Genomic DNA, 144,179 nt, shown 5'->3' on the forward strand with positions numbered 1-144,179 from the left:
CATCCCGGACTCACTGGGCGGCCCGTTCGCCAGCGTACTGTCGTCTTTGCAAAGACAGAACGGAGCCAAAGCGACATTAGTAAAGACCAGCATGTTCTAATGAAGCTCTGTGGCGGCGGAGGGAGGAGGAGAAAACACAGAGCAGAGGGAGAGAGAAGTTTCCTCCTTCTCCGGAGACTGAAAAAGCAAATTGCTCGAGACTCAAACGGACAATAAAACGCAGTTAATTAAACAGAAGACGATGACAACTCCTGTTCTTTTATTTTGTTGCCTTGCACCGTTTCTTGTGGTCAGTCTAAACACTTTCGCTGTAAAAATATCCATCTTGGCAAGTCGTTTGTTTTTCTTGAAACAAGTCGGGTGGATTGTTTCCGGTCATATTTTAGGGCTGAATATCTAAAGACAATAAGAAAACAAGTGTTGTGTTGAGATGATTCATGCGAGACTCCATCGAACGTATTCCTCGTGTTTTTAAAGGAAGAAAAACAACAACAACAACACACACAGACACACACACATTTCAGAGTGAAGAGTGGATGACGAAGACTTGTTAAGGTGAATATTTGTGGCAGTGGCCCATGAGCAAACACCCGACGTCTGAATCGCGTCGTTCAAGTCACATCACAAGTCAAGAGTTCAACAGCTGCTTTGTTCGGCAGAGACGTTTAACAGGCTCCACGAGGACAGACCCACGAACCCTGACACGACAAATATCACACTGTGGAAGAACGACAGCTGAGTTTTCTTTTTCCTTTAAATTATCGATATAAACACAATTATTTCCTCGAGAGAACAAAAAAAAAAAAGGCACAAACTACTGCAATGTTCGCCCCCGTGACAGGAAACCTGTATGTTTTGTGTGTCTTTCTACGGCAGTGTTTTTGTGGCTCAAATTGTATAGTGTGAATACGTATTACTGTCTCCTATAGTTGAACCATAGGCCATACTCCCTCGTAGATCGATCATACAGAGTCTTTTTCGATGTTTTACAAAGATTTCCCTTGGAAGAATTTATTTTGGGTATAAAAAAAAGGGGGGAATGGATGCAAACATTGTATTTATTTCTATATAATTTGCATGTTGTCTCTTTGTCTGATTTTACAATGAGTTCCCTCCCATTTTGTGAGCATTGTGTAACATGTTTTGTCCCGGATCTGAAAGTTATTTATATGTAGGTAATGAATGCTTATATTTAAGAAGGAAATATTTCTACATGTGCACATAGTTTTCCAGGTGTACCATTGAAATGGTTGTTGATGATAAAAAAAATAATAGTCCAAGTTCATTTGGTCATGTTTTTCTTTTTGACAAACAAACTATTATCATTTATCATTATTAGTGTTATAGAAATCAACTTGACACGATCTTTAAGTATAAAATCCTGAAATATTTGTTAGAATTTTCTGTCTCATAAAAATTTGTTTATTTTGAAAAGGCCCAAGATTTCAGCACCACGGACAGCAACGCACTGTTTCTCAATTCATTCAGTTTTCTGGATTTATTTTTACAAACAGTTTGGATACAGTTTGTATTTAGATGAACAGAATATCACATATTTCAATTCATTTACAGTCAGTCCTCTAATGTAGAATTAAATTTAGAAAATGATAAAACAAGAAAATGTCCCAATAATGGGGAATAATAAATAAAAACCAGCAGAAATTGTGACACCGGTGATCAGACATTAAAAAAAATATTTTAAAAAAGAAAGTGTGTTTTAAAAAGCCTGATGTTGGGTTGATAATATATTTTAGAATATATTGAATTCGTCAGGTTGTGTGCGACTGGAGATTCAACTCAAAGGAAACATATCTATGGATTTAACAAACATTCCCCACTGAGGCCTTACAACCAAAATATATTTAACCACCAGTTTGTGGATTGGAATCAACACATTACATGATTTTATGCAACGGAGGTTTGGCAATTTTTGCAAACATGGAGCAGCTGAAATTACAAATTCAGTCACACATTTTCCAGATAGTTAGAATGTTGCCCCCCCTTTACTTTAATCTGAGTTTCACATTTACCTAAATCAGTCCTATTAATCGATTAATTTCCAACAAATATTTGATCAATCACACATAAATCATATCTGGCAGAATCTAAAATAACTACAGTTACTTCTTCATTAAACAAAACACCAAACCCAAAAAATAGAATAGTAAAGTAATTTTTTTTTATTTTTGGTGTATTGTTTATTCATTGTTGGATTTGTTTAGTCTGTTATTAGAGCAGAGATTCGTGCGGCTGTTTTTCCTTCATCTCAGGTTTCCAACCTCAACAGGCACCTGGTTAATAACAAGTTTAAATTAGAGAAAAAGAAACTCAGGTTTGCAAAAGTTAGTTTGTGTTTTTCATGTTTCACAGCCAGCGGCAGGAGTTCATCTGCAGGATTAATCTGTACAAGTATATAAGCAGTTATTATGTTCGACAAAAATAACCGGTATTTATTCAAGGATCGCTTCAAAATTAAAAGACGAAGGCACGTGGTTTAAAATTTATAACATTTTATTTATAAACATACAGTATGCTATAAATGCCGTTGCATTTAAACATCAAATGAATCTATATTTCAGATAGTGTTCAGGTGAATATTACAATAAATACAGAACAGACGTTAAAGGTTTCCATTTCCCAGCTATCCCGTCCAAAGAAGACCGTCTGAATGTAGAGCCTCCGTCTCAAAGATCCTGCTATAAGAGACTCAGCCGAGATTTACTCATCAACTAAATGATAAAAAAAGAAAATACACAATCGGAACAGAAGCTTAAAAATACTGTAGATCAGAGAGATGAACCCGGAGAAGCGTGGCTATAGATGGAGGAGGAGGAGGAGGAGGAGGAAGAGGAGGAGGAGGAAGAGGAGGCTGCTAGTTTGCCTTCATACAGCAAATCATTTGGTTTTAGGCTTAAACGTGCATTTTATTTTAAAAAAACATCCACAATACACGACCGAGCTCTTCTCATACAAGTTCATAAAAAGAAAAGAAGCAACTGACTTGAAGTTTTTTCCAGCTGGCGGCACAGATCTTTAGTTTTCATCCAACCAAATATTGCACAGGTGCAACTGCTGCTGCTGGTGTGTGTGTGTGTGTGTGTGTGTGTGTGTGTGTGTGTGTGTGTGTGTGTGTGTGTGTGTGTGTGTGTGTTCATCTTACGTCGGCGGTTTTTTACGAGATGTAACATGTACTGGTGACTTTTTTTTTTCTTTTTCTTATTTTATAAATGAATCCTACCACTGAGCAATTATCAAAATTACCTCAATTAATAGCATACAGGAGTCTAAATGGTTCTAGAGTCAAACATTCAAAATAAAATCAATGGTTTCCCCTGCAGTAGATAGATATATATATATTTATATATATACACTCTACAGGTATATTCTTCCAGATAGACAACAGACGTCCTTTCTTTGCATTGGGTTCGTCACTGCAAATCACAATAACAGGAATAACAGGGGAGCGATGTGAGAATAAAAAAAGTTCTGCAGTAAAGCGCGACGTGAGGGAGGGCTGCGGGTTTTAAGAGTTTAAATTTGGCCAAATCCCCCCCCCCTCCCTCCCCCCCTCCCTACACCCCAGGTGTTTGTTTGTCTTCGTCCTGCGTCACCTTTGCTTTCTTAAGGCACATTAAAGTCCTGACTTCTCCTGACCCCGAGCAACAACCTCCTGCGGCCCAGCAGCTGCTGTTGCCCCGATGATGACCTACATCCATAATATGTGTTTATATCAGAGGGTGTTTTCTTTTCCCCGAGCACAGACGAAGGGACGTGGGATCACTGTTTGGGCCAAAGGATCAAAAAAACAACCAGAAACTCACTACGGTGGATACAGAGGATTTATAGTGACCTTCATTTCACTTTCTAAGTGAAGCTTGTAAAACCTTGTTGTTGTGGTCGTGTAGTTTTGCTGCAGGGACGTGAAATTATTAAAACTAATTCAGATCCAGCCTGTTGTGAGAAATTAAGATGTCAGATCTGAGCTGCCTCATTTTTCAAATCCTGGGTTTTTCTGATTCTTATCAAATCTAATTATGAAAATAATCTTTCTTAAATGATGACATTAAACTAAACGATATACTGCATTTCCATCATATGGAACTGAAAGCGGAATATTAACATTATTTTTCCATCCAGAAAAGAATAGAATCTGATTCTACTTCTTGATTCAAACACCCATTTTTCTCTTTGCGTGCTCACTCTTGACAGTGAAGGACGTCGACTGTGTTCAGAGCGAATCTGTAATCTGCATCTTGTGTTTTTCTTTTCAACATGGCCGCCGCCACCCCCGAGCCGTCTCCCTCTCTCTCGCCGCATGATGGAACGGAGTCCGTGGTGGTTGCGTGGACCAATCAAATCCAGATTTCACTCACGTATCAGATGACATAAACACGATGAATATATTTATATATATATTTTTTTGTCATTGTCTGACTGTCCCCAGATCCCCAGTCGGCCCCACATGATGAATCTTCATTGGTTATTGAGCTGCAGAGGATGCAGAGACCCGGCCACACGCTGAAGGACATGATTTGCAGATAATCGGGTTAAAGCAGGGAAGGGGCTTCTTCTCTGAACCTTGTGCTTCTTCTGCCGGGCGTCACAACGTGGTCGGCTGTCCGGCCGCTTGAAAGGAGAAAAGACACAGAGAGGGAAGAAGAAGAACATTTTTACAAATCACGGTTTCTTTTCCTGGGATTTTAAGGTCGAGGCAGGAAAAAACCCCTCATAATGAGTCAAGAGTCTTTTGATTGAATCTCTTGATTTGATTCTGTGGTTTCTCTGATCCCTCGGATGATATCCGCTGCTCAGAGGTTATTTAAACATGAGCGACTTTTTCTTTTTTTTTTTGCACAGTCAAGGTGAAAGGGATGGAAAGTTACAATCATCCTCTCTCCGCCGCAGCATCACCAGTTTCTCCCCACATCCATCCCTCCGTTCAGCGCAGCGCCACCGTGTCTGACACTTCTTCATTAAAGCTGCACTCGCAGGTGAAGATTTTTATATTAAAAATCCCCCCTCGTATTATCAGCCTCACAGCAGGACGGCAATAAAGGATTAAAACCTTTGAAATGCACCTCGAATGTATTAATCATGAAATAGTGTCGCGTTTACTTTGAAAACAATAAATCAAACACAGTCACTTTCTCTTCCTGGTTCACGATCGCTGTGTTTACTGCTTTGTTGAAAAATGCATGTATTCATCTTTTTGTCCCCGATTCTTGAGAATGTTTATGAACCTTATGTAACCGGGGATTGTTCGTTTATTTCTGGTCGTGTTTCGTTGTTGACTGTGGTTGATTTTTTTTGTAATCTGCTGACAGAACACGACCACATTCATAATTCATTTTTAGCTTCTGATGGATGGATACAAGCATCAGATGATGGAAGAAGAGAGAGGAAGAGGAGGGTGTATGGAGACAGGCAGGGCAGAGAGTGGTGAGGGGGTGAGGGCGACCTGGGATGGGATGGGGGGGGGGGGGGGGGTGGTACTCACAGCGGGAGCGGATGTAGCACTGGTGGCAGTTGAGGAGGCCGTTCCGGATTCGAACGTCCGTGCCCGTGGTTGTGTCGCCTAACTGTCCCTTACACACCCCACACTGAGGAGACACAGGCAGAGAGCAGCTTGAGGAATATGAAATAATAATCTATTGGTTATTACAGCTGAATCTAATCGGACGAAGCTTGTGTTATTGTGTAAAAAACAACACAAAAGAAACAACAATCAATGTGTCACTGCACGTCTCAGAATTTTCTGCTCAATTCTGTCTGTGGCCCATTGGATTCCCATTTAATAATTTCTAAACAATCCTAAAACAGTGGTTAAACAAGAAGCTGCATGTGTATCTGCAATAAATCCTGATTCTCATTCTCACACAAACATAGAATGAGACTAAATCTTTGACTAAAGAAAACACGAGAGGAAGCCGATCCCCCTCTTCATCACCGACCTTAAAGCAGTGGATGTGGAAGTAGAGGCTGAGGGTCTCGATGATCATCGCCGCTCCTTTCCCCAGCGGCTGCCCACAGCTGGAGCACAGCTTCTTCCCGCTGACGGACCTGCAGGGGGACGGAGAGCCGCACAAAACCTTTGACACTCGAAGGGAAACAAACGTCATTTCCCTAAATGTGACAGATTAACTGTGATGACAGTGGATGTGAGAGGGAGAACTGAGAAAGACAAGAAGAGGGAAGTGTTGATCAAACTGACACATGATTTAATATCTAACTGAAATACAAGGAGGCACAAAAACACAGCGACCAGCCTGAATATAAACAGGAAGACACGAGAATCGATGTGAAAAAGATATTATGGAGAACATGAACCACGTGAAACTGTATTTCGTTGGACTGCGCTAAATTGGAAATGAGGCAGGCAGGTTGTGGTTTTACATGTGATGTTATGGGTGGAGAGATGCAGCGAAGCAGGAAATGACAAAGCAGAAATGAACCTCCCTCCCTCCCCTCCCTCCCCTGTGTGGGCTGTTTGTGATGCAGTACCTGTTGGGGGCTGGAGGCAGAGTGTCTGGAGGAGGTGGACATGCTGCAGGGGGCTTTGATGAGCTGCGGCTTGTGTTATTATCAATGGGACCCCCCCTGGAAATGGACAGTGACATGAGACATGATGGTGACTCATAGATACGGGCCACACAATTGGCTGCAGGAGTCGGGACGTGAGCCAATCCGAGCCGGGGGCAACCGGCAAATCTACTCACAACTGTTTGGGCATTCTTTTAAAATTCAGTTTTCCTTCTGTACACGACTCTGATGATTATGTTTAAAAGATGTTATTCTTGTCATGGTGTTCTCTGACGTTGTACTGGGTGGTGGAGGGGAAACTACATGTGCTACAAGATGCCACCTGATGGACAAACAAGGGAACTGCAGCTGATGCAAAAAGATTCAGTATTGTACTTGTTACTACTCTAGTCGTCTGAAATTCACATTTACACCCGACATAAGAATGAAAGATGTAAGAAAACAAAACAGACATGAAGACATTTGTGTATAATAACAAAAAAACTGTATCCCTGTCATTTCAATGTGGAAGTAAATGAAACCTTCATGTTTGTAAATAGTATGTACAGTGTCCGTTCATTAATATGTATGTTGTCTATATATTGTGCGTCTGTACCAGTCAATTGTTTGTGGCCAAGTGTGTCTTGAATCACTCTGACATGTAAGAGGAACACAAATCCATGACAAGTTTTAAAATGACTGAGCTCATCATCTTTCTCAAACTGTGACATCTCTCTCTCTCTCTCTACCGTACACACACACACACTCACACACCTCCTCTCTCTCTCTCTCTCTACCGTTCACACACACACACCTCCTCTCTCTCTCTACCGTACACACACACACACACACACACTCACACACCTCCTCTCTCTCTCTACCGTTCACACACACACTCACACACCTCCTCTCTCTCTCTCTCTCTCTCTCTACCGTTCACACACACACACCTCCTCTCTCTCTCTACCGTACACACACACACACACACACACCTCCTCTCTCTCTCTACCGTACACACACACACACACTCACACACCTCCTCTCTCTCTCTCTCTCTCTCTCTCTCTCTCTCTCTCTCTCTCTCTCTCTCTTCCCCCCCCCCCCGTTCACACACCTCCTGTCTCCTGCAGACTGGCCGGCCTTGTTGCCGTCTGTCGTCAGGTCTTCTTGTTTCTTCACTGGAGTCGAGGGTTTGAGCGTCGCTGGAGGTTTCTGGCCGTTCTGCAGACTGTGGCCGAGTGTTTCCGGCTGACTGCTGCTGTGACTCACCAGGCTGAGGATCACAGGAGGGAAAGATGGTGTACTGTAAAGTTTAAAGTCTAACTTTTAATATTGCCATCATAATAGTTATTGTGTTATTACCCAGCTCTACTTCAGAGCCTCATCCTAAATCACTGTTATTTTCTGAAACTGCTCAGATGCACCATTTCCTGCTTTGAGGCCGAGTTAACCAACCTTCTGCCTGTTTTCATGCTGTCGTCAGCAGTGCTGATGTCACTGGTCCTGTCGTTTTCTCGCCGTTTCCCCTCCGCGCTCTCCGTGCTCCCCCTCTGCACCAGCCAATCAGACAAACAGATAAAAGTCAGTCGATTTGTTTCCACTCTGGAGTTTTTACCTTCCTGCTGAACTAATCAATCAGTTACTCACCGACTGCCTCTCCAGAAGTTCTTGCTTGCGTTCCCAGTCGGCCAGTGAGCGGACGATGGTGTCGTGGGGCTCAGCGGTGGAGGAGAGCTCCCCACGGCTCGGGGACGGCAGCGCCGAGGAGCGAGGCGTGAGAGGCGCCGCCGTCTCCTCCAGTATCCTGCGCTCCTGTTGTGATCGGAGGTGAGTTTAGCAACATGGCAGCACTGTCATCAGTTAGAAAATAAACTTTTATTTCAGTTTTAAAAACACACGACTCACACAAACACTACACATTTCATTTAATAAACATGTGCCCCCGAAGCATAAACACACACACACACACACACACACACACACACCTCCTCATGGTACTTCCTCTCCTCCTCCGCCACCTCCCTTTGTGCCTTCTCCCACTCCTCCTTCAGCTTCTCCTGCTCACGGCGGTACTTCTCCTGTTACCATGGCAACAGACACATGAAATACAGCACAGAACCTCAATAAGGAGGAAGACTGAACTGTCTACAGGGGGTGGGGGGGGGGGGGGGGGGGAGCATCAAACGAGCTTTGAGAGTTTTTAAAAAAAAAACAAAGCTTTCTGAATCTGAAATTTCTCTCCTGGTGCATCCTGCTTAATTTAATCCAGGAGGGGGGGGTTGGTAGTGAGTGTATCTGATTTCCGTGAGAGAAGCTCTGTGCATGTTCTCTGGATGTGAGCCTCGACTCAGAGACATAGATGGATGCAAAGGTAGCTTGATGTTCCTCTGTTATGGCCGAACACTTGCTCAGATCTGATTTTACTTGTTAGTGATTATAAAGCGAACAAAAGAGACCAGACGCAGGCGATGCAGACAAAAGGCAAGAAGCAGAGCATGCAGAGCACAGGGTTCCTACACAACTGTCATTTGAAAAGTTCCCCTAAATCCTTCAATTTCATTCAGGTTGTTACCTGATGTACGGTAACGTTAGAGCAAATGTGCACTTAGGATTATTCCACACAAGAACCGCTTTTGACTCCTTTTCTAAAGTCGTGTGTGAACCCTGAAATAAGACCAAATGAAAGAAGGAAGATTCAAAGTGAAAGCAACATGAATAAGACGGATGACGGACCAAGGTCGAAGCACAGAGACACGGCACAATACAAACCAGGGCACAAGCACATTGATGCACCAGACATTCATCCATTTTAGAGCATCTCATCTCAAACAATCAACTGCAACGACAGGGGAAGAGGAGGAACCTTTTCACGTCACCGTTACTTATCTAGAGACTGCAGATCAACGTTTAAAAAACACGTGGCCCTGAGATGCAGCTGGTATTGGCTGAGGAGGGAGAGGGTGATTTGGGCAGCAGCAACAGCAGCAACCTCGGGAAACAATGTCTGTGTTTTGTGCATGAGATGGAAACAAAAACCCAACTAGACGTTCTTCAATTGCACAAAGTCCCCATCTAGTGGCCAGAGGGTGCATCGTCAGGAGGAGATATGCTTTTAGAGGAGGGCACGCTCGGTGTAGAACAAACATGGAGGCAAGCTTTGCAGGTAGCAACGACATGTGGTTAATTCTTCTGATTGTAAACTGAGCAAATCAGTGACCGACGCACTGAAACTTACTGGGTTACTGGTTTAGATTCACTTACAGGGTCAGTTAATGGTCCCAGACATGTAAACACACCAGAATAACTTTGGTTTGAGTCACTTTGGTGAAGTTTAACCTTTTCAATAACATTTCATTCACCATATGTCAACATCTAATGAGTATAAATGCCGTTTAAACAGCAGTTATAATGTTGACTTTCAAGGAGATGAAGCCCAGTTTACAGCCAGAAATCTTTTTTCAATTGTTTAACTGCAAAACAAAAATTAAGGGTAAAAAATGTAGTTTATAAAAACTTGCATGTATTGACTGTTAGTTTTCTTCACAAGTCACGTGGACGACATAAGCAAATTACTAGAGCCCGACCAATTTACTGGTCGATGAGCCTTTCACAGTCATAACGGCATCTGCTTGTTTGTCTGCAGATATCAAAACTTATATTTTGCAGAATAAACGATGCAAAAAAGATGTAATTGTTTAGATTATTTAGTTGTATTACTGTTTGATTTGTATCTTCTTATATCTTATTAATGTCTATTTATTCATAATAACCTGTAAAATATTCTAATAATAACTTTGATATTAAATGTAATGACGTGTGTTTGTGATTTGCTGAATCCACTGAGATGTTGTTGTGCAAGAGACCAGTTTGAATTAGTCAATAACAGAAAAACCTATGTTTCAAATATTGTGCATTCTAGTGCATTATTTACACTAAATCATTATCTACAACTGCATTTAGTAAAAATCTTTTTCCAGTGACAAAGCCTTTGATGAACTTTGATGAAGCTGCTGAATGTTTAAAAGAACCTAAACCTAATATGTGCTGCCTGCTGAACGTCATAGTTTGACCTTAAATAATATAAAGAAAACTAGCTTCTCATTTTCATTTAAGAATATATTTTTCCACTCAGGGGCGGAGTTTCACCTCAATCAATTCTTTCTGCCTCTAGGACAAGTTAGTAATCTACAAAAATGCAATAGTTTCGAATTTAAAGTCAGTTCTGGATCTAATCCTCAGTGTTGGTGCCTTGCTCTACCCACTGAGCTCCACAAGGAGTTGAACTCCTAACCTTGCAGACTCATGCGCCCATGCTTCACCCTATGAGGTTCACTGTGTACCTGCAGCATGCGCTCCTGCTCTTGCTGCCACCTTTCCTGACGCTTTCGCTCCTCATCCGGGTCCCAAGACCAGCGGTCTGCCCGCCTGGCCTGGGGCAACACCGGCACTGACACCTGATGGACCCCAACACACAGACACACACACACACACAGAGAGAAACATACACACAAATCCAACCACACGCACACATCAACATGCACAAAATACCCCACACACGGCACACAGATAATCATGCACATATTCACACCCTCCCACAAACACACACACACACACGCTCACACATACACATACACACACACACACACCAATGTGCACACACGTCCACCACAGGAAAAGAAGAAGGGAAGGGAGGAGACAGAAATAGTTGGTCTACCACAACAGCACTACTCCAATGCTAGCCAAAGGACTCCTACTAAGAAGAGAGGAGACAGAGAGAGAGAGAGAGATGAGCTCCAATGCAAACGGAAGCGGTCTCGGCCATCGTCGTACAGCATCGTCGTCTGTCATGCTACATCAACAGCTCGGTGTGACTCATGACATCGTGGCTGAGCGCTGACGTGGTGAGTTCAACGTCTGAACCAAAACATCACTAAGAACTAAAACCTGTTACCCAACAACTGTCCTTTTATTGGCTTGTGAGACACGATAATTAGAATTTATAGAATAATAGAATAATTCAAACTATACAGGATGTAAAGTGCTGACATTAAAACTAATGTTTTGCTTGTGTAAGTGAGAGAGTCTTTAAAAGCTCCCTGGAGGTTTTATTTTATCTTACCTGCAGGATGTGGTCATTTGTTTTTCTGTCTTTATCAGTTCAACTAAGCTACAGGAACCATCTGTGATACAGGAGGTGATGAACCAGATGAGGTGCAGTGAAAAGGGCTTTTAGCTCAAATGATTATAACTCACATTTCCACGGAGATCCTTTTCTGGAGCCTCTGCAGAGTAAATATGAGAGAACATTATTTAAAATACAGTTTACACAGATATTATAGAGACAGGTGATCAGAATAAATGTGTTTTTCTTTTTTTGATGGGACAGATGTTTGGAAGAACCTGAGAAAGGAAGATACAGATGAAAGTAGGCGACAGACGGACGAGGGGAGAAAACCAGTTCACCAGCAGCAACGAGTTTCATCTGAAGTTGTTCTTCTTGCTCTTTTGATTTTACATTTGAACATTTTCTTCTATAAACATAAACATTATATGAGCAGGTATAAAAAAGAATTTAGTCAGGATATGGATAGAAAACCTTTTAAAGCCAAATGTTGTTGCTTTTGGTTGAAAGGCAAAAAAATGCGAGACGTGAAACTGAGGCTTTCAAACTGTTGCAGATAATTAAACTTATGATATGTTAGAAAATATTCTTTCAGTATATGAAGTTAACGTGGTCAGTATTCCCTCAGATATCTGGTAGAAATATTTTCTTTAATCTTACATATGTAGATTATCTTTACCAATACATCCTGATCAACACGATCGAACAAATATGACTTCCAATAAATGATAAATAAATTATGAGCTGGACTAGAAAAAAAACTCATGTTTGTACATAATTGTAGTGCAAAACAATAAAAAACATTTAAGATGGAGAGAAAAATCTGTGATCATCCAGAACCGGACACAAACACGAGTGAAGTGTCGTCCGACTGTTGCAGACGCAGCAGAGACTCTCTACACGTTCAGAACCTGGGGAGGGAAACACGAGCTCCGCTGATGAATGAAAGGATTTTACCTGGCGGAGCGAAGAACTCCCAACGTAACTTAGGGTTGCTGGTTGCCGGTGGAGAGATGACACTGTTTGCAAACTCTAAAGCGAAATAAAAAAAAATGTGCAGGTGGAGGGATAAGAGAGGGAATGAGGGAAGAAAGGAAGGGAAGAGGGATGGAAATGATGAGGGATAAAACAAATGTCAAAACCAGGAGCTGGAATGGACATTAGCAGAATTACAGAGGTCCTGTGACACTGAAGGATAAACAGACTCAAACTGGTCAACCAGTTTAAAAGTCCGTATAGAAGCTAAAATTTAGCTTTAAAGAAAATCTACATAACTTGGTTTTACGAGGAATAAGAAGTTTAGTTCTTTCAATACATGTTTTTGTTAGATCTCATTCCTAATTAGAAAACAAACAGGAGGAGGAGAAAAACATGGAGGTGTATGGAAAAGAAGCTGCTGGCTTGGTGCTTGAACGTGAGCAGTTCACTGACCTGCTGTCAGTTCCTGTGCCGGGTGATATCCAGACGATCCTGGTGCCGTTAAGTTTGGGACGTTCTCTCCTCCCTGTGAAAACTCCTGGGAACTGGGAAAACTTGCCTGCGAGGAGATTCAAGGGTTAAACGAAGCACAGACGAGTGATTGCTGCTTCTGCATTAAAGGTGAATAAAGTGTGTATTTGTTTAGTTGGCAGCTTCACCTGTAAAGTTACTGTGTGACACTGCTGTGTGCTGAGCCCCGATTGGACCAGAGTGGCGACGTTTGGACCAGATGCTTCAGGTTTAACTTCTTGTTTGGCTTCTAAAAATACAGAACACAACATTACCACTAATGTTAAAATCAAAGACACTAAAGTAAAAACATTTTCCTCCTCACATTTGCTTCTTTTTCATATTTTCAATGGTTCTAGTTAACATAACAATCTTCTTGAAATGGGCTGTAGAGTCTCTGAGTGACCACAGGGTGTCAGTGTGTTCAGACCTGTACGTGTTGTTGGTTGAGCTGCAGCATTTGAGGTTTTCTCCTCTGGACCAGCTGCCGTCTGGTCTCCAGTCTTCCAAAAGCTTTCTTCTGACTTCTGCAGTTCCTGAATGGGCCACAAGATGGTTTTAAATATTAATGTCCAGTGCATGATCTGACTATAAAGTGATTTAAGGCTTTATGGGATTTTACGGTTCATAATAACATTTGTTCCTTAAACTTAAACTGTTCCAACTAATTTCTACAAAAGTAGAGTGCAGCCATGTTAGACGTGTTCAATGCATGCACCCAAAGGCAGATTGTTTCAGTTTTTAAATGATAAATATATTAGAAAACAGGGCTTTTTATCGACATGCAGCTCTATTGTGCCTCCACAGAACTAATTCCTTTGACAGAAAACTTTAATTTTAGTCCAGTGAGGCAAAATATTAGATGTAGATATTAGATATTGTGTTTTGCAGATATCCACACTGGACCCAATGAATGGGTTTACTGGTCTGTGTGTTCATCCACAAATGCTGAGTGAAGCAAGCTGCCCTCTACTGGGCATCTACCAAAAAAATACTGACTACAATATTTGTCTATAGAGGAATATGAGTTGATGCAATGTCCTATTTCTAGAATGTAATCAACAATAACAACAATAACATATCCTGACCGCTGGCAGTGAGGTGGGTCGACTCAGTGGCGATGAGTGCTCAGCCCCTCTCTGTTCTCGGACGTCCTCAGAAGCTGCTCTAGTGCCACCCCGTGCCTCCTTGGCCTTTATCGACGCCGGGCTTCCTCCTGCGGGGGAGGCGTGTGGACTGTGTGCGGGCGATGCTGCCGAGCAGGGAGCAGCTACAGTGCTGTGGCTGGTTCTGGAAGGAGACGCCTGGAAGTGAGGAGGAGATTCTGTTCCTCGACTCTCGGGTGCGGTGGGAGCGTCACTTCCTGCATTGCCGTTGACTCGGAGCAAACCGTCCGCCTGCATCAGAGGACGACAGGTATCATGTTAGTTTCTGAATATTGCATTTAACACTAAACTGTTCGGTAATTACAATACTCGTAATGTGTAACATCGCTTGATAAATCCAGGTCAAAATTAACTTTAAGGAAAACCTTCAAACAAACCCTACAACTAAAAAAAAACTCAGTTTGCTCATTTGTGCTCATTACCAGCCTCTCGTCTCATCGGCCATTCACCGGGCTCACTACACCGCGCTGGCCTCCATGACAAAGACGCAGTGATGTATGTGTGAGGAGCTCCTATAGTGAGCGGTAACTTAAGACACAGCGGTGGAGTTGGGTGAATACGGGCTCTCAGTCTGCGCCCCTCCGCCTCCACCTTCTCATCCTAACCCTCGCAGCCTGTGTGGGCCCTCTTTGTCTGCTGGGAGCCCACTTCACATCGAGAGGACCCTACTTGTCAACTTCTTAAGTCAATAGGGAACAGAGGGCTCCATTCAGTGGCCGGGCTCCGCTCAGACTCCCTGACAAGACATTCCAGAAAAGCGCTCTGCTCCATTTGGTCTGATAATAACCCGCCCCTCCCTCTCCGCCACAACAAAACATGAGATCGCATTTTGAATATTTCCATTTGGACGTTTTTTTTCTTTTTCCGGGAGGAAAGGAAACGGATCCTGTTGAGAGAGCTAAATTGAAACATTACATGCTTCTTCTGTGAGGGGGAAGTCTTGTGTCCTCCAGAGAAATCAGTCGGCTCGTCACCATGGCGGTTCTTTGGCATTCTAATGTAAATGCCAAGAGAGATGGAGGGGAATTTACCCATCAGCGCAGCGAGGAGCGCAGCCAACACTGGAAACTCACCACAGGCAAAGTGGTTGAGACCTCGCAACTGAACCGTAGCTCGATCATTTAATTAATCTAAGAGGGAAACTAGAAATAATGTTAGAAAATTAGGCAATTTAAATTAAGTATCATTACACCACGACAACCAAAGTACTTCCTTTTAGATACAAAACCCACTGTTGCTATGTTTACACCTGTGTTCACACTACGGAGAGTTTTTCAGCCGTTTGGAATCGCAGCTGGCCCCATTTTATTTTGAAAACTCCAGGGTTGCGTTGTAGCATGAATGAAAACCCACATGTTCATTTAGAAGGTGCTATAATCCAAAATGTGTTCCAGCAGCACAGGTGCTTCCACTGTTATTTATGGGAATCAAAACCCAGGTGGTGTTAGGAGGTTAACTCGACCTCTGTCTGTTGATATGATGATGAGCACCGAACTCACCTTGTTGGCCCACGGTTCAGCCGCTCTGCCACGGGACTCGAAGTAAGGCTTGGGTGTCAGCAAAGGCACCGGTTTGGGAGACAGGGCTCTGGTGGACGGCGGCTCAGACGAGCGCGAGCGAATTTGAGGCCGCTGGTGAGGTGAGGACAAGTCTTTGGGAAACTCCTCGATTCGCGCCTCGAGCGTAGACGTGAACTTTGGAGCCGGGGCCGACTGCTGGCGCAGGAACCTCAGGGGCCCGTTGGGGTCCACGTCGAAGGGATCTGGCGTCGTCGGGGAGGAGGAGAGGGAGAGAGGGAAGGGTGAGCAGGCGAAGGAGGGGTCAGCGGAGATGCTGCGATCCAGGAGCTGCGGCAGCTGCAGGCGTTCCAGGATCGTTTCACTGATGGAGAAACGCTGGGCGTAACGCTGGAGGATGACTGACGCCTCCTCTGGGGTTCTGGCTCGTCTGTAGGTGTCACGCAGGTCCTCCTCACGACGCTCCCTGTTCACGTGAGGAAAAGAAGTACGAAGGGATAAAGAGTGAAGCAAAGATAAAACAGTCTTGGCAATTACAACTAGAGATCTATTTTTTCTACTTCACTATTTTGCAAAAGACACGTTCTTCCATTTTCTTCCCCTGTGGGAGAGATACTAAATTAAACCCGAGGAGGAGTCACTGTCACCTTTATGCCTGCTATCGGGAATTAGGTTGTGTGAGACCTACTTTTCCACCGCTCTCATATAGTGCGTGCACCTTGGCTTCTTAGTGGAATAATAAGACATATACTTGTCCTACTGTGTTTCACATACTTTTCCTCCACTATCTCTCTGTACGTCTTGATGCTTCTCCTCCTCTGGGCGGGACAGACGTCTCCTGTCAGCAAATTTTCCATCATCTTCCTCTCCTCCTCCTTCTTGATCAGGTCCTGAGAAACACTCCTCCTCCGATTCTTCCATCGTGCCAGGTCCTGACGGGTCCAAATGAAACACAGAGAGAGAGCTTGGCTTAGTAGTGATGGGAGACTTGCAGCACTTCTGTGGCTCCATTGAAAACTGGTTTAAGTTGTGTAACTGGGGCAAGGCAAGAGGTTGCAGGCATTAAAATAAAAAAATAATCACTGCTTATATCTGATGAACCCCAGACACCACAGAGACAAGAAATACAAACTGTGCAGATTAGACACACTTCTCATGGGACTTAAATGTTGTCTCACACCAGCGAGAGAAACAAAATCCCAAACAAATAATTACACAGAGATTAGAAGTGATGTAAAGAAGACAGATCTGAGACACTCACGTCCTGCCAGTGATCCTCCTCCTCCTTCATCATGTTGTACTGATTGTGCATCAGTTCATGACGCACCTGACTGTGGGGCTGCAGGATGCCCTCGTCCTCACCACGCATGTCGATCATACTCACACTCCTGGGGAGGAGGCAGAGAGAGAGAGAGAGAGAGAGAGAGAGAGAGAGAGAGAGAGAGAGAGAGAGAGAATTATGATGAAAAACTTCCAGAAAAGGACAGAAGTTTTGTTTTAAAAAAGAATAAGTCGAGATTGGGTTTTCTAATGCTGCTAGTCCTTCTATCCATTTCACTCAACTGCAAGCACAGTAGTGTACGTTTGTCTGTCGGCCATTGAATCTGTGTCATACAGTCTTGTGGACACTTGGAAAACAACACTTTGACCCTAAAACTTCACAGACTCAGCTGCGACTAAAACGTGTGAAGCTAAACTTCCAGTAAAAAAAAACCCACATTATTCACAAGATTTCTTTTGTAGAAATCAATCATGACAACGCTGAACCAGTGGCTCAGAATCTGACAAATGTAAAACTGTGCATCTTCAAAGATAAACTCAACAAAAATGTCAGAAGTAAAAGAAAATCCCATCCTAGTACAACTCCACTCTGGTAGTACTTTTTGATCCATCACATATAGTTTCATGTCACATTCAAACATTATTTTTAATAGGAAATGCATAAACATTTAATATGTGAAGACAAAATTAAACAAGACCTTCAGCTTCAGATGCAGGTAACTGTTGTTATAAAGCTTTTAGTAACATCCTGATGTGAGTATATGAGATGCAGCATCAAGTATATTTCAAACAGGCAAAAAAGTGGTTACAGAAAGTTTCACACTGATCTTTGCATTTGTAAAGTCAGTAAATGTTAAAGCATCGATTTACAGACAGGACAGTAAAACGCAGCCTCACTGTTAGGAGCATGCAGCTGGACTGGGTGTTCATCACACAATTAGAATGGCTTTAGTCATTTTATTCTTGCCTTTACAATTTCCCCACAAGCCACAATTGTGAGGATTGGGCTTGGGGACTCAGAAATTGATGCAAATAGATGAGAGTTGGTTGAAAATGAAAAAAAAGAAGCAGAGTCAAACATGACAGTTATTTTTACCCTCACACTTGAGGACAAATATTTATGGAGCCCGCTGGTCTATCTCAAAACTTGGAGATAACTGACATGTTGTTTCTATTAAAAACTTTGGACAGTGGGATTAGTGAAGGTACAGAAGTAATGCTAAACTATACATTTATTTATTTACTTGTATTTCAGTCGTCTCTGAGTAATTAATCATCTACTCATTTTTGAGCAGCTGCACTTTTATCCTTGCAGCATAGGACATGACCATGATAATATGTATTTTATTAGAGATGGGATGTCAGGAGGGAAGTTGAAACGGATGCGTCCCATGAAACAAGCAGCTGGCAGAAGCACTGTTGTGATTTAAGAGCGGTGTAGTTTAGTAAGTTCCCTCCACGGCCACTGCTGCAGGCACCGAATTCAATCAGGGAGGAAAGGACTGATTCCAGCTTCCTGACTGTCAACAAAACAAAAACTGATTCCTCGAAAACGTCTTTACAGATCAAGAGTAATGGCTGGGAACAAGTCATTTCACTGATGATTCTATAATGTTTTTAGTTAAGTGGTGCAGGTTTTATTTTCCATGAGTAGAAACCTTTTTAAAAGAGACGTACTACGACCTAAGCCTCCATGGAAACAGATATCTGCATAAATTACTTTCGTTACATAAAACTTTTTGGTCTGTTTCACTCTTCAGTAAAGTTATATAAATGTATTCAGCTTATACAATACAAATTGCAGCTACATATTATTTTAATTGAGCTACAAGACAAATTCAAGCTCTAATAATTGATAATTATTGATAATTCCAGTGTTAACAGCCATTTTAGAGACTTTATTTTACTCATGCTGCCTATAGTCATTATTGCAATCGTTGTAATTTACAAAATAATAAACGTGAGGATTTAAAAAACTTTGCCAAGTAGGGTTTGTTTGTTTTGTCGTGCAGAGCAGCGTCGTGCCAGGCAGCCGGGTGGTTACAAACACAACTTACTGTGAGTCATCTGACACAATATCTGTGTGGCTGAATCTACAGAAGGATGGAGAGAGAGAGAGCATGGAAAAAGAGAGAGAGAGAGAGAGAGAGAGAGAGAGAGAGAGAGCACAATCACAAATGAACACAGATACACTGGAATCGTCCTGAATATTAAACACAGTGGTGACAACGAGGTAATCAAGACAAATACAAAATACGCAGCAGATAGTGTTGATAAATAATGTTTTAAACAAGTGTGTCCCATGGTTTGCACAGTGAGACTCAAACCAAACACAAGGGGGCAGTCTTATCCAAAACACAAGTAGAGCAGAATAGAAATTTACTGCAGCACAAACACTGCTGACGTTCAACAGATGTGTTTAGCAAAAAACTAACTGCAGTAAAAAAAAAAATAAGCGCATGCATCTTTTATCAGAGCGACATGAAGGATGTGGCTTCTCTTTGTCTGTGACCCACAAAGGAGCTTCTACTGTGAAGCGGGACGGGCGTGAGACAGAGTGCAGCTTGTGGTTGTTATCACATGAGAAGCAGGAGACTTAATAAAGAGAAGACTCAGATGGCTATTTGCCATATGGTATATGCTGTAATAATTTGATATGAATTTTGGTAGAAGATGTCCGCCTGTGACACCGAGGGGGTTTCCATTAAAGCCGATTTCAATATTTTGCTTTGTTGTCATACGGGGGAACGACCAACACAGACAAACAACTTAACAAGCACAGATTCATTTAGATAAATTTAAAGCAACACTATGCAACTTTCTTTTTACTTCAAAACAGCAACTGTAAAGTAGTTTGACTTTACTCTGTGTAACTTATTGGTACGATTTCCTGCGAGAAGTGTCGCAGCTTCAACTGTCAGAATCAGGTCCAGCAAGTTAAAGAGTAAAGTAGATCAGTAAAAAGTAAATATGTCTCCAATATTCAACTGGAAACTTTTAAAATATGAAGAGTTTTATACAGTGGAGGCTCCACTGATTCAGTGAGCAGGGGCTTATGGGTAATATCCTTTGTTTTTGTTTTTCTCTACATGAAAACAATTTAATTGTCTGATATGGAGCCCGACAGAATCAATCACTACCCACAGAGGGCGCTGTTACTGAATAAAGTCACGTACTGTTGCTTTAAATACGATGAATGAGTGAATTCAAACATATTTTTTGTGATAATCTGGATGAAACCGTATTTGGGTTTCATGAAGAGATCAAAGATTTAAAAAAAAACATCATGTGTAGTTAATCAAAGATCACATTGTTTTTTTTTTCTTATTCAAATATTTTAAAAGCAGAAAAATAGCAATGCAACGAGGAAATAACACGTTTCCATGCGTTCTGTGTACAATAACAACAGCTTTATAACAATGAGACTTCATCTTAAGGTTGGTAAGTCATCCGTGCTCATAGGAGCACTGCTGAGGTCAAGGTCACATGCTGAGATGGAGTTTTCAACACAATCATGGGGAAAGTGGATCCCTTTGGTTAAACAGTGATTTTCTTAGCTCTAGTTCATAAAGTGTAGTGTAGCTGCTGGACGGGGGCTCACGTTGCAGGAAGATTGCCGTCAAACCAAGATCCTTGTGGGTCGTCACTCTCGCTCAGGGCCCTGCCCTTTCGTCGGCCCGTATTGGCTATTTCTTTTGAAGTGGTTGCCGTGGCAGCAGGTACAGGAAGTAAGTGGGAGGGACTTGGGGTGCGTTTGAGAGAGGTCAGCGTTTGACAGGCCAGCTTCGCGTCCAGCTCTGCACCTGCGACTAGCGGGGCACCAGCGGGTCCCTTGCTCACTCCGGCTTCCTCCCGGTCTGTTGCAGGTGAATGTTTTCCGGGGCCCGTTGCGACCACTGACGCCACAACGGTGTTTCCTGCCAGAGTCGTGGAAAGGTGGAAGAGTTCCTCGGAGCACGAGCGAGCCGGAGTGCTGCGGAGAGCAAAGCAAACTAAAAACGTACTGCTGTCTGGTTATCATCCTATGTCATCAGACAGCATTCCTCTGGAGGAGTCAAGTGCACATGAAGGTTTTTCGAAACATAAATTTAAGAAAATAGCACAGTGTGGTCACTGGTGCTGTCCGTCGCAGACTGGATGGGAAAACAAATTGGAGCCACGAAGCCAAAGAAAAGAAGAAAACACGCTCCGTTGTTTGTCACCCTGTGATGAACAGCTACTTTCTGGGAGACTTATTATTGGACTGTAAATTCCCAGAATGCACAGCAGAGTGAAACACTGGCCAGCTGCCGGCAGTGAAAGGACTCGGCTTCATTTCCAGCCCACTCAGGGTCAGGGAAGGAAGACGGGCTCATTTCCTTACATCCTGAGGGTGGGTCACATGTTCATGTTCCCTGTGCGTGGGTTTATTTGTGTGTGGACACATACAGTGTGTTTTTGTGTGTATGAAGGTTTGTGCAGGTTTTGGCAGACGTCAGCTCAAGTGTAAATAGAAAGGAAAGGCCAATAATTAGGGCTTTTGTTGGTTCATTTCTTGTTTTTGATTTTATCAGTTTAAAAAAACAACATAATCACATCATCATTTTCATATTTTACTCAGCCACATCCTTTGTTTTTTACTAATGAGTATATTAACCCCTGAATATCAGACGTCTGCTCATGATAAGAAACCCAGTTAACGGTTAACAAGCAGCGCCACAGGGCCGGATACAGGCTCCACTCTTCCATCCAAACAAACCGAAACAAACATCTCAGCCTTGTTTTGCTTGTAGAAAAAAGGATGTAACGAAACACAGAAATGTCGGTGTGACACAACCCTGAAGAATCACAACAGCCCCGGCCTTATTTTCCCTCTTGAACAAACACCAGCTGGAACCAACTGAAGAAGCTCATATCAAATCCTTTTTTTTTTTTTTTACAAACACCCAAGAAATCCCACTTTCTCCTCGGCAAACAGCAAAACACATGTTAGATTTCTCCTGAGGGGAATTCTTCTCACTCCCTCGACATGCCGACGATCCAATCAACACCATAACATCGGTGTCAAACAAACAAGCTGCAAACTGGAGGCATGGCTGTAGCACCTCCCCCGACAGGACTGGGAATGAACAAGAAAGTGAAACTGACATTTCTCACATCGCACTGGACGTCTGAGCTGTGAAATATAGAACAACAGTTTTTCCTAACAACTCGTAATCCTCACCTTGTTAGCTGACACCAACTGTGAAGTTGCGTGGCCCTTGGACCAGCCTGCTGGGTAAAGACTTTGTACAATAACAACGAGTTCCTCTTGCAAACTTATTGTTAGGCTGCTCGTGGATAAGAATAGCAGTGGAAGCGATGACCTGGTAATAACAGGGTCACACAGGGAAGTAGCCAAATGGAAACACCAGCTGGGAAAATTCCAAACTGAAGAGACGGTCCTGGCAAAAAAAACTGAAGTGTGTGGATTATCCTCACTGACGGGAACAGATGTGCTGCTGCGGACAGTCTGAAGTGCAATTTTTGCAGTGGTTGAAAAATGTAATTCACTTTGCACAGAGGTAGTAGTGAGGCAGCAGAACCAGAGATATCATCCTTTTTAACACATCACATCTATTTGTACTTGTCTAAACCTGGTGCCTGCATGACCCACAATGCAACCTGACCACAGACAGTTTGCTTGCAGACTCCAGTGTGTTATGCTCAGGCAGAAATCATGCGCAGCTTCAGAGGTCTGGTAAATCTCACTTCCGTCTAATTCCTCAACCTAATATTATTTTCATTTTCTAAACATCCGCAGCCAAATCTGCCTCAAGTGACATTTGGGACATATTTCAAATCAGACACCGCACAGCTTCCTCTGGAGCCACAAACAGCTTTCGATGACATATTAAGTGTCTGAAGGAAACTCAGTTTCTCCTTTAGAAGAATCTTCATACAAACAATATGAACATATAAACTAATAATTTAAAAGTTCTATACAACTAAAACACTATCAATAATCACTTTGTTGATGATTTCAGGGTAAGAGAAAGAAAAAGATGAATTAAGGTGAAGACCTTTGTGCAGAGGCGCCCATCAGGTGCGTAACGGTGTCCGCGTGGGGCTCTGCGTGGGGCTGGGGGACGCTACAGGGCGGAGGGTCACTGCTCCTCCTCCTGTTCGCCGCATGGATCTCAATGCTAGGTATGGAGACAGTGCGCGGCCCTTCATCCTCCCGATGAATCTGTGTCTGGGGTTCAAGGGGCGGGGGGGAGGATGGACTCGGGGTGTCTAAGCTACGGATTTCATCTGGACTGTTACATCAGCCATTCACACACATTTGAGTTGATCACATTGAAGCGTAATTAGCAACAAGGACATGAAGGTAATTGCATAGTGACAACGACACGGTGTGGAAAACACACAAATGTGTTGATGGACAATTAGGTGCAGGTAAGTGGTAAAATTAGGGTTAAAGGGGGGGGGGAACACAAATATACACAACAAGAGGGAAGGAGGTGGAGAAGGAGGAAAAGGAAAACAATAAATGCAAATTAATAAAAAGCACTTGATGATGCAAAATAAAACGGTGGATGAATTTAACCAAGGGAAATGAGAGATCAGCAGCAAACAATGGGTGATACACACAGACACACTCTCCCTGTTGTATATCCTCCTACTCACAACCACAGACCACAGGAGGTAAAACCAAGACCAAGTTCCTGCTGTTGTCCGTCGATGCAGCCAAAGAATTATTCATCCAAAGCCTCAAAACATTAGCCCTTACAACCCTAACACTCCCTTTCTCCTCTCACGCCCCCGACAATAACATCGCACACTGATCAAAAGCACATTACGGAATCTACCGAGCCAGCAGAAATCTGAGAGTTCAACACATGAGATCCACTGAGGAGCAGATGCTTAAAATACATACGATCCCAGAGCTCTCGCACATTTAGCCTTTTTGTCCATGTACCATTTTTCACACTTTTGCTTCAATCGGAGTCAGAAACCAAAGGGAAGCTCACATCTGGCCTCGATCAGCCACTCCCATCTGAACTGCACTGGACAGAGAGAAATAACCAAAAGCCGAAAGGTGCAATTTGACTAAGTGACAACTAAAATTATGCCCTTCCTCCAACAATACATCACTCTGTCTAGATTTTATTCTACTATTTTAAACATCAAACTTGCAGAATGGAGACGACATCATCATAAAAGATGCAGATTTACAGGTGAGAAAAAGTATAATCAGCTAAAATCCTTATTTGAAAGAAAGAAATCAATATCAGGCAAACATAAGTTCATTAAGCTCCTACACTCTTCATCACCAGTGTCAAGACAGTTTGCTCACTCTGCACTGTTACTATGAAAAAAATGCTAAATATGTGAGATCTAGCCACAATTTACCAAAAAACATAGGAGTTTGTTTGTTTAATTCCCAACTGAATAATCGAATAACTTCCCATTGTCATTTTAAAGTCTCTCCGATTAGTCGCACTCACCTGAAAGGTCTGTCTCCCCCTATAGGCGAAGTGGCAGTACTCCAGCTCTTGCGTGCTCCCTCCTCTTTGTCGTTTTTCTTCTTGCGCAGCGGCGTGGGAACGTATCCACTCTGGTTGCTCTTGTTGGGAAGGTACTGGTTAAAGGGCATGGCGGTTCGCAGCTCGCTGACGGACGTCCGCCGCGCAGACATGTCGTCCTTGCGGATGTCCGGCACCTTCCTGTGGGGGGTGCCGTCGGACTCTGAGTCGCTTCCACGGCCTGTTTCAGAGCAGGAGATGAAGGGATGAAGGAGATTATTAATGGTGTCATGGAGCCTTGAACATGAACATTGCCGATAAATTATTTGCAGATGATTTGGTGGTAAAATTGGGTTTTCCTTTAAACGCAGGCTGAACCTCATAATAACGACACAGACATGAACCTTAGCCAATTTTAAAATCAGATTTTGAACAGCTTTTGCATTATTCTGCTGATTAAACAAATACAACCAACAGACAGTGGCAACAACACAACCTCCTCGGTGGATGGAATTGTGTCAATAAACTGTAGTTAAACAGGAATCTTTGCTGCATAAATATTGAAGCATATGAAGACAACACTGTCTCATGTGTGTTGTAATACTTGAATGATAACAGCTTTTGAAAATGACTGAATCCCCTTTAAGCCTCCGAGAGGGAAACGAAGCACAGAGGCTGCTGAGTCATGGTCAGAGACAGACGGGGAGCGAGGGAAAGAGGGAGGGAGAGACTAAATAGTAAAAAAAAATACGAGGAGCAGAATAACTATTGATTGAGGACTCAGACTTCCCCTCAAAACCATCAGGTTATATAGGCCTACAAAACATTATAGTGCCGTTACTGTGTTATTATATGTGGTGCATTCCTGTGGCAGAACATAAATCAACTCCGAGCAGGTTGACGACCCTTTTTTTTCTGACACAAAACAAGCAACGTGAATCATTACTAAACTTGTAACGGTGCAACTCGTGCCGACTAAATTCTAGCCTGCAGCTCGGAAGAATTCACTTAAGATGCCAGTGTGTCTGTGTGAATCAGATTCTCAAATGTTTTAATGTCAGTGGAAACACCTGGATTTGCAGAAGTGCATTGCTCAAGGACCTTTCCCGCTCGGAGTCTTCAAATTCCTCCGCAAGATGTTCTGATGTGATCCTGAGAGCGCGCCTCACTGAGGACATCACATGTTTATAATTCCAGGGATCTACCCTAAGCATACCAGTCATCTCCACTGTCATTAAGGCCTCTTTCTGCTCATTCGGCTCCACACTCAATACATTCAAACTGCAGAAAACGGATACCTGCAGCCCCTGCTTCACCCAAGGTCTCCCAGAAATTCCTCTGCCCAAGATGTGCAGCACATGTGCTACTGGAATTCCCCTCCCAGTGGATGCATGTGAGCTCCATCCATGACCCACGAATATATGACTTAATTTATATATTCTCCCAGTATAAACCCACAATTTCAACCCATAAAAAGTCTTGAGTTGGTTTTGAGCAGATACACGTGGAGGAGGCAACCGCAGCTATCGGTGGAAATAAACGTCACATTTTGAACTTGTGAAAAACCTCTCGTTCTATGAATAGGCTTTTTGTTTTCATGTGGTCCACAGAGATTGACAGAACAAGGTCCAACAGAGGCCTTGAGTTATCCGCACTCCCAACAATGAATGGTTCAATTATGACTCTTAACCCATCAGTTGGAAACATGAGTGACTCTGCCATCCGAGTCCATCTTTAAGGAGCAACACATGTCTTCACGGGGTCGATCTCGTCTCTCGGCACATGTGGTAACACTGAAGCCGGAGCGTCTGTCCGGGGTCGGTGCTCGTACTGTAGCGGGGCTTCAAAGAATCTTATTTACATCAATAACCATCAACATGCAGTCATGCTACATGGGAAAGGAAAAGCAAGGGTCCAGTTCAATGTGGTTTAAAGTGACTGAAAGGCGGGAACAGAAAAACAAATGAAGATCGACAGAGATTCGCTTAAAATCTCCGAGAGCAATAAAGTGAAATAAATGATGACACTTTCAAGGACACAAAATACGATTCCAGTTTTTCCGATGATGTAACACAGATGTACTGAGCTTTTAGTGTGGCTAAAACAAGCCTGGTTCTAAGTAGGTGTTGAAAAACCCACTCATTCCCAACTATTATCTATACTGCTCATCCTTTGAGGTGAACCCTAAAAGGATGAGGAGGGGTTGGAGCTAAATACAGCTGACATTGAGAGAGAGTCGGGCTGCACGCAGGTCACCAGTGAATCGTAAGGATGAGATTTGGTCCTGAAAGTTGGGTCCATAAAATGTTCATGGCAACTGACTGGGAAAATTGCGTTCTCACGTACAGCCACCAGGAGAATATCTGGACTAAAGTGCAGGTCTGAAAGCAACTAGAGACAAATCATACATATTGGAAATTTGAAATCTGATAACTGTACAATATTTCCTGCAAAACCCTTGAAACCATCTTGGTGCCGTCATTCAGGTTTTTATTCAGGTTTCACTGACTGTGGGTTTCTTCCGACACAACTATAGTAAAAGAGGAGAATAGATTAAACTACATTAGAACCAGGAGTACAAAGTGCTTCATTTATCAAAACTGTCTCCATCCACAAACTTGGCCCAAACAAAAGAACCTCTCCAATATTGAATTTCTTTCAGAGAGCGAGTAAAACTCATTTTTCCTGTTCCCTAATTACCGTTAGGGTGAAGTCGGTTTGCAGGTCTGAATAGTGAAAGGTTTTTTTTGTCTAAAAGGCCGGGGCGGCGGAAACCTGCCCGGGTTCAGCCTCTGTGCCTGTTAATAAATGGATACTCTTGTTCTGGGTGTTCTCAGAGTTGCCTGTGATTGGTTGATAACATCATTGTTGTCCTGTTCTCACTTTTCTCACCTGTGCCTCCTGGGTCTGATCCCAACACTGACAATATGAGAATAATGGCCAGGGCTTAGAAATATGATCAGACGGGTAAATCTCCATGAAACGGTTTGAACTAAATGAATGTTTTTGACCAAATAACTTCAACTGAACCTGACCGAGTCACAAAGAGCTTTAGACCGAGTCGGTTTTCTTTGCACTTCCCTCAAAACAGAAATGCAGTCGGACAGGATGCTCGGCCTCTCTCTGTATTTTGTGAAATGTTCATTACATTTCGTCACGAGTGCTGTAACCTTTAATAGGCCGTCATTAAAATGTAAAACGGTCACATTCGAATGCAGAGCAGCAATCAACAGCTTTCAGTGACGTGCAAACTGTAGTTTAACTCCGTTTATGACTCCAACACAACATAAAAACGTTTCTGTTGACCTAAACTTTAAATATTGTGTAAAAACTGTTGCTTTGTAAAACTTCATATGCCAATATGAGGTTGTCTAAACTTATTATAGACTCGCATTGTGATCTGCTTTTTTCTTTATCACAGTGAAGACTGGCAGAATGTAGAGATTTTATGCACCCGCCTAAAAAACACAGAAAACCGAGGAAATATGAGATTTTGTCAAGGAGATATAGAGAATAAAATATAGAAATCAAAGAAATACTAAATTTACAGCAGGCTGGGAGATGCAATAAGGGAATTTCTTTGTTTATTACTTGATATCTAAATACATATTCCTAAACAAAGAGCCTCTGTTATATCTTCTGTCACGACAATGAGGATATAATAACATATGGTACTGTGTCCTTTGTTCTTACGTTTCGTCATCGCTGACAGATGAGTCAAGTGTCAGATCAAAAAACCACTAAAAGCCTCCATTCATTCAACCGCACCTCTTTCTCTCCCGTGTTTCACTGGATCAGGACGCTTCGTCTCTCTCTCTCTCTCTCTCTCTCTATCAATCATCTCTTTCCGCACTTCAAGGGAGCCATCAAACAGCCGTAACCCAGGACAACCGGCACAAACACTCAGCACAGAGGCACTGTTGTGCGGATGTCAATGGCAGGACAGGAAATCCTCCGTGACAGGTGTCACAACTTGCAATGAGAGCATGCACGCTTGGAGATGCCTGGTGGCTGTGGCGTCCATTCACTCACATACATGTCACATATAAACTGATAAACCCACAAAGACGCAGAGATGACTGTAGTTTAAAACAGATTTGGTGTCTCAGTGTTCAAACTGCAGCTGAAAGTCTTGACGAGTTGTTATCTCGGTCACAGGACACAGATTTGCGATAAAGCAATGTTTCATCTGAAGGAAAAACAAACGGACACATGGTTGTAATTCAAATCCTGTCACATCCAACAAATTGCATCATTTGAGTCAGAATTGGTAATTATCAGAAGGTAAAAAACACAAATCTAATAACTTGTGTTTTTTACGTCTCTTGACAGTCATAGGTCATCTTGGTGGAGCCTTGTGTGAATATTACATAACTGAAATGTGTTGAAACAGAAACAGATGTGACAGACGTTGTTATTGTAACTCAGCTTTTTGACACTACAGATTGACAACAGATAGAAGGAGCTGATGACATAATCTAGGTCAAAGGTCAGAAAGTGACAACACACAGGATCCCTGATATGTAGAATTTCAAACTGCAGATACAGACAAGCTTCACTTCAGCAGCACCACAGGTACAAACTACCTCATTCAGTGCATGTGCACGTATCTATAGCCTTCACTGAATTTGAGCCAAATGAAATCAGCACAGCCTGCTCTGAATTTCTTCCCTATAGCTGTTGCATTAAATAAAATGAAACAATGGCCATATATTGACTTCAAAATAGCACTGAGATCTTTCACGTTTCTCTTTTGAAAAAGCCTTTGACTAACACTGGGAGTTGTCCTGTGAAAACACCCGGGGGGAGAACTACAGGCTTTACTACAGTAGCTCTACGAGGACAATGCACCCCATTTATCTATACACTGTATCGGTGCACCACAATCCAGCCAAACAAAACAGCCTGTACCGAATTACTTCCCTTCCTCAAGATAAATGCCTGTGACTAACACGACAAAGGCTATTCAACAGATTTAACCTGCAACCTCTAGCAGTCTTTTCCACTACATCACACATTCCCAGTGCAGTGTCTCCTACCATCGCTGCTGCCGCGGGCAACCAGGACGTCTGGCGACGGGGTTTGACGTGAGCGTGAGCCGAAGGAGTCCAGGCTGTCGAACGAGTCCTCGCGGCCGTGGCGTGGGGGGGAGAGAGAGTCGCTGCGCTCGGAGTCCCAGCAGTCGATGTAGCCACTGTCACGGATGCTGCGTTTCGGGCTCTCTGCCTCCTCCGCCTCCTGGACATGTACACACACACACACACATCCACGTTATATAGAATACACAGGTGTGTAAACTGCATGCACACAAAAGGAATGAAAATGACCAAATATTTCCTTTGAATAATCCTTTAATTAACTAAAAGTCTGTAAACTTGTGTTGTACGTCCACTACAAACATCTCACACTAACTCTGCAGGGTTCCCACGTCCATTTAGCAATCATCCTCTGCATCTTCCCCATCTTCTCTTCTGCCTTCATCGCCCCTTCATCACTCTCTCTTCACCTCGCTGACCCCTCCCTTTGTCTGTCTACAGTTGGAACATGTCTGTGCAGCTAATGGGAGGGGGGGGAAGAGGCCTTTCCTGTCTACAAAATAACTTCCTGTTCCTGACCCCGGGACCATCTGTGATGCAACTCCCAGACCCCCCCGACAGAGTCTTTATTATGCTTTCAAGAAGGCTTTACTACTACATCATTTCTGTTTGATTTATGTCTTTAGTGAAGTCATGACATCACAGAGTTAGGGTGCACCGGTAAGGTGAATGTAAGATGTTACGTTTCAGGTTTTGTAAAACTCCAGCTGAGCGTTCACCTGCTTCTTCCTTTTCCACAACCTTAAGGTCCAGTTTCCAGTTAATAAGCATTAGAAGTGAACTGAAAAGCACCGATTCAATCTTGAATGTGTGCACCTGATGTGCTTTTGCTAAGATTTTCCAAATCCAATTTCATTGTTATTTTTTCCTTTTGTTTCATGGAGACGTGGCTTTGTTTTGGTTCGGCTGCAACGTGTTCACATCTGGGGAAGTGGTTGTGCTGAGTTGGCAGTAATTCCTCAATTTTACAGAACAGCACAGGGACGTCACTTCGTGGAATAAATTGCACGAGGGCGACATCATGGCGAGAGACTTGCGGTCAGTGTGTGTGCGTGTGTGGGGGGGCTCACTTATCTGTCCTTTTGGGTCTGTTAAAATGATGAAGACAGGTCAAGATGAATTAAATATAATCATGGGGTGTTTATACGCTGCTCAACATGATCACACTAAACATACTAATTCAGTTCAGTAACTCGGACCATCACCAGATGTGGCTCGACAAACCTTTCGCATCTGTGACAGCAGGCCCTCAAACTCTTTCAGGTCCAGCGTGGGCCCGTTGTAGGAGGTACAGCCGTTGGCAGCACGACCCAACCAGTAGATGGTGATTAAAACCTAAGGGACAGAAAAAAGAGTCTGGCAGTCAGGCATCATGATGAAATTAGAGAATTCTTAGTTTGCAAAGAAAACCCACACTTTTACCCCCATATTTGAATTAATGTTTTAAAATAAAGTGACAGCCCGGATGCACAAACACATCACAACACACAAATTGAGCCTGTTTAGGTGTAAAAGTTCATATTCGAACTATAACGACCTGTTGGAATTTAGTTTGAAATGTCAGAAACACTCCAGACTTTCTGAAGTAGTCTTCCTTGAGATCCAGCAGAGGGCGCTCACTATCAGCTTGACCTATTGAATGCCCTCTTGACCCCATCAACATGGTAAGACAGTAATGTTATGTTTAGCAAGGAAAATGGAGGAAGCTAGCAAGGCCCTCCACACAAAAAGCCTCCGAGAAGCGGCTGTGTGGTCGCGTTTTGGGTTCTACGCCGAAGACAACAAAGTAACCGACAAGGTCAACACTGTTTGTGCAGTTTGAAACATGCAACTGTCTTTCTCTTTACATTAAAGGAAGATAAAAGTGCTTCAGGCAAAACACTACAACAATCCTCGACTCTGTTCCGTTAATTTTCTCCTTCTACAAACCGACACAAGCTGGTTTCCTGGCCATTACAATCCAGCCTCTTTCAAAGAAGTTGCATGTTAGTTCGAGGCGTCCTGCACAAACATGACAAGACTGAGTCATTGTTCTGACCCTGAGAACAGGCGCAGGCCCTTTTACCAACGTTGATCAAACCTTCAGGCACCAAAGTGATTTATATTCGCCTGTAGACCCACTTAGCCCAGAGTGCATGAATGACCAGGTCAGTTTCATCTCCTTCCAACACAATAATCCAGTGGAACCAGGAGCTGTGTCTTACTTGTACCTTGAAATGGTGCCGACTGTGATGGAGGAACCAAAGTTTTTATGCATTCAATGTAACCCCCCCTGTGGAGTTAGCCAAATGGCCGAAATGCAGAATGCACAGATTGGCTGTGTCAACTGGGAGAGCTGCACCTGTAGCACTGTTGGCAAAGTGATGTCAGCCATATTGACTGTGTCCATGTCAACCAGCACTCCACAGGGGATTGCTTTGATAAGAAAGCTCAGCGTGGTTTAATGTGTTCATGTCAGTCGTCAGTGTAAACACCCTCTGTCGTTCAAACACACCGGTCAGCTGATCAGAAGACACACATCTAACAGAGGGTCAGCCTCACTGGGATGCAACTCTACATCTGGGAGAGATTTCAGTGTCTTGCTCAAGGACACGTCCACATCACACCTGGAATCAAACCAGAACTCTATTAAAACAGATCAAAACTGCTGGTTTTTCCTTCATCTTCATATAAAATAGCTGCACATCTTGCTTCCGCACGAAATGCCACTAATACAAAGGAGCTGTGCTAAAGCAGTGCTGCACTTGCTGTGGTCGTGGGTCGTCATCTGCACACTATGGTACGCAGAGCAGCAGATTGTTTCCCTGTCACCAGCACAATGAACACATCCGTGCCAGCTCCCATTGGAAGTGGGTCAGCACCAACTGTGTTTCAGTCGCTTACTACTGTGCTTTAAACGCATCCATATCGATCTGTGCTGCACAAACACAGCGGGGGGGGGGGGGGGAGAAACATGCACGATTGCACTCACATGATTCAGACATGCAACATTAAACCTACTGCAAACAACAGTAGACAAACAGCAACTTGGACTGAGCTACAGTGGATGAAAGACTGACTGACTGTAATATAAGTGACAGGCCTGACGGTGACGTGATGCACAGTGTCACACTTGCTTTGCCACTTGAGTATCAGCAGCTGTCCTTCTCTGGCAGATGTGGAAAGACCTGTCAAAGAGGTTCCACTGAAAACAACAGTCATCTCTTTGTTTCATGTGCAAACACACTTGATCACAAGTGATGCAAAGGCATGAATCAACAAAAAAAACCATCTACAGTGTAAACACACACACACACACACACACACACACACACACACACACACACACACACACACACACACACACACACACACACACACACACACACACACACACACACACACACACACACACACACACACACACAAAAGCACCTGTCACAATCCACAGACCAGTTCTTGTCCATATTAGGTACAAAGTCCATATATCCATTATTAAAATGCACAAATGCACAACCCTTCCTGCTCCCACCTGCAACAGCTAAACTGTCATCTCATGACTCCAGCAAAATTCCACCCATTCATGCGATACCCTCTTTGTCCCATCTGTTTGCTAAACAACACCTTTTTTTTTTTACCACATCAGCAAATTCCACTTGGTGCAGTTCCTTCACCTCTCAATATGTGACGTGCAGCAGAGACAGCTGCTATCAAATCCTAGTCGCCAGCCTTAGTCTGCAGGGTAGATCCACAGTGGAGCGGCGTACCGTAGCAGCAGTGGCTGCTGGAGGTTTACAGGCCGTCTGTTTTGCTACTGCTTGTAAATTCTGGCTGAGCTGTGGCTGAGAGCGCCTGTGTGTTGTCAGCTGGATGAGCTAGCAGCCGCTGCCAGCTCTGCAGCTCAACACATTAACTTGAACCGTGCACAGCAGCATCACAGAGAGAGAGAGAGAGAGAGCGAGAGAGAGAGAGAGAGAGAGAGAGAGAGAGAGAGAGAGAGAGAGGGCACGCTTTGACTGCAGAGTGGGCAGGGCTAACGTTATGTGTTGGACTTCTTAAAGCAGCATTATTATGAACAGAGGAGAGGGATGGTGAAGAATAGTTGAAGAGAGCAGGTATGAAATGAGTAGGTATTGGGGATTAAATATTTCAAATAAAACAAAAAAAGCAGCTGAGGCACAAATAAAGTGACTAAGGGCAGATTAGGTAGAGTTACAATTAGCTACTATCTATTTAATTGATATAATTAGTAAAGTTATGTGTGTAATATAAAGACAAAGAAAGAAGACCTGAAGGAACACATTAAAACTGGGAGGGCAGAATAAGTAAAACTGGAAAGACCAGCACTGATAGACCATAGAGTGTGGTCAAAAACCTCTTCTCCTCCATGTTTGCAGATGGGACATGGACCAAACAAACAAAAAATTTAAGTATGTGTGAAATCAAATGTTCTTAATCTCTGGATAGTGGGAGAAAAATGTGTAATCCATCTTAATAAAGTCTATTTCAAAAGCTGGTGAAGTGAAATGTTTGAGATACAGTAGATAAAGGAGAATAGCCTGCATAGATGAAGCTAGAATAGACGAGACAGAATGAATGGAATTCCACGTGAAGTATTTAACAACACAGAGCTGCTGTGGGATGAACAGAAGTGGTGGAGCTGGAACAGGCAGCTGAAATAAAGGACGACAACCGCAGCACAGACAGAAACACAGGGCTGTAAAAACTGTTTCCTTCCAAACATACAATTAGAACACAAGCACATTATCCCACTGTAATCCAGAAGTGTCACTTACATTCTTCAGCTTTCGGCTGCAGTCACTTCCCCTGGAGAACGAGACAGAGACACTGAGTTACATAAAGATACCAGCAGACACCCAAGATGCCTGAACTCCCACATATCCATGCAAAACAGCAGCAAAAAGAAAACTGATTAAAACTATGTGGGAATCTGCGGTGAGTTCAGCCCACACAGGGAGAACTCACAGCCTCAGTAGCTCAGTGATTCAATGACAACATACAGTAGAAGAATATCTGAATATCTGCTGTAGTTTCTCTGCTTCAAAAAGCGTTAGGACGCGTTACAGCTGCTCTCTTACACCAATATTCTTCATTTTTTTTTTTCGACAGTGCGTCTCAGTGGCGGTCAGTCGCTTTGACTGCCAAGTGAAGTCAGGGAGGTGCAGTGCACAAACACCACAGCCGAGGCCACTTAGCGCCACACGTGCTGCCAAAGTGAGAAGATGTGGATCGTGTGGCTTGAAGCTATAAATGGGAAGTGAAGCAGTTAAACTGACCCCAACACACATGGTGTTGTGGAAATGCAAACTTGCATTTTAAGAGAATAGATGAAAATACATAAACATGCATTACGAGATATGACGACATTAGTTGGAAGAATGCCACACAAGAGATGCACACGTTTCAAAGTAACATATATTCCACAGTGTGTTTGAAAAACACCACACCCTAAGGCACAAAGTTTTAAAATGTTTTTAAAGTGAGAGGCAACAAGGAGCTGCCAAAGCTTTCTGGCCAAGTCTATGCACCAGAGTGAAGAAATGTGGTCATCCTTATTCTGGATTATGACCAAAAAACCAATCATACCAAAACCAGAAAGAGTAAAACATTTTTTACAGACATAAAGTTCACTATACTTCGTGCAGGTATTAACAAACAACATACTTTATAGAAGTAGATTTAAGCTTCTCTATTCATTTGAGTTAAATCATAGAATAGCTGTCAAACATAAACGACAGCATCATCACTGAAATATAAGAATATGTCTTCTTGTATATTACATCCCTTCTGAGAAAGGGCAAAAATACTGTTCATTTTCTCTTTAACTGACTTTAAATTGTTGAATTACTTGTTAACGTATATAAATGTAAACATCGGGGGAGTTTCCAGAGCCCAAGGGCCACAAATCCCAACTCACTCAACGTGCAGGTAAAACCTAAGTTGCAGTTGCATGGGTTTTCCATAACAGCAGCGAGCGGAGAAAGAAAGGAATGTAAGAAGAGGAGGTGAGGAGCGAGGTGACAGCAGCTGGAGGGAATGTAGTGTCAGTCCTCTCCTTCCTCCTCCTCCTCATCATTCTCTTTGTCAGCCGACTGAATAAACAGTGCGACAGGTAGACAGCTTGTCTCTTGCAGAGGTAAACCTGAGGGACAAACGCAACAGATTCCACCAGATATGAGATCACACTCAGGGGCCAGGCCAGAGTAACATCTGTCAGGCTCGAGTGTTTTCTTTCCTAAGACTTTAAATAACGTCATGGTTACTGACGCTGACCGAAACAAACAGTATCGATGACAAACCAAAACCTTTATTTGTTTTTGTCATATTTGGATATAACCTACAATAGTTATAGGTATTGCTTTGACTCGATTCTTGTTTAAAAACCATATCTCTATACGTAACATTTACTTTAAAGATGTGCAAAAAGTGTAATGACACATCAAAGCTTTCAGATTTCATGAGACAATTAACACTGAACTTCAGACTTTGGTTTTTATCCTCATTTATCATTTATATTCTACCTAATGTCCCTTTTGACCTTTTCCATGTTCTCTTTTAATTAAATGCTTGCAGCAAAGTTGTATCATTAAATGATAATTTGAATCAAAATGATAATAATAAAGGTCTGTATTTATGTATTTTTTAAATCTATTCAAGAGAAAGATATCTCAACTGGGCTCCATGCTGTGTCAGGGCTGGTTAAATAATTACTATGGATATCACAATGTGTATAACTATGATGGAGAAGACAAATAGCAACTTACTACTTATCAATATTAAATAAATCCTGAAGACTTGTTTGTACTCGTGGACTGTTTTCCATCACACGTATTTCAACCCAACTGTGAGGGGAAATCCATTTTTACAAATTCAACGGAAAAATCTCCTCCACCTTCCACTTCTGTCTGTTTCCATCAACAAGCGGAGGAACAGGATATATTTCAGGGCCTGAGCTCATAGTGTTCCACGACCTGTCTTGTCTTTACGCCTCCCTGTCCCAGAGGAGTAAACACCTGTCCAGTGCGACGCGGGGGGAAGCAGCAACGAAACTTTTTTCCTGTCGTGAGTACACGAGCTACAGGAAAAGAGGATCCTGTACGACAGATGTTACATGACAACTGGAAATAGAACCGGGCCACTTAAACAATGACAGCGATATTTCCTCTCGGGTCTGTGATTGCTTATTCCTGACATTTTGAAGAGTGAAACCTTTTTCTCCGAGTGTGGAAATCACCGAACGACATGAACCACTGCAGCTCATTGATCTTTACATGCTTTTGTAATGAGTATATTAAAAATAACACAGATTAAGTCCGTCACTTTTTATTGGAAATCTGTTCTATATATTTATTGGTTGAAGGGGAAAAACTACATATATTTAATTAGTGATGAATTGTCATTACGTCTACCTCAAAAGAGTGGGAAGGTAAATCCTAGATGAAAGCTTACGTTAAGTTCCTCTATTTCTTAATTTAAACGAAAAACACACAATCTGGATTTGTTTAACTTTTCTAGACCAGTCAGGGAAAAAATTATTGCTTTAAAAAGTTAAACGTCATGATTTCCTTATTTACAGTGTCAAGATGAACAAGGCATGGACTATTACCTTTACTGTAAACTTGCACACATGCTCAGAATAAAAAGATATATAAATACTGTATTAAAGTACACGATCACACACACACACACACACACACACACACACACACACACACACACACACACACACACACACACACACACACACACACACACACACACACACACACACACACACACACACACACACACACACACACACACACGTCTTTGTCCAAACGGAGCCAGTGGAGCAGCTCCTCTTGAGAGCAGCTAACATTAGCACCGTCCTCTCTACCCTCCATCTCAAGCAGCACCCGTCTAAACCCTCCAGTGAATGACGCCTCAGCCAGAACATAGGCAGCACATTCACATAAAAACATACAGTATATATAAAAAAAAACACATACACATGGCTTTGTTACCAAGCAACTGTGGTTCTGTGGGTGATTTAAAGCTTCTTGTTGTATTTGGACAGAGACTGGTTGTGTAGAACAGATATGCCGTTGTTGCTCTGCTGACACACACTCATACAAACTTCCATTTACTCCCATTTAGTTGTTTGTGTTGGCCCTGAACTGGTTTATTGTCTGATGCAGAGAATGACGGACAGTGTGACACACAAAGAGACACACAACCAGTGTTACGGACAAGCCATCTATTAACACACAACTGAAGTGATCATCATCATCATGAGCGCTCAGTCACAACCACTTAATAACAACACAACTCTCCCTTTATCCTAAACATTCATGAAATACACTCAAAAGCTCAGGACGGTTTTGGAGCTTCCTTGGTCAAGAGTGAACTTTGAACACAAAGTTAAAGCAGAGGTCATTAAAGAGCACAATTGTTTTTATATTTAATCATCTACTGTACATCTCCATGACAACCGGGCAGAATCCATCTGATAAAGATCATATGATAAAGTCGAAATGTTCTGAACAAGAGAGCCTGAGGAAAGAAGTTATTATGATAAAATGTTTTATTTTTACCAAATAAAAATCTAGCCTGCATTGGTATATTGATAATTTTTGTCAAATATAATTTTGTCTTTTCTTTGCAATCTGGATAAAGAGACTGATCGACACATTTCTTTTCACATTGTTTAATTTCATCATTCTTAAACTACTTTGAAAATGTGCAGGGGAATCAAACTGAAAGGCTGAAGCACACAGATTCACACACAGTCATTGAGCAGGGAGGTAACAGTGAAGTCTTACTTGGCGATGGGGCGTGTTGACGTGTCCTGCAGGTCTCCAGGGTCGAACAGCTGGGAGCCTTTCAGTCCCAGCTCCTCACAGCCTCGGAGAAACACACTGAGGTTGTCCTGCACCACACACACACACACACACACACACACACACACACACACACACACACACACACACACACACACACACACACACACACACACACACACACACACACACACACACACACACACACACACACACACACACACACACACACACACACACACATTTCATATGGGTTAATACACTGTTTGCAGACACACAAGGCAAAGCAAGGTCAGGCTCATTCACTGCACAGGGTCATGACTGTGATGACACTCTCACAGTGCCTTTCTATACGATTCACATTCAATCAGAAAAATATTGAAAAAAACATATAAGTGTAATTTGTTCTGGTTTTTATTTACACTAGAAAAGTTGAGTCTGGCTTCACATGGTTGCGTCAAACATAAACACACATGTAAACACAGGTGAAGAATTACCTCTCTTACTCTAAACCTAACATACACCCGACTCTGACCTTTAACTTACACCAAGTCTCAAACCTCATAGAACCCATCAGAGCACTATGAACTGTCCAAACAGTTGTAATGGTGAAAAAACGTCCTCACTGTTAAAGTCAACAGTTTAAAGAGAGAAGTACAACAACGGTTCCACAGATATTTAGATAAAAGTTCAAGTTTCTCTTCATTAACTGCACAGTAAGTCTCTTCCCATCGCAAACACAACTTCTAAATTAGGTGCTTTCAACGTTTCTCTCTCAGATAAACACACAGAAGAACGTTTGCCAGAAATGTAGAAACAACAACAACAAGTCATGAAACGAGTGCGTGTAATTCATGTCCCTGGTCAGAGGAGGTTTAGCTCAAACAAACATGCAAACACACAGTCTTTGCACAACATGAAAATCAGGATACCTGCTCGACAGAAACGTGACACTGCCAGGTTTCGTGTCCGGTTTACGTGCACCCCCCCTCTCAGATTACTACAACTTTCACTCTTCACTCTTCACTTCCTTCCAGTGTTGTCCCGCTCCTCGTTTATCTCCCCTCGTTCACCTGCTCTTCCTCGATCTGTCCCCTTCTTCGTCTCCGTCCCTGCTCCTCAGTCTCTCTCCATCTCCTCAGTCCTCACTCTCACATCCCTGCTCTCTGACAAAACTCTTTGTTGGGTGCAACCTGAGCTGAGCTCTCCTCTCTCGTTCCCAGGTTCTCTCTCTCTCTCTCTCTTTCTTTGTGTAGGTCTCTCTATCCTTCTGAGGGCCACAGCCAATTGCCCTTCCCTCCAACACCCCCCCCACACTTCTCCTCCTCTCTGGGTGTCACCGTTTCCTCTCCACCCTGATTGTCCCAGGCACACCGTATCTCTCTCACACACCAAAACACAAATACAATGTGCAATATACACAGCATGCAAATTTACATAAAATACTATTATACATCAATCCAAGTGCATAGAAACACAAAACTAAGATACTTATTTTACATGTACATGTACACACTAGGTGGTGAGAGAATACATGCATTGCTTCAAACACACTCTCTGAATCACTTTTTTTCTCACGATCCTTTGCCATTTGGTGCAAAACACCACATCTGAACCCACCCTGCAGCTTCCTGTGTTTTTGGGAAAGCTACGTCTCTGCTCTCCTGATCTCACACACACACACACACACACACACACACACACACACACACACACACACACACACACACACACACACACACACACACACACACACACACACACACACACACACACACACACACACACACACACACACACACACACACCTTTGTCAGAGGACACAGTAATCTATTCTACTGAGTTTGACTCCAAGGGCACACACCTACAGTGGGATTAAATGGGTCTCTCTCACACTCACACGGCGGTGACTGTTTAATCTTATTGAACTGTTTTACTATTAATGACATTTACTGTCCCTGCAATCTGACTTCAGTCTGTTTCACTGTGATAAACTGATACACAATAGACACAAAAAAGTGTACAATGATCAGGTTTTGGATTGTATAGCAAATTTAATTAATGAGTTAGTATAATTTAATTCTATTCTAAATATTAAAGCACTGTCAAACAAGAGCTCTGAAAGCAAGGAACATTGGTGATTAATAATCATTTAATAATCAATCAATAATCGGCTGTATAATGAGCCACCAATGAAACCATGCTTGTAAGAGTGTGAGTCGAATTGGGAGCACATGAAAAGTTACCGTCGACTTCAGAGAGCAACTCCAACTTTAACCTCAGCAGCTAAACAATCCTGTCCCACATATTTCCTCATCCTCCATCAACTGGTATTTATAACTGGCTGGAACAATTACCACCAAAACCAATAAGACCAACAACAAATGATTAAATGGACTCATTTAGCAGCAACTTGCAAACAGGATAATTCAATGGGAGCATTGGGACAGAGTGTGTGTGTGTCTTAGGAAATGAACTCTGTGGTGAAATCGCAGGTCACTGCCACAGGAAACTGGGCGTCTACTGCAGAGACTTGACTGACAGCTGAATGTGTTCGTAGACATGGGAGGTAGAGAAGTGGAGTCTGACACAAAGCCTGTGCATTCACATAGAATGAAAAAAAAAGGAAAGACGTAGTAATAAATTAGGGCAAAAGGCATAATGTGGAATGTGGAAATAAAAACACTGTGGTGAGATTAACTACAAGCAAATGTGTGCGAAGGGTCATAGAAATAATATTTACAATCAAATCTGAACAAAATTAAAGCCAGTGCATTTACTTTGAGTGTGTGAAAAATTTAAAAAAGATAGCATGTGCCCCTCCAACAATCAATATCTGTCTACACCCAGGATTAGACAGGTTTCTCAGGGAAGAGGTGTCGTGTCCACGCCCTGGGTCGGGACAGACTCCAGATGAAAGCTGGTCAGGGCGAGAAAACAAGACACTTGGACGATAAGATATTTTCCTTATTCTTTTTGTCCCGTGCCAAGGATAACACCAAAAACTAAGACCAAGGAAACATGAAGGCAAGGACCCAACCTGATAAAAATAAAATAAAAGGTTGTGCGGCAATTCCTTTTAAGCTTTTTAAACCTTTACTGTAACTCAATGTGACATTATCTAAACTACAGTGGCCAATTTCAGAGATGTAAGCAGATGTGTACATTAATCAGGAGATGATTTTGAATGTATATTAAATACTCAATAAGAGACAATAATAAGGGAAAAACATTACAGAAAAACAACAGCTAAAATAATCATTAATGACCTTATGACAAACTTGTTTATTTTGTTTTACTCAATTTATCATAAAGCCTCTGACAGGAAACCTGCTTTTTCCAAGAAGAGCTCTAAACTGGACTGACATGAATGTCTATGCTTTGATTAAAACTCAAGGGACCCAATTTTCTAAAGATACTAATGAAGCAGATGGTGACACAACTGGTGAAAACTGAACAGGAATAAAGCTTGAAATATATTACGAAAACAGTCTCCAGTGTTTTCTTTCCACGTGTGTGCGTCACTGAAAAACAACACGAGCGCCTGTTGCCGTATAAACTTGATGTCTGGAAAACAACACCTTTTTCAAGCATGTGAATTACAACCATTCAGCTCAGGGGCCGATCACCAATGTGTCTGTTTGCACACTGTAAAACATGAACATGCCAGTCCACCCAGAGACAGCTGGGAAACAGAGCACGCCACAAGCAACCTGTTCAGACGAACATGGAGCCACACAGGCCGAGCAGCACTGAGGTGGCTGCTCTAATTACAAAACAGCCCCAACTCCTCAGAGACTCATTTTCCCATTAGCCCCCCAAACAGGAAGAGGAAGGGGGAGTAGCCTGTGTTTTATTACGATGGGCCAGATAACAGCAGGACCCTTGTTTATGCGTTTCTCACCTCTCTAATCGCAGCCGGGGGGGGAGGGACAAAATCCAAAAGCCACAAGAGAGTACAAGACAGAATTATGAAGTATAAAGACTTGTACTGTTCAAACATGAATAAGTAACTACTAATGTAAACATGTTTTCAGTGGATGATTCATTTTCCCCTTTGGGCCAATTAGCAGTGGTCACATTTTGTTTTCTTGTCGTATAATTGCCTACGCTTGATTGGGATTTTTGTATAATTATGTTGTCATTGCACGGATCGCCCACCGGTGTTTGAGAAACCATTCAGACATTGTGACATAAACTAACAATCACACAATCTTTTTCAATATATTCACCAGAACAAAAACACCTGAATGGTCCATAAAATGAAGTTTGAATCAACTTCTCTCAAGAAAGGATATGATCCATAATCTGATTTGTAACTTGGCTTGTGTAAGAGACACATTTTAAATTTGTTGGAGGTGAAAGTGTTCCCCTTCTGCAATAATAAATATATGAAATTAGGATGAAGAATATAGGGTAGACACAAAAACAAGAATTCGCAGAAATGTTACGGAGATGGAGGGACTACATTGACTCGTGGGTTTAAAAGCTCTCACAGGATCATCACTTGTTATTCTACTCGTGATTGTGGAAGGCTCGTAAAGAATGTGGCTGTGTAATTATCCGCCACTTGTAAAAAGCCAGAGACGGCCCATTGGCAGCCATTAGTGACGCCGTTAGATAAGAAAAGCCATTTCAGCCGGGGACAGACTTCCTTGTTTGTTTTGTCATGCTGTGATCCAGAAATACCCAGCATCCCTTGCACCGTTTTCCCTTTAAGTACAAGAAGTTCTGTCCTAATCACCATCGACATCTCTCCCTCATGTGATCACAACATTTTAAACTCCATCGTCTGTCATCACTGACCGGACCAGACTGGTTCAACATTTCCTAAAAGCAGCCATTACTTTGATCTGTGTTGTTTCGGGAAATTACTTTCTTTCAAAATTCACAGCGAGTGAAGCGAGTTGATGATGTTTCTGGACACATGATGGACACGAAACCGGAAGAACACAAACATCTCAGGATGAAAAGGAGGTTCCATGTGTAGAAGAGGCTGTGAGTCCGGCCTCCTGCATCCTCTACCCAGGTGCCACTGCTTGTCTGTATATTCCAAAAATGTTCCTGGTGTAGTAAACAAGTCTGACTTGGTCAAGCTCCTGCTGCATTGTTTGTATCTAAAATGCAATCTTCAGAAAATATCTGGAAAACTTGGGTCCAGACATTTTCAGGAGCTCTTTTTGAGTCTTGCTTTTTTCTCTGAGACCTGATTTTCTGCGTCTTCACTCAACAAAAAGATTATTGACAAAACACCAGGGAAAAAATATTCAAGAGCAAATGAGGAAGGAAGAGATTAAAGCAGATTCAACATGAGCTCCAATACGATTAACTTTTTCCTCTGCCTATGTTTACATGTCTTTCCTGGTCCTGAAAGGCCTCTTCATCCAGATCAAGGTCTCAGGTCATCATGAAAAGGCTCCACTGTGTTTCACTGTACTCGCCTGAAGGCATCAGTGTTCAGGTCTACTGAAATCTACAGGCTCTCGTTTAAAGCAGGAGGTGAACTCCCCCTTAGATTCCTAAATGAAACAACAGGATACAATGCACAATCTTCCCTTAAGGTTTTTGGGAGCAGGCAACAATTTCCATCTGCACAAATGAAATGTTAATGCCAAGGCAGTAAGTGATGTCTGGGAAATCTACAGTCTCATTGTACAACGAGTGAACCGTGAAGGGCTCAGTGTCGCACGCGGCTGCTGATGGACACGTTGGCTGTTGGAACTGAAACTGAGGTCTTTCAGCAGCAGGTATCTGTGATCAAACCCAGATAACACACCTGCCGGTTTATAATGTCAAGTCCGGCCGAGCCACTAACTCTTGACCTCACATGATCTTTGTCAGTGTCTCAGGTTGTTTCCTTGGTTGAAACTGTACTTCAGCAGTAAGCAGACACTGGAAAAGAAGGAAAACTGCTTTTTGAAACAAAGCTGGGGGATACAACCAGAATCTGATACTGTGATAAAAGACATTTAATATCCAGGAAACGATATATTGTGTTACTCATACCTTCTGTTGGCTGTGTAAATCTGCAGATGTTAAGTTGCAATGGAAGCGATTGTCTCCATATTGTAGATTATTTGCCATTTGGGTCCCGGTTTTGTTTTGGGCACTTGACTCATCTTTCTACTTTCTAACATTCTTGCCTCGGTGCTATAGAGGACGTTAGTGGTGTTAAATCTCTTATAGCGGCCGGTTTGCAGTCTAATCTGCCAGCAGGTGTAGCCCCTCATTTAGGAACAAGCTCCTTGTTATGTCTTAGGTCGAAGTCCATCTCCTACTTGGAACTACTCTGTTCTGTGTCACGTTCACTCTCCCCCATAAAAAATCCTGTATAAACATTAACACTTTGTTCAAGGGAGGTTACAGCAAGTTTTTAACATTAAAGAGCACTGAACCAAACAAACATCTAATGTATTTCTGGAGAAGGAAATATGAAGAAGAAAGGAGAGGAAGAGACAAAGACATAAAGCAGAAAGAGGCAAGAGACAGAATACGTTATATATTAAAGTTGTAAGCTTCGGGCGGAGAGGCTGTAAATTTGGGTTTTAACGATGAGGTAGTGTAGTGGACTTACCAGACCAGCAATGGGTGTTGGAAGTCTATTAATTTTCTTCACCAGACCAGGTTTAATGGAGCTCAGCAACCTAATAAAAAAAAAAGACACACAGGGAAGAGCACAACAAAGGGTGAATTTCAATCAAACACAAAAAGTGACTGTAAAACTTGTCTTACCCGTTCTTGTCATATCACTCACTCACACACTCACACACACACACACGTGAAGGTTATGTGCTGGTGTTGTTATTCCTTATTGAAAACATGGATGCAAACCCTTTTCTTTTACAGTTCATTTCCGACTAACTCTGCCTGCTTGTTACTCATGAACAAACTGTTCCCAACGTCCCACATCTCCCTCTGTCTCTCTGCACTTTCATCTTTGATGAACGATTATGAGTCAGCCCTCTTAAAGGAAGAACCCAACCTTGGAAACACTAGGTATCAGATATCAGCAGCTCCTGTGATATTCACAGCATTCCACAAGTTATTTTGGAATGAAATGCTGTGATCTACCTTTCTAGTGAACCCTTTCCCCTCAGCCTGCCTCATCACACTTTACCTCCGTGAGGTTTCCTGCTCAATGTTTCCCAGAATAACTTCAAAACGACCTGAGGAGAACTCTCTGCACAGTGTGTGTAGGTGGAGAGAGAGCGAGCAACAGTGAAGACAATATTTCCCCTCTTGAAAAATTGCCTGGAATGAGAATAATGTTTCAATGTGTGCTTCCATTTTTTTTTAATGGCAACCGAATGGATTTCTCTAATTTGTTTTAGATGGATTTCTGCCCGAAAGATTGACGAGCATTGGTTCAGACGACTTTTACCATATTTTGAAAAGTTGATGTGATAAATGTAATGATACTCGTGATCATCATTTTTTCCAGTTATCGGCAGGAATGTGTTTGTTTCTGTCACAGTTTAAACTTATTACAGCCTCATGATAAAGTGGGAATAAGAACAAGAGTGAGAATGATTTGCTGCATTTTTAAAACCAAGGAGACAACCAAAACAAACTAAGCACATAAATACATCATCTTACGAGTATTTTACAGGGACAAACACATTTCCTGAAGCCTTAAAGGAAGAGGTTGGACGTTGCTTGGATACCGGTTCAGTGCATTGCGTGACTGAACACTTACAAGGTAATGGGTATAAGGGTTGATGATTAAATCACATCAGTAACCTAAACGTTTGGAAGGCTGCCCACAGGATCACAGGTTTGTTCCCTGTAACTAACTGAAGGAAATGTCATGTTGAAAGTTTTTCTGCAGCCTTTTACTTAATGTAAATCTGTGTCTCCGGGTGAGAACATCCACTATAAGTGATGATGAACGCAGTGTTTTACGAGGTTTAACGTGGATGTTTGCCAAGTGATTTGACTGGTGAATATACTCTCCCTGTTTGTGTGCCGTAAAACCAATGCATGTTTGTGAAAGTATAAAAGTCTGGTTTCAGTTTTTCTTCTGTTGATTTCAAATAGCTAGATTTTTTTGAATCTATGATGAAAATAAATCTCACTTATTGCATGAACAGAACAATAAGTTTATTTAATGCCAAGTTCAGACTTCACCACTTTCAAACTTGTTGTTTCGCTGGATCGCTGTTCACAGTAAATGACTAACAGTCTTGTGAGTCTGTTGTGAGTTCATACGACACAGCTGACTGGTGACACACTACATTATCTTTCACCACGATATCGAATCAGAGGAAGCAACATGTCGGTATCTGGTAATCTTATTTTTGAGGAGTTCACACATAAAGATTGGTGACTGCTGAACGACCACTGATTTGGCTCCAATCTGGGGATTTTTTCTGCAAGTTGCAAAATGTGTCCGTAAGTAGAAAATCGGGTATGAATCATGTCATTCATCTGTAGAACTAGGATTAGTGATCGGGCAGATAGATCTGCATCATGAAAAAACACAATCAAGTGGTTATGTCTTGTTTTGTTTGACCAATTGCCCAACATTCAAATTAAGTTCCAAAAATACAAATTGCCATTTATAAAATCACCATTATTCTCTAATTATCAAGGCCTGAAGGACGACGGGATCTCCCACGATATTCCAGAAATTCCAAAAGCAGTCGGACACTGTTAAATTGTTCCAGAGGTCTGTACTCACAACAAAGACAGAGTAAACACTGGGCTTGTGTAACTGAACTTGGCACCGAGGAATGCAGAAGAGGGAAATTGCAAGTGTCTGCGTGTGTTTTCAGTCTCATTTCAGCACCTCTGCTTATTATGAGCCGCTGAGACAAAAGTTCAAGTGTCACACTGGAGAACAATTCAACAGAACGCCAGTCTCTCTGACCACTGGAGCATGGTGCTGCAACAAATCAGTGTAGGTATGAAAGGGAAATCTGTTCTTCTTGTCAACTTTATTATAACCGCATGGTTATTCTAGGTTCATAGGATTGATGTTTTCTTCTTTCAACTTCCTACATTTCCCCTCTGGAGCAATTAAGTATATATCAATCCATGAATTGTCAGGATTTTATAGCTCTGAAACGATCACATGCATAAGACCCTGTATTCATTAAGTGATTTAATAATAAACTTTGGAGGGAAGAATATTATTATATTATTGAGGACTCAGTCAACCTATGAACATGACTTTTCTGACCTTTGCACAGGTCTAGAACTTATTTTTAAGAGTAACAGTATAATTTTAATGGTTTAAATAAAATAGAAACGTTAAATTAAAATGACCTATACTTTACGACCATATTAAGAAAGCATCAGTTCCCTCAAGAGAATAGGAACAAAGACAAAAGCTTGACAGACAGCAAGGGAACAGTTAGATATACTAAAGACAGTTAGATTAAAAATAAAGGTGTATAGTCAGAACTTACTCGCACAGCAGTATGCCATTCTCCAATCCTCCTCTGAAATCTCTGTCACCAAAACATCTTCCTGTCACAGCCTACAGAGGGAAGAGAAGGAGTGTTTCAGCAAAATATAGCACAAAGCAGTTCGGATCAAAAAAAGCAGATCAAAAGATAATTTCAGTTTCTGTTGTCGAGACGCACAAACTGCAGCCGAGAAACAAGCGCAGCGACCTTTATCAACGCTCCTTTCACGTCCTTCCCCTCACAGTAAATCCCGGGAACGGTATGGAGAGGAGCACAAAGAGCGGCCGGCCGTATATCAAGTCCCCCTCTGGTTAACAGTGCTAAACACTAACAAGCTTGACATAAGCCGCCATCATCCCGACCAAATGGCTCTGGCAGGCTAATGTGTCGTGACAGGGGATTTATCGGGTAGTAGTTGCTCAGACCCTCTGAAGGAGGAGAAGCAGCCAGTTTGCATGTGTTTGCACGACTGCAGTGCATCCTGAGTTATGTGTGCATTATTACAACACATATAGATTTTTCTTTTTATAGCTGCGAGCTAGAATACCTGAACATATGCGAGGTTCAGCTGCAGCATATAGGAAACACAAGGACTCTGAAATGCTATTTTGTTGTTGCTCCTGGTGTTCACGCTTCAGCTGAAGTTTCAACCTCTCACCTTTAGTCATGAGAGTGAAGAGAACATCTCATAAATACATACGTCCCACGTTAACTCAAACGAAACACTCTCGTGCAAACACGAGCACCCACAGTGAAATAATAATTGCCTCCTACTCAGAAATATCTGCTGTTGCAAGACTTTTGTGACTGAGTCAATTTAAAATCCATTTGTTCACACAAACACTGGCACATATAAAAACGTAGGAACCCATTTGGACCGCCGGTTTGGAAGCCAAAACAATTACAAGATTAAATTTCCTGCAGAGTTTCCTTCACATGTATTTGCACAGCTGTGGAGACGTAGAGTTGTCAGCCAGCTGTGCGTCTCTGTCGGCTTCTTGCCTCGACGTGGAGCTTGGATCCGTTACAAAAGAAACGGACTGCTGTATGTCAGCATGTCGGCCGTCAGGGGGCCTCATGTCCGCTGCTGGGGGGTGGTGAGGGTCGGGGGAGGCCCCGTGAGGTGCTAATGTTTAGTAGGGAGCTAGACCAATAGAGATGGAGATATACAAACACAGAAATGAAAGTGCCACAGTCCTTCCCTGTGTGCTGGCATTTAGCCGCTCGCCCCCCCGACTGCAGCAGCACTTGTGACGAACACATTGTGCGTCTGGAGTTGACAACACAAAAGCAATGAGTGAAGCCTGAGTGTGAGACCTCAAAGTTTGCCCCTCAGTGCAAACACATGGCCCACAAAACCCACAAGCTGTAATTACACTATATTGACTGGATGAGGAAAAACAGGTTATGCTATTTGTTGAGTCAAACATCATTGAGCAGTGTTAGCTAAGTGGCAAAGTTGATGTTTAACACCTGTCCAAGGGATAATAAATCTCCCCATCGACACCTCTTAAGCTCATTAATTACTAGGTCGTATCTTGGTTTGTTTCTGTAAAAGAACCAAAGGATAAAACCTCAGTTTCTGGATTTACAGGGTTACATGATTGTCAATGTCTTGGCTGGACAGGGTCACTTACTGAAGTCTCAAAAAATATATAACATAATGAATATATTATGTTCATTAGAGAGCTTAAGAGCAGGGTTGGGGAATCAACAGCCTCTGAAACATAAACTGCCTGGGAGAAAATCCGAAATGCAAAAAAATTCTCATGACAGCAATTGATAAAAGGCTCGTAAAGCTGCTCTAACCTTAAAGATGTATTATCTCTGTTTGACACAGGCAGTCTAATGTCGCTACACTGCAATTTCTCAATTATATAAAACAGCAGCAGCAGTAGGATTCGTGGTAATTATCTTCCTCCTCTCTTGCCTCCTGCCTTTTTCCATCGAGCTCAAGCCTGAAGTTACTTGGCCAGAAAAACCTCCTTTGGCTCTGCAGCCCGGTGAGGTTTAACTTAATCAATGCATTTAATTCTTTCTCCAGTTCTGCCAGACAAATAAAGTTAAATTTAAAAAAGTGTTCTGTGCGCAGCTAAATGGCAGCAGATGCAGTCTGTGGATGCAATTATGAGTCAATAACATTTCCATATTTTATACACAGATGAATGGCATTTCCAGATCTGATCTTACACACTGACATTCTCGTACAAGAGGGAATAACATTAAATCTTCATGTGCAAAGATCCCAGCTTTAGCACACTGGAGAATAGTATTCCCTGGTTTTGTTCATGAGAAAATAACATTTCATGGTCTGATCTCTGTGAAGATCCAGTGGCCTAGATACTTTTATATCAGCAGCCTAAAAAAAAAAAAAAAAACCTGCAGCCGAGCAGATGACCTTGATTTAGAAGCTCTTCAATAAATGTGTCAGGTGGATATTGGTTCTGTGCTCGAACTGAATGACCTTTTACTTCTGTGAGATGTGGCCGTCACCGTTATCCAGAAACCCATCAGCATGTACAACAAACACGCTCAGGTTTCCATGTCTTCCTCACTAAACAAACTCACAGAGGAAAGCTCAAGGGTTCGGCCTGTGCATGCTTTGAGTTACTGAACTTTAATTCACTTCAGTTGGGCTCCAGGTGAAAATCTGTGTCTCAAATGAAAGCTCAATATCCTGTCGTTTTGTTGCATGCATGTTAACATAAAGTGTTTTGTGTCTATGTTTTAAATGTTAATGATGTGCATTGTTGAGTCTTGTTTTTAAATATGTACTGTGTGTTGTCAATTGTGAATTATGTGTGTGTATTGTTGAGTCCTGTCAAAAGGAGAATTTCTGTCACTTGGGACGGACAATAAAGTTCAATATCTATCAATCTACTGGCTACAACATAGTCAACAGTACTATTCGGCTTTCATGTTGCCTTGCAGCTCTTTGGCAGCAGCTCTGGAGCTACAGAGGATGTTGATTTATATACGTCTGCCGCTCCCACAAGTGTCGTTCTGAGCTGAAGAGCCCATGAAACTCCTGTCTGGACGTTTTGAAGCAACAGACGTTCGACCAACATAAAACACAGAATTGATATATTGATTACATCAAAGATCTTTGTGAGGCAGAATAAAAAACACACGAGTTGGACATGTTAAACCGCCAGGAAGTAAAATTTGACCAGCCTTTCATATAAAGGGGATGATTGGCTGGTGGGTTTAGCGTTTGCATTACCTCGCAGACCAATAAAACCTCCTGAGTTACAGCAGGAAGGTATCGTGCTAAAGTCGAGATGGCATTGCGGGGGAAGTGCTGTTTGTTGTAGGTTAACGGCTTAATGTCCAGGAAAATAAAAGTCATTTGAGGCTGCTATTAAACACTAAATCAGAAACCCCAGGATCCTCGTCGGCATCAGATCGAACAAAGGAAGAAATAAAATACCCACAGAAGACCACCTACAGTAAAAGTGGTACTGTTTCCTGATCACAAAACAAATATTCATACAGAGACTGAAGAATAAAAAGAGTCTGAGATAAATGTGATGCAGCCGGTCCAGTAAAAATCACCTCACTGGGAGAAAAACATCCTAAATGTGCTGGAAACCTCTGGATCTGTGTTGCACACCCATGCAGGTCAGACGAGGGGCCTCAATTAAAAAGAGGAATGTGTCGCGTTTGTTGTTTTCAGTGGAATGTCGCCCGCATTGTTTCACAAACAATCAAACGATGCCGGTTGGCTTTTTTCCCTCCTTTTCACTTCCTTCCTCTTGCAAACCCTTTATGTCTAAACTGGAGTAATTCTCAGGGATTCATTATCCAACAGCAGCCGTCGCTGTGTCCACAAAGATAGGACGTGTCTGTAGGTTTAGAAACTGCACAAGTGAACTTTGCAGACGCAAAAGCAGCTTTTTTGCAGAATTCTGCTTAGCTTTGATGAAATATAAAATATTAAACATGAAGAAGTTCCAGCATGAAAACTCCCCAGAGATACGGCTTTCATGCTTCTGAGAAATAAAACATCACTGTGATGAGGAGAGATTCCTCTACAGTCAGCTCTGTCTGGCATGGAACACAACTGAAATATCACTGCCAAGAATTCCTCTTTTAATCAACATACAGAGAAAACACTTGCACTGCAGATTCAATCAGGACAAGAGCCAAATCAAGAACTTCCTGTAACACAGCCACTCAGCTCATGGCTGTACTGATCATAAACTGACCATTAAATGAACAATATGACAGCTACCAGGAGTGAAGCCAAAGCTTTGCTGAACACCCCCTGGTGGCTGGCTGGAGTAGAGATCACAAACCCTGCCTCCTCCATGTCAGTGGACGGGACATGGACCAAACTAAAAAAGTAGATAGTTATCTGGTAAGTTTGGTGATTTACAGCTGAGACTGACTTGCGATTGGTTGACAACAATCGCTGCAGCACATAGTCTGTCACGACGTCATTGGGCACTAATATATATATATATATATATATATATATATAGACACAGTATGGTATTGTTATCCACCCTGAGGGAAATCCAATGAAAACAGACCTATTGCAGCGGGACTGTGATCTCAGAGGCCCCACAGCATTGGACAACGACCTGTCCCACATTCAAGACCAATAACTCAAGGTTTGTAGACAGGCAGGGTTCCGTGACTGGGTGAAGTTAAAACACTACTCGCTTCATGGCCCGGAGGCAAACTACGATCAGGCTGTTGAAGAGTTGACAGCTGTGAGCTCAAGAGCTGGCAAACACAAACAGAGACGTGTGCTCCCGGCCTACAGGACAGCCTCCGTATCACACGCCTGCTTTGTAGCCTTCTACCTTTCATGCTGCTGTCTTAAGGGCGTTGTGTAATCCTGACTGGATCCCACGCTTTGCTAAAGCCAAGTTCAAGAACACATGTAAACAAATCTTCTGGCCCGCAGCCAATAATCTCATTAATTCAACTTGGCAAGAAGAGCTTAATCTGTAAATGCTTCTGGTTTTAACGGTACAAAAACAACAGTGGACACCCGGGCTGTTCAGTGATACAAACTCCACGACATGAGCAGGAGGAGGAGAGACACACACAATACCGCTGAGTTTGATTTGTGTAGTTCACTGTCTTCTCCAAGCAAGGGACTGGACAATAGAACCTCTTAAATCTCCAGCATTGCAGAATCTAAATCAACTGTTTCACGACAAGGTACAAAAACAAAGTCAAGTTTTCATCATCATTAAAAAGATAGAAATCTTTGGCTTCATGGGAAATTGGGATTTCAAACAAAATATGTCAAAAGACAAAGAAAAGTATTAAAATTGGGAACATCTGACTCTACATAGAAGGGGGGGGGGGGGGGGGGCCCTCTGGGTGAGGGTCCCCTCAGCTCTTAGAGGTTCAGCCAAAGGTCAGGAGTGGTATCGGCCTGCGATCAATCATCCAGGCCCTTTCACAAGCTGCCACCCCTGCCACCGCTGCAGGGATCCTCTTTTGTGACTGTGGACTGTTTGCTCTGAGCTCGGTGTGCTGGCATGTCGGTGGATGGTGAGGGCTGAAGAGGGAAACAGGAACTGGAGGGGGGCCATCACAGAGAACATTTAAACGTGTCAGCTTGTTATGCTTCTTCAAGATTACTTTTCAGCCTTTGATAGAGTAACAAAAAAACATGGGGGGGGGGGGGGGGGGGTATGCAAAAAAGACCCCAAGCCTGAAAGGAACAGTAAAGGTTGGCAAAACTGAAAAGTATCCCAACGTCTTTTACAACACTGCCAGGTTTGTATGTTTTATATTTCTGAGGATACAAATCAATAAAATGTGCGTGCCATGTACAAGACCAAATAGAATTAGAGTTGAAATTATAAGACTTTATCAAAGAAACACGGTTTCCAGCTTCTCAAATGTGAAGATTTATTGCTTTTCTCTGTTTAACGTCTCCGGTAGAATCTTTGACTGTTGGTCTACTTGAAGGCGTCAACCTGTGCTGTGGAAACTTGTGATCAAAGGGATCGTAAACTTCTCTTGACATTAGTCGACAATAAAAATCATTATTCGGTGCAGCTCAGCATTTAAAAGGAATTTTCCATCTCGCCTAAGTTTCCCAAAACAATGTGCAACTGAAGGGTTTACCTACACGAGATCAACAAAAAAATGAAGAGAATACAGAGTTATCGACAAAGTAAACACCAATAACACATGTCAAATAGTGGGAGAAACGAAAGCTGCTGTAAATTCTCCCTTCCCCGGAGCAGACAGAGGCACTCGATGCATCTGGGTCCAATGTGGTTCTGGAAAACAGAAAAGCTTGTGTATCTTTTTTCCTCCTTGCCTAATTTTAGCACGCATCATGAGGTTTCCCTGAGTTGGCAGAGGCTTTTATAAGATTTGGGCTAATATTGGATCATGCTTCTACAGCCCGCGTCGCAGATCACCACTAAACAACCGCAATCAGTTGCAGATCCGAGCATTTATCATGATGTCCCGCTGATCTGGAGACGGTGACGCCAGCAGATACTGTGAAGACACTGTAGAAACAGCCAGAGAGATGATCCAACATGCATATTCAGTCCAGAGGCACATGTAAGTGAGATCCGGATGATTATTCATTAACTGACACAAACAGAGAGATTGATGGACCCACACACATGCAAAACAAAAACCATTAACTCACTCACCCACCAGCAAAGGCCCCAGTTTTTATTTTTGGTGAAAGTTGCGACGGAAGTGGCTGAATTTCTCAAATCAAATGAGCCGAGCTGGAATAAGCAGCAAAGTCGCTGCCCGGGACGGAGACAATGAACAATTCCAGTATTACGAAACACGGATCATCACGGGTAATGATGGTTAATAGAGCATAATTGGCAAGGTATTATATACACAGTGGAATCAGCACTGGAGCGCAACAGTCCAATCCCTGATCTGGACCCCGGCTCCTGAGGGGAATATTTATACACCGATTTGGTGACAGTGGACTATTTAGACTCAATGTGTTGTTGTGGATGAGCGCGTTTCACAGACTGAACCTTGCTATGGCTAGAAAGAGCTCTGTCAAAATAGGAGGCTACAAAACGGCCGTAAGATTTTCTAACACAAAGATAACGATGAGAAAAATGATGCGTGCGACAAACTGTTATGTAAGTTCTTTGTACTGGATTTGCACAAGTTCATCATTCACATGTGCCAGCCACACGCTGTAGGCAGCAGCAGTGAATTACGGTGATTTGTAGTCATGGAGAGCACAATAAAAAGGAAGGGAAGACATAAATAAAAAAAGGTACTGGTCAAAGGTTGGAGGAAAAAAAAGAAAAACCCCAGAGCCGGATCAGTTACACAGAAGTGCAAGTTTACACTGTTTGCAGAAATAACATTTCATGTGATCACAACCAGATTGTTTGCCAGGGTTTATACTAAATACAAGCTCTTTATCTTACAGTATGTTGTGTGTTGTCTTTACTACAAGTGTGTTGTGGCAAATTCCTCACTGATGTTTTGTGTGTCAAAAAAACACAAACACACTTTTCTAATCTTGCTCTCATTTTAGTCAGAAAAGCACAAATGTTCCCCGGCACATGCGAGAGTCATCTGGTGTGGGAAACCTTACACAACCGCTGATTAGTCATGTTTCTGCTCCCACTCAGCAAGACTCATTGGTTTTATCTGAGCAGAAGCTACTTCATATATTCACATGATGGACTGTAATAGTCGACTCACCCTGAGCAGATTATAATGTTATATAGTGTTCTGGAGCTGCAACAATAGGTCAATGAATCAATGAGTCCAGAGAGAGATAATCCACCTGCAGCTATTTAGATTTTCAAATAATCTTTAAGGTATTACTTAAGTAGAAAATTACTATTATTAAGGGTTTTGGCAGCTAACTAAGTTTCTTACTGAATATTATAATGAATCATTGAGGGTTAAACCAGTAGCCTTCTGGTTACAGAATAGTTTCATTATCTGATTGATGAATGATTGAAGATAGACACAATCAGAAACACCGAAGCATCTTTACCATATGTTTGGTTTCTGCCAACTAGACTTTAATTTGGATTCTAATAAAAGATCTGCTTTTGCCTTACCTCAGAGGAAAACGAGCCAGCCAACTCAGCATATTGTAATCAATAAAACATATTCAATAATTTATTGTGCTACTGTTACTAAATTCCTGTCACTATACCACCAAATAAAAAGCAGCCCAGGGGGCATTTGTTTGTCAGCCTGCAGAAACACATTTACTCACAGCAGATCGGTTTTCGATGTCACACCTTCGTCTCTGGAGACGGGCCGACTGCCTGTCACGATGAGCTGAGCTCTGAATGAATATCTGCTGTCTGCGTTCACACTGTATATCTGTGGACCACCTGGAAGTCTGGTGCATATGTGGCCGAGTTCCATAACAACATGTCATCACCGACCGTTAGACAACGGATGAAAAATAAACCAATGATGAAATTAAATTATTTATTGTACGGTCTTCTTGTCGACCTGCACAAACTCTGCTTATGCATTCATCGTGTGTGTGTGACCAGACTCCAACAATACAGAATTTGACTAGAAAACCTTACATCGTTCTTTACTTTCAAAATGTAGCTTCTTTTGTTAAGTTCTCCAGAAACACTTACTGTACAGAAACTAGTGCATATCCCGGCTAGTTGTATATAGTGAAAATGTAAAAAAGACCAATTTCGCAATGTTAAAGACAATAAAAAAGAAAATCCTGGATCTGCTTTGTTTGGATCCGGGCTGAAAATTATTTCAAGGTTCCTTCTTTGCCTGTGTCCTCAGTAGTTTTTGCACGATCCTGCCAACAAACAAACAAACAAACCAACAACCACCACAGAGCCGAATGCACAGGGGACGAAAACCTAACCTCCACAAAACACAGGTATACTCTTCTTTCTGGCCATCTACTCATTACACCACGTCTTTCCAAACTTACAGTAAATTGGCAGGAAAGCTATGATTTTTTTTATTTTCAGTGAACAGACAGTGACCCCCCCCCCCCTTAATCAAAGCCAAAGAACCACATGAGGCCTGGCAGTCTTGAAGATGAAAGCTGCTTTTAAGTTGTCTCCTCTCTATACATACAGAGAGTTCATGGCTGGCCTGAGTGCACTGCTGTTCAAAATATCCCAACTGGTACAATCCATGTTCTGTTCTTGAGAAAATGATACTGACGCACTCCTAACATTTAGCTTTTATAATCCAGTTTAATTCAGACCCCTTCTTCTTATCAAGCCCTGCAGACAAACATGGCTGCAAGCAAAACAGCCCGTCACCTGCTCACGGTTAGAAGGAAATGTGCACACCACGCACACAGAGACTATCAGATTCAGCTAAATACTCTGTGAAAGTAATTGCAAAAGACAAGTGAGAAACTTGGAGTGCTCGCAGTTTTCCAGACTTGGCTCAGCTTGTGCCTCTCGCTTTAGCAGAGCAATGAGTCAAACGCTTCTTAGGAGAGAACAGAGCCACGTGGGACATCAATATTGACACAGAAGTCAAATCACAAGCTTCCTCGTGTGTTTTCTGTTACTCAAGAGTTTGACGGTGTAACGAACAAGCTACTGCTAATTTTTCCCTCCAAAAGCTGCATTCTTACCCTTTGCGTCATTAGTCAAGCACAAAGTGTCAGTGGACACCAAAGCATCAAAGGCAGTGGTGTCTGGGGCTGGGCTGATGGACAATGTCCTCATCCCTTCTCAAAATACAGAGTCTGTAAAAGCGTGTCGCCATCGCCCACAGTGACGTGACATGAAGCGCCAGGATGTTTCACTCTGTTGGTTTTTGCAGGAACACTTGTGGTTGTACAGTGGCATCACAGCGTGGTGGTTCTTCTCTCACAAACTGTCTTTGACAAGATGATGGCGCGCAGCGAGCACGCAAACTGACAACAGTCGAGTTGAATTTAGGGCTGCCTTCAAGTTAATTGGTTACAGCTGATGCACACGAACCACCGACCGGCGACAGAGAGCCTCAGAACCAGCTAAAGATGAGGAGCAGTAGCTAAACGTTTTTGCTTTACTTATGATCTCCGCTGATGATCATTAACAGTCAGTAGACCTGCACCTCCTCATCGTCAGGATGTCAACTAGGAACCATGAATCAATTGTTTACCATTCCATTCATTAAATGTATTCTGATTCTTTCGTTTGGAGATCTGTGTCGGGGGCAGGTCGGCAAACAACGTCAAGCACTTGACTTTCAAAAGACTTTTCATTTATAAAATTTATAGATCGAATAAACTTGAAAAAGAAGTTTTGCTCCAGTAAAACGCTGCTGTTTTTATGATGGCTATAAACTTAAACGCTTGGTTGACTTAATTACTTTTTTCTTTTTATTAACTGGCCCTTTTATTAACCTGCTTTTTAAACTTCTAGATACTGTTAACCTTCATCTCTCCAATGATAAACTTCCACTTTTCTGGGGGGTGGATTAACAGCTTTGACTATTCTCTGGTACATGTGTTCACAGACAAATACAGCAAGGCTCCTGATGATTGGAAATTGCAATTTCCTGAGATGGTAAGAACTGCAAATTGAAAAATGTTGCTCCCACCGTTATAACATTTTGGATAAACCTCAAAATCTTAGTATTTTAAAGGAGACACATTCTGCTTTTTTCAGGTTCTCTTTCCCGTGGTGTGTTAAATTGTTCTGCAAAGTTAAAAAGCCCTAAGTCCTGAAACACTGCTCCTGAAGCTCCTGAAGCTCCTGAAACACCTTCATCAGCAGCCAACACCATCGTGATTTCATGTGATACATTTACGACAGGCTGCGAATTCTTCTTTCCTATCACCCTGTCGCTCTAATTATTACTCAGTGAGGCAAAAAACTGCTAAACAAATGTGCCACATACTCCCACTTTGCAGCCAATGACATGCCAGACTGGTACATTTCTTCTCAGGCTTGCCCAGGCCAATTATATATTTAGATGTGAATAAAAACAGGGAGCCGGTGGAGCAGAAAGTTTTCAAATCTGATTAAGTTCAGTAGTTTCTGACTTTACTGACAAACACCACAATGTGATGCCCACGTCATATAAAGTGGTCTTTACATTCAAACCATACACATGGCATTCAGACAGAGACCACTTTCTTGCAGACTTGTTTTCCTAAGAGCTTAAACTGTCTGAATTCCATCCCCTGGTTCCTTATGCCTCCCTTGCCTCTTGATAGGTCCCTCTGATTAAACAAGCAAAGTTTCCTGCGACTGAAATGGCCTGGTCCTGAGCTAAATGTTAGTATTCCAGCCAGTCCGTCCCATTTCCCCCCTGATTAGATGAACAATGTTTGGGTTGTGGATTAACCCCGCTCCTGGCCCCCACTGGTGCTGCTCACTTCCATCCCCATTCCCTCCTAGCTCTCCCCAAACTCTCTTCCAAGCTTCGGGAGGGCTTGGGCCCACATAGCAGGAGAAAGGAGAAGTATTTGGACTCAGGATGAGTCTGCGATTGACGTGAATAAAGAAGAGAGGAGGCGAACTGTGCTCAGAAGGACAAATGAAACTTTAACTCGAGTCACAGTGAACTAGGGTGAGAGGCAGGTTGATTACATTATCCTGTTTTAGCTGCAAGCCGATGCTGAGGCTGTGACTTGCATAACAAGGCATTTAGCATTTCAAAAACCTGCATGTGTGTGAGTGTGAAGTAAGAACATCTAAAAATCTGTCATATTCATATATTCATAAGAAAATAAGAAAAATAGATCCAAAGATTTTTGTGTGTGGGCATGAATTTTACAGTTTAGTTTTTAAAGATGAAAACCCAACCCCGACTCAGCTTAGTTTATTACTTATGAACAGTGAATGATTCCGCAGCTCCCTTTCTCAGAGAGCACACACATTATTAAGACAAAGAACGGTGCTACATTATAAATATTGCACTTGGCGGATCAAGAGGGAGTCTTTACTTTGCCAATGCAAAATCCATATTTTGAACTATGTTACTCCATATGCTGAAACTTTAGAAAAGAGAATGGACTAGGACTATGGATTAAAACTTGGCTCAATTTCCTTTGCTTACATGCAAACATTTTCGAGATAAGACAATATACAAAATCAATTTCTTACATTATGCTGAGAGGCCTTCGATTTCTACTATAAAACTTAAATATATATCTTTCTAATAACTTTTTATGGATGTAAAATTAGCTGAAAATTCGAGGTAGTTTACTGCTGTGCTAAAACCATAGAGAAGGTCGTCCTCTAATCGGAAGGTCGTTGGTTCAATCCCTTGCTCTTCAAGTCCTCACCAACCACACCACACCAAGGCAATTTCCTGTATGTGTAAATATACTTGGCAATAAAAAGAATTCTGATTCTGATTCTCATGACAAAAATGCACTTGGGCAAGATACTGGGCAAGATACTGAACCTTAAATGTCCTTATATTTATCCATGTACATCTGAATTATGGGTTGGGTCTCTAATGTTTTGATAACCCTCTGCTCTCTCTGCAGTGCAAACTTACCACAAGGCCAAAAGCTGCAGGGAAAGCAGTGGCGTGAAAGGAAAACAGCCTGATCTCACCAACAATGTCCCTTTAGAGGACTAGGGTGACCACTGGGAAGGGGCAGGGGGAAACAGGGCTTCATTGTGTCACCCCCCCCCCACGCTGGCTTTAAGGCTTGCGTACAAGAGGGAATGAACCTTCAAACCTCTCTGTTCAGTTCACACTCCAGGGTCCTCTAGATTCCCCTTCGTGGTACAAACTCTGCCTCTTTAATTTAGTAATTACCCTGAGTGTGCAGTCACAAATCCCCATTCTACTAACCCAGCCTACTTTACATCGTCTCGGTGAAATAAGACACAGGAAGTGAAATTGTGAATCAGAGCGAAAAAGGAAGAAAGTTAAAAAAAGAAATAGAAGAAACTTCATTTTCTCTTCAATAAAAACAGGGATGGACAATTTCAAAGATTTCCATTGTATTCAGAGTAAAGCACTTGACTGTAAGATCCCTTTGTTTTGTGTTTTGCTGGATTATCCACTTCACCGTTAGACTTTCATCACATCCATTAAGACAACAGAGTTTTGCTGTTTTGCTTTATCCGTTGTGGAATAAAGATCACTGTTTATCTTGGTTAAGTGCGCTGTCGACAGTGCAGATGCCTGGTAAACTTTGTCAAGTACTGAGGGGAAACTGACCCTTAGCACTATAGGACGTTCCAATAGCTAAGACCCTTTGTCTTAAGATCAACAACATCCTAACTGGTGGTTTCTGATTCATAAACCAACCCATGCAGATACCTTACCAGAAGTTACATCCCATATCTACCAGGATTTTAGTGACAACCCCCCACAGCTTTGCAAGATCAGTAACAAAGAAGTCCGTGTCCACACCAGCCCTCTTATTTAAGCTTCCTAAGCAGCAGGACTTTTCCAGGGGCCTTCACTAGTCTCCAATATCCTGCCTGCTACAGTTTCCATGAGGCCGGGGGCAACAACCAGCCACCGGCCACACTGGGAGCCACAGTCAGAAAGTCTGTTAGACAGACAGATAGACGCCCTGGTCTTTACTTATTGAGATGGACATCTTGAAGCCAGAGTCAGTGAGGTTCTCAAACTTGCTTTTATAGAACAAAGGGCCCCATAAACAAGCCTTAATTATCCACTGAAACACACAGAGAAGTCATGAGTCCTGTCTCCGTTTAAATAGAGAAAAAATACACATCATTAACCTTAAAAGCAACTAAAAACATTTCTCAGCTGCGTGGATGCTTCATTTCAGAGTCCAGAAGTTAAACCAAGGTCAACTTGTCTTAGTGTGATTTAGACAGACTTATATCATGACAGAAATCTTCACCCAATTAAGGCAGGTACCAGATTAGCATCACAGCTAACTGCTGCAATTATACTGAATTACTGAATGTACCAGCTAATATTAATCACAAGAAAATATATATATATATTTTATATATTATATATATTTATATATATATTTATTTGTTTCTCAAAGAGTGGGCCACACCAGCTCTGGCTCTGCTCAGGCATGATGCTCGGTACAGTATCCAGGCAACGGACCTTGGATCATAGTAAATACAACAACAACAAAAAAGATGATACGCAGATTCATCTGATGTTGTCATTTTAAGAAAGGGAGGCTTGTGTAGCCAAAACAAACAAAAACCCATTTAAACTTTCAACGTGATAAGATTCTGTCCTGTGTACATGTTCAGACATGTCCCCCCATCAAGAAGCTTTGTCCTCCATAAGGCTGAACTAATCAGCAGCTTCACTGACATACTGTGTCAACACTGCAGCACAATGAGAGTTAATCAGTGCGTTTACAATGGCTTCTGCCATCAAGTGTGTGAGGATTGAGACACTCTTTGACTGCTGGTGTAATCGTGATGAAACAGCCACTTGAAAAGAAACTCAACACACTGATTGCATTACAATTTGCTTTTTACGTTACGCTATCAACACAACATGATAGCAGGTGTTGTGACAGATGGCGGGTGTACAGATAGCGGTTGTAAAAATATTCCAATACTGATATCAATATTTATATCTAAAACGTAAAGTGCAATTATTCCCAAGACGTCATTATGCTACCTTTATTACATTTTCTGCATTGTTTATTCTGAAAAAAACTAGTTTTCATATCAGAAAATGTTGGAAAACACATACGCTTATATCAATATCGGTGAAAGGCTCATTTTGGTTGATTTTTATTGTCCAACTGATAAATTGTAGAGGTTCTAACAAACATACTGGGTAGTGAGTTTTGTGATTCAAGTCAAGAAATATCTAAGATGAATTTAAAATAAAACAAAAATCTCTAACTCCTCTATCCCACATTTGGAACTCAAAATCTGTAAATCAGCTCTTGGAAGGTGTTGGAATCCATCCTCCCTGACAGTTTCCCCAAGGCTAAGCCCCTCCGTCACCCCTGGGAACATGGGCGTCTGTCAGTCCAAGTTAGCACTGAGCTCCCATTAGGAAGAGGAAGCACTGGAGCCAGGCTTTCCTCACCCAAGATGCACAGGAATCCTGCCATTGTGCTTCTCCCCAGGGGGTTTAGGGCTTTTGAAGAAAGAATCCTGTGGGACTGACACAGTATCTCCAACAGGGAACAGAAAAATAGAAGGTGCAGAGGGATAGTGATAGATCGTGCAGAATAGGTGCAATGGCCCAGAAATTAACTGAGAAACACCCAAAAGGATTTAACACAAAAAAATGTGGTATTCATGAGCGGCAACATACTGGAAATATCTCTTTAGAACATCACAGTCACTCCATAGATGCTGATCAGCTCCACTTCACATGATTCAATTACAAAAGGTATTGATTAGATAATACTTAAGCATTCAGAAGCTCAGAAGTCTTCCCTTACTCCATCACTGATTCACCTCCAATGTGAAGATGATATTACATAAATATGATATCAGCCTCAAAATCCTGCACAATAGAGTCCACAGTACCGTGCAGAGGCTAAAAGTTATGTCCTGTAATAATCCATGTGACGACAAGCAGGAATTAAGACCGCAGAACACCAAGCTGTGTGATTGTGTGAGCAAAACCTCAAAAATGTTCACGTGCTAAAATGAAATACTTCCTTAAGCAGATTTTAAGAGGAATTTATTTATAGGATAAAGGTTTCGTGTCAGCTGTCGGATCATGAAAACCAACAGAGTACACTTAATTACACAGTAGCACTAAGACACACCTGCCAGTGTGTGTGTGTGTGTGTGTGTGTGTGTGTGTGTGTGTGTGTGTGTGTGTGTGTGTGTTTACTGTAAACCATCCAAGACTGATGACTGATCAGTTTGGATCAACATTAGTGTTGGAATTAAGCTTTGAAAAGAGAAATTCTTTGAGTTGCTTTGCAAAGTCTGAATAGTTTCACAACAGCTATTATGCCTAGAAATCTAGAGGGGGGTGGTGGGGGGCTGGGGGTGGGGGGGGGGGGGGGGGGGTGCAGTGACTGAAGCTTAGGCTTTGCTCACATTGCATAAGTTGCTTAGTAGCTGTTTGAATAACTGATTATATCACTGAGAACATTAACAGTCCACTTCTGAGTGAGTGCACAACGGGAACATGAATATGTGATTCAAAGTGGACCTGAATGCATCAGTCTGCAAACCAGGTAAAATAATGTAGAAAGACACAATCTGTTCATTGTGTTCTGTGACATCTACTGTATTCTATGAGTTCTGTTTGTGATTCCACCAAAACCATTAGTGACTTGTTAGAAAAGCCTTTCAACAACCCCCAAAGAAGGGTCATGAACCTCTTCCTTCCAGCTGTGGGCTAAATGTGAAGACGGGGAAAGCCATAACAACACCACAGTAAGAGAAGGCAGACCGTTTCCAGTTAATAAAATAAAAATGGCTGTTGTATTATTCAAACATAATGGACCCAGACAGGTGACGTCAAATACATCACCACTTACTACTTTTTAAGTAGAGGTCAGAAGTCAAAAGGTCAAAGTCACAGTGCCAAGGAAATACATGTAGATGACCTTCCTGTCAACCCTTAATGACCGGGTCGGAGTTTGCCCCAGGGGAGCTGCCATGCTCGCTCACCCCCTGAAAAGAGGGAGGTGCAGCTGGCTAGATTAGTCAGGATTAACATTTATCCCCTGCTACCAACAAGCTGATGGGGATAACCGCACTCAGGAGTCCAGTACTGTACACTTAGCCATTCCATTGTAGGTATTTAGTTGACACTCTTAAAAAGGAGCAATGTGTAAGAATTGGCCAACTGTCAAACAAATACCCCCAAACACCTAGTGGGAAGTGGAAAGTTGGAGGTGTCCATTCCTAAAGCAGGAAACAGGGAATCTGGTCGGCTGCTGCATAAGTTGTCTTGAGGGCACCTTTGCAAATCAATTGTTAGAACAACCTTTTAGACAGCAGAGCCTGAATTTGACCAAGTGGACTCCTTATCACTGATGTAACATGCATTATTGCAGTGTTTGTGTATCGGGATAGTACTTAAATCACAAATGGTAAATGCAATGTCACAATTTAATTGTGACAAGAGTTTACACATAGTGTCCTCAAATGGCAGGGTTGGCTTTGGTCCAGGCCTGAAAGAGCCCGCAGAGCCTTCTGCCTGCTGCTGTCAGAGAGAACAGGACTCCCACTGAACAAGTCAAACATGTGCCATTTAGAAGATGCTTTTATCCCCTTCACGAGAGTGAGTGCTTGTGTTCTCCGCATGGTTGAGCCCAGTGGAAATCTGAACTTCCACCCTGCTGGTGGCAGGCTGAACGCAGAGCTCCAAAAGAAACCCCAAAATAACTATTTGTTTAGGACTGACTGCCAGACATCTAACCAGCCAGGAGATTTTATTATAAGTGGGTTTAAATAGAAATTATTGATATAGTGAATACAGACAAATCTGAGGTTTCTGGCTGTATGTTGTTTGCATGTCTTACTACAGACAACAGCTTGGCAGGTAACAGCTTGACTGTACACCAACTGCTCACTTCTAATTAAGCAATAGGGACAGATGCCCTCTCATTTGCCAAGAGGTATACAGGTATAGAGGTATATATATATATATATATATATATATATATATATATATATATATATATATATATATATATATATATATATATATATATATATATATACACACACAAAAATTGAGGTATACGTTTTTGGACAGCAGGTGGAGCTCTTTATGGATTCAGACAGGGGGGTTTGATCAATTATATGTTGATTGCACAATTCTTATTCAGTTCTGCTCACTTGCTATTTCCTCCTCTAGTCTCATAAATCATAAAGCGTCTTCTTTTGCCTGAACTCTCGATGACAGACTCACCTCACACCAGTTATGAAGAATAACAAATCAGGCTGATGTTGACATTTTCATGGGGATAACTTGGATCACAGCTGTGTTGTGTCGGCCAAATTTCTATAACATTGTTAAGATGCATCAGATAATTTGGACATCGATCAAATCTTATTTTCCATTCAGTTCATGCTTGTTCATGTCGTGAATATAGGTGCAACAAACACAGCAGGTTTTCCACTTCGCATAACAACTGACGCTATATTTATAGGGATGTGGTTCCAAGCCTTCCAATTGAACTCTATTCTCAGTAGTGACATGTCTGACAAGAACTGATGGATGATGGGGAGCCATCAGAACACATAGCTGGTGTCTACATCTTAAGTTTAACTCTGAGGATTCACTCATGGAGGAAAACATCCAATTAATCCCAGTCTCTTACACCATGACAAAACCCCCCCACAAATACTGAGGATGAGTACCAGGGCCCCAAGACCCTCTAACTCAGGATCAAGTATGGTTTTCATTCTAATGCTGTGCAGAAATTATAAAAAGAAGAGCAAGCATGAAGCGTGAGAAAAAGAAAAGAAACCAGACATTGATTCTGATGCAAATAGAGGCTAATGGTTTTTAGCAGAATAACAAATAAGATTCAGCGACGGGAGCAACGGGGGCAGGACCGTGTGTGTCATCTATCTTCCATTAGAATCTTTTATCCTCAACCAGCAGTCGTATTTAAATGTTCTTCTCATATTAACTCCTAGAATGATCACAAAGAAAACTAATTCATTCAACCAGCCTGCACACAAAAAGAAACACTTCAGTATCTATGTTCTCATCAATGCCTGTGTACACCTTTTAAAATACAAACCAATAGGCATTGAGTAGAAAAGTAAAGTAAACTGTTGAATTCTTCCACTAAAAATGGACTGCATGAGCCTTCAACATCACAAACATACATATTTTCAAAAATAAAATAAGGCATTGTGGTGTCAAAAGATTTAGACTGTGTCTCCAAAGCAAAGCTGTACCAACTAAACAGGCATTCACCTGTGAAATGACAGAAATGCGCTACAGACAGCAATGCTGCATCACGCAGACCGGGGCAGACAAACGCCAGTCAGCTGAGCGATGATTGTGTCACTTTCCAGAGTGTGATGACAGCACGCATTGTGACCGGGGGCGACCAGCTGGGGAGCAGTGTGTGTGTGTGTGTGTGTGTGTGTGTGTGTGTGTCAGTCTGAATGGGATGGGGACCGAGGGGCTCAGGAATGTTGGGGTGGGTTGGCTGAGGTTCATGTGCATGAGACTGTGTGTGAGACAATGAAAGCCACCTCACTCAGTTCTAAAAGCCTCCATTCATGGGGGACCTGAGTCATCTGGTTCTCTGCGGCGCATGAATCTAACAATCTGATTTTTCCAACTGAAACAGCAGATGATATCTTGTCATGTTTTATACACACACAGTCAATTTTCCGATGAAACGGGATCAGGCAGGTTCAGCTGATTATTATCTGATTTTAGATACCGTGACTTTTCATTCTCAAATAAAAAAACATAACTGTTGATCGCAGTCACTTTGACAGTGAATCCAAAGCTAAACCGAAGAAGACCGGTTGACTGCAACAGCCAGAGATCGGTCATATATTTCAGGCAATGAGTCGGAAGCTGTCAAATCCATTAGAAGGACAAAATGAAGCTAAATGCTAATGCTAGTATGGTAACAAGCTCGCAATGCTGATGCTGATGCTTAGCAAGTATATGTTTATTATCTTAGTTTACTATGTTGCTAATTTGAAGTAAACAGACGAATAACTTTGGTTGTTTACTATAACGAATGAGCATTAGCGTAACTCCCAAATGTCCCGCTGTAAAATGTGGCAGTTCAGTTAAGTGTGGCTTGATTCTACAGGAAAAAGAAATTGTGGAGTATCATATTGAACAGACAAATCTGATTCGAATGACAAAATTTGTAGTCAGTGAGACCACTTAAGTATTGCGTTGGAAAATTGGACAATTGGATCATTTGAAAGTTAGCCAGTACAGCCAAAAGTTATTAATATTTCAATCTAGAACAGAGTTGTGTATTGAGCAACTGTCCAACAGACAGACGCCAGACACAGACCCCAAAAATAAATTCAAGCTTAGAGCCAGCAATAAAACTGAACAGGGACTTTATTCACAAGCCAATCAGACACTGTTGCTATACAACTGTCAGTCTTCCAAGTTCCAACCATCCGGGTTGCATTGCTCCCTCGATAGTCAGAAAGAGTCCAGCTCCCCGGTGCCCCAGCTCAGAAAAACCAGGGAACCAGCTCAGCCCACACGACCTAATTAGAAACATCCCCTGGACAGTGGAGGAACATCAGTCTCTGTCACATCCATCATTTGTCCCATCTGCCTGTTCAGACCAGCTCCAGACATTGCTGGAAGAAGAGAGTAACACCTCCTTTAACATGCTTTTAATACTGCTCATGTTATCTTTCCACAGAATTAGTTTCACACCAACCTCAGCCTGCAACTGCTGCTCAATAAGCTCCAGCACATGTGGGATAAGAACCGCACACAATTATTGGATATTTGCAGAAGGGGTTTGGAGAACAACAAAAGTTTCCCCTGTTGGTCTAAGAACTTATCTGTGCCCTTTCGGTCAAAAGCTCCCACACCAATCAATAAATCTGAATTAAATGGGAGGCGTGCGAAGTGACCCACATTGCCTGTGAAAAGGGCCGATCAATAGCCCGATGGGAGATTACATGACAGTGGAGGAATGCCCTGTAATTATGGGGAAAGATTAGAGAACAGGCTTGTGATTGAACGGCTTGAGTCTCTAAATGGGTCGAGAAAATCTGTTTGGAGGAAGTGAGGTATTTTTGATCTTTTGATTTTTGAGTGTTTGATCTTTGAACATTTACCGAGCTGTGGCAGATTTTCAGGTACGGCTGCTGTCTCCATGTATCATCCCCACATGTCCAGAGGTGAATATTTTAGATAAACGTGATTGATTAGAAGAAGAAAGGAGAAAAAGCTAAAGTATGTCTGTTTCGGGGCCCTCTTTGCTTTGAGTCTGCCGCTTAATGAAAAGGAAAGCTGGTCAAGGAAAAGCTTTAATTTTACAGTCGGTTCAAAAGAACATTAATAACTGAAACTACTCCAGGGCTTTTCGGACATCCTGTGGCTTTGATGAGGAAGTAGCATACCAAATGTCCTAGAAGGCTGCATAATAAATTCTACATTAAGGGGGGCCTTGTTGTGGTGGCTTTATTTGACTTAAAACAAAATGCCTAATGGCAGCATCTTGATTGAAGTAGCTTTGGTTAGAACAGAGACCAACAGGAAGGAAGGTTTTTGTCAGCACATTTCAGGAGTTTGAGAGTCTGAATACACGCTCGGCAAAACACCCCAAAAGAGGTCGTCTTGGTCTGGATCATTCTGAACTATGGTCCAATTTGTTTGCAGTGTGAAAACACTTTATTTGGAAAGTTCAGACCAATTGCAATAACGACACAGCATTTAACAATAGAATGAGAAACAGATGCCGAAGCAGCTCACAGAATTGCATACGGACGTCAACTTGGCTCAAGTGTACTAGTGTTGAGTACAGGGTGACAAACCAATCAGTGTCAAGTATTAGCAGACACAGCCCATGTAGATGATGACAGGACATACACATGTCAACCTCGGTTCAGGTCATCGTTTGAACTTTCAGGTGTGAAACCACCCGAAGAATGTAAATCATCTGTAAAAAAAACACATTCTCTAGATTCTTTAAGCATAATTTTAAAATTCCTCAATATGCTGTCATCATCTGTCAGTTATGTTTCTTCTCAGGTTGAGCTGTAGGTGCAATGGCTCGTGTGGCAGGTCACAACAATTGTCAACATCTTTCATGCACGGTGAAGCTGTGCAGCCCCGGCTAACAGCCGACTGTGCCTCCTTCACTCGAGTGTGACGCCGCCTCGCTCCCTCTCCTCCTTGAAAGCTATTTTTCTCCTCCAGTGCATGAACACACAGGCCTGACAGCTGAACAAGACGAATATGTTCGACCAGACTTGCAACATCAGGCAATAGACACACGCAAACATAAAAGACAGAAAGTCAAAGGGACACATTCAGACCGAGCATCAGATATGTGGCTGGTTCATATATCTATTCAAATGTTAATTTTAAATGTTACTTAGGAGGAATGATGGAGTTTGGTATAACATGTCATCAACCTAACCCAGTCCTGTGGCCACCTCTATTTGAATATATTTGGTTTTAAAATGAAGTTACTGCAGCTTTTAGGAGATAAGTTTAACCAGTTGGTATTTTCTCCCCCTTGCTGGTTCAGACAAGCACCTTTGTGTGTGTGCTTCCCGTCAGCTGTGTCATCTCCTTTGGCAGGTGAAGCCTTTCAAATATCCACTTTCCATTATTGTAGGTGAACGGCAGCCAACAAGTCCTCTGCTCCATCTGAAAGTCTTTTTGAGATGAAGGGCATTATACAAATCAGCTCCAGGCAGCAGGACACACATGAACCCAGGAATGACTTGTGATAAATGGTATCGCAGCAAACGGGGTAAAATGGTAACCCTGATCATCACTAGTAAATCTTTAACTGTGTATATAACATCTGATGTAGGCAGATGATTTAATTGTCCTGTCTCCTTGTGGTGCTGGATTACAGAAATTGCTTGGGGTGTGTTAGAGTTCTGGTGCCAGGTATGACACAAACTTTAACTGTAAAAAGAGTGATCGTTAGAGGTAACATTATTCTTCTTTTCTGTTATATGGATTTTGTGTCATTAAAAACACTTTCTTCCCGGCAGAGCAAGTAGTAAAAGGTTATGAACAAAGATATTAAGGTCACATCATCAGGGATGATCTACGTGATGGCAACTAGGTACAGCCGACTGTACTCCATTTTACAAAACCCACGGAAACCGGTCCAACAATGAAAAGGTGCCATATAATCAAGTTTCAAAAATGTAATGACAGAATTATCAGCCTTAAAATTTGTGTCAATTGCATGAGTGAAAAAATATAACCATAAAGGTCCTTAAAAGTGACACTAGGGACTCTACAAGGGATTTCCAGAAACTATACAAAACGTGGAATAACGGAGTGGATGGATGTTGCCTCAGTGACTGCATGAAAACAAACGTACAGACATGCACACATACTGGAGAGGGGGGGGGGGGGCTAATCTCCACTCCACTTTGGTAATCCGCCACATGATCAACCTCTCACTGCAAACCTGCATGCGTGTTCATAAAGACCCATCTGGACCCAGATTTACTCGCTACTGCATCGTTTATGTTCATGTCCCATGGTATTTGTTTTACAATAAATCCAATCCTGCTGAAATATACTGAAAACCTTACATGAAAGCATGTAGCAATATAAAAATTAAAGCTAGTATGAAATAAATACTTCAATTATGTGGCGGAATAACAGGAAACATGAGTGTGAATGAGAATTTCATCAAGCTGCTTCTTTGAAAGATCTAATCCCTGGGTTTTTTTCACTTAATGCCTCCGTGTCCACGTGCCAGCTCCTTTCCCTGCTTTGCCAGCAGAGGACAGACGGCCTCTGCTCAGATTAAGAAGATCATAACCACTGGATTAGCGATTAGCATCTTACTTTCAGAGATGTCTCATTTGTGTTAGTGCCACAGCGCAGCAGAATGTATAAACATATATATTGTGAGCTGGTCGATCAGCAGCCCTGCAGGCGCTTCAGTGTGGGCAGTATAAATGTAAATGTTAAAAAAACTGAAGTTATGGCTAAAAGAGTTAAAAACAAATTGGGTAGGTGATTTTTTGCTACTGAAAAATGAGAGGTACTACTTTTTTCAACATTTGCACCGTTTTCAAAAGGGAATACTTCATGGATCTTGAAGAAAAAAAAAATACATATCTATTTATCTTCATATTACATCGATTAGAGGACTGATATCTATGAGAGTGTGACAGTTGGTGCAGCTTGATTGAATTTGACTGTTGGGTGACATCAGATTTTAAAATGTAGCTTTAAACGTGAAGAAATGAAGCAAAAGTCACAAGCAGCTAAAATTAAATCACGTCCATGTTTCAAGTTAATTCTCCTCCTGGAACAAGACACTGAACTGTGGAATCTGAGCTCATCTTTCGAGCAGCACCACTCAGAACAGGGAGGTCGTGGTAGACCATGGATTTCCAGCTCATCAGAGCATTAAGGTGAGTGGTGATGGGGACATCCTCAATCTACCCTGAACCCTCCTCTAACATTACACTCTTCCACAGCTGGTAGTCATAGCAGCGCATCTGACAAAAAAAGGTTTGAAACTAGTAAAGAAGGACAATGCCCCAAAACTGGGAATGACATCATGGAAGGACTGGAGAACGACTGCACACAGACAGAGCGACTACAGATCTGCGGTGACTTTCCAAAACAGCCCAGGGCTAAAAAACAAAGAGGTGTGAGCTAATTGCATTTCAAAGGGTGTCGCCGTCAAGACATCCAACTAAGAAAAGAGTCACTCAACCAGAACATAAACCTACAGGTATTTTGTTGAGGCTTTACAGAAACCACAATCCTATGTTCTCCAAAATAACCCCAATGTATCCGTCTCCATAGCAAACCATGCAGACAGTGTTGGTGTGGAGAGATGATACATTTTTCTTGCTGAGTGTTGAGGATCATCATCTGTGTTAAGAACTCTCCTTGGCAACGAGTATCTTTGTTTTGACCATTTTCTTGGCTCGGTTGGTTGTTCCCTTGCTGTTCAACTCAAGGTTTCCGTGGAAAACACCTCTGAGCTGTCATCGGGTCTGGTCCCATCTGGCACTTTTCACCTGATATACAGTATCTCCCTCCAGTCGGATGAAGCTGGCTCTGGTAAGCGACAATCAATCACCACGTAAACGCGTTTGTTTGGCAGCGGAGTCCTGCTGTCTAATGGATGTCTTCCATTTGCCCTTTGCACAGGAGTTAGCAAGACATTTATCAAATGAAAATGTTTTTTTAAAAGATTCAGTTATGACTGAAAATAACAAATACCAACAGGAGGTGGGATATTGGTTTCAGCTGGTTTCTTTGTGTTGATTTCTACATACTAAGGAAAATGCATTGAAAATACATCACAGTGCGATAAGAACTACATAAAATGACAGAATTATTCTTTATTTGATACCCAATTTTTTTTTCAAGATCAAATTTAATTAGGATTAAATCTCCAGTCATAATAATAACTACAGTGAATACAGAATTTAATTGCATAGATCAGTCTGTGTTGATTCGACTGCTTTGCACAATGATATCACTGGAATGCGATTAGCCATTGACATGTGATGATATCCCTGTTGCCTACAGGCATGTCACAAGGAAAGTTTGTTTTATTCTCAGCAACCTCAACATGCCATGACACGGATAGAAGGAGGAGAAGGAGGAGAAGGAGAAGGAGGAGAAGGAGAAGGAGGAGAAGGTGGAGAAGGAGGGATTTCAGGAATAGAAGAACAGAGAAAGAGAGAGACTGAGACAATACCGAACCGGTAGAGAGGAGAAACAACGAGTTGAGACAAGCGGTGGAAAAAAACAGACGTCTAGCTGAGGGAATTTATTTACTTTATACAGTTTAAAACCTACAACACAAAGTAATGGACGTAACACTGCTATCTACGCATACAGAACTGTATGCAAAATATAATCTATATATAATAATTAAAGATGATTGCATTCATAGTTTTTGTCTTTATCAGCAGCTTAAACTGAATCATTAATTGAGATTCCATGAATAAAAGCTGATTAATTAACTCTGATGATCTTCAACAATTAGTCAATTAAGAGAAAAAAAATTGTTGTTGCTATTTTGATGATGGAATAATTGTTTATCAAACTAAATTATATGAAAACTCTGATCTGATGACCTGCAAAACAATTCCAGCTTCTCACTTGCTGCTTTTTGGCATTTTTTCACATCTCAAGGATTTACAACTTTATCCATCAACCCAAACTTTTGATTAATCCATCATTAAAATATTCCACGAGTTGCAGAAGAATACTGCGATGGTCATGACTAGAAGCATCTTTCTGTCATATTGAATCTTTTTACACCTCATGTACATGCACTGTTTTTGGGCGAGTTTTATATAGTTATTTATCTGTATCTGTTGGATATTTTCTGTTGGATATTTTCCCACCGTAAATGTTTGTTATCATAACAAGGCGAGTGAATAACAAGTTACCCAACTCTCACACCAGTATTTTGTCACAGTTGTGTTTTGATATTAATTTGCCGGCAGCAAAATAGTCCTCAACCACCAAAAAAACTATTTATCAAACCACTAAGGTGTGATCTAAGAAAAAGACTAAGTCAGTTAATATCGATGGGTTTCCAATTCAAAGCAGACACCCTGTGGCTGCATGATGCAAATCAATCTAGGGTTTTCCGCCCTCATCAAAAGGGTCAGACCGACTCATCTGTGGTGCAGAGGAGTCTAAACACTGTCATTAGCTGGGTTGCGCTGACATGACGGTGAGCGGAAGTGGCCATCAAGGAAGTAACCGGTGTTTGGTTACCATAGTGACACATTTTAAAGGACTCATTTGAAATTCAAAGTGGACAGTAAGTATCTGCTGCATATTAAGAATGAACTTAACAAAACCGTGGTGGAAATTTACCTGATTGGTTGATGTGACAAGCACCTTCTTAAATAGAGAAACCATTGAGACTGTGATTAGTCAGCGAGAGGTGCTTATCTTTCCTCCTGCATGTTTCCAATGCTGGTGTAGATTGATGATACTGGAGAAAACATGAAGCAATTTCAAGATTCAGCAATTCTTTTCCTTCTCAGTAACACGATGTTTGCTCGAGAGCCTGTTGGAGGATCGGCTGTTCAACCAAATCAGCTGATACGAGTCTTTCACACACATATCCTATGTTTGCTGATATAAAGACTTTTATTTTACAGAATAAACCACGTAGAAAAGCTGTGGATTTATTGCATTTAGTTATTTATATGTACATTATGTGCATTTTCTTAATCCAACAACTATAGTTTCTCGTATTTTAGTTTTCTTTTTATTCAATATCCAGTTTTCTCGTCTTGCAAATCATTTACATGCAAGAAATGTCCTGAACAAAAGAACATAAACATGACGTGAAGCAAACAGTGTACGTCTCCTTTGTAGCAGGTGATTTACAGTGAGAACCATCCTGTCTTCGGTCCATGTCACATGTGTGAGGGAAGACTTTTACATATAACAAATGCGTGGTCACACCTCATAACTCACAACATGGCCATTCGCCATGACAGTAGAGCTTCAGCAGAGAACAGGACAAAATCCAGCACTGAACCATAAATCAGCTCCAGCCCTGGATGTAGCTGTGGCCGGACGAGCAGAACATGCTGACAGAGAAGCATAAATTTGGTTTTCAACAGCAGCTCCAAAGGGGTCTCTGTGCGGTTAGCTAGTGCACAGCTGTGGTCAAATGATCCTCACCTGCCAAAGCAAACTGCTCCAAGTTAATACAAAACTTAGAATCACCCCATACACACAAGCCAATGTTATCCAGTTGTTCAGCAAAAGTGTTAAGTTTGAGCTTCTAAGGCTGCATCACTACATGCATACAGGTGTAAACAGGAAGTAGATCTTCTCTGCAGTTGGTTGCTCAGTTTAACAAAATACTGCGAACAAGAAACAACTAAACTGCAACAAATAGAAGTTCATATTTCAACCCAAGTGATGAGGAACACTGAGCACACAGTTTGTTTCATTTAGGATATTTTAATATAGAATTAAGTTCATTGCTCTTTGACAGGATGCACTTGCATGATTATGATATAATATTATCGCTGTACCAGTGGTTTTAAATGGTTTCACAATGATGACAAGAGTATTATTTAACGCAGTAATTTCTGGGACAAAATACCTTCCAACAAAATACATTACTGTGACAGACCTACCTTAATATTTTTAAGAATGCACAGAGTGAGAGGTTTCCTTGTTCAGTTTACAGCTTTTATTCTCTGAGAATTGATGTCATATCCAGGTAAAATTTGTATTGTACAATGAAATATCCATAACTGAATCAATATTGAATTAAAACCTTGTGAATCCAAATCAAATTAATTTAGGAAATCAGTGGCGATACCCAGCCCTAGTTAAGAAATGAACAATATATATAGATGGGAACTGTCAAGTAAAGGTATAAAAGGTTTATTATTGTGGTGCCAAAAGACGCAGTGAAAACTTTTGAATGCACCTAAATGGCAAAGTCTGGCACACCGGTGTAACCAATGTGAAAAGTTAGTCTGGAGCCCTGCACTGTTCTGACTAGTCACTGACAATAACTGGCAAACAGAGGCCCTGTTGTTCTCACCTCCAGCCTCCAGTCCTGACACCTTATCTGGCACAGCAGTTGAATATAAGCAGTCAAAGATTGACCACTGTGCTGCCGACTGAGGCTTTGTGTTGATCTGTTCATTATGGAACCAGCAACCGGTCTCTGGTTGCCTGAGGTGACAGAAGGACGGTCACCAGGTGTGTATGGGAAATTAAATCAGTCCCCCTAGGAAAAGGGAGATAGAGGAACAACAACAGAGGAGCTGTATCACTTCTCTCTCCTTTCAGCGCTCAGCCCGGAGCCGCCTCTGTGATTCTAGGTCAGTAGTGGCTTTTTAAAGATGTGATACGAGCCTCGGAGGAGTTCGGTGCTGCTAAATAGGCCTGTAATGGCCTCTGATAATCTGACACTGTGGAATTAACTTTTATTAATACCAATACGAATAAGATCAGTGTTCTCTGCTAAATGATCGCCACTTCAGGATCAGGGCAGACGGACGCACATTATGAATCCAGTATCGTTACACCTTTGCCACATGTCCCTCACTCCCCTGCTGACCTGCACCCACTTTACACAATAACATTAAACACTAATCAGAAGTTATTAGGACCTGAACAGTACTGAAGATGACTTTGGGTTTGTTTGATTCACTCACTTAAACACGTTTAAAAGAAATACATGAGACGAGACATGACGCACACAGGACATCACGGTTAAAGTGACTGGAACGATCCGGATTCATGATCCGATACAGACACATGTGATCACTTTTGTTTGTGTGAAGAGCGACAGATGGGCAGACCCACACACAGACACGCACACACACACACACACTACTGCAGACTATGACGCAACACAGTGTTTTAACTTTAAAGAAGCAACGCCCCATTTATCTAGGAACATAAATATGAATCCAGCAGGTTTTTGATAAAGATCAGTTAAACGTGTGAGTGATTAGAAAAGAGCAGAGTCGCTTGTTGACCTGCGCCACCGCATCAATACAGTGGCGCTGCCAAGAGAGGCTCTGCCAGCGGGGGCCACCCGGATACTGACCGTCAAAATAATCAAAATACAATAATCACTATTGATTTTATAAAATATTTAATTCTAATGTTCACAAAACACATCACTGTCCTCAGCCTGCTCATTGCTGCAGCTCCTCTTTTCAGCCTCTGTCTGAAACACTTTGTTTTAGCTACTGTTCCTTCAAGGCCCCCCCCCCGATAAAGCCCAGTCTGCTCTGCTCTCACTTTACCAGGGGCCCGATTAGCTGCTACATGTGCATTATGTACTGAAAGAGCATCACATGTCTCCTTTAAGAACCTTTGTGCTGTTGCTTAACGTGGACACTTGTTAAGATATACCTGGTTTCAAGTATTTAACTTTACAGTATTCTGACATTTATCTTCCATTTTAATCAAAGGACACATCTGGGATGAGAGGTCACATGTGGGTGAGCTACATATTGATGCGTCTCAAGAAACCAACAGTTGATGAGTGAAAAACTAAAACACAAAGCTGCAGCTATAAAAAAAATAGAAAGCATTCAATGTGGGTACACAGAAGCGGTAAAGGGGGCGGAGCGGTCGGTGGAGGCACATGAAGCCCCACAATCTCTACCAACACCCCTGCTGCACTGCATCACCCACTTCATACAAAAGCTTCGTGCCACAGTGGGCTTCAGATCAGCCTTTTCATCCTCTGGGTGAAAGGCTGCAAAGCGGTGACCACATCCTGCTCACACGCAGCAGATAATGTGGCGGCCGCCGGTGTTTTGAGTCCTGACAAGGGGACGGCTCGGGATGACAAAGTCAACTGCCAACGGGGGCAGGCGAGTGTCGTGATTGAAATTCTCCCGGAACAAAACCTCGCTTGTGTGATTATTGTTCGCCCGGGCTCGCGATGAGGCAAAAAATCCATTCCACATGATGTATTCATTGTTTGCAGCCAAACATGCAGCCAGGCCCCACAGCAGCTACTGTACAAAGCCCCCCCGACCAACAAAACACAAGTGAGAGCCTGCTGCAACACACAGGAGGGTCCCTCACAAGTATGTGCAGCATCCTGGGAAGGAATATGGAGGCACTGCACTGCTTAGGATGCATCATTGTGGTTTAATACATAACTTTTTGATTTGGTTATAGTTATTAACTGAATGTCTGGAACAAGTTAATAAAGGAATTTCAAATTGCACGTGATTAAATTCACCATATCCATGATAATTACTCCATTATCCATCATTGTGACCCACCTCAGGAACTTCATGGGGGACGATATTTAGGATTTCCCTGCTGGTTGAGTCACATTTCAACAGGTGACGAAGCAATAAAACGGAGAAATCCGGTTGCAAACCAGTAACTAATCTCACTGGGAGACCACACAACACAGCACCTGCGTCAAAGGGAAGCAAAGACCTGCAGGGTTTTAGAAAGCAGCATTTCACAGGATCCCGGACTCACCTCGATCCATGTCTGCGCCTCCTGAAACGCGGAGTCTGCGGCAGAGTCGCTGGCAGGGTGATGCTGATGAGACTGTCCTATGTCTGCAGCCGGACTTGCCATTGGCGAGTGGGCTCAGCTCTCCTCAACTAGTAAAAAGCCTGGGGACGTGCGGGATGTGCAGGAGCAGCTCGGTGCCGCAGGTATTCCACAGAAGTGCAGCCGTGCACCGCGTCAGGCAAGTCGGTCAGGCTTCTCCGTTTTGCGGATGGAGGTGTTTGCAGCAGCAGGAGGTGGAGGAGGTGGTGGTGGTGGTGGAGGAGGACGGAGCTGTTGCTGCTCCACAGTCGCTCCTGGTGGAAATCTGTGCACGGACGAGCAGCGTCAAGTCAAATACCGTCACTGCTGGTGTGACTTCCGGTTTGGACAGCACAAAATAAAAGCTCCAGCAGAAGAACATGCTGAATCATAGTGTTTTTAACATGAGCAGTAAAAATAAGATTAGTCAAATTTGCAATATTACAGCAGGAAGAGTCAATAGGCAATAAGTAACATGCAATACTTAAGTGTAAGGAATATATAAAATATGAATGGTATAAAAATATGTAAATATAACAGTGTAGTCCAGATTTGATGCCGTGTATTTAGTAAAGTGGTTTTTAGTTCTTGGTCTAATTTGGTCTGGATGGGAAAATGAGTAAAATCACCTTCTTGTGTTTCTCTAATAAAGGATTCAAACATTTGAAATAAGGTTTTAACATAAACTGTGTATTAAACCGTCGTTTGATTAAAAGCAACAGAAATGTCAACAAAACACTGTTAAATAAGAAAAAGCTTCAACTTGACCAGAGGATAATTCTCACTGAAGAAAACAGTTAATGGTCAAACTAACAAGAACAACCAGAGGAGAAACTATGACACTAAACCCAAAATGGCGGTCTCTGAGACTCAGTTTCCCACAGTGTGTGAGTTTTGACGCTTGCTAGCTTAACAACTAGCTTAACAACAAGCTACATGACAGTGGTTTAAGTTAGCCTAGCATCAGCAGAAAACGAACATGAACGTCAGAATTTAGCACTTTGTAGCTAATCCCGGAAGCTAACTTGCATTTTTTTACATTTCATTAGTGACTGATGGAGGTTTTCCTGGAGTCACATGACCTAGCATTGGATTTTCAAACTACCACATTAGCATTAGCTTTAGCTTTAGCGGCCATTTCCGAACATAGAACCTACCTGCGATAAAGGACACGACAGACCAGACTCTTCTGTGTAGACGACATGAAGAAGATCCCATCGTTAATAAGATCTTTTCACATTTTCTTTACCAAGTTGCTGATGTGTTTATCAAACCAAACAAATCGGACCAATGCAAACAGGAAACACGTGCCTTTACTTTGGCGGTAACAAGTGTAACCAGAAATGACGCACCGTTTTTTCGCGGATTTCTGGGGAGAAGCATTAATAATGTAATCTTGACATTAATAACCTGAAGTTAAAAAACTCTTTTAATTTAACTAGGTGTTTTTATGAATCCTGAATTTAAACTTGTCCAAATGTTGAGCATCTTTAATTGTGAAGCTAAACGAGCAGTGACATGTGAGTGAGCCTACAGAGAAAGAAAAGTCATTACAATAAAAAATATTTTATAATATATTAAAATATTATATTAACATTTAATATTAGGGGGAAAACATGTGATGATGTTTTTAAGGCTCCTGTCAGTTTTACGATCATTAATTCATTTTGTCTTTTGGAGCATTGTATGTGCCTTTGATCCTTTTATGTATATTTGTTGTGTATATTTTTGCTGCTTTTATGTTTTAATGTTTAAAGTTTTGACAAACAATGACAGTAAAGAGCTGCTCATGGCAGTGCACAAATTGAAACGGTATTATTATTATTTTCTGAAGGCGTTAACTCTATTTGTTTTAATATCAGAAATACTCTCAATGTTTACGAGTTGTAAAGACACCGTTTATTATTAGAATCATTACCACTCATTGCCTTATATTCCTCCATCCGCCTGCTTTTATGTTGGTGGCGAACCCGCTTTAATTCCGGTTACAATCAAGCAAACTTGACTTAACTGGATGACAGGACCTGCACACCTCACCGCAGTGTGTGTGTGTGTGTGTGTGTGTGTGTGTGTGTGTGTGTGTGTGTGTGTGTGTGTGTGTGTGTGTGTGTGTGAGAGAGAGAGAGTGTGTGTGTGTGTGAGAGAGTGTGTGAGTGTGTGTGTGTGTGAGTGTGTGTGTGTGAGTGTGTGTGTGTGAGTGTGTGTGTGTGTGTGTGTGTGTGTGTGTGTGTGTGTCACTCAGCCACACTAGCGGTCAGACACTCGTGCAATCTTGCTCACAGCGTTAAAAAGAGGCATTCAGAAAACTCAACAACTCAGCTTCTTCAGAGGAAACTTTCTTCCAAGGAAACCTGTGAACCAGGGATGTTTGAAATGTTTATTTATAAATGTTGTGATCACCTCTACTGAAATTTCACCCGTTCTTTCCAATATGCAGATCCGTCAGATGAGAATAAGTAGAAAAGAGAAGAAATGGAAATGAAGTAACAGGACATAGTTCATAATTATTGTGTTTTTTCTCTCCCACAGTTTTGTATCTCGGACTCTAGAGCAGCAGAATCCAGATCTGACACTCAACAACAACAAGTGTGATTATGATTAATAACATCATTGCATGCATATCACTCTTATCATTCTCATTTTAACAACTAGTCGGACAGAGCTTAAATATGATGTGTACCCAACTGTTCCTGGTCTGTCTCTCCCCTCCGTCTCCCCCGCCCCTCTCTCTCCTCTTTTCCACCCACCTCTCTGCTCTTCCACCCTCTGCTGGTCACTATTTCAATACATATATTTAATAAAGTTACTAATGTGTGCTGCTCAAGGTATTTTATGTCAAAAAGAAAATAGAAGAACAAATAAGTCATTTATTCATGTTGCATATACATATATTTATTGATTCATTTATTAGTTTACACATTTTTTGTCTGTCTACTTAATCTTACCAATCTATTTTCTATAAGACAAGGGTTTCCATAAAACCAAAACCAGTGAATTTTTACAGTTTTTTTTATAATTTTACTTTTAAATCTGACAAAAACAACTGCTGAGAGCTAAGAGCTGAAATCTCATTCACAAGGAGAATTAGTGAAGGAGTCTGAAACCAGACAGAGTCAAAATGTTCCAAAGTGTCCGTTTGTCTTGAAGAACCATCACAGAGCAGATTAATGAAGTGATAACATACAAGTACATCACAAGACATTTCTAGTTTCTCTCACTGTAAAGAAGCAATAGACAGAACAAACATCATCCAAATATTCATTAATGCGTTAATGTTATAAGAATCACTATTGAGACAATTACTGTTTTTCTAATGTCAGAATGTGTTCTCTCTCTTTCACTCAAGGAAGCACCATCCATTGCCCACCATTTGTCTGTTGTAGCAGACAAATGGTTTTCTATCTTCACAGGAAATTAACCTCCACTTTCCTCCCTTCTTCAAATCTGCAACACCACATACGACTTTCATCGAGCGAAGTGGGTTGTGACCCTGATGCCAGGAGCTGAATGAGTAGTTACTCCCGTCGGACCAGTAAATCTGAGGATCTCTGTACAAACCGATCCATGCCCACCCGTCAGGTTTTATCAACTTCTGTATCTTGTCGTTGTCAGCGTCGTTCCTCACAGTGGCCAGATCTGTGAAGTGTTCTCTGCAGTGCCTCTGAGCCTCAGACCAATTCTTTTTTGTATCCACCAGCACAAAGTCAGAATCCTCTAATGTTCCTGCAGTTAAGTTTGAGAACAAAAGAGGGATAGTTGAGTCACACAATGGTTTTCAAAATCATATTTTATACATTATGTTGTATCGTAAAGATCAATATAAAGCACAACATTACCATTGTTGCAGACAAATCTTCTCTTCTCATGGCATTGTTTGTCCTGCCATTTTCCTTTGTTCTTCATGGTCACACAGAGCTGTTTGGCTTTGAAAGTGTTTGGGTCATCATTCCACCTCCTACATTCAGCTCCACTCTCATTGAACCCATCTGACCACTTCCAGTCAATATGACTGTACAGGCCAATCCAAACCTTAGAGCTGTGACCAGCAGCGGAAACTGTGTCTTTAAGTTTCTTCATTTCTTCAGTGTTTTCAACAGTGGCCAGGTCTGTGTAATTCTCTCTGCAGTAGCTCTGAGCTTCAGTCCAATTCATTTTATCAGACACAAAGTGGTACTGACGGAGGAGGCAGGTGGAGAAGGTGAGGCACCCTGAGGATGAAACCAGTTATTTTTGTTATGTATGAGAACTCAAATGAATCTCTATATTCAGATTTCCTGTTAGACATCATACAAACAGTGAAATTCACTGACCTGAGAGACACAAGACACCGATGAAGATCCTTTCCATCCTGATGCTGCTCTGTGGACTGTCTGTGCCAGTGTTCACCACTAACACCAAACTTAAGTAGTTCTAGTGTAGCATGTAACACCAGCCCCTCCTCTTCTACTGACAATATTCAGTGTTCTGTTGAACTCTTTATGCAAAAAGGCAAAGGTGCAAACATCAATATTTTTCTCGTTTATCTCTGGAGGCATCTCTCTATGCAGATAGTTCTGATCGTATCTCTGCCTCCACCCCTGTGCAGGTGGTGAGTGAATGAATGTCTGTTTGACTTGCTCACACCGTGGATCCAATGATACCTCCGTGACAGGGATGTTTGAAATGTTTATCTCTTAATGTTGTGATCACCTCTAATTCCATCCAATATGTAGATCAGATGGAAATAAGGATGAAAAGAGAAGAAAAAGAAATGATGATGAGTATTATTAACAATAATTGTATTATTATTATTATAATGCTTTCATCTATAAATTATTTTCATTATAACAACCATTCTGACAATGTAACCCCACTGGATATTGAAGCCTGCCTTCAGGTATCCAGTGTTCATCTTTACAACATGGATGTGTTCATGGAGACACAATTTGCCCCACAGGTCTCAGATCCAGTCCTTCTAGGCCCGAGCACCAACTCAGCCCCAGCATGTTGTGTGTTTCCTGATCTCGACCAAAAACAGCAGCTCTACAGCAACATCATAAAATAATTCAGAGGAGTCAACATGATAACTCCTCTTTCCATTGGTCTGGCTGCTTTGCATTGTAAATCCTCTCTGGCAGGAGTTCTTTGTATTCACTCATCTCCCTCAGGGTTATTTGATGTCATCAAACTCTGTATCATATCTGTCCTGGGTCTATGAATGTGTTTCAGGGTGGATTTTGGAAACTTGCTGATTTCAGAATGTCTGCTTTCACAGCAGGGTCATTCAGGTCCAGCGGAGTCCTGCAGCTTCACTTCAAGAACGAGGAGAGAAAGAAAACACAAGTTTACAGTGGTACTAGCTTTGTGAAGAAGTACTTGGATCTTTTATTCACAACACAGTGAGGAATCTCTGGTCTCCAGGCTGCATGTTGCCCACAAGACAGTTTGACCAGGCCTCTCAGACAATTCACAAAAACAGAAACTCAGAAATAAACTTTCACTCTGTGGTTGTTTGCCGCCTTCAACCAGTGCAGTTTATTTCTGCATACATATTTTTTTCTGGACTCATATGAGGTCACCCTGACCTTTGACCACTGAAATCTAATCTGTTCATCTTCAACATCTTCAAGTGACAACGGATCAAAATGTGAGGAAATGACAGACTTGAAATATCATGTTCAAGAGGCCAAAACATGTTTTATAAGTTAACCACCACCAACTGAAATCTAATCAGTTCATCTGTGAGTCTATGGCTGTGTTCCAAATCCCTCACTAATCACTGTATAGTGCACTATATGCTGAGTTCGCCATTTTTTTAGTGGTTTCTGAAGGTTTACAGATTTTTTTTAGACCCTATGTAATTGATTCATTGTTTCCCACAATGCATCATGAAAAGCAGTGTACAACCAATGGTCACTAACCAAACAATGTAACAAGCTTTGCTTTCCAACGCACTCCTCCTCTCCTCCAGGGAAACAGTGTCGTGTCGACTTCAGCACGTTTTTTACACCGAAAACAGAGTCACTCGTCGGACCACGCAAAACACGAGCCGGTAGTTTCTTGTCTGCAGGAGACAGACGCTTCCTTCACGAGGCTGTGATTGGACCAGCCCTCTACCGCGTTGACGTTAACGAGTGACGTGGCATCTTCAGGAACGGACGTTTTCCGAGTAAAACTTCACAAAGGACCTTTTCACTTTTGAAGCAGCGGTTATAACAGTTTTTAAATTGTACTTTACATTTATATGGGATGAGTATGTGACTGAGGACCAGTTTATTCTTTCTGGTGTTAAGTTAATGTACTTACATGATTCTGGCTGTTCTGTGTTTGTACCCTCATAGTTCAATGCACCTATTGTAAGTCGCTTTGGATAAAAGTGTTGAGTGTTTTAATGGAATACTGAGAACGTTTAATAACAGCAATAGGACAATTGAAGTTCAAATTATGAGGCAATTTCAGCAGAGTCAACAGCTTCGCATGCCATGGACATGTGAATGTGGTGCTGAGTTCTCCAGTATTTTGGGAGGACAAATGGTTGGAACTTTGACACGCGATGACACAACTGATTTATGTGAAGCACAGTGTTTTGGTGTCAGCAGAAAGACTTCTCTTAGAAAACTGAACAGTGGTGCCACTCTCTCCATTACAACATATTATCTTGGATGAGCTTGACAGGCAAATGTTGAAATAAATTGCACTGTTTCAAATTTTGTTCATAGCATTGACCTTTGCTCATGGTATACAATGTAATTCATTATAGCACACTTACTTACATAAGGGAAATCTATATAAGCTACAATTTCAGATTTTATATTTATTTTAAGCCTGGTGTGCTTATTTTAGTTGGTACCTTAGTTAGTACCTTTTAGAAAAAGGTGTTACCTCTGCACCACTGAGTGAAACTATCCTGATTTGCATTTGTAAAGCTCACAGCATTGTGATTTACATGTGAAAGCATCCCCTGGGCCTAGGAGCAGGGGGGGGGGGGGGGGTCACCTGCCAACATTCTCAGGCTTGTGAAACTGCCAGAAACTGGAACCCCGCGTCAATTCCTAGCAGTTCCTGGCAGTTTTCTGTGCTGCCTGCAGATTCCAGTGAACAGCCGTTAACCTGAAATTCCACCAAAATTTGCAGCGACACTAACTGACACAAATTCTTCTTTTCATGCAGTTACTCGTGGTGGAGAGGCGGGAGGAGCGAGGGCAGCAGGAACAGCCCGACCTGTCGTTCTGATGTAAATAGAAGCAGAGCGGCGAATCACAACACAAAGTGTGGGAAGCAAGTTTATTTCCACATTCAAAGATGATCATCCAACATGTTTTTTTACATTAAAGCTACAAAATAAACATTTAAAATGTATTTTGGGATTTTCCACGTTGTTGTACATTCTTCGATGCAGACAAAATGCGCTGAATAGTGTGTGAAAGCTTTTTTGTTCTTTTCCGATGAGCTCACGATATACTGCTTTATATAGCAGTCACTTTTTGGACTTTTCATTTAGGTTATGATCTTTTGTTTGGACTTTGTTTTTGTGTAATTGGGTTTTTGGATTTGTACTCTGTATTTTAATCTTCCCCTTCCTTGAATGTCCCTCGCCTCAGTTTAGTTACGTCCATGTTGTGCCACTTCCTGTTCCCCCCACGTGTCATTGTTGGTCACTTCGATCTTGTGATTGTGTGCACCTGACCTCATGTGTTTCACCTGGGTTCAGTTATTCCGTCTGTGTCAGGTCGTCTCTTCACTTTGGTTCTGTTCAGTCCAGCTCCTGTGTCTCTGTTTGGAGTTTCAGCTTTTGGATCACCTGAGTTCTCTAACCAGCCTTCTGACTGTGAGCAATTTAATTTGTTGATTAAGTATTTTTCCCTGCACTTCTTGTTTGGTTCTGTTTCTTTGGCAGCATTTGTGTCCAGTTATACAACAAACGGGACATTAACGAGGCAAAAAAGGCTTTTTTTGAAGTTGATGACCTTGAACTACTTTCAGTTGTAATCAAATCATCCTTGAAGTGAATATTTGTGTTGGATGTATCAAAATTCCCTGAAGGTGTTTGTGATATATCACATTCACAAGAACATGAGGTCACCGTGACCTTGACATTTTACCTTCAGTCACCAACATCGTTTCAGTTCATCTCTGAGTCCAAATGAAGCTTCGTACAGAATTTGACATGTGTTCATAAAAATGGGGCAAACAAACAACCTGAAAACCTCCACCTAGGTTTCTCTGCATCAAAGGAAAAATCCACATTAGACCAACATGTCTGTCAGTGTGGTCACTTCTGGCTGAATATGTCTGTCAGGTCACAGTCAAGACCTGTCAGACTGTCCAGAAGAGAACAGTAATGAGTTCAATATGAAGGACAAGCTCGCTTGGGGGGTTGTTCTCCAGAGGCTGGTGAAGTATTTTCATAAATCAGGGGCCACAATTTACACAGAGGGGGCCAATGATCTATCAAACATCCATGTCCAATTCCTGATTCAGGAACATGCACATTTAAATATTCAGAATTAGAATTTGGTGACATCTAGTGGTGAAGTTGCATATTGCAGCTGAGTACCCCTCACATATCTCTTCCCTTCCAGACCGGCTCCCTATCTACATATAAAGTATTTAAATATAAAGGGCTCATTCTAGGGTAAAGACCACAATTTATACAATTTAGATGAAACACAATAGTGAAAACATCAGTAGGATTATTTCATATTCAATTTCTGTCAATAGATCCTTTCACCTAAATCTTACTTTAGCTCTATAGCTTTGAACACACACCATTAAATATATTTTGGAATTTTCTTCTCGTTCAAGCACATTGCGTTTTTTTCAAAAAAACTGTTAATTAAAAGTTATTAGTTTATTTAGACAACTGACAGGACCTTACCTCAGGAAACATGCAGCTGAACTGGATGAGTTGTGTGATGCAACAATATGATCGATGGTTAAATTCCCATATATTAGTATTCACTATACCTGACAATCATGGTATCTTGTACAGCTTCTTTGTGAGGACCAGTTTGAGTCGACAACCTACGGAGTGAGGACTTGGGAAAGTGAGGGTCTTTTGGCCAGTCCTCACTTTGTGACCCCCCTTTAATGGACTGTTTAACCCTAACCCTGTTTGAGGGTTAAGACTTAACCCTTACCCTATGGTTAGGGTCTAGGGAAGTGTGTGTGTGTGTGTGTGTGTGTGTGTGTGTGTGTGTGTGTGTGTGTGTGTGTGTGTGAGTGTGAGTGTGTGTCACTCAGCCACACTAGCGGTCAGACACTCGTGCAATCTTGCTCACAGCGTTAAAAAGAGGCATTCAGAAAACTCAACAACTCAGCTTCTTCAGAGGAAACTTTCTTCCAAGGAAACCTGTGAACCAGGGATGTTTGAAATGTTTATTTATAAATGTTGTGATCACCTCTACTGAAATTTTACCCGTTCGGTCAAATATGCAGATCCATCAGATGAGAATAAGTAGAAAAGAGAAGAAATGGAAATGAAGTAACAGGACATAGTTCATAATTATTGTGTTTTTTCTCTCCCACAGTTTTGTATCTCGGACTCTAGAGCTGCAGAATCCAGATCTGACACTCAACAAGTGTGATTATGATTAATAACATCATTGCATGCATATCACTCTTATCATTCTCATTTTAACAACTAGTCGGACAGAGCTTAAATATGATGTGTACCCAACTGTTCCTGGTCTGTCTCTCCCCTCCGTCTCCCCCGCCCCTCTCTCTCCTCTTTTCCACCCACCTCTCCGCTCTTCCACCCTCTGCTGGTCACTATTTCAATACATATATTTAATAAAGTTACTAATGTGTGCTGCTCAAGGTATTTTATGTCAAAAAGAAAATAGAAGAACAAATAAGTCATTTATTCATGTTGCATAAACATATATTTATTGATTCATTTATTAGTTTACACATTTTTTGTCTGTCTACTTAATCTTACCAATCTATTTTCTATAAAACAGGGGTTTCCATAAAACCAAAACCAGTGAATTTTTAAAGTTTTTTTTGTAATTTTGCTTTTAAATCTGACAAAAACAACTGCTGAGAGCTAAGAGCTGAAATCTCATTCACAAGGAGAATTAGTGAAGGAGTCTGAAACCAGACAGAGTCAAAATGTTCCAAAGTGTCCGTTTGTCTTGAAGAACCATCACAGAGCAGATTAATGAAGTGATAACATACAAGTACATCACAAGACATTTCTAGTTTCTCTCACTGTAAAGAAGCAATAGACAGAACAAACATCATCCAAATATTCATTAATGCGTTAATGTTATAATAATCACTATTGAGACAATTACTGTTTTTCTAATGTCAGGATGTGTTCTCTCTCTTTCACTCAAGGAAGCACCATCCATTGCCCACCATTTGTCTGCTGTAGCAGACAAATGGTTTTCTATCTTCACAGGAAATTAACCTCCAGTTTCCTCCCTTCTTCAAATCTGCAACACCACATACGACTTTCATCGAGCGAAGTGGGTTGTGACCCTGATGCCAGGAGCTGAATGAGTAGTTACTCTCGTCGGACCAGTAAATCTGAGGATCTCTGTACAAACCGATCCATGCCCATCTGTCAGGTTTCAACTTCTGTATCTTGTCGTTGTCAGCGTCGTTCCTCACAGTGGCCAGATCTGTGTCATGTTCTCTGCAGTGCCTCTGAGCCTCAGTCCAATTCTTTTCTGTATTCACCAGCACAAAGTTAGAATCCTCTAATGTTCCTGCAGTTAAGTTTGAGAACAAAAGAGGGATAGTTGAGTCACACAATGGTTTTCAAAATCACATTTTATACATTATGTTGTATCGTAAAGATCAATATAAAGCACAACATTACCTTTGTAGCAGACAAATCTTCTCTTCTCATGGCATTGTTTGTCCAGCAATTTTCCATTGTTCTTCATGCCCACACAGAGCTGATTGGCTTTGAAATTGTTTGGGTTACTATCATTCCACCTCCTACATTCAGCTCCACTCTCATTGAACCCATCTGACCACTTCCAGTCAATATGACTGTACAGGCCAATCCAAACCTTAGAGCTGTGACCAGCAGCGGAAAGTGTGTCGTTAAGTTTCTTCATTTCTTCAGTGTTTTCAACAGTGGCCAGGTCTTTGTAATTCTCTCTGCAGTAGCTCTGAGCTTCAGTCCAAGTCATTTTATCAGACACAAAGTGGTACTGACGGAGGAGGCAGGTGGAGAAGGTGAGGCACCCTGAGGATGAAACCAGTTATTTTTGTTATGTATGAGAACTCAAATTAATCTCTATATTCAGATTTCCTGTTAGACATCATACAAACAGTGAAATTCACTGACCTGAGAGACACAAGACACCAATGAAGATCCTTTCCATCCTGATGCTGCTCTGTGGACTGTCTGTGCCAGTTTTCACCACTAACACCAAATTTAAGTAGTTCTAGTGTAGCATGTAACACCAGCCCCTCCTCTTCTACTGACAATATTCAGTGTTCTGTTGAACTCTTTATGCAAAAAGGCAAAGGTGCAAACATCAACATTTTTCTCGTTTATCTCTGGAGGCATCTCACTATGCAGATAGTTCTGATCGTATCTCTGCCTCCACCCCTGTGCAGGTGGTGAGTGAATGAATGTCTGTTTGACTTGCTCACACCGTGGATCCAATGATACCTCCGTGACAGGGATGTTTGAAATGTTTATCTCTTAATGTTGTGATCACCTCTAATTCCATCCAATATGTAGATCAGATGGAAATAAGGATGAAAAGAGAAGAAAAAGAAATGATGAGTATTATTAACAATAATTGTATTATTATTATTATAATGCTTTCATCTATAAATTATTTTCATTATAACAGCCATTCTGACAATGTAACCCCACTGGATATTGAAGCCTGCCTTCAGGTATCCAGTGTTCATCTTTACAACATGGATGTGTTCATGGAGACACAATTTGCCCCACAGGTCTCAGATCCAGTCCTTCTAGGCCCGAGCACCAACTCAGCCCCAGCATGTTGTGTGTTTCCTGATCTCGACCAAAAACAGCAGCTTTACAGCAGCAATGCCCTGGAAGAATTATTCAACATCATAAAATAATTCAGAGGAGTCAACATGATAACTCCTCTTTCCAGTGGTCTGGCTGCTTTGCATTGTAAATCCTCTCTGGCAGGAGTTCTTTGTATTCACTCATCTCCCTCAGGGTTATTTGATGTCATCAAACTCTGTATCATATCTGTCCTGGGTCTATGAATGTCTTCAGGAACGGACGTTTTCAGAGTAAAACTTCACAAAGGACCTTTTCACTTTTGAAGCAGCGGTTATAACAGTTTTTAAATTGTACTTTACATTTATATGGGATGAGTATGTGACTGAGGACCAGTTTATTCTTTCTGGTGTTAAGTTAATGTACTTACATGATTCTGGCTGTTCTGTGTTTGTACCCTCATAGTTCAATGCACCTATTGTAAGTCGCTTTGGATAAAAGTGTTGAGTGTTTTAATGGAATACTGAGAAAGTTTAATAACAGCAATAGGACAATTGAAGTTCAAATTATGAGGCAATTTCAGCAGAGTCAACAGCTTCGCATGCCATGGACATGTGAATGTGGTGCTGAGTTCTCCAGTATTTTGGGAGGACAAATGGTTGGAACTTTGACACGCGATGACACAACTGATTTATGTGAAGCACAGTGTTTTGGTGTCAGCAGAAAGACTTCTCTTAGAAAACTGTACAGTGGTGCCACTCTCTCCATTACAACATATTATCTTGGATGAGCTTGACAGGCAAATGTTGAAATAAATTGTACTGTTTCTAATTTTGTTCATAGCATTGACCTTTGCTCATGGTATACAATGTAATTCATTATAGCACACTTACTTACATAAGGGAAATCTATATAAGCTACAATTTCAGATTTTATATTTATTTTAAGCCTGGTGTACTTATTTTAGTTGGTACCTTAGTTAGTACCTTTTAGAAAAAGGTGTTACCTCTGCACCACTGAGTGAAACTATCCTGATTTGCATTTGTAAAGCTCACAGCATTGTGATTTACATGTGAAAGCATCCCCTGGGCCTAGGAGCAGGGGGGGGGGGGGGTCACCTGCCAACATTCTCAGGCTTGTAAAACTGCCAGAAACTGGAACCCCGCGCCAATTCCCGGCAGTTCCTGGCAGTTTTCTGTGCTGCCTGCAGATTCCAGTGAGCAGCCGTTAACCTGAAATTCCAGAAAAATTTGCAGCGACACTAACTGACACAAATTCTTCTTTTCATGCAGTTACTCGTGGTGGAGAGGCGGGAGGAGCGAGGGCAGCAGGAACAGCCCGACCTGTCGTTCTGATGTAAATAGAAGCAGAGCGGCGAATCACAACACAAAGTGTGGGAAGCAAGTTTATTTCCACATTCAAAGATAATAATCCAACATGTTTTTTTACATTAAAGCTACAAAATAAACATTTAAAATGTATTTTGGGATTTTCCACATTGTTGTACATTCTTCGATGCAGACAAAATGCGCTGAATAGTGTGTGAAAGCTTTTTTGTTCTTTTCCGATGAGCTCACGATATACTGCTTTATATAGCAGTCACTTTTTGGACTTTTCATTTAGGTTATGATCTTTTGTTTGGACTTTGTTTTTGTGTAATTGGGTTTTTGGATTTGTACTCTGTATTTTAATCTTCCCCTTCCTTGAATGTCCCTCGCCTCAGTTTAGTTACGTCCATGTTGTGCCACTTCCTGTTCCCCCCATGTGTCATTGTTGGTCACTTCGATCTTGTGATTGTGTGCACCTGACCTCATGTGTTTCACCTGGGTTCAGTTATTCCGTCTGTGTCAAGTCGTCTCTTCACTTTGGTTCTGTTCAGTCCAGCTCCTGTGTCTCTGTTTGGAGTTTCAGCTTTTGGATCACCTGAGTTCTCGAACCAGCCTTCTGAGTGTGAGCAATTTAATTTGTTGATTAAGTATTTTTCCCTGCACTTCTTGTGTGGTTCTGTTTCTTTGGCAGCATTTGTGTCCAGTTATACAACAAACGGGACATTAACGAGGCAAAAAAGGCTTTTTTTGAAGTTGATGACCTTGAACTACTTTCAGTTGTAATCAAATCATCCTTGAAGTGAATATTTGTGTTGGATGTATCAAAATTCCCTGAAGGTGTTTGTGATATATCACATTCACAAGAACATGAGGTCACCGTGACCTTGACATTTTACCTTCAGTCACCAACATCGTTTCAGTTCATCTCTGAGTCCAAATGAAGCTTCGTACAGAATTTGACATGTGTTCATAAAAATGGGGCAAACAAACAACCTGAAAACCTCCACCTAGGTTTCTCTGCATCAAAGGAAAAATCCACATTAGACCAACATGTCTGTCAGTGTGGTCACTTCTGGCTGAATATGTCTGTCAGGTCACAGTCAAGACCTGTCAGACTGTCCAGAAGAGAACAGTAATGAGTTCAATATGAAGGACAAGCTCGCTTGGGGGGTTGTTCTCCAGAGGCTGGTGAAGTATTTTCATAAATCAGGGGCCACAATTTACACAGAGGGGGCCAATGATCTATCAAACATCCATGTCCAATTCCTGATTCAGGAACATGCACATTTAAATATTCAGAATTAGAATTTGGTGACATCTAGTGGTGAAGTTGCATATTGCAGCTGAGTACCCCTCACATATCTCTTCCCTTCCAGACCGGCTCCCTATCTACATATAAAGTATTTAAATATAAAGGGCTCATTCTAGGGTAAAGACCACAATTTATACAATTTAGATGAAACACAATAGTGAAAACATCAGTAGGATTATTTCATATTCAATTTCTGTCAATAGATCCTTTCACCTAAATCTTACTTTAGCTCTATAGCTTTGAACACACACCATTAAATATATTTTGGAATTTTCTTCTCGTTCAAGCACATTGCGTTTTTTTCAAAAAAACTGTTAATTAAAAGTTATTAGTTTATTTAGACAACTGACAGGACCTTACCTCAGGAAACATGCAGCTGAACTGGATGAGTTGTGTGATGCAACAATATGATCGATGGTTAAATTCCCATATATTAGTATTCACTATACCTGACAATCATGGTATCTTGTACAGCTATCTTTGTGAGGACCAGTTTGAGTCGACAACCTACGGAGTGAGGACTTGGGAAAGTGAGGGTCTTTTGGCCAGTCCTCACTTTGTGACCCCCCTTTAATGGACTGTTTAACCCTAACCCTGTTTGGGGGTTAAGACTTAACCCTTACCCTATGGTTAGGGTCTAGGGAAGTGTGTGTGTGTGTGTGTGTGTGTGTGTGTGTGTGTGTGTGTGTGTGTGTGTGTGTGTGTGTGTGTGTGAGTGTGAGTGTGTGTCACTCAGCCACACTAGCGGTCAGACACTCGTGCAATCTTGCTCACAGCGTTAAAAACAGGCATTCAGAAAACTCAACAACTCAGCTTCTTCAGAGGAAACTTTCTTCCAAGGAAACCTGTGAACCAGGGATGTTTGAAATGTTTATTTATAAATGTTGTGATCACCTCTACTGAAATTTTACCCGTTCGGTCAAATATGCAGATCCATCAGATGAGAATAAGTAGAAAAGAGAAGAAATGGAAATGAAGTAACAGGACATAGTTCATAATTATTGTGTTTTTTCTCTCCCACAGTTTTGTATCTCGGACTCTAGAGCTGCAGAATCCAGATCTGACACTCAACAAGTGTGATTATGATTAATAACATCATTGCATGCATATCACTCTTATCATTCTCATTTTAACAACTAGTCGGACAGAGCTTAAATATGATGTGTACCCAACTGTTCCTGGTCTGTCTCTCCCCTCCGTCTCCCCCGCCCCTCTCTCTCCTCTTTTCCACCCACCTCTCTGCTCTTCCACCCTCTGCTGGTCACTATTTCAATACATATATTTAATAAAGTTACTAATGTGTGCTGCTCAAGGTATTTTATGTCAAAAAGAAAATAGAAGAACAAATAAGTCATTTATTCATGTTGCATAAACATATATTTATTGATTCATTTATTAGTTTACACATTTTTTGTCTGTCTACTTAATCTTACCAATCTATTTTCTATAAAACAGGGGTTTCCATAAAACCAAAACTAGTGCATTTTTAAAGTTTTTTTTGTAATTTTGCTTTTAAATCTGACAAAAACAACTGCTGAGAGCTAAGAGCTGAAATCTCATTCACAAGGAGAATTAGTGAAGGAGTCTGAAACCAGACAGAGTCAAAATGTTCCAAAGTGTCCGTTTGTCTTGAAGAACCGTCACAGAGCAGATTAATGAAGTGATAACATACAAGTACATCACAAGACATTTCTAGTTTCTCTCACTGTAAAGAAGCAATAGACAGAACAAACATCATCCAAATATTCATTAATGCGTTAATGTTATAATAATCACTATTGAGACAATTACTGTTTTTCTAATGTCAGAATGTGTTCTCTCTCTTTCACTCAAGGAAGCACCATCCATTGCCCACCATTTGTCTGCTGTAGCAGACAAATGGTTTTCTATCTTCACAGGAAATTAACCTCCAGTTTCCTCCCTTCTTCAAATCTGCAACACCACATACGACTTTCATCGAGCGAAGTTTGTTGTGACCCTGATGCCAGGAGCTGAATGAGTAGTTACTCCCGTCGGACCAGTAAATCTGAGGATCTCTGTACAAACCGATCCATGCCCATCTGTCAGGTTTCAAGTTCTGTATCTTGTCGTTGTCAGCTTTGTTCCTTACAGTGGCCAGATCTGTGTGGTGTTCTCTGCAGTGCCTCTGAGCCTCAGACCAATTCTTTGTTGTCTTCACTGGCACAAAGTTAGAATCCTCTAATGTTCCTGCAATTAAGTTTGAGAACAAAAGAGGGATAGTTGAGTCACACAATGGTTTTCAAAATCACATTTTATACATTATGTTGTATCGTAAAGATCAATATAAAGCACAACATTACCTTTGTAGCAGACAAATGTTCTCTTGTTATGGCATTGTTTGTCCTGCCATTTTCCATTGTTCTTCATGCCCACACAGAGCTGATTGGCTTTGAAATTGTTTGGGTTACTATCATTCCACCTCCTACATTCAGCTCCACTCTCATTGAACCCATCTGACCACTTCCAGTCAATATGACTGTACAGGCCAATCCAAACCTTAGAGCTGTGACCAGCAGCGGAAACTGTGTCGTTAAGTTTCTTCATTTCTTCATTGTTTTCAACAGTGGCCAGGTCTGTGTAATTCTCTCTGCAGTAGCTCTGAGCTTCAGTCCAAGTCATTGCATGAGACACAAAGTGGTACTGACGGAGGAGGCAGGTGGAGAAGGTGAGGCACCCTGAGGATGAGACCAGTTATTTTTGTTATGTATGAGAACTCAAATTAATCTCTATATTCAGATTTCCTGTTAGACATCATACAAACAGTGAAATTCACTGACCTGAGAGACACAAGACACCGATGAAGATCCTTTCCATCCTGATGCTGCTCTGTGGACTGTCTGTGCCAGTTTTCACCACTAACACCAAATTTAACCAGTTCTAATGTAGATTTAGGGAAATGTAACACCAGCCCCTCCTCTTCTACTGACAATATTCAGTGTTCTGTTGAACTCTTTATGCAAAAAGGCAAAGATGCAAACATCAAAATTTTTCTCGTTTATCTCTGGAGGCATCTCTCTATGCAGATAGTTCTGATCGTATCTCTGCCTCCACCCCTGTGCAGGTGGTGAGTGAATGAATGTCTGTTTGACTTGCTCACACCGTGGATCCAATGATACCTCCGTGACAGGGATGTTTGAAATGTTTATCTCTTAATGTTGTGATCACCTCTAATTCCATCCAATATGTAGATCAGATGGAAATAAGGATGAAAAGAGAAGAAAAAGAAATGATGAGTATTATTAACAATAATTGTATTATTATTATTATAATGCTTTCATCTATAAATTATTTTCATTATAACAGCCATTCTGACAATGTAACCCCACTGGATATTGAAGCCTGCCTTCAGGTATCCAGTGTTCATCTTTACAACATGGATGTGTTCATGGAGACACAATTTGCCCCACATGTCTCAGATCCAGTCCTTCTAGGCCCGAGCACCAACTCAGCCCCAGCATGTTGTGTGTTTCCTGATCTCGACCAAAAACAGCAGCTTTACAGCAACATCATAAAATAATTCAAAGGAGTCAACATGATAACTCCTCTTTCCATTGGTCTTGCTGCTTTGCATTGTAAATCCTCTCTGGCAGGAGTTCTTTGTATTCACTCATCTCCCTCAGGGTTATTTGATGTCATCAAACTCTGTATCATATCTGTCCTGGGTCTATGAATGTGTTTCAGGGTCGATTTTGGAAACTTGCTGATTTCAGAAGTTTATTTCCACATTCAAAGATGATCATCCAGCTTGTGTTTTACATTAAAGCTGCAAAATAAACATTTAAAATTTATTTTGGGATTTTCCACGTTGTTGTACATTTTTCGATGCAGACAAAATGCGCTGAATAGGGCGTGAAAGCTTTTTTATTTTTTTCCGATATGCTCACGATATAGTGCTTTATATAGCAGTCACTTTTTGGACTTTTCATTTAGGTTATGATCTTTTGTTTGGACTTTGTTTTTGTGTAATTGGGTTTTTGGATTTGTACTCTGTATTTTAATTTAGATGAAACACAATAGTGAAAACATCAGTAGGATTATTTCATATTCAATTTCTGCCAATAGATCCTTTCACCTAAATCTTACTTGAGCTCTATAGCTTTGAACACACACCATTAAATATATTTTGGAATTTTCTTCTCGTCCAAGCAAATTGCGTTCTTCCAAAAAACCTGGAAAATAAAAAGTTATTAGTTCATTTAGACAACTGACAGGACCTTACCTCAGGAAACATGCAGCTGAACTGGATGAGTTGTGTGATGCAACAATATGATCGATGGTTAAATTCCCATATATTAGTATTCACTATACCTGACAATCATGGTTTCTTGTACAGCTTCTTTGTGAGGACCAGTTTGAGTCGACAACCTACGGAGTGAGGACTTGGGAAAGTGAGGGTCTTTTGGCCAGTCCTCACTTTGTGACCCCCCTTTAATGGACTGTTTAACCCTAACCCTGTTTGGGGGTTAAGACTTAACCCTTACCCTATGGTTAGGGTCTAGGAAATGCATTACGCCAATGAGTGTCCTCACTAAGATGTACAAACGTGCGTGCGTGTGCGTGTGTGTCAGTCACCTCCATTCACTGACACCATTTGCATCTTTTAATATTTGTTTATTCATATTTTCTCACGCTTTGATCAGTTCGACTCTGGAGTAAATTATAGTTTCTGTCGTTCTTGTTGGTCTAAAAGTAAAAGAGTTGAGTTTGACATAAATAGGTAAATAAAATAGCAAGTAAAAGTACAAAATATTGTAAAATATAGGCAATGATATAAAATATGAAAAATACAAAGACATGTATACGCACCTCCGACTACAAAGACAATATCATGGGTCGATAAAGTAGAAGAATAAAGTGCAGTGGCAGGAGGATGGGACAGTATAGTTATAATAACACATGAATATATATATATATATATAACTTTACACTGTATATATTAGTTCTGTTCTATCTATATTTTCAATATTTTTTATATCCCATTTGTATGTATTGCATGTTTATGTATCATTACTTCACTGACATCTATTTTTTGGGCCTAATGAAGGATTATATTATTTTATATAGAGAGAGAGACTGATATAAATATATAAGCAGGTATTTATACATATTCGTTATTAATTAGTCGGATACATTTCATATCTTACAGGCTTTAAGGGCAGATGATGCCAGTTTTAACTCTTCCTGCAGAACCAGTTTCCCACATGCGTGTTGTATTTCTACATGTTTGCTGCCCTCTTGTGGAATCACGCAGCATCACCGAGAAGCAGGGGGAGGAGCCTGTGTGCGTGTTTCCAACTGGACTTTGCCACGCCTCCTCTGAGGGCGTCTATTTCCTGGAGAGTGGAATCGGATTAACGTGCTTTTCCTTCTCGTTGGACTCTTTTCTCTCAGGATTTGATTCAGAGGTTAAACGATCCAGGTTTGATTCCCAGCTGCTGCCACGTGTTTGCTCGTGTGTTTGACTGACAGGAGACACAGTGACAGTCCCACCTGTGTTTGACAGGACTGATCCTGGAGCAGCTACAGGGTGAGAAGCTCCTCTGTCACTTTTCACAATTAAAAGTTTCCTTGTTCGTGTTCATGTTTCTATCAAACAAAGAGTGTGTATTGTTATTAATCTGGACTGAAACACAAAGGTCTTCATTCATATGGACACTGTTCAAACATCGAGACAAAGTCGGACATGAAGTCATTGTAAAGGTTTGATTTCAACATAATGTTTCTAAAAGTCATAATTCATGTTTAAACCTGAACGTTTGTTTTGATAAATAATTGTTATGAGATAAATCTCTGCAGAAATGGTCTGTTTCTGTTTGTTCCATTGTGTCATGTTCGGTTTGATATTAAAAGTATGAATATGGTTGTTCCGCAAAATTGTTTCCATGACAGAAATAAATAGATCAACATTAAATTCAGCTCACAAAATAATATTTTACATTCAAGTTTAGGAAAAAGCTTATTTTGTTGTTTACCCTAAAACAAAATACTGGTTTGATGAATTTTCTATGTTTTAAGTTGATTTTCCAAAGAGCTTCACATCCATTCAGGGAACAATACAAGTATTAAAATGTAAAAACAACAGAGTGGCTAATATCTGAAAGGATGAATGGAAATCTGCAGATTGATTTAAAAAAAAACAAAAACTGCAGACTCAGTCCTGTGCTTTGAAAGAACCTCATTTTACCAGCAGGAGGCGATAAAGAGCAATGTTTTCCTCGTATTTTACAAACAACTAATAAAAGTTTGAACATTCTAAGACAGTTAAGCATTAAACTTTCAGCCAAAGATAATTGCTAAATTATGTATATATAGAATAATCTCACATATATTATATTACTACATTATTATATATGACAAGTGATTTTGTATTAAATCATTGATAATGATAATCTGGATCCAACAGGAACCATCTTCAATAAGCTCAAATTGATGATCAAGACTTTTCTTGTTCTAGATAAATCAATAACCAATGTGTCACTTCTCTGAAATCAAACAGTTTTACCTCATTCTCTCCATCTTGTGTTCACAGATCTTTGAGATTTCTCCCCGTTTCCCCAGCAGCCATTAAAATGTGGCTGGTTGCCGTTTCCGTGCCGCTGCTTCCTGCCATCGTCATGGCGTCCCGTCGTTACCACGTCCAACTGTCCTCGCTGTGTCTCCGAGCTCTGGGCTGGGTGCTGAGGCTGCTGCGGCGGGGGGGAGTGTGTGTCCGGAGCACACACTCCTTCGTCTTCTCCAACTGCACCCACGGCAAAGTGGACAGTGTCCTGGAGACCTTTGACCTCTACGCTGAGACGCACCCCTCCTTATCCATTGGTCCAGAAATAGGTAAGTAAATGCATCTAAAGTTGTGAGGAACTGTCGTTGTGATATTTAACTTTTCAGACCAGTAGAATCTGAAATCTGTGACCTGTGTGGATGTTCTTTTCCTCAGGAGCGTAAAGTTGTTGACGTCCTTTGACCTAAAGGCTTGAATTCAGGTGCAGATCCAGTGGAAGCGTCAGAGTCTGACACAGTTTTGTTCTGTTAAGTGATGAATCAGTGGCCGACATGTTCAAACCATCAGGAGCATCTGGGAAAGTTGTTAAAAAACATCCAAACCTCGCTTCACAGAAATGTTCAGAGATTTATGAACTTCAAAAAGCCGCAAAGAAACTTGTAAAGCAAGCAATGTTCTGTGACACAGATGTGAATCTTTGAATCTCGTGAGCATCTGCGGTGCAGGAACATGAGGAACTGAAGCAGTAAACAAAGCTTATGCTGCTGCTATCAGAGGTTTGCTGTTCGTGAAGTGTCCAGAGAGTGGCGCTCTTTCCCCTGTCTGTTTTAGCCACAGCAGCAGTTTCTTCATCTGGTTTAATTTTAAATAAACCAGAAATAAACAATATATGTATTTAAAGCAGTAAAATTATTTTTTTTAATGCAATGATGAACCTGTAGTTTATTTACAGACATAATTTAAAGATCACAAAAAGGTCGAAAATGGGTTTAGAAATCCTAATATTCATCACTAACTTCCACCCATTGTATATATGACATTAATAACTTTGACACTTATGGAATAAATGTAAATTTTAAGTTCTGCCCAGAGTTTAGTAGAAAATCATTAGAAAATGAAAATGCTGCTTCCATGTTTTAACCAGGAGTCTTTGTCATTTATTCTCTTGTTTTATTAAACCTTAATCCTTTCAATTAAATAAGTAGCAAGTTTGAACCTGTCATTTTTTTAACATTATTGTAATATGATGATTATAACGTGTCCATCTCTGCACGATGACGTCTACTTGTGATCCAAAACAACAACTACACTAGAAATAAAACAAACAGGCTTGTTTTCCTTCCTATACCAGATTTCTTCAGTCTCTTCCAAATGAAAACTTGTGGACCAAAGTACCAGATGAATCACATTGTTGTGAAATGTACTTCTGCTTGTATTGTTTTTAGGCTTCATTTATGTATAGATGTATTTAGTTTACTCCCTGTACAGTTTCCTTGTATTGTAATGTGTGTGTGTGTGTGATGTTGATGAGGCTGGTTTTCTAAAGCCTTGTTTGCTCTGACCCAGGTGAGGCGTTGGATGCTGTGGTCAAGCGGGTCCGTCCCTCTCGGGTGTTGGAGCTGGGGACTCACTGTGGCTACAGCTCAGTCCGCCTGCTGCGTCTGCTGCCCCCTGTTGGCAGACTGATCACAGTGGAGGTGGACCCCCTCACAGCAGAGCTGGGGGAAGAAGTCATACTTGTGTCTGGATTCAAACACCATCAGGTACATTACAGCTTCAAGTAAAGACTGGTTATCAAACAGGAAATTCAAATCTAACTGATTTTCTGACGTCCTCAGTTCCAGGTGTTGACGTCGAGCTCAGCCGAGGCCGTCCCAGCGTTACGCTCACATCTGGAGCCTGATGTGAGTGAAGGGTTCAACCTGGTGCTGATGGACCACGATCCTCTGCTGTACCTGGCAGACCTGCAGGCGCTGGAGAGAGAGGAGCTGCTGTGTCGCTCCGGCTGCTCCGTCCTCTTCATCGACAGGAAGAGACGAGCTGGAGGTCTCAGAGGAATCCTGGAACACGTCAGAGCGAGATCTGACTCCTGCTGCGTCAGGACTGAGCTTCCATCTATAGTGGAGGTCTTCTACCAGAAGGAACGTGCTGAGGTAGAAGCTGAGGGAATCTGAAGACAAGGTGTTTGTCAGGAAATTGTTTTATAAACTTAAAAGAACTGGAAGATGAAAACGTGCTGAATGGATTACTTGAAAATCTACTTTTTTTCCTGGATAATTAAATTACAAATAAGTTAATAATAATGAAACGTGTGATATCTGTGTCACAGTGTTTATGAATAGAACAGCCACACAGTGAATTAGTCTTTTGAGCTTGAGGTTGACTTATTATTTAAATCGAATCAATCAAATATCATATTATCTGAAATATATTAATATGATTTTTATACGGTGTTGATCTTAATGTTAACTGTGCTAACGTCCGGGATATTTACAGCAGAAAATAACAATAATAAACTAGGGCTACGTTGTAGCACTAACGTGCCCGAGCTCATGCATTTTGAAGCCTGTTGCGGTTAGTGGAGAGAGCGATCAATGACCAAGCGCATGTCTCTGCGTTGCATGCGTTTTGGGGCTCTGATGTAGCGTGAGCAATTTTGTGTCAATTGGACAATGTTACAACAAATCAATTTTCACACTGATCAATAGGTGGCGCTATGACCCTGCACTGATATTAATATATGGAGCTGTTCAGGTCAGGATTGTGATCATAGGTCAGTAGTTCGGGGCCGGTTGGATAATGCAGAGTGGATTTACAAAGTACTTCCTGTTTCATGGTGAATCAGTAGGTGGGACACTATGACACTGAGGAAATATTGACATATAGAGCTGTTCAGGCTTGGACTCTGATCATGTGACAGAAGTTTGGTGGTGATAGGACAATGCACACTGGAGTTATGACAACATCGTGTCCTTTGGCGAAGGATGATCCTTCGCCGCAATGCAATGTTTACACGGTTTGAGGAAATGTCACAATTCTGACCATGGTCCAATGATTTGTCTCAGCTCATTTGAGCTGTATATTGTTAAGCAACCAGGAGCAGTGCATCAAAGTATAAAACATATCACTTTCTGTCGCCAGCAGGTGGCGCTTTGACGATGAGTCAATATAGATACAATTTTCACCACTTTTGAGCATGTTGAAGGCTCAAAAAGCCAATTCATTTGGGTTAGAATAATAAGAAGAAGAAGAGCCAACATTAACTTCAATCTAAATTAAATATCTTGTAAGAATTTAGATATTATTGTTATAAATCATTGTTATTATAGTAATTGTTAGAGACAGACTGTTTCTACAGTTTCCGCATTTGTCCACCAGATGGTAGTGTTGTACTGTTGTTGCACTGATTATGCCGCGGAGGGGGGGAGAAACGGCTCCGAACCACAGCCACTAATCACGCACTACATTCCACGCCATCACGTGCAGCGCTGTCAGTATCACTACGCACAGACTGATCTGTTCAGGGCAAAAACTAAAAATCGTCATGTTTTTGAGATGACGTCATTTCGTTCGATCGTCGAACGTGTCGTCAAAACGTCAAAAATTGACGACTTCCTGTTGCGTTTTCCATAACGCTCCGCCATAACGCCTTTGGTTATGGCGGAGCGCACTATTGTTGTACTGTTCCTAGAAAAAAAAAAAATGAAAAAAAACAGATATAAAAAAATATACCACTAAAGCCAAAATGGTGGGCTTCCTGTTTGGTCTAGCATATCTATCCAAGAGACTTATTTGTTTGTTATGAAAAGACACATGTCCCCATCGATTTTTGTACATGTCGGCCAATCGTGGTGTCGGGGCTGCCCTTTAGGGGGCGCTAGTCAGTTATTTTGCCACGCCCATTGGCAAAATAACTTAATAATTCCTTAAAACCATATGAATATTTTCAGGGGGGGAGTGTTGATACACAAATGTAGTTTGAGGGAGGTTGAACCTCGAACACTGAAGTTACAGCAATTTCGTGTGTCACAGCGATGAACTTTGACACCACGCCACTATTATGGCTTTTGACGAAAAGATAAGAATAATCCTTACAATTTCAAGAGGGCCTCCCACCGTCGGTGCTCGGGCCCTAATAACAAAACAAACAAGCGGACAGGGGGTGAAAACATAACCTCCTTGTGGACATAAATACCGGATGTAGAGCCCAGAGTAACCACTTGATGGCGTCCTCTGCTTTTTTAAGGAACAGAAACCTGCACATTGAACTGGGTTTGATGGGAAAACCTTTAAAGGACAATTCCACCCAGTTTAAGAGTTTACATGCGGCTCAGTGAACATCAACATCTTTTGCTTTTGATATTTGTCATGTGATCAGTCTCATATCTCCTGGTTTATTCATCACGAGGCAGCAGATTCCCCCCCCCCTCGTGCACGTTGTGTTGTTTACTTTCAGACTCACGTTTACAATTAAATAAATAAAGCACGATTGGGGGAAATTGCTCCCAGTCGCTCCCTCCCTCCTTTGTTTTTACTAACATCAGCAATCTTCCTCTAAGTGGCCGTAATGTCTGAGACCCTGTGTTCCAGCGAGCATCTCAAACGAGGGGGAGTCGCTGTTGTCTTCGGGGGGGGGGGGGGCATTACACGGTTTAGAGACAATTTAGTGCAGAATTTAAATAAATAATATTTGCGCAATAACACGATTTAATTAGATGCAATATTTGCAGGGGCCTCGGGGTGCGTCCCGACCCCGGGTCACAGCGTGGTGGATGCTGCAGTGGGTGAGATGATTCTAACTTGGAGAGCGTGTGCTGCAGTGAAAGGGAGACAGAGAATCAGGGGGAAGGGGGGGGTGCACCTTTAAATTAGACATGGAGGTTAGGTAATACACAGAAACTGGATGAGAGTGGTGTAAATCCGTCCAGCTGCAAAACAGGTAATTGTGCTGGCAGCATGTTGACGAGCTGCATGAATACTTTATAACCTCAGACACCGATCACTGTCGGCACATCTGGGGGAAGCAGCTTCTGTTGAATATGACTTTGAGGGAAAGAAACACTGATTTCCTGGAAACTCTGATGCCACCGGGGTCGTTCATTATGAATTAGCTGAGTGCCGAATACTGTCGGACACATGATACACAAAGTTACAGGGATCTACAGTTCAACATGAAGCACTGACAGGAGGCTCTGTGCTCTAACTAGTAACAGTACTTGTACTAAGGAGGATTGCAGAAGCATTATATTATGAAACCACTGATTACCTCTGACTGCCCAGGATGTAATCACTGGTTTCAGTGGTAATTTGAATTTATTTTGAATCTTTTTAAACGAGATTACAGAAAAAACTAAACCAAACAGATTCCTACAAAACTTGGTGGAAGGAAAACACAGAAATCAGAACAACAACGTCACAACTCGGTAAATGGGAACTTCTGAGGAGCAGGTGAAAAAAGAAACTCAGGGATATTTAGTGAGTTGATATCTATGAGTGTGTGAAGTTTGGGGCACTGTGATTAGATATAATAGATATAGTGTGGTCTCGGGGGAGGTATGAGCTCTGAGTTCTATTCTTGTTTTTTATGAATATAAACAGAAGGTTTCTGAACTAACATACATACAAATATCAGATTTTTTTAACAAAGAACTGATTTCCATATAGCAACAAGTCATTTCCTTTATTCTGCCCTGAACCAGTCTATAATGAGAAACTGCACTTGTATATTACATCTGTTAACCCATGATGCTATTTTCATCTTGATATTTACACATTCTCCTGTATTTGAGACAAATCGGCTGCACTGCACTTTGACATAATGAATTTCTGACACCAGCCGAGTCGCTGAATGGCCGGTGTGTCACTGTGATTACACCGAGCAGACCGGCTTTAATGATCGCTCATTAGCCTCCACCACCATCTCCCACAATGCAACGTGTTGGAGCCGAGAGGTGGTCAATTTCTCAGCTGTCAGAGGTGATTTAACATTTCCTTCGCTGTCCTTTCAGAGCAGCGCCAGTGTACACAATGATGTACAACCAAATGTAAACACCGGGCTCCATGACCACCCAACCCCTCGCCCCTTCCTCAAAGTAAAAAAAAAAAAAATAATTAATGGCTTCAGTTTTCTGGGTTCCTCCTCCGTCGGGCTATGAACTGCACTCTGTGCCACGGAGGCTGGAGAGCGGATGTAAACACAGCTTTCAATTATAAATCAAACCCTAAAAGAGCCTCGCACCGCTGCCCCCGGGCTCCCGGCACAAAGGCCCTTCATACCCAAACACCCCACAATGCACTGCTGGGAACCTCTGGCTATTCACCGCCATCAGTTCACATCTGAGACAGAAACGTCTTCAGTGGCAGAGATATGCAGAGAATGTCATATTCATCTCTTGCATTGTGTTATGATCCCATGCTGCTCTGAAAGGAGACGCCCGACCTGAGGGCAGAGCTGCTGGAATTTTGTCATAACATGTTTGTGGTTTTACATCATTTCATCAAACATACGTATAAAAGAGGACTTCATATATTTCTAAACCTGGGCCCTGATGTGTTTATACATGTGGATGTGTGAATTAATCATAATCAAAGTCGCAGTTTCCACATGTAAGAAGAACTACTACTACTACTACTACTACTTTTTCGTTTCGTCCATGTCCCATTTGCTAACGTGGAGGAGGTGGGATTTATGACCTATACTGCAGCCAGCCACCAGGGGGCAATCAAGATGAGTTGGCCTCACTTTTGGGGGGGTTGTCATATCGTTCGTCTTTATAAACAGTCCATGGTTTAAACACTAAAACAACTTGGTTACAGTCGTGGTCGTGTTTAAAAGTGTCCGCAGGTACGATACATGATGTGAAGCTGCGCCCGAGAGGTCAAGTTGCGTCACATGACCACTAGAGGTCCCCGTCAGGTAAACGAGAGCCGAGTCCCCTTTAAAAACATGAAAAAGGGGTTTTCTCCTCATGTCCAGTGTTTAGTCGACCCATCGTCTACACTGACCTCCTCCATCTGCAGCTCTGTATCATCATCATCATCATCACACCGTTTGCTCCTGATGAAGAAGAGTCACGGCTCCTCCAGCTGCTGCAGCGCTTTGGAAGCTGGGTTCAAAGGAGGCGGAGCTTTGAACGGCGGCTGAAACAACTGACGCTGTCTTTTCTTTTCCTCGGAGGACGCTCACAGGTAAACATGAGTCATCCGGGAATCAAACAGTGGCTGAGGACGGTTTCCAGCTGCTTAAAGTCACTTACATGTAAAAAAAACAACAACTCAGGGACGAATAAATGAACATTAAAGCAAATTGAAGATGACAACTTTTATATATTCAACCTTAAAGTGCAGATTTAATGAGATGTAAGTTTTCTGTGACTCTTCACATTGTAAAACAAGTTATAAATTAGATTAGTTTAAAGAAAATAAAGTTAACTGTCACATTTATATTTCCTTTTAGTTGTTTTTTCTCTGACGTGATCGGTACAACAATCCTCTGTAAGTTTCTGATGCTTTCTGTGAATTTCTGTCCTTTTTTTCCTGCGTCCGTCGCGTCGAACAGCAGCAAAAACACTTGTTTACAGATTCACAACATGTTTCTTGTCAGGAGGTGAAAGAACAAAGCGTCTGAGTCTGGTTCATCAACTGAAGTGGGCAGAGCCGGAGTAGAGAGGAGACTCCTGATGGCCTCTCCAGAGACCAGGGGACTTCTATATTTGGTTCACTGTGACAACAACAACACACACACACAAGCGCACACACGCTGCATTTTGTTCATGTCAGGGTTGTGTAATGATTTTGTGTCCTCACATGTGATTCCTGTCACCTGTTCCTCAAACATGTCACATCTCTGAAGCAGAGGCAGCCTCATTTTTAATCTGTCCAATGTAAGTTTACATTATTACGCTGGTTTGAAAGAAAGAGTTTAGAGTTTTCCTCCATGGATCCGTACAATGCATTAATTTATCTATATGTACTCATCTTTCTTTATGGCTGCAGAGGAGAGGGGAGCATCCATGACTTTTTAAACTAGAACAGCTCATACAACTCGATCTAGATCCAATAATTATTCTCTCGGAAAACGGCGAAAGAAAGTGAAAGTAAAATCCTGAACACGTCCCTTTGTTTGGATCCATGTCAAACTTCAGTGGGATCTTTCTTGGTTCGTTACCTGTCCTTCCACCAGGTTTTGTAGAAACCTGTTGTGTAGATTTTGAATAATCTGTCTGACAAACAAACAAACACCATCAGACACGGTAGAATAAAGATAAAGTCAAGTGTTTAACTCAGTTAATTAGCTCTTGGTGCTTCCACCTCATTTCATTCACACATCACAACAATGATCAGATTAGTTACCTGCTACTTTCAGCTATTGAAAAAACTTTAAACACACACGTTCTCTCTTTTAATCAATGGATCTGACAACGTGAAGTGACTCCACCTCCTGCCTCTGACCCAGACTTCAACCTGCAACTCACACAATCCCACACACACACACACACACACACACACACACACACACACACACACACACACACACACACACACACACACACACACACACACACACACACACACACACACACACACACACACACACACACACACACACACACACACACACACACACACACCGCTTCCTGTGGAGTGGGGAAGATTGAGAGAAAATAGACCTCCTGTCATGTGGAGTCTTAAGAGGTTTGAAGCCTCTTTCAGATTGTTCTTTCTCTGCTCCAGGTTGAAGAGACCTCCTCCACCTCCTCCACCTCCTCCACCTCCTCCTCCTGAGGTTTTTGTTTTTGGGGCGGATTGAGACGTGCTCTCCATGTCTCGTACTTCAGAGCAGGTTTGGTGCTGAGGGAACATCGGACAAGATTTTAGGGCTTTGATAAAGACACAGATTTATCTTGTGATGCTGTTTGGAGCTTGTTTCACTCATTTCATCATGACTGAATTCACTCTGATGCTAAATACATGAATACATATCTACTTTATTGCTGGACAATAAAGGTGACTTAAGGGAAAGTGAATTTTAGAGGTGAGGTAACTGGAGCCAGTGGAAATGGAGGCTGGAGGGGAAATAACAGAAGGAACCACAGTTCCTGTTGATTTCTGCTCACAGCTCACATTAGTCCTGTATGTTTGAGCTAAATACAGGTAAATATTAATATTAATATTAAACTTAGACAACATTATCTGATAATCTAAAACCTGGAGCACGAATGATTGTTTCATCAATGCTGTGTTATCATTTGTTTTTTGAGGTTCACTATAAAGAACTGGGTGTTTATTCAAAGTTAAAATACCAGTAGGAGCCCGATGGAATCACAACACCTGCAGCTGAAGTCAAACTAAAACAAAAGAAAAGAAAACGAGGTATTTTGTGGTTTGGTCAATATCAGTTAAAGCTGATATTGACCAAACCAGTTTGACTTTATGAACTGAACCACTGTCATGTGGTTCTACAGAGGTGCACGTGTTCCTAATAAAGTGAGAGTATAATCATGACAGGAGGCGAAGTGTCTTTGTCAAACCACTTTCTGCTGTGACGAGGTCCACATAGGAGAGAGGAGGAGAGAGGAGCAGAGAGCAGCAAAGAAGAGGAGAGAGGAGGAGAGAGGAGCAGAGGGGAGCAGAGGGGAGGAGAGAGGGGGAGAGAGGAACAGAGAGGAGGAGAGAGGGGGAGAGAGGAGCAGAGAGGAGGAGAGAGGAGCAGAGAGCAGCAAAGAGGAGCAGAGGGGAGTAGAGAGGAGGAGAGAAGCAGAGAGGAGGAGAGATGAGCAGAGAGGGGGAGAGAGTAGGAGAGATGAGCAGAGAGGAGCAGAGAAGAGGAGCAGGGAGGAGCAGAGAGGAGGAGATAGGAGCAGAGAGGAGGAGAGAGGAGGAGAGGGGAGTAGAGAGGAGGAGAGAAGCAGAGAGGAGGAGAGAGGAGCAGAGAGGAGGAGAGATGAGCAGAGAGGAGGAGAGAGGAGGAGAGATGAGCAGAGAGGAGCAGAGAAGAGGAGCAGGGAGGAGCAGAGAGGAGGAGATAGGAGCAGAGAGGAGGAGAGATAAAGCCTCCAGGACAGACAGAGGGTCGATGAGGGAGGAGGACGGGGAATATTCTTGGTGAAACGATGGGACAAGTGTAATTACTCCAATAAACGTACATCGACAGAACATCTTATTATCATTGACCTTTTATATAGTATTCAAGCATTTGTGCTTGTGTGCCTATACACTCTGTGTGTGTGTGTGTGTGTGTGTGTGTGTGTGTGTGTGTGTGTGTGTGTGTGTGTGTGTGTACATGTGGCCCAATGTTCATTTTCTTGCTCAGTATGGATCGGACCCGACTGTTTTATTCATGGATCAGTTGTGTTTCTGCATCATCAACCTTTGGAAGCGTTTCGATCTCAGCACAAAAAACACACGCACACAAAAAAGGTGGGTCTGAAAAAACTGAGAATGCATTGATCTATAAGTTACCAGGGAAATAAGAGATGAAAAGCCACTGAAGAATCCTCACAGGAGAGCAGAGAAAATGATTATCTGACTAAAAGGTGCAGGGGAACATTCTCCGGCACCCGTATCCATCATTTAAGGAAACAAAGGGGGATAAATTATTCATAAAAACGGCAATAAAATGTTAACAGGAAAGGGCAAGTGTGTGAAATCAAAGGAGATGAGTATGAGTTCACATCAGAAGTCATCATTACAATACTTTGAGTTTAGTGAACTCACTGATAAATAGTAATTAACCTTAACATGAAATCTGTTGTTTCACATCACAACCACAATTTGACATTAACACAGTATTTCAATAAACTACTGATCACTTCCAGCCTAAAACTTGTACATGGCTTGAGGCAGGACACTGTGATTTTAAACATGATTTGGATGTGATGACTGTGATGATTTGTTGTTCACACATTTGATGTTTAACACTGGACTCAAGACTTTAAAAATGTGACTTAAATCATACTCTCACAAGCCTTTGAGTCAATAGAGGCAAATGTGCTGTAAACAAAGTACAGTGGTGCTTGTAGCTGAATGCTCGTATGTAATATAATAACAATAATATAATAAAATGCTTACAATGACAACAGGACATACTAGTATTTAGCTTCTAGAGCTGTAACGTTTTCAAAAAATTTTATTTGAAGGAATATGACAATTTGTTCGAATATATTTGAATGTGAATATGAACTTTTCCACCCATGTCTGAATTCATGTTTTCAGCTGCTAGCTTTACTTTGAAGAATGTAGCAACAGTCAACATGTACGAGGTGAACAGCGTTTGCTGGTTTTAATCACCAATAATAAAGAAACGCTAATTTCTCTGACTCCAGCAAATTTCCCCGAAGGAACCTAATCTAATATTTACCGAATTTAGCGGAAGACAATCCTCAAACATGCGCCTCACGTGCCCCAGAACAACAAGTAATAATAACCTTGGGTCAAAATGTTAGTTATTCCAACAGTGTCATGGGTGGAGAAAACAGAGCCACTGACTTTATTTCCCATGAGTCTATTACTGCTGAAGTAGCCATAGATATATTAAGGCTGGAGGCAGGATCACGTGATCCGTGACTGTTTTCATGGTAGTTGGTAGAAGCAGAGTATTATATGAAATGTAAATGGGATTTTTTTCTTTCATATTTGACCAACACATGAATTGAGGCCATCTCTAAGAATCCCTAATGGTTATAAATTCCCTTCCAGGGCGCTCTCTGGTTTTTTCCTTCTCACCGTCCATCCTATTTGCTGCGTGTTGCGTGATTCCCCTGCACACGGCTGCTAATGGCTGCTCAGAATGTCTAATCTGATGCACCTCTCTGGTTTAATTTGAGAGCGGAGGACAAACCTTCCTCCATCCCCTGGTGCAGAGGTTTTATAAGCCCACACGAGAAGAGGAGGCAACACTGCTCGTCTTCCAAATGGACTTTTCATTAGGGCGCAGAATGGGTTTGGGTCACAGCAGCGGCACAGCTGATCAAATCTCAAACAATGGAGCTGCTGGCGCCGCTCCAGGTCGTTGTTTACTGGTGCAAGTCCAGGTGTGTGTGAGTGTGTGTGAGAGTGAGAGTGTGTGTGAGTGTTGGCTGGATCTGAGCCCGTCTGTGACTCGGAGCCAGAGTGTGATCTGATGCATTAAGTATGTTACCGTGAAACTTGACCATTAGTGGATTATTACAGAAGGCCGTGGAGATGACAGCTGCAGAAATGTTTTCTCAATCTTAGACCACATGTCTTTCAGTCAGACTCAGACCACAGCACAGAAACAGCTCTGTTAAAAATTTACTAATGACCTTTTCATGGCCTCAGATAATGGATTTGTCTCTATGCTTGTCCTGCTGGATCTGGACCAGTATAGAGACCATAAGATTCTGTCACAGACACTGGAACAACATGTAGGGATTAAAGGAACAGCACTAGGCTGGTTTAAGTCGCACTTATCAGATTTGTTAATGTAAACAATGACTCCTTCATGGACACACAAGTTAGTCATGGAGTTCCACAAGGTCCTGTCCTTGGACCGATACTCTTCAACTTATATATGCTTCCTTTAGGCAACATCATCAGAAAGCATCACGTACACTTCCATTGTTACGCAGACGACACCCAGCTGTACGTATCTATGAAGGCTGATGAATCTAATAACTTGGTTCAACTTCAGGAATGACTCTTATTATGAAAGTTAGGAACATAAGGATTCTAAGAAACTAGTCCATGCATTTGTTACCTCAATTTCTCCATTTGTGCTGCTCATTGTGGAAACTGTTGGGTTTACTCTATAATTTCTAAGGTCTCAACCTTCTATGCTCTACTATTATTTGGTGCTTTTACAAATAAAATGTAATTTAATTGAAATTGAATTGGTTATTTGGGGATTTCAGGAAATAAAAGCATAAAAAAAAAATCAAGAAACTGCTGGTTATAAGTTGTCGAGAACCTTGTCTTTACACCATAATATCACAGGACTCGTTGCAGGGAAGTGTTTGGTACAATAACAGGTGATTTCTCTTTGCTCTCTTCCTCTTACACTCATGGTCATTATGTTTCTGAGAGCGAGTTGAGAGCGAGCTGAGAAAAACTTTCCAATCCAAAAGTTTCCTCGTCTCCACAGATCTGCTGTAGTTCTTTGATAGGAAAACAAACGAGTGTATGATGTGAATGTGGCAGTGAGACATTAAGTGGTTAGAGGTTGTAAATCAGACCCTGATTAAATCAGTCTGGGCCAGAGTTGTCCATTTGCCTCGAGTGCAAAACTGACCTGATTTTGGCGATTTTCCCGACAGGTCTGTACATCACTGGAAGTGTTACTGCACCGTGGCACATTTCACACCATTAAAGCCGTCCGCGGGTCGACTGAACTTCCAGTAGAGTCTCTTCGATAGCACTTTTAATGCTCGTGCTACCTGCAGATAATGAGAATAATGTGTTGTCGGCTGCATCCTGTCATCCCGAGGTGTTAGCATCTGCTTTCCTCTTTCTGGTCCCTTCTAAAAAAAAATCCTGCCCATTTCTTCACTTGCTGACTTTTCGCTTTTTAAAAAAACAAAACAGGGATTTAAATAAATGAAAGCACCAAATGCTTTGTTCTTTTCTCTCTTGCAGCATTTCATCAGGCGAGTGCTTTTTCTTCCTTTTGAAAAGTCAGCCCTGTCAAGGCCAGTTTAAGACCGAATACCTTTTCTCCTGTTTCCTCTCTCCTCTGCGCTGCTGGGAGGTAGACGGGAGGTAGAAGGTCACCGAGCTGCAGTATCCCCGGCTGCGCTATAATCGAGTAGAAGTGGACACAGAAATAAACGTTTTAATGAATTAATGCACTTATACCCTGAAAACATTTTGTGCTGCTATTAGTAGATGTCAAACCAGGAACTTAAAGTCATCTATTGTGCAATTTTATGTGTAACCTGCATCTAAGTACCACTTATTTTTGTTGACCAAGAGATGCTGCTGCATTTTACTGCACCCAGGGTTATTAATTACTTGATCTTTGTATTTTCCGTGAGGCGTTTTCTTTGTGTCACTACATTTTTGTAGTTTTTACTACATACACTAAATAATCTTTTGTCACAATACAAATGCAGTTGATGGGATGATGAATTCTGCAGTAACAATGTCCCAAAGCACATTTAGTGCTTTTATTCACGCTCTCACATTCAAGGTTAACGAACAACAGCTTATTGAATTCATTCATAGCCCATAATGACGTCTAAAAGAATCTTTTAAAATTAAAAAGAACTCGTCTGCACAAGGTCTAGGAAACCGTAGAGAAAATGGCGGATCATGTCAAAGCACAAAGCGCAGTAGGTCTAATTGTTTTTTTAACGATGAGGATTGACGCTTTTAAATTTAAGGGTGAGAGATCAGACGAGATGTTTTTCCTACTTGCTGCAGTATAGGTCATGGACCTTGCCTCCTCCATGTTAGTAGATGGGATATGGATAAAAGAAGATATTTCTTATCAAGCTAAAGTTTGTTCAAGAGCTCATGTTCCTGTTAAGTTTGATTTTATTTACCTCGGCCAAAGAGGTTGTTTTCATTGGTGCTTTTTGGTTTTCTGTCTGTAAACAGGATTAAACAAAACCACCCAACGGATTACCACGGAATTTAGTGGCAGGATACGATACGGGTCAGAGAAGAAGCGATTAAATATGTTGTGGATCCAGGAAATTTGTATCACTTTCTTTAACATTGCGAGATCATGAATATTGATTTAAAATATTCTATTGATATTTGTGTACAATTTAAAGCGTCTTGACTGAATTTAACGGGACATCTGGGTCTTGATGGAGGTATGCGCTCCACTTAGTGCCATTAAAAGTTATCTATTTGATGCTATAAAAACGGGTGAAATGTCATGATTGGCGGTTGATATTGGCTTGCGATTGGTCGAGCCCATGTATAGGCGGGACCTTGATTCCAAGGCTGCACACCAAGATCACTTCTGCGCAGACTCTGGCTCCAAATGACGTAAAAAAAAAAAATCGCAAAATGCCAGCACCTCTATCCGGGGATATTTCAGCTTCATTACTGAGGAAGTGGAGATGCATTGTCCATATTTACATAATACATAATATTGGTGAAGTACTTATTTTAACCAGCACCCATAATCTTTTACGTAAACATAACGCTCTAATAGTTTGTATCCAAAAGAAGGGAAAAATGCTCATGATGGTCCTTTAAGTTGTAGGAATATCTCAATAGACCAGGTCACAACTCTTTGTGTGTCTGTCTGTCACATGTGATGACACATACACTGACCTTTTAACACAACAACTTGTGGCTGACACCACTCAGCTTTTCTGCATTGGCTCGTAAGCCTTCATCTCACCCATATCCACATCCCTTCATAGCTCCTGAAAGGTAATTGTGAGAGAGTGTTACAGGGCAGCAGCGGAATATGAATCCAATCAATTGCTCATTGTATAGCAGCTTGTTCAGTATTCACAGCACATTTGGAAATCGCGCTGCATTCCGCTATCACAGGTAGAACACGGGGCTCGACCTTGTTTTTCAGTTTATTCCAACCGCTGCACATTATCATATGTGATGCAGCTATTCCTGTCAGACGCAGACACCATTATACGGAGGTTTAGGAAGACGCACGCTACTGTAATTAGACCGATCTGCATAGGCTCTGTGGGTTTTCTGCTGTTAGTTCTTCGATTTAAGATGCAAATGGAAGCCCACAGAGTCTTAAGAGTCACCTAACGAGCCTCCTAATGCAAGCTTTGATAGCGCTTCACTCGTCATAAAACGTAATTTGAAAGCTCCTCTGTTTGCATTAAATCTCCATAATGAAGCAAGACAAAAATGCCACGGCCATTAGCACACGGATTACAATTTTTAATCTGCCGAAGCTCATTACGTTGGGGCTCATGTGCAAGGGGGAGATTATTCAGAGGAGAAATTGCCATATTTCTTTTGTTACCGGACACAACAGCTGTTGTTTACTTTGATAAGACGAGTAGAGCAGTCGTGTGCAGTACATGCCAATGTTTACAAGTTCTTTATAGAGTGTTACATGGTAATATTCACTGCAACAGCGTTCATGAGTAAGATTCCCTGAATATAAAATTGATTTAGGGGTTTTAATATTTTAACACATGCAGGTCCTGTAATTGACTCGCAACCCGGCCAGAATAAACCTCATCTATTGCCGCAGTGCATTCTGGGACAGGCTCCCATGACTATGCAATAGTATGTTGGTGTAGAAAATGGATGGAAGGAATATTTTAATACTGTGTAAGTGTAGTCTGTGTAAGACCATGTTCTCATAGACGTTGCTTAAATGTACAATATGTAACTTTGGCCAGTGGAGCCTCTCAATAAAACAATAACAGAAGAGTTTAATGAGGTCTTAAAGCACAGTGGGATCATGGGAGTTGTATAATGTAAACATTCAGTTAAATGTAAAGTCAATAAAATACATGTAAAATATAGGTCTGGTGTTTTTAGACATTTCAATAAAGCATTGCTATATCTTAAATCTTTAAACAGGGTTTATTCAATGATTTTTCCCGTTATTGTAGAAAAATAAACGAGTTGTAAGTAGATGTCGTCAAACCCTAGAAAAAGCTGATCATGCATAACCAAGTTAACTGTGACAACTGTTAAAGGAGTAGTTTAATATTTCAGGAAATATTTCTGTGTGAAGAGGTCAACACACACAGCTCTGTCACAACAGTGAGGTTGCCAAGCAACTGGTGGAGACTCCAAGTGGTTTTACAATTCAGCTTTTATATGAATAACACAAATGAGATATAATGCCTTTATTATTAGAAGCTTTAGAGGCAGGTTGTGTTACGTTTGCACAGAGCGAGGGCGACTTGTTTCCTCCCGCTCTTTGTACGAGGTAAGAAAACTGTCCCCTGGTTCCGGCTTTATATTAAACAGGCAGATATGAAATTTACACTGAGCACCTGGAGCTCGGCAAGAAAAGCTTATTATCTGTCTGTCTCTCAGAATCTGGTGTTTCTTAGAACTCACCAACCTGAAACCTAAACTTCTTATTTGGTCCATTTAAAGGGGAAAAAGGGAGATTTTGAGAAATAAAGTTGTAATACGAGAATAAAGGCATAATATTAGTGATATTACACGAAAAACTTTCTCCTCAGTTACCATGTAATTCTCATAATATTACGACTTTGGCCCTAATGCTCCCTCATGCTAGACTAATCAAGTACAAAAATTTAACAAATTTGACTTTTCCAACAAGGATTTGGATAAAAATAAACCTGCTGTGGCTTTTCCTTCCCTCCTCCTCTATTTAGCATAAACGTAACAAGCAAAGAAACTGAACCCCAACTCTAAATTCCTAAAGCTTCCTCACATTCTCCATCTAAACTTTTCACTCCAGCCCCGTTTCCCCGTCGCTCTCCCTGTGCCGCAGCTGCAAATATCAGCGGTAACAACGGCTGACCTTGTGGGTCTGGCCTCTTGACGCTGCTCTGTGTTTGTCTCTGTGTTATTCTATAAATACGAGATAAGGGCCACGGCAGATCCCATGTGTGGCGGTGTGGTTAATTGAGACGTAGCATCGGTGACCCCGGTGTATGCCCGAGCTCTCCACACCACCGCCTATCACTCACGCTGGGTAATTGGTAGCAGTGCAGCTGCAGAGGGCGATACATAAAACTGAGGAGCAGTGACTGACAGAGTCTCTTTTGGAACAGATGTGTTAAATGTGTTGTCTAAAGGTGTTTGTTCTTCATTTGTGTTATTTGAACAGAGCTGCACCATAGACAGGAAAGTTATTTTTCTTTAGCCTAAAACACAAAATGCTAACATACCGTAACTCCTGCCTGCACCAAAATGAAACTGCAGTGTCTAACTGATGAGTCTTCTTCTACCAGGGGGAAGTTCAGGGTGAAACACAAGCTGCCTCAACAGACCTGAGAAACCTGGGCTGTGTCTGACCCTCTGTCACTCATCTCGTTCATCCACGACTCCACAACGACCCTGTTTCAACGTTTGTTCTACAGTGAGCATAATATTACAATATAAATATATGAACGTAATAAATAATTAGCCTTTTTCTTTCATTCTGTGATGGGGATCATAAAAACTGAGAAGTCGGTCAGACACTAAATATGTAACACTTCGACAACAGCATCTTTCTCCACTCGTCTCTTTGATCGAGTGTTTTGCTCGAGCCGGCTACTGCATGATTTCTAAATATTTCACCTTTTCAAACACACTCCCATTTCAACCATCAGTCCATCCATCCATTATCTGCACTGCTTATTGTTTGACAGTCCCGAGGTGGGCGGGAGCCAATCTGTCACCGAGCGAGAGGCGGGATATCCCCCCGACAGGTCGTCAGAATATCTCAGGGAAAAATAGGAAAGTCTCCATCCACCTAAGCTGCAGGTCTTTAGATTGTGGGAGGAAGCCGGAGACACACAGACACGTGGAGAACATGCAAACTCCACATAGAAAGGCCCTGAGCGGCTGCAGGTGTGAAACCAGAACCATGTAGAATGCAATCGTGTCCATGTAAAACTAATGTGCACGGTGTAATAAGACTAATGACAAATTATGTGTCTAAACATCAGAAAAAATGTTCTTTCCAACTGAGATATTTCCCTTTGTTATCTGAAGCATCACAAGTATATATATTTGTTTTGCCAAATTAAAGCAGACTGAAAAGAATCATAGACAATGTGTGTTTAAGGCAAATCAGGTTTAAAAGAACAAGAGACTAAGGGAGTGGATCCTGGTTTCAAAATGTGTTCCAGTCAACATAACCCAGTCACCAGTTATGGTTCCTACAAAAACCTGCATCTGACTGTTGGTCGGTGAAGACATTATTCGAAGACTAAATCTGAATAGAGGTGAAATAAAGACATCAAATAAAGTCAAATATCAGAAAACCCCTAAAAACCAGAAAATGAAAAACATATCCCAAACATAATCAATCCCCTCCACCTTTTTCGTTTCATGCGATTTCCATCAATAGTTAATGTCTTCCTTCAAATCTCCACTCTCCTTTGACTCCAGCATCTTTTTTTTTTTTTTGCATTCAATTAGCATGACCCTGAAAAGAATCTGCCCTCCACCGTGACTGTGTTCGGTTCCATCCTTTCTGCATCTCTACCCATGGAAGAGGTGACACAATGAACAGCCCCAGGTATTTAATTTTTTTTCTCGCCCCCTTTCCTGAATGGGTGGAAGTGGAGGAGGGTGTGTGTGTGTGTGTGTGTGTGTGTGTGTGTGTGTGTGTGTGTGTGTGTGGGGAGGGGAGACAGGGTTGAGGTGGTGGTGGTGGTGGGGTGGGGGGGTTTGCAGTATCCCCAGGGGAGGGCAGCACAAATCCAAGGGAACAAAAAAGGATCCATATTTGGCAGGGCTTTTGTCTCCCCTGACAGCTGAGTGTACCGAGGGGGGGGCCCACAATAATGAATTGGATTAAATGTGAAAGTAAGAAAGCATGGTTCCTCAAAGGCCATGCAGGACGGGGGGAGAGGTGGGGGGTTGGTGGGTAGGGGTGGGAGGTATGCTAATGCTGTGTACAGTTCCAACACTGAGGCGGATCAAAGATGCATTTTTTAGAAAGTCGGCTCACCAGAAGAGATTAGTGTCACAAATATATGTATATTTCCCCCATTTTGACGCCGGTTAAAGGAGATTTTGTGGGAACCGATTGGCTCCTAAACGCTCACCGCGCTCCCCTTCCTGTCTCTTAAACAGGAACATGCTGGAGAGACCACAGCCGCTCGTCCCTAATGAGGAGAGAGGAGCAGATCACATACTGTACATGTGAAGTGTGTAAATCACCAGTCGCACACAGACTCACGAGCTGATTAAAACACCTGACACCAAAACAGTGGAAGTGCACGGCGCGGAGCTGTTTTAATCAGCCATCTCGCTCATTCTATATTCCATTACTCCACACTCTTTCAACATGACCTTAAACCTCGGCGGATTCCCTTTATTGCCGCACTTTAATGTATAAATCTCCCGAAGAGAGAACAGCGGTGATTTTTGATTTGCATTTTATTGAGCTTTAGATTGTGCGGAGATAATGATGAGATGTGGGGGCAGCGTTAATGCTCTTAACGTTGACCACCGCCGTGCACCCCCTTTGTCTTCGCCGCGCAGCTTCCGCCAGATCTGCTGCATGTAATTACTTTCAGATATCCGTAGCTCAGGGAAAAGGACGAGGCAGGGTGACCTCGCTGTGTGTCGCTGTCAAGCTGAAAGAACGCAAAATGATTTTCTGTGTGAGCGTTCCCCATCACATTACTGCAGGTGACACACCGGGGGAGGGCAGATAAATATTTGCAGACACAATTATGCTGTTATAATAATAATAATAATAATAATGAAAACTGTTGGGCTGTGAAGATGCTCCTCCCCCCCCCCCCAATGAATACCCATGAGTTTAATTAAAGTGTTTTGCCAAATATTAGCCGAATCAGAAGTTCAGTTTCAGGGGCTTCTTTAAATTCATGATCATGTGATGTCAAAAATTCAGGTTTTCTGCCTTGAGCTGTTCCTTGATCTGATTTCCCCTCACGTCTGTTCTCAGTAGATTCAATCCAACGTTTACTAAAGGTGCATTTAGGCTCATTTAAGTCCATATTTGTGTTCATCTTCAGAGAAGTTATGGAGCAGATGTGGTTCAGCCTGAAAACACAGGAGTGAATAGTGAAATATCACTAAAACATACACAGTACTATCATTTCACGCATTTATACCTACATATACTTACTTCAACACAATGAAAAGTCTATGGAGGAGAGGTAGGAAGTTAAAAGAGGTGCAAAGAGAAGGACTACATCAGATACAAGTAAAAATATTCACTTCAGTTTTCTACACTCAGTATTATGTTGTTCACAGTTTCACGTTTTGTTTCAGAGTAGGACTCTACATGGTCGAGGGTATTTCCTGTTTCTCGTGTGCGTGGTGAGCAGTAAATGAACGCAGCCCTCATGTGAAAACACTCAAACTCAGTCACGATCAGATAACAACACAACAGAAGCTTTTTGACCAAAGTAAATTACAACCGACTGTTTCCTGCGATGAATCACGTCGCTGTGTGGAAGTTGTTTTTCAAACCGGAGTGAACGGCAGCTAACAGCCTCTTGAGAAGGGAGGAAACAACGACGCCGAGTTACAACACAAGTGTTAAAAAAACTTGTTTTTACCGTTCGATACCATCAATCACTTTGTCAGTCAAATGTTTTAATGCAGCTGGAAACGTTAAATTAGACATTGCTAGTGTGGAAACTGAACTCAATTTCTCCGCTGGACTAAAAAACCCATTACCGAACACTTCCATGTATTTTCATGTTGAAACATTATAATAAGTGCTCTGTGGGTTAATCTGCCGTATTTGATTATGTGTTTGTATTCAGGCAGCACATGAACGGTTTAAGTTTACCCCTCTGTCGTTATAGCAACCGGCTATTGACACAGTACTACAGCAGCATGAATATCGACCTGCATGTTTGATCCGCTCCTCGGATTGTTGGAGCATTACTTGATCGTGTGTTTTATGTTGCAGCTGTTTGTGTGAATTATAAATTTAGTTTCCTCACAGTCTGTTCACTGCTCAGTATTACAGCAGCTAATATGTTTCTAATGGAGCCAAAGTCAGGAGGCCATGTGGGGCCATTGTTGCACAGGCTGCTGCAACTCAGGGTAATCTCCTATTCAGCGTTTTTCTTTCAGTGAGCAGCTCAAATGCACGACTCAGAGACGTCGATAAGGAGTTCAGAGAGTTCACCCTTATTTAAAGCTACAGCAGGGAAAGGCTTGGTGAGTGGCAGGAAGTGGTCGGAAAGAGGAAGAGGCAGGAACGCCAGGAAAAAGAGCTAAAGGGAACAAGAAGAAGGTCGGGAGCGGGAGGTCAAAAAGGGGAAGACAAAGCAGGCAGGTACAAAAGGGCTGAGAGCGCTCTACAGCTGCGAAGGCACGAGAGACAATCTGCAGAGTGCAAGTGGACATGGAGCAATACAGGGAACTAATGAGCGAAGTGGGGATCAGGTGTCCAGAAGGTCGAAGGGGGAATCAGGTGAATGGAAACGGTTGAGGTTCCTGCAGGGATGTTGGGAATGACCCAGTCTGACGTGACGAGGAAAAGAATACAGGTAAAATACAGCCCAAACTGCAGTCTGCAGGCTGACGTATGCTCAAATGTTCATGATTTTGATTAGTTTGGCTTTAATTTGTTATTTTATGCAATAAAAATGGAGAGAAACTGACAACTGAGACTGACTTGTCTGATTGGTCAGGCACTGACTTCACTCCACGATCAGTACTGTGCAAACTCTGACTGTAAATGAAGCTAAGCTGCTTTCAAACCATCCAACCAGAGGCCCTTCATGAGACGTCTCAACTTTGTGCTTCATTCCTCATCATTACCACCAGTGTCCGGGCTCTGGGGGAAAGTCTCCTTCATATCTGAAGTACTGCGTTGTATTGGCCGCTCCTGTGGTTATTGGGAGCAGGGAATTTAGACACTACAGTAGCAGAGTAAATACAGTTAAAAGTAAAAGAAACTAGAATGGCAGTCAGCGTACCTCGGCCAAAGCCAAAGCCAAATCGTCTGGTTGGGCCTTGGTGTCCCTTGGATCCGTCCCTGATCTGGATCTGCATCAAACTTCAATGGGTTCTTCCCTGACCCGTACAGCATTCTTACACTCAGTTCTGTGGAAATCCGTTCAGACGTTTTTGTGTAATCTTGTTCACAACAAACAAACAAATAAACCAACAAATAGATACAGGGGAGAAAACAGAACCTCCTTGGATGAGGTAACAAAAAATGTTGGAACAGAATAAAACAGATCAATACAACTAACACAGCAAGTAGATACACAAATATGAAGTAGTGCAAATGCAATACACAATATAGTATAGACAGTACATGGTATAGACAGTACAATATATGAACCTCCAATCAATGGCAAAAAGAGGTTTAATGGTTTTCTATATTTTTAAGGAGCACCAGGTAAATGAATCGCACAATGATGATAAACCAATGCTAGAAAAACGGGATCATTACTTCTCTAAAAAATCAACACCCTGCATGTGTCATATTTACCAACACATCCGGTGCGGGAAGCTTTAACCTCGTGGGAAGAGGCAGATGTGTGCACAGACCTGTCGTTACCAGAATAAAACCGCTGACAGGTAACACACTCAACTGAAATCTTACCAGAAGCAGCTTTAACATCCCTATTCCTCTCATCCACACAGCTGCTGCGGTCTGACGACTGCGAGGCGAACAATAAAATCACTCAGTGTATCTGTTTGTTGCAGAAAAAAACCTCTTTGTTCGAGTTCAGTGGGAGTTATACGAGAAATTACGCACCGAAGGCCTCCCTTGACATGGTTAAACTGCGCTGGAATTGCATGATATTGCCCTCAGGCTGCAGCGCTCCGGAGAGTCCCGAGGGGGAGCGCCTCTCCTCAGTGAATTTTAAAGGTCGTGGCACTTCCACTCCTCCGTCTCTCTCTCTCTCTCTCGCTCACTGAGAAAAGAACGTGAGCCGAGGCCTATTGAGAATATCGCTTCCTTTCTCTGAGGCCCTATAGCGCTTTTCCAACACTGCCCTTGGAAATGCATGGAAATGCAGCTCACAGCACGGCAACGCAGACAACACGCTCTTGTTGATGCCCTCGGTGCCTCTCAATATGCAGACCGCAGATAATGGCATTCACTGCACAGTTGGTAGTGGCTTCCTCGGCCATCTTTTTGAACGGGTACACTGCCTCACACTGTGCTTTGTGTTATGCTCTCTTGGTAAACAATGAGTGCTGCGCTGACAGTGACGGAAACACGGAGTCTCTCTCTCTTAAGCAATGTGATCATGTATTTTTCAACAGGCGTCGTTAGGGGGGGGGGGGGGGCACACAGGACAGAGTTTGAATAGATTGAAGTTGTTTCCCTTCGCACATAACAAGCTCCACTCGCCCATCACTGCGTCTCGGCAGAGGAAACAAGATACGGTCTCAGTCTGTTGACTGTGAGGTGAACTGATCATTCGCAGGAGACCTAGTCAAACACATCCTGTCACATCTGGCGGATGCTGTTGCACTGTCATGTAATGTGCTGCCTGGTTTTGTTTGCTCTCATTGGCTGCGGATGTGGATAAACACTTTCACCGAGTGGCAAAAGGTGTTAGAGACGAGTATTAAAATGACGCGGAGGAACATCAAGTGCTGTTTGGATTCTTACTGGCAGTAAGAATATGAATCATTTATATATGTTCCTCGATAAAAGTGATGAACACTGAATTTATTGTCCAATAGTAAACTTATGAAAAGAAACTTGTGGTTGTAGCAGATGGAAAATCGTCCCTTGTTTTAAGATAGTTTAAAACACCTTCATTATTACTAATTTAAAGATGTCCAACAACAGAATTTGTGTGAAATTGCATATTCATTATATGTTTATACCACAGACTGCATGCAAAGATGGACAAAGGATATTGATTTTCGACATTAAGCCAGAAGATCAAAATCTAGAGGCGATGACGACACTTTGGCACCAACTTAAAGTCAATCTCAGCTATTAATCATGAGTCTTCACCCCATTTTTATAGGATCAGATACATAATAAAACCATTTTTTATAGCGTCAAACAATTCATATTTAACTAAACACTAACACACCTACAACAACAGAAACAGCTTGGACAGGTTGACTCTTTACTTTGGACCATATCCCATCCACTAACACGGAGGAGGTGGTGTTTATGCACCTATACTTCATCTTGCCACCAGGAGGGCAATCCCTTTGGCTTCACTTTGGGAAAGCCATCATGTCGTTCATCTTTATGTCTACGTATCCTTTTAATTTGGTTAAAACAATAAAGTTTGACATTATGTTCATAAGCATTAAATACAACAGTTATAGATTCGGAAGCAGTTTTGTTTCCAGAAGCCTTAAATCGTGGTTTACAAAACATTCATGCTGTGCTCGGAAGCTGCAGTTATTGTGAAGGAAAGTGTTCCCCACAGGCCGAGCGGGAGATGGTACTGGGATAGTAAACAGCAGATGTAATGTTTCTATCACTACGTGTTGAGTGTCAGACAAAAGATGTAAGCGGTGTTTTAAATTGCTCACACGGGCATCTTGACTAAGAGCATTGTCTTATTTGCAGCAGCAGCAGCAGTGAATGGCTCCACTGGGACTGAGGGAGAAACACGCACATGCATACACATGGCTGTTTGAGCTTTGATGGTACTTGTGGAAGGGAAAGTGAGTCTGTTGTTTATCCAAAGTTGCACTAAACACAGCATTTACATCTACAGGGTAACGTGGTGTAAAGGAGTATCACACAATAAGGCACTGTGTTTTCCATGAGTTTATCTGAAGCAACATTTTGCTTTTAGGTAAATGTTGTACAAATGTCTACGGAGTAAACTAGTTCTTGTGTGTTCCTTATACACAGAGATGGTGAACTCACAGCAAGCAATGTAAATAAAAACAAATATGTTGGACCAGGAATTCTTCGTGGGACATGCGGTGGTCCGACAATGAACCAAACCAAACACACCGTGAAGAAACACATGTTACCAACGCACATCCTTTCAATCTTTAAAGGATTCTTCTATGATTAAAATTATGAAGCACAGACTGTGCACACACATGGATAATGGTAAAGTAGTAAGTTCAAACCTCCACCATCATCGCAGCCACATCATTCACACATTTATACTTTGTAGTCTTCAACCAAACCACTAAAATGTACATAAATTTACATGAATTAAAATTAGTTTCTGTTAGAAAACCAGTGGCAGGAGCTCGTTAGGGATTTTCTAACCATGTTATCATCGCAGTCTCCTGTACATATCATTTATTAATTAAAGGTCGTCGATGTGGACAAACGGAATCAGCCCTCCTCTCTCGGGGGTCCCCCCCTCTCAGCTGGAGACTGAAGTAACTGCCTCCCTCGACTACCCTGTAGCGACGGCCCCGTGTTAAACATGCTTCTGCTTCGACGTGATGTGTAAATAATCATAATCATCATATATTACATCATCTAACATGCCACTGTCATATAAATAACATGCTGTCTGGGAGACTGATGTGTTTGGAAACATGCTTTACTCAAGGGACCATTGGCTGGTTACATGGAGCAGTGACTCTGTGAAGGGGACTCTGCTGAAAATACTTTAAAAAAAAACTAAGAATAAAGTGCACTTACACTTTCAAATGAAACCAAAAGCTGAAATTAATTTACGACTCATTTATCCCACAAACATTCTACTGCAGTGGAATATGCAGATGAGAGTACATCCATACACATTTATGAACCGTGCCTTGCTACAGGGTACGAGCAGGTTCACAGTTAAAGTTTCATAGTGACTGACACTGGCTAAATAGCCGCCGCCTAGATCTGGCTCTCCCCGGCTGATTGTTGACTGCAGTTTCATTTAAATATTTATCATATGCATATTGGACCCCTAAGGGCAGCATTTGAAATTACAACATTCAGTCCGTTAATTGCCAAAAAATGCCACACAAGCTTTGGGATCTAGATGCTCCATTTTATTATTAATGAGCCAGAGAGTGCAGTTTGACATTTATGTTGGGGCTGCAGATGCAAATGAGTCTGTATGAGAGTCCAAAAACTGAGAGAGGCGCCTGCACCGGTAATCTGATTTGTGCAGGAAGAGAACTGCCGGTTTATAGAATTATGGATTCTTTGTTAATGTTTTTTCTCTCTGCTTAATGCTGCATATAGTTATTTGGAAATTTAATAATAACGCAGATGTATATATTAACTAAATGGCTATTTGAAGAGAAATGGTATAAAAGTAAATGCTGGTTATTTAAATGTATTCCTTCCAAACCATCTATTCCTAGAAAAGGAGTAGTGGACTCTGGAATGTCAGCGTCCTCTATGTATATGTGATCTCACATAGAGCACCTGTGGATAATTTCAGGACAATATCCAGAGTTCACTACATGTTTGTACTGTGTATTTGCAAAATACTACTGTTTATAGATATAAAAACACCCTTTAACCTTGACTCTGCTGCTTGTATCCTAAAGTGTAATGCCAAAGAATTGAAAATGCATTTCCGACAGATACAAGCTCGGTGTGTTTCTTTTTTCCGCTCGTCATCTCTGCACGGACCGCTCATCTGAGTTTTCCCCAAATTCAGACATCAATAGTCATCCTAATCCGCTCAGACTCAAACTAAGCCTCATGCCTGTGTGCAGGTAATGTCCAGAATGATGAAATATAGCACAGACACGGGGCTTAAAAGGTCATTTCTAATGCAGTCTCTAATGGGCTTTCCATATGTTGTTAGCTCCTGCCACCTGAATTCCATCAGGTCAGCTAAGTGGGGGGAAGCGACCCCCTTCCATAAACATCTGCCATTAGAGTTTAGGCTGCAGAGGGCGGGATTAAAGTCTCCCAGGGTTCCTGACAAGATAAGTTGTAAAAGCTTGGCTGAGGGTCAAAGGTAGCAGATATGAGATGAGGTGCATTCCCCTGGTGAACTGTCCTGTAAAAATATATAAATCACCTGGAAAGCCGCTGCCGCCCATTTGTATCCGTCCGCCTCCGAGTCTTTGCTATTTTTTTTTTATTCTTTTGTTTTGCGAGCCTGAGAGATTCCCAGAGATAAATCCTCCCGTTGCTACTCCCCGGACTTCGCAGCCTAGTGAAGGGAGGAAATGAGGACAGGGGAGCTGCTGACATGGTGACATTGATGAAGAACTCCACCAGGGTCTGAGACCACTACAATTTAGGGGAGATTGATTATCCAATTAACATCTGGCATGGCGGTGAACATCACACGTTTGGAGCGGCACTAACAAGACGCCACTGTCCGGTCACGCTTCCTCCGCACAACATGGGATTTCTTCGGCAGGAAAGCTGGTGCTCAGGGAAGGATCATCTCCACAAAGGGCTGAGAACATTCTGTAATAATGTAATATATGACATTTCCACCATTCTCTACTGTAAGATATAGATCCTTCTACTGGCTTTATAGGGATTTTATAGATTATTATACCATATGACAGCTCAGGGCTCCAGCTTCTGTCTGTGCGGTGCCTGCTAAACCAGGTTGCCCTTTTGACATCATGTGGAGCCGCTGATTTACGCATACGACCTATTGTTAGTCATTCTCAGCTGTCAATCACGATGTTTCAGCCCTTTTGAATGTGTCCGCCCGCTCCTGAGCTATGACGGATCCAATTGGCGGCTGAGCTGGTGTAAGTGCAGCTGTTCAAAGTAACAAACGATGCAATGGTGAGAGTGGAACAAGCTGGTGACACAGATGGGAAATCTGGAGCGTCTCATCGGCTCAGGACACGGCTTGTGATTTATACGTTCAGAGTTTTGGGGGAAGTCTTTGGTCATCAAACGCAAGACAAGATGGAGTTGTCAAGCTTAAAGGTTCAGGGTGAAAGATTTAGTGACATCTAGTGGTGAAGTTGCATGTTGCAGCTCAAAAGGTGTTAAGTTTGTCCAGTCTGGGCTACTGTATAAAGTATTTAAATACAAAGGGCTCATTCTAGAGTAAAGGAAACAACAATTATTACAATTTAGGGGATTACGCATTAGGGAAAACATCACTGGGATTATTTTATATTTACTTTGTGCCAATAGATCCCTTTAAATCAATTCAAATGAGCATTTTCTCTTTATACCAATTGAAAACAGGCTGTAAAATGACTGGTGGTATCTTGGACCCTGCTGGACGAGCAACCAGGCGTTTTTCCTCAACACCAGCTGCAGCCTACTGGTGTAGATTAAGAGTCGACTCCTCATGGTCAACATTCATGGTCGTAATGTCACATTACACAGGTCATTAAGCTAGCAGGATCACCGATGAGAAGTCCCGCGCCACATTTGATCTCCCATCTGCTCGATTGTTAAAGTAAATTTGTGTCGACACAATGGCAATAAGCTGCCCCGTGTCAAGTCAGCCATTCACAACCCGGATTTAAAGTCTATTGTGCTCCAGCACGCTTGATGTATGTGAGGGAATTTGGTTCAGATGTTCCTAATGACTCCCTGCGGTGAGTGCATGTGTGCCCTTATTGATTCTATGCTTGTCATTCTACGAGTTTTCCATAAAAGCTTTTAACGGCGGGATCTTTCACCACGGCTGATGCTTTGATTGCAATATCAATTTGTTTTGACGCGAGTACACAATAGCAGTTCTGTGTGCGCACACTCCGAGAGCTTTGTCGGCCATGTAAAACATTTCAGAAAGTGGTTATAATTTCATTTGTCAGCGGAGATGGAAGTTTAAATCCCTGGCTAGTGAAAAACTGGGGGAAAGGTGCCTTGTTCAGAGGCACTAGAAACAGCAGGTATTGTTTAAAAGCAATTTATTTTGTACAGCTGGTTCAGTCATTCACTCGGGTAACAAGCAAATGTATTTTTCCATATGGGCAAAATTAGTGGTGTTAAACTCAAGCGATGCACAAAGCAAAGTTTCTTACATAATGTGATTACTTCTCATAAAACTCCTTGCCTGCAGAAATCCCAAAGCATATGGACTCAAAGCCGCACATGAAACAGAACATACAGGAGGATGAGGAGACAGAATTTGTTACAGCGCCTAACAGATTACAGCTGCCAATATTTTGTATTTAGATTACTGTAATCCCCTTTTACAAAGAATCTGTTACTCCTTTAACAATTCCCCTCTTTCTCTGGGAGCAATTAAAACGAGCTCTTGAAGCTCTGGTCCAACAGGAAGCATTAGAAGACTTATGACTTCAAAGACGTGAGCTCAAATATACCAGAGCGAGATGTGTTTCCAGGCCCCGACTCCTTTTCTCTGCTCCTGCACGAGCCCCGGTATCTGTTTGGTCTTTAGTGTTTTATCAAATGAAATGAAATGTTCGGGGAGAAACCAGGGACATTTACATTTTAATTCTGAGGAGATGCAACAGCTGAGAGGGAACAAGTGTTGAACAATGCATTCGAAAGCACAGGAGGAGAGATTTGAAGCATCCTGAGCTGTTTGAATTCAATTTCCTCACGTACCCCCCCCCCCCCCCACCCCAGACTGTGTTTCTTCCTCATACATGTGGCTGATGTGTAATTCGAGAGAAGCCCTGCAAGTCATTGATTGTGAATTGTTTACACGCCAGTAGACATTTTTACTTTCCAAACCTCTCCCACATTTAATGCTGATAAATGATAATTCTACAGATACATATTTCACATTGATGGCTTCACACCCTTTTACTACTGGTTGTGCTGCTACAAAATAAAATACCTTTGTTAACTCTTTTCTTTATGGCTCTCCATAGGCCGTGAGCCAAATGCTTAAAAAGAAAAACACAAGTGCAAGTGTTTCCACTTTGCCCCATGCCAGCTGCAGTTTAAATCCCCCCCCCATAAAACTCTGATTAGTAATTCACTGCTGTTTGAATTGATTTCATTTTAATGCCTTGGTAAGACTTTATAGGAATAATTACTATATTTCTCAAAGCGCCTTACAGGCATTCAAACATCATGGCGTCATTTCTGATCCTGACTCCCAGTTTAACATCTTTTCTGGTAACATTGCCTGTGACTGGTAAACTCTGGGCTGCATGTGGTTCAATGGTGCCAAACAGCCATGAGGGTTCTGTTTGGACTTTGCATGTTCCTCCTAAATCACTGTGGAAGGTTGTCTGTCTCTGTAAAGCCGTTCTCAGACATGAACTCCTGGACAATGGGGGTTTGGAATTTGTCCAGGAGTTTACCTTTCAAATGTGAAGAATGCAGCAGGAAGATGCAAAGATCCCATGTTTATTGTCTGCAGCACATTAACACTGGCGTCACCCGAATAACCACATCGTCAACACTTGCTCCTTGAATCCTCCGGCTGATATCCTGATGTCTTCTCAAATGGTTCTCATGTGGACATTATCCAGACTTTTGTTTTTTGATGCCAGGGAGCAGGCAGGAAAAACTATCCAGTGTCCCATGCACTCTGATATTTGTGTTTTCCTGTAATGCCCCTCTGGATAATTTCAGGAGATTACCCAGTGTTCAGTGCATGTCGGAAAGCAGCTTATGTTGGCCCTGTGATGGACTGGCAACCTGTCCAGGACATAACCTGCCTCTCACCCAGCTCCAGCCCCTCCATGACCCTCAAAGAATAAGCAGTATAGATACTAGATGGATGGATGGATGGAAAAAATGCTTTACATGTCCTCTGGGCATGAGACCAGCTCTTCTCTCTTTCCTGTTCCCATACTAAGAAACACTTGTGGGGAAAGAAAGACAAAGTAATTTTTATTTTGGCATTTTCTGTACATTGTGGCCGTTTAGATGACAAATACGCTTTTTCTTTTTTATAGTGTCTAGTTTGCAGTTTCTTGTAGAGGAGAAATGTGACATTTCCTTTGTTTTCCTCTGGATAGGTTGCTCCAATGGGTGCTTCTACACCACTTGAGACGTGCTTCCACTGATTTGGCTAATTGCTCATCCCCACACTCCTATGTAGCCCTACCCATACCCACAATTCAGCTGTGCACGGATTTGTCTTTCTGTAATGAAACCCCAAAGGGCTCCCCAAGCTGCGGTACTCCACCACAGGAGCTACTTACTTCAGAGACCCAGGTTTCTGTGGCGCTCTTATCACTGGCCTCGTTAATCCCAGACCTCTTCCACTCCACAGCCCAGTTGTCGCACTATCGTAATAATCCTAAATCAATGAGACGAGCAGAGGGATTTAACTGTGAAGGGACGAGAGTGGGTTAAAGAAAAGCTGTAAACAAACTGAAGGAGGTGTAATTGCAGACAAGTTCTTGAATATGAATCGCCTCAATTTCTCCTGCTTGTCTATTTTGGTAATTTGATGCAATTACCAGACCATCGTTGAGAGCCACTCGCAAATAAATTGCAGAGGATATTTTGACTCGGAGCACCAGATGAGTGGTGTGGCCTGTGCCAGCGGTTCAGAAATTTACTTTTAAATAAAACCAACGGTACTCAGGTAAGACAATTGTTTTGCCATGTCACCCTCATACAGTAACAATGTTCATTCAGGTAAAGTCAAACTGAAATGAAAATTCATCTTTGCTTTGAAATCAGTTCGTTTTTTGACTTGTGTATATCCCCCCCCACCCCCCTGCTTTGGCTCAGGAGTTAGCGTAGCTCATTAAGCAAACACAACATGTAACGGGGGTTTGATCCCTGGCTCGTCCATGCTGCGTGCCGAAGTGCCCTTGTGCAAGAAACCCCAAACTCCGCCTGACGGTTGTGCCTGCAGGGTGTGAATGGTGTGTCATGGAAAAGTGCCACGTACAAAAGCTCTGTATGAGGGTGAATGCATGAAGTTGAATGTGTCGATCAGACAGGAAAGATGCTAGTATACAGTTCCTTTACCAGTCCATTCACCCCCCATAAAAAAATAAAAAACAACCTTTTATATATTTCCCCTGTAGTAACCATGGCTACTGCACTGAAGCGTCCCTTGAGGGGATGAGAATGTATGGTTCAGACCCACATTTCTGGTCCTGGTAATTTGAACGGTGCAATATCTAAAAGTACTTAGCTTCAGCGATTCATTTCAACGGCCGTACAGACACTTGAAGCAGCTAGTAGGCTGAATAAATGTGCACATCTGACCTCGGTCGGGTGCATGACAAAGAAAAAGGAGAGGCCATCTGTCATGTTTGCCTGATGAAGAATCTGCAGCTGAAAACATTGCAGTAATTACATTTGGGAGCTTGTAAATTGCGTTGCACTGGCTGATGTTGTTAGCTGCTGTTGGTACAAGGGGTGAACTAGCATGGAAAAGTTTTAGCTGTGTCCCAATTCAGGGGCCGTCCTGAGCAATGAAGGATTCAATCGCTGGATCTTGTTTGGACCAACCAATCCCAGGATACGCTTCACGCCATGACCAAGCTAATGAGCTGCTAATGATGAAGTTAGCTTGCTAGCTTTCCATTTTCTGAATAAAATACAAACGTCATGACGGGCAGGTATCTGACATCCTTACTGGTTAATAATCAACATTCCATCAGCAGCAGCAGAGTCTTGGAAAACCCCCCGGAAACGTAAAACTCCAACAGTAATTGCACGTCCCAGTGTGACTTTACATATAACCTTGTTGACGGTATCAAAGTCGGATAGGACGACCTGACGGTTGCTTGATTTTATTGACGACCCGCTCACGTCCTTGAGGAGCAGTTGGCCTTTTCCCTCTATATCACTGATTAGATGATAACAATAATGATTTTAATGGACTTGTCTTCATTTCGCTAATTACTTTGCGCCATTAAGATACAAAAGTGAGCTCCCACAATCCGCAGCACAAACTCCTAATTGGATTTGTAAAAAAAATCCATCGCAGCCTTTCCCCCCCCCCCCTTTTTATTATGCAGAAGCACAAAAGATTGGATTCACTTCATCAAGCCGGACACATTACTCTCTACACAAACAAGATGATGTAATACGGAGGATTACCGTCGTCATTCCAAGCAGCTTAATCCACACCAACTGCACTTTAGGAAATGCGAGCGTGCAGTGGGAGTATTAATGCAGTTCCCAGTTCACCGGACTGCAGTGGCTCGCTGTGGTATTCAAATGCACATCAGGAACCACCTGTGTAACGTCTGCTTTCCCTCTCACAAACACGAGCGCGCAAAACATGATGAATGGTAATGCGGCCTGTAAGTGACATCACTTCAACCACCCGCATAAGCACAAAATAAGCTTACGCCGCACATTGCAAAATCGCTGGTATTATTAATTATTGGTAGGAAGATGCATCTCCTGCTTGTGTTGTGCTGTGATTCCATTAATTGATGCTGTGCATGGGTTTTCTCATTGCACGTCACGGACTCATGATGAATTCAGAGGGTGTCGGTGGTCAAGAGGTGTTTATTTCATGGGCCCCTACCCCACTGACAGTCTTTTCATATCTGGACATGATATAGAGCCCTGACCTGGGGACATTACGCTTGGGGAGTGCAAAGGGAGCTCTTCCTTTTGAAATCCAGCAGACCAGCAAATGCAGGCGCCGTGAAGCGGCTAACCCCCTCTGTCTTGTGTTACAGCTGGGAGAAGAAGAGGGGGGGGGGGAGCTGTAGGTAAAGTGTCATCAGACGCAGCACAAAAGAGCCAGAGATTACTACGGTCCAAATAGGTCAAGCTCGCCTGACAGAAGTGGGAGTGTTAGGAATTCATATCTTATCCTCAACCTCCTGCAAACCAAGGTGATTTATTTGACATTATCTATGGGGTCTGCAGAACGGGAAAGGAGTTCACACCGGGGCAGAGGGATGATCGCTTTGAAATGAAAGGCTTTGATTCAGACACCGGATATAATAATGGCCTAGTGATAATAACTTTGATCATATAGCGCCTTTAAAAACAGTGCTTCACAAAGTGCTTCACGAAGGCAGATAGAGAAAGAACAGAAAAACAAAACATTACAGAAAAACACAATAATACAATAACATTTAAAGTAAAATACATTTGATTTAGCACATTACAGTCATAACAAATGGTAAAAGAAAATGGTATAATTGAGTCATATAAATAAAAGTGCAATAAAAGGGCCATTCTGTGAAATGTAGAAGAAGTCACCTTGATCTCCCCCTGGTGGCTGACAGCAGCAAAGGTCATAAATCCCACCTCCTCCGTGTTAGCAGATGGGACGTGGACTCAAAAGTCAGAATATGACTTGCGATTGGTCAAGCGTGTGCATCGGCAGGATCTTGATACTTCGGGTCCAGACCGTGATCACTACTGTGCAGATTCTGGCTCTAAAGAATTATAGTGTGATTCAAGGTTATAGTCTTGTAATACGAGACATGAGAAACTTAATATCACATAAACTGATGGTGTAAATATTCCAACCATTACAAAAATCCCAGTTGGGTGACTCTCACAGTTATGGTGTGTGTTCTGTATAAGTCTCATACAGGCACTGAACTCATTGTTCAGCAGAAAGTGATGGGGCCACACTGCACCATGCAGTGAAATGTCAAATTGAGAAGACTTGTCTCTTCCCCCCCCCCCCCCCCAACCCAGCACACTTGTAATCCAATATCCATTCCAGCATGGAAATGAGAAATAACAAGATTAGGAAACAATTTATATGAATCGCCCCATTTTCACTCACTGTTTACGCTTCCTCGGGAGGGAAAGGAGGCTGTGGTCTCCATGGGAACTGCGGCTGGCCAATGGCGGGTGTTGTCTGCCTGACCGTATGACGTGCTGCCTGTTGAGACGGGTATTGAAGTTGGCAGCTGGAGTGTCCACCCAATTTTCATAGCAAAGGAAGTAGGAACCAGTAAAAGTGCATTAGCAGAGAGATGATTTCAGCTCGCCTTGCACACCATAAATATGTTTTTGTTTTCCTCCTCTTTCAGTTATGAGCCTGTTCAGACACCAAAACACACACTCGGCGCTACATTCAAATTAATGCCGTCGCTGTCATTAGCACAAGCAGTAACTTCAAATGGAACCTGTAGTTGAATTGTTTGGTTTTTATGATTTTAAAAGTGCTGTGGCGGTGTTACTAAAATGATTCTGGATTAGTATATCGTCAAAAAAAGCTTACATCTGGCTAAAGCCTCCCCCCCAGCTTTATTGTGTGTAAAGCACTTTGTGACTGCGTCTTGAAAGAGAGCTACACAAATAAAGTTTATTATATAAGGCAGATACAGCTGAGCCCTCAGGAAAATGCGCTTCTTCCTGTTCTGGGCAATATGAGCAGCGGCCTTGAAACTACCTGTCGACATTGATCAGTCACGCGGCGGGCTCTCTCTGAGATGGGACCTGCAGTTATTAGAGCGAGAGGCTGTTAGATGGAGAAGCCTGTCGTCTGCTGCAGCTGAAGGGCTCAGGTAAGCCCCGAAGGCCCCCCCCCTCCAACCCCCCAGCCCTCCACCCTCCGAACACATCAGCTCTCGCAATCACTCGAATTTCAAGTCAGCAGCCTAGTGTGATGTATTGGCTTTCACCAGTGTTCCGTCCTGAAGACACTGTTCTGCTGATGTATAAATTCAAACATTAACAGAGATGCATTTTTTTTTACTGCCCTGTTATACAACAATAACATATATTCGTTTGATTTGGTTATTGATCAATACAAATGCCTCTATACATTAAAAGATTATACTTTGTTTGCAGAAAATGTGCTTTAAAATAAACTCTTCCCATATTTCCAACAGCTTAGGGGTTGAATTTACTTTATTTTAGCTATAAAAAAAAAAACCTCACATTCATGTTCAACAAAGAGATCAAACAACAGCATTGTTTTTAGTCTATTTTTCACGGTGACTTGTGTTTTTCACCCGATGCTCGTGTTGGATTTCAGCTTGTAATGTGCTTCCCCCTCTCCGTTGTGAAAATATGACTCTATAATGTGCATCAATTACAGGCCGTAACAGCTCAGGGGTGCTCGAGAGGTGTGGGGGCTGTAAAAGAGACGTGTCTGGGAGGGGAAAGGCTCTGTGGGTATTGTCGGTATTTAATTGCGGTTGAAGATTATAAAATGATCCTTGGGGCGTTTTCACACCTAAAGTCTTTACGACATTGTTTACATTTGGATCTGCTTAGTTTTCGTTTTAACATTACAATCCAGGGAGCAGACTAAAGACTGAAATACATGTTCATATGATCGTCTGACCTACAGTACACGGGCTGCATCTATCTATACAGCCGTACGTCTGAACATGGCATGTTGTCAATTTGCTGGGGTTGTAGTCTTTCTGTTTAAATGGAGAAAAGTTATGATTCTCTTTAATTAAGCCGCAGTTATGTCATTATGATATTACCACAAACATCAACAACTTCAGGCGCAGTACTTGACAATCGTTTAAATGCGCCACATGAACATCCGTGTCGTTTAAACTTTATATCAACAAAGACTGCGAGCTATCCTGCGAGCTAATCCCGTCTTGACTGCAATTCCACAGGGTCCATCTCAATCCAAACAATAGCAAAAGAGCCGGTTTGATGATGTTGTGGAATAATGGGAACTGTCCTCGTAATCTACTCGGGGTCGCTCAGTTTCCTCTGTGCCGGCGAAAGAAGGCAATGAATAAACATGACCCATTACAAGTGACCAATACAAACAGTGGAGGAAAGAAACAGCTAATTGGCTAACAGCGTGTTTCTCCTTTCTCGTGTGACGTTTTCCCCGAAGTAAAGTGAGTACGAGACAATTGATAGGAGACCAAAATGAAAGGTCTTCTTACCTTGAATAAAATTGTGTATTTCTCTGTGTTTGAACATTGTTGCTTATGAAACTACACATCAACCAAATATATTTCTAGTTGTTTTTAGACATGTTAAAGAAGGATTGTTTCATATTATATCTTTAAAGCATAGTCGGTGATATTATGAGGTAAGACGTTTTTTAAAATCATTTATAACATTTATTTAATCAGGTGTCTTCTTGACATGAAAATCTCTTTTTGAGAAAGAGACCTGGAGGAAAACTCCAAACAAAGACGAGACAAACAACAAAACCGAGCCAATGACACATGAACACCGACAGCTTCAGAAACAATCGTCTTAAAACTCGCTGCTACACAAGATATTCTCAGACTCACAAACCCGGATGTTATTTCACATGTGCACTGACGATAGATAACAGACCTGTGTGTTTTTCTCTGAGTGTCAATACCAGTCAAGGTATTTAAAAAGGTATTTGAATTATTCCTTAATGGCTCTGGAGCAAAGGCGGCACCCAGCAGTCGCTCCTCGCTCCCTCTTGCGCTTTGTCAGTATTTCTCTAAACCTCTTTTCACACTACCCATCCAGCCTGTGTCTTTAGAAACCTCCCCTGCCCCATAGACCCACACAGCAGGTCATATCTCTATGTGGCTGCCAGTGGCAATGTCTTTCACAATCAACAGCCCCATCAGACGACATCAGAGAGCAGCCCAGGGCGTGTTCATCCATTTGCCCGGCCCCCCCCCCCCCCCCCCCCCCCCTCTCCACTGTGGTCCTGCTCCATCAGGAGGCGGGTACCCCCAAAGACCTGGGAACCCCTTTTAATCAATGGCAGAGATTACAGTAGTCACGACCAGCTGGCGCCTGCTCGACACAAACGTCTTTGGCGTCCACGCGGGGGCCTGTTACCACACTGCCTACCCTGCAACGCCCTTACTCTGAAGGGGCAAAGACCACCAGTGGCCTGCAGTCAAACACTGTGTCTTGTGATTGACAGGGCTGTTGTGTCACGTCTCCCTGGGCGAAGGTCACGTAGTTTACCCTCACAAAGCTGGCTTACAGTGCATTGTGGGAGAGGAGTTGTGAACTTGTGTTTACCTTTGCCTGGTGATTGGGATTCTGTGTGTTCTACCGTTTGTGTTGAGATTCTTTACGCTGCTTTTTTGCCCTCATCAAATTTGTGATTGGATGCTGCCTTCTCTCCTGTTATTATAATTCTCTCACCCCGCCCCCCTGTCGACCGGCTTTCCATTTCCCCCCAGCATGCAGCTATATAACTTTCTGAAGGAGACATCTTTCAGAAAGTATCCCAGTGTTGTTTTGACAGTTTTGAAATATATTCACGGTCATATTGGGTAAACCTTAAGCTCCAAGGTTGCCAAGGAAGTGTGTATAGAATTTGTTTTCCCGCGGCAGCTGCTCGCCTGAACTCGGCGCTCACAACATCACTGCTCGGCATCAGACGAGTCACTTTGAGTTTGTAGAGGTTTTTTCAAAGTGGCTTGTTTATGTTCATTCAGAAAAACATAGAACTAATTAATTCTTAAAAATATCCCGATGAGTACTATTGATTTCAAGTGGGGATCAGTTAACAGAAAAGAAGTAAACTGTGCTAAGTTTACTTTTTTTTAGCCAAGTGAGTTAAGAAGGTTCAACTTTTTATCAATATCAAAGTATATTTGTTGGTATAAGTATTGTGCCAGGTTACTATTTAGATAATTTGATAGTTGTAGTTATACCTTTAGTAAACTTATACAAATACAGTTTACTTAAATTAGCAAAAGTATTTTTCTATTCACAATAGATCCAATGACGATGCCTTGGGACTGATGGTTGTGTAAATGGGTGTCAACATGTTTTCCATATTAAGTTAAGACAAAGCAGATCGTATAATAAAGATTTATATAAATCATATGAGAAGTAAATTTGAGACATTTGATTCATTAGTAAACTATTTCATATAGTTTAGTGAATAGTTTCATTTTATTACAAATATGTTGATTAATTAATGGCACAGTCATTAATTTAAAAAAAGAAATCATGTCAATGTCCCCAAACAGAAAAACCAGGGCTGTGAACAGAACCCAAACAAACGTGGCAGTGTTCCTCACAGAGAAAGATGTTGGGCCGCTGTTGTTCATTGTATTTGAACCTTAAAAAACCTCAAAACATGTTTTGAAATCAACCTCACTAAGCCCAACCTGTATCATGAAAAGTTACACAGGCCGATTCAACTGGCCTCCCTCAAAATGACCTTGGATGCCTCATCTAACGAACTCCCCAGTGGGAGTTTCCTGGTCGAAGGAAACAAGCAGCGGGGGTGAAAGAGCGCCTTGTCTGCGCGGCCGGGTCGGAGCTGTCCGGGCCCCGTGAATGTACGAGCTACATCCGCAGCCAGGTGAAGGGGACAATCCGCAGGCTGTTACCGGGGAGTTTGCTTTGGCCCTGAGGTCTCAGAGCAGTGACACACTCAAAGACATCATACAGCCCTCGTTGGCCGCCACCGCCTCTACATGATGATCGAGAGCAGCTCCTCTGGTGATGCTTTGAATTTTTATTGGACGCTTGTTTCATTTGGCAGAGAGAACGAGAGCGTGAGAGAGGGGTCGTTTGGCTGAGGCGCTTCAGTTTGCTCGGAGCTTCCTGGCATGAGGTCTTTAAAGAGTGTCAGTCATTTTTAATTCGGGTTTTGTTGATTGGACTTTGCTCACTTGGTTTGGACGAGGTGTGACAACCTGTCACGTCCGTGTGGGAGACATCTGACAAACATGTCACATGGTCTCTATGTTAAGTGGAGGCTACAGTGCCAGTGGCCACACGGATTTCACCACACACACACTTTATCTAGTATTTTGTCCTGTTTTTCAATTATGGAAAAACTGTGAAAGGATTTACTGTGATTAAGATTACACATTAATCTACTAAGGCAAAAAAATATTTGCAAAACTTACAGGACGGTACGATCAAGCTAATTAAATAGGGCTCTTCTCTGGGTGCTTGTTAGGCCACCTAACCTTATGTTGACATGGTGTCAATACATGACTAACAATGAAATGAACATAAGTCAGTTCATGGACAGTGAATCTGGAGACTTCTGGGGACTCAGGAGCTCTGGGGATTGATAAATATTGTTGCATAAAGTAACCAGTGTTTTCCTCTTTATGAAAATTAAATGAATACTCATGAAACAGAGAGAATCAGCATTTTAGTTAGAATATTCAAACCTCCCCAATAGAAGAAGATTCTCTCTGTTTCTGTTTCTCTAAATATCCATAAAAACACCCATTTTGAATAACAGTTACCTTCATTTCTTCTCAAATGTGCAATATTTCATCATCTGAAATCATCAGAATCATAGTCATAATTCCCATTAGTCATATTAACATCATAAACACAAAACAACATCAATAAGTTGATGACTGCGATCTGAGAATATGAGATCATCGTCCAGGGGACATTTTGACTCAGCTATTGAGTCAATAAACACAAACAGTAAGATTATCATACAAGTTTTAAATCTATTTACTAAATTAACGAGACATAGCGAATGTAAACATCCATCACAGACAAACTTCCTGGTTTTACTTTGTGCACAAAACAAGGTACAGAAGTACAGAAGCTCAGTTTTCCAGGGAAACAGATTATTATGGATATTTTTGGTTAAACTCGATTTTGTTTCACCACCAAATAAATTGGCTTAGAATGGCTATGTATAATTGATCTTCCATATTGGTGGAAATCCCACTTTAAAATTCTAAATTAATGGAATTTACACATTAATGTAATTATTTGGAATGACACGCCGAGTGATTAATGATTTCCATCCTGCCGTGTTGCCCTGAACCAGGAAACATAAATCTCAGGGGAGCTGGACATTGCCGAACTAAGTAACTAAACTTACTATCGTAAATATTTCATCCAGAAAATTGCTTTTAGTCATAAATACATAATGTGAACGAGGGCAACTGGAACTGAGCCAGACGTCCTGTAACGAGGCAAAGTGATATTCATCACCTCGTAAAAGGCCCCAATTAACCAGGCCCTCGTATATCAGTTCCTAGTCACTTACAAAGTCATTGCCTTCGGTCCAGCTCTCATTATCATCACATACAGTCGGCAGCAACAAGAGCCCAGTTTACAGTAGTCGAGGGGAAGGGCAGGTTTTGTTTTACATCAGTGAGGGGGGTTTCCCCCTGTGTCCTCCAGGGGCTCTGGGAGGGGTGGGGGGGACGAGAATGGGGCTGTAGTCTCCACATGTCCCTGTGTGACATCTCCATTGTGCCGGGAGAAAACGCTCCCGCGGCGCGGAGCAGACAGCATTGTGAAGTGTATGAATTTTGACAGTGAGACATATATCAAAGCACCCACTCTGCATATCACAACGTCTGACCCGACGGGTTCACTGGTTAGAAACAATGAGACGGAAAGAAACAGGCCTCACTGGGAGTGTTTGTGATTTTCCTTCACTTGTGGGGTCAGACAGTATTTGTGTCAAAGGTTACAGCGGCTCTGCAGAAGTTTAATGCATCAGGGGCCTCGTGTTGCTGCCTGGATGCTCACCCAACGAAATGAAAGAGGATCACAGCAGAAATGTTTTCCATGAAGAATTCAAAGTATAACGAATATCTCATTAGGCAAGTGCTATATAATGCATGACTGATCACTTAAATCAAGGCATTTCCTCTTTACTCCCTTTTTAACTGGATTAATTAAACCTTGTTAAGCAAAACTATACAGCGATGGATTCCAGGACTTTCTTGATGAGGTCATGCAACATCAAAACATCTAATGCAACATTTCTATTCCTTTACTTTACATTTGACCGAGCTTGTCCCACGGCTCTAGGGAGGCTCGTGTCGATCTGTTTGTCGAATGGCCAGATTGTCCATCCCAACGACGACGACTGTTTTATGGATTCCATTGAAACTCATGTTCCCCAGAGGATGAATCCTCTTGACTTTCATCCTCTAGTGCCACCGGGGAATATAGACATTTTGGGGGGTTTCTGTGGAATCTCTCGACAGCTGCCTGAGACACCGCCACACAATTCAGCACAGATATCAGTTGTGCCCAGAGGAATCCATCTGGTAACTGGTAATCCATCCATCCATTATCTGTACCACTTATCCTTCTGAGGGTCGCGGGGAGAGCAGGAGCCAATCCCAGAAGACATTGAGCGAGAGGGGGGGGGGTGCACACAGGTTGGAAGACACAAACAGTCATTCACACTCATATTTTTATCTATGGTCAATGTCTTTGATCGGCTTGTATTTGGATTGTGGAAGGAAGTCTGAGTATCTGCAGAAAACCAATGCAGATGTGGGAACTCCACACAGACAGACTGAACCAGTTGAGGTAACAGTACAAACCAACTCCATCATGTTGCCCGTGACTGGTGATCCCCTGATTTTTCATATGGAGACATTATCAAGTCAAACAAATTCCACGTATCCAGTGGAAAATCGAAAAAACTAAATGATAAAGTGACTCATGCTTGTTTATTTTTCAGAAAGTGAATCCTGCTGACTTCGGTAATCCCAGACGACTTCTCTTGTGCCGTGACCAGGTTCACATCTATGGTTTTCTATTGCAATATATCTATAATTCTGATGGATTACCATGAAATTAGATAGATGGATTTCTTCTCTCCTGAATTCTGATAACCTTGGTGATCCACTAACCTTCCATCTAGCATCATGAGCTCAGATTTACATGTTGTCCGATCTTCAAATACTTTCTAATCAGTGTTTTTCCTGTTATTCTCTTCTGTACTTTGTATTCAATGATAGTTATCATCACACAAAACCAGGATAGTAAACTAGTAATGTCTGCCTGTCAATATTCCCTAAGTGTAGCCAGGCAGCATTAACAGCACTCAAGCACACACACACATTTCTACAGTCTGCATCACCTATACAGGACATAAAATATTTCACAAATGTGCAACTGTTTTGCCAAAAAGTCAACAGAGCATCTTGTTTAAACACATTGGAAATCTGGCTTGCAGAGTGGCGGTTTTGCCGTTAATGGTCGGTGCGGTGGCAAACAGGAAAGTGAGGCAGCTCAGATTGAGACAAACAGTGCTGCTGTGTTTTTATAGCCTATATCTCCACATAGCAAATGGTGTCGCACGCCATATCTGCCCCCTACATTATTTACACCTCGTTTTTATTAGGGCAATCTTGACATGTGTGCCGGGTGATTGATGGGAATGCTTTTTTATTTTATTTTTTTTATACTGGCCCTGCGGCGTTGTGCGAAGTGGGCCATGGGCTTGGGTCCTGCAAAAGAAAAAGGTAAATATAATGATGGGGGAAGTTTTTACTGCCTTTGTTTAAACAAAATGTAAACAGGAAGGACACAGGATGGAAAATGTGTAAATAACTGAAGATTTCAGCTGATTATTTTTTTGGGGGGGGAAGTCATATGCTGTAACACCCAGGGGGGGGGCCTTTGAGTGTTTGATGTCCAAATGTAAACACAGGTCCTATTATAGAGAAAGGCCAACATGCGTCCAATTATTTCTTAATTTTAATCCCATACTAACCAGACTCTGAGGAGGCTATTCATCCACGACCACAGTATCTAATTTGCAGCGAGGGGAAAAGGTTATTTTAAACATTCCAGAGTCGGAATCAATTTATTTGGCAAATACATAAAGTAAACTGGGATTTGCTGTCAGCGAAACGGGGGAATACTAACATGCCGGTGTGATGCATAATAAAACCAGCATTATTTCAAGGTCCATGCTTCTCCATTCATTTCAGAAAGGTGAGATGCACTTCTCGTTACCTTCGGTGCACGTTGCTCGTTTCTTTCCGTACACGTCGTGATTGGCACATCCATACAGTGAAAACACCTCACCTCAATAATACATATTTATATTAGGTGCTGCTGCAATGCTATCCAAATAGATCTAACCTTGCCTCAGCTGGGGAACAAAAATGAATTATATATAACCTATACAGACTTCACTTGGCAAATAAGAGGGAATAATACATAGCATGAAGCGCTGAAGATGCACTTTTCAAGCCTTCAAACCGGGGGGGACATCCACATTGGTGAAATGTCAAAGCCTGAAATCCATATGAAACACATTCCAGGATTTGTAAAGGGATTTTCTTTGAAGCAGATGCTGGTGAATATTAATGTCCAGGGGAACTACGGTTGTCTGGCTTTGTGCGGCTCAAAACGGTCACGACAGCACGGTGACGCAGCAGAGGTGCCATTCTTAAAATTAAACTTAAAATGACTTCTTTCCTTAAATCTACTTCACCGCGCTGAATCTCTTCAGGAGATTTTCTGGGGCTTATAACAGCTTCAGGCAGGCAGAGGAAGTATTGGTAGTGAAACTTTACAAAATACACTTTACACACCTTTTAGATTATATACTATAAATTTGTTTAGTTTACAATACAGTGCACCACTGTTGATGCTAGTATCTGTTATTAGTGGAAGGATTTAACTAAATACAATACATTTACTCAACTACTTCACTATCTATCTGACAGCGCAAGCTATTAATAGCTTTTCTGATCAATAT

General features: G+C 41.8%; 4 protein-coding genes across 19 annotated transcripts in view; 2 read left to right on the top strand and 2 right to left on the bottom strand.

Moving 5' to 3' along the window:
* phox2bb (paired like homeobox 2Bb) overlaps window positions 1–157 on the top strand; it is a 2,237-nt gene extending 2,080 nt beyond the window's left edge. The window contains exon 3 of the mRNA XM_034597797.1: window positions 1–157. This exon is cut by the window's left edge and continues 329 nt beyond it. Coding sequence (XP_034453688.1) covers window positions 1–100 — 100 coding nt within the window. The 3' untranslated portion in view covers window positions 101–157.
* A 2,336-nt stretch (window positions 158–2,493) lies between these two features.
* LOC117769132 (LIM and calponin homology domains-containing protein 1-like) lies at window positions 2,494–78,740 on the bottom strand. 16 transcript variants are annotated; one of them, XM_034597780.1, is made up of 30 exons: window positions 78,386–78,737; window positions 47,906–47,976; window positions 45,070–45,139; window positions 38,478–38,584; window positions 34,452–34,482; window positions 30,901–31,011; window positions 29,620–29,818; window positions 24,563–24,821; window positions 23,135–23,371; window positions 20,908–21,066; window positions 20,695–20,877; window positions 19,151–19,186; window positions 17,074–17,200; window positions 16,587–16,744; window positions 15,795–16,278; window positions 14,218–14,526; window positions 13,560–13,665; window positions 13,279–13,379; window positions 13,073–13,178; window positions 12,599–12,673; window positions 11,773–11,801; window positions 10,860–10,973; window positions 8,505–8,597; window positions 8,167–8,331; window positions 7,975–8,069; window positions 7,634–7,792; window positions 6,502–6,597; window positions 5,952–6,060; window positions 5,498–5,600; window positions 2,494–4,626 (listed from the first exon to the last, which is right to left on the bottom strand). In XM_034597780.1, exons 1-30 carry the CDS (start codon window positions 78,485–78,487, stop codon window positions 4,601–4,603), a joined length of 4,020 nt encoding a protein of 1,339 aa, XP_034453671.1. In that variant the 5' UTR covers window positions 78,488–78,737; the 3' UTR covers window positions 2,494–4,600. The 16 variants fall into 16 exon arrangements, with proteins under 16 accessions (XP_034453671.1, XP_034453672.1, XP_034453674.1 ...); XM_034597781.1 differs by having other exon boundaries at window positions 20,695–20,874; window positions 20,905–21,066; XM_034597783.1 differs by lacking the exon at window positions 12,599–12,673 and having other exon boundaries at window positions 78,386–78,738.
* A 3,039-nt stretch (window positions 78,741–81,779) lies between these two features.
* On the bottom strand, window positions 81,780–95,895 carry LOC117769837 (macrophage mannose receptor 1-like). Its single transcript, XM_034598982.1, has 3 exons — window positions 95,807–95,895; window positions 95,330–95,704; window positions 81,780–82,165 (listed from the first exon to the last, which is right to left on the bottom strand). The coding sequence occupies exons 1-3, from the start codon at window positions 95,841–95,843 to the stop codon at window positions 81,780–81,782; spliced, it is 798 nt and encodes a 265-aa protein (XP_034454873.1). The 5' UTR covers window positions 95,844–95,895.
* A 2,464-nt stretch (window positions 95,896–98,359) lies between these two features.
* On the top strand, window positions 98,360–101,923 carry LOC117769229 (transmembrane O-methyltransferase-like). The gene is made up of 4 exons (XM_034598014.1): window positions 98,360–98,556; window positions 99,559–99,857; window positions 101,095–101,291; window positions 101,367–101,923. Exons 2-4 carry the CDS (start codon window positions 99,599–99,601, stop codon window positions 101,700–101,702), a joined length of 792 nt encoding a protein of 263 aa, XP_034453905.1. The 5' UTR covers window positions 98,360–98,556; window positions 99,559–99,598; the 3' UTR covers window positions 101,703–101,923.
* Window positions 101,924–144,179: the final 42,256 nt, after the last annotated feature.

The sequence above is a fragment of the Hippoglossus hippoglossus genome, chromosome 10 (assembly GCF_009819705.1).
Source record: "Hippoglossus hippoglossus isolate fHipHip1 chromosome 10, fHipHip1.pri, whole genome shotgun sequence".
In the NCBI taxonomy this organism is placed as follows: domain Eukaryota; kingdom Metazoa; phylum Chordata; class Actinopteri; order Pleuronectiformes; family Pleuronectidae; genus Hippoglossus; species Hippoglossus hippoglossus.

Coding starts and splice junctions, on each gene's coding strand:
- LOC117769132 (XM_034597780.1), bottom strand. CDS start 78,487: ATGGCAAGTCCGGCTGCAGACATAGGACAGTCTCATCAGCATCACCCT. Junction 13,179..13,278: donor GTCACACAGTAACTTTACAG/GTGAAGCTGCCA, acceptor ATCTCCTCGCAG/GCAAGTTTTCCCAGTTCCCA. Junction 12,674..13,072: donor GGCACAGGAACTGACAGCAG/GTCAGTGAACTG, acceptor ATTTCGCTTTAG/AGTTTGCAAACAGTGTCATC.
- LOC117769837 (XM_034598982.1), bottom strand. CDS start 95,843: ATGGAAAGGATCTTCATCGGTGTCTTGTGTCTCTCAG. Junction 95,705..95,806: donor CGGTGTCTTGTGTCTCTCAG/GTCAGTGAATTT, acceptor TCTCATCCTCAG/GGTGCCTCACCTTCTCCACC. Junction 82,166..95,329: donor AACATTTGTCTGCTACAAAG/GTAATGTTGTGC, acceptor ACTTAACTGCAG/GAACATTAGAGGATTCTGAC.
- LOC117769229 (XM_034598014.1), top strand. CDS start 99,599: ATGTGGCTGGTTGCCGTTTCCGTGCCGCTGCTTCCTGCCATCGTCATG. Junction 99,858..101,094: donor ATCCATTGGTCCAGAAATAG/GTAAGTAAATGC, acceptor GCTCTGACCCAG/GTGAGGCGTTGGATGCTGTG. Junction 101,292..101,366: donor CTGGATTCAAACACCATCAG/GTACATTACAGC, acceptor TGACGTCCTCAG/TTCCAGGTGTTGACGTCGAG.